Source organism: Ceratotherium simum, chromosome 32 (genome assembly GCF_057802395.1).
Source record: "Ceratotherium simum simum isolate JZ-2026a chromosome 32, ASM5780239v1, whole genome shotgun sequence".
In the NCBI taxonomy this organism is placed as follows: Eukaryota; Metazoa; Chordata; class Mammalia; order Perissodactyla; family Rhinocerotidae; genus Ceratotherium; species Ceratotherium simum.
Window position 1 is genome coordinate 32,949,153 of NC_141931.1, and position 144,179 is coordinate 33,093,331.

At 41.3% G+C, this 144,179-nt stretch overlaps 3 protein-coding genes across 13 annotated transcripts in view; 1 reads left to right on the plus strand and 2 right to left on the minus strand.

The window, feature by feature from the left end:
* Positions 1–246: 246 nt before the first annotated feature.
* Positions 247–71,170, minus strand: WDR37 (WD repeat domain 37). Of its 11 annotated transcripts, none has more exons than XM_087420877.1 (16): positions 70,364–70,503; positions 51,890–52,067; positions 47,786–47,882; positions 44,592–44,687; positions 44,174–44,238; positions 40,276–40,411; positions 38,602–38,673; positions 34,182–34,226; positions 32,219–32,295; positions 24,914–25,154; positions 23,452–23,593; positions 7,148–7,282; positions 6,555–6,669; positions 3,112–3,191; positions 1,937–2,051; positions 247–871 (listed from the first exon to the last, which is right to left on the minus strand). In XM_087420877.1, exons 2-15 carry the CDS (start codon positions 52,025–52,027, stop codon positions 1,967–1,969), a joined length of 1,524 nt encoding a protein of 507 aa, XP_087277003.1. In that variant the 5' UTR covers positions 52,028–52,067; positions 70,364–70,503; the 3' UTR covers positions 247–871; positions 1,937–1,966. The 11 variants fall into 11 exon arrangements, with proteins under 11 accessions (XP_087277003.1, XP_087277001.1, XP_087276999.1 ...); XM_087420875.1 differs by adding an exon at positions 69,233–69,321 and having other exon boundaries at positions 247–2,051; positions 70,364–70,470; XM_087420873.1 differs by lacking the exon at positions 70,364–70,503 and adding an exon at positions 70,984–71,170 and having other exon boundaries at positions 247–2,051.
* Positions 71,171–77,808: 6,638 nt separating this feature from the next.
* On the plus strand, positions 77,809–82,399 carry LOC101389969 (isopentenyl-diphosphate Delta-isomerase 1). Its single transcript, XM_004425421.3, has 5 exons — positions 77,809–77,975; positions 78,291–78,463; positions 79,047–79,139; positions 79,597–79,727; positions 80,746–82,399. Exons 1-5 carry the CDS (start codon positions 77,824–77,826, stop codon positions 81,061–81,063), a joined length of 867 nt encoding a protein of 288 aa, XP_004425478.2. The 5' UTR covers positions 77,809–77,823; the 3' UTR covers positions 81,064–82,399.
* A 46,939-nt stretch (positions 82,400–129,338) lies between these two features.
* Positions 129,339–144,179, minus strand: part of GTPBP4 (GTP binding protein 4) — a 23,061-nt gene continuing 8,220 nt past the window's right edge. The window contains exons 6-17 of the mRNA XM_004425422.3: positions 143,944–144,036; positions 143,043–143,234; positions 142,897–142,962; positions 140,674–140,763; positions 139,657–139,767; positions 137,902–137,979; positions 137,466–137,517; positions 136,835–136,935; positions 134,968–135,165; positions 133,859–133,924; positions 131,584–131,727; positions 129,339–130,641 (exon numbers count right to left, since the gene is read on the minus strand). Of these exons, the coding sequence (XP_004425479.1) occupies positions 130,489–130,641; positions 131,584–131,727; positions 133,859–133,924; positions 134,968–135,165; positions 136,835–136,935; positions 137,466–137,517; positions 137,902–137,979; positions 139,657–139,767; positions 140,674–140,763; positions 142,897–142,962; positions 143,043–143,234; positions 143,944–144,036 (1,344 nt within the window). The 3' untranslated portion in view covers positions 129,339–130,488. The remainder of the gene's footprint in view (positions 130,642–131,583; positions 131,728–133,858; positions 133,925–134,967; positions 135,166–136,834; positions 136,936–137,465; positions 137,518–137,901; positions 137,980–139,656; positions 139,768–140,673; positions 140,764–142,896; positions 142,963–143,042; positions 143,235–143,943; positions 144,037–144,179) is intronic.

Genomic DNA, 144,179 nt, shown 5'->3' on the forward strand with positions numbered 1-144,179 from the left:
GGTGATGCAGGAATGGAGAAGCATAATTATGTATCATTTAATTTTGGCATAACAGACAGAAAATATAACACAATTGATCTTTTAAGTCGAAAATGAAAATTTTTCAGGTGGGCAGTACTATCATTAATTTGTTCAATTTCTACGTCATTGTGATGTTTAGTGGCCATCAACAATGTTTCACAAAGAAAAACAAAGTAAAATAATAAAAAAGAGACTCCTAATAACATAAAACTTTTACAATAGTAATTACGGAACATAGATTTTTAATGAATTTCATATTGCAATGAAGACACTGAACACTTAAAAACAATTACATCAATACAATAAAAACACTTGCTTCTACACAACACTTATAAATGCATATTTTCCCCCCAAAGAAACTTGTTTTTCACAGATTTAAGCAACAAATGATTTACATAGGATTCTTCAGATTCCAAAATATGTACAGAATTTTTGACTCTACAGAAACTGATGTGCAGTGGTTGAGAAAAAGAGTGTTGCCTTGTCCAACAGCGTATGTCTTATGAAATTCTCCATCGATACACGTTTTTCAGTAACCACACATTTTCCTTCCATTATTAAATGAAATTCTGGACATGTCAGCATATAGGACAAAATCACTCCCATTTCCAAACACTATTTCAGATGAGACCACATGTGGCTGAACACATGACAATTTCAGCCACACACACACGCACATTCACACGGGCACACACACTCACTATCCCTAATCTTCTTCGTGACTTCTGAAAACACCACCACTATAGCCACAGCAGCAGCTGGATGGAACCACGTCAGAGGACGATGCAGTAGTTAGCAGTAGCGTGTCCTGCTCCTGAGAACTCACCTGAGCACCATGAGGCCTTTCACCCTGGTGGAGACAAGACGAGTGAGGAGGTTGGCTCCTCCAGTTAGCAGGAAAAGTTTAGCAGCTGCCAGTCATGAAGGGCACTAGTCTGCACAGAACTAAATGGCCATCACAAATACAGATTTAAAAGCTTCAAATTTTTTTAATCTAGCAGAGATGTGGTTCTTAAGTTTGATTTAGCTATCTGTATACATTCTTCAATATTCCTAACAAGGGCTCTAAGACACCCACACATCCAAATTACAACACAAAGGGACCAAGAGCGTGGCTGTGCAGCTTATCATTCCAGAGTCGTCTGTGCTCACACCTTGGGGGCGTGGTGCAGTAAAGGGGACGTGGCAACCAACACCTCACCCTGAGACCACTCAGGAGAGCAGGGGCTGCCACTTGACGTCCTATCCCCCCTCAGTGACAGGCCTGACTTCGTTTTCAAACAGTGTGGTCAGGGGACTGTCAGACTTTAAAAATACAACAAATGCTTGAGCTGTGAAAATAAAGTTCCTCTAAAACATCTGCTGTTTGTCCTTTAGTTAGCAACCTCAACTCTGTACTATGTCATCACTGGTTTTTCCTGGTCCTGTCTTCCCTTCCAGGCAGTAGGAAGCATTTCAGAATCATTGTGAATGATTCAGGGTGAAGTTCCTATGATCTGCTACTACAGGACCTGAGCAAAAGGAGCCACTAAGGAGGCGCCTTCACTCAGGACACTCCACCGAAAGACAGCCAGCACACTCTGCTTACACTACCCCTCACCAAATGGCACTCCACCAGCTGCCAGCTCCAGTCCCCGTGTCACCCCAGAACAGGAAACAGAGAATGCGGGTCACCCACGATGGTTTTCAATGTTACCTTCTTGTGCCTCTCCAACGGGCTGGTCTCCAAACGGTCATGTTCAAAGATTAAAACCATGAGGGGAAGAACACTGAGATGCTTTTATCAAAACCCTAACTCAACAAGAAACATGAATTCACAAACAACAGAAAATAGCGGCTCCTAGGAAGGCGGGAGCGATGGCTCACTCGGGCAGTGGGAGGTGCCCTGGGTGCTGTGGCAAGAGCGTCTTCTTACCTGCGAACCATCGATTCGGCTACCGCCTTGTTAGCTAAGGAGAGAGCCTTGCGTCTTCCGGATACATTTGCTGTGATTGTCTCTCTTGCCTTCTGAACTGGATCCCGTACTCCAGCTATAAGTCAAAAGTGCTTTGGCTAGGCAACAGCGAGACTCCCAAGTTCTCCAAATACATTTATGTTTGAGGTAGTACTCATTTATTTGCATTGTTGGCTCTCAATTACCACCTAGGAAGTGAACCCATTTAGAAATACGCAAACCAAAGGTGTTGAAAATAAATAAGGTTTTGTTTTCAGGTAGCAGGGGCTTCTTAAAAAGGTCAAGTCACATTCAATGGATAAGTCATTTGAAACGTCTAAAAACTGTTTATAACAATAGCTATAAACTAAAGTGCTTTAAACTTTGCTTAATATCTGAAATCAGTGATTGGGATCATTATATTTTTTAGAATTTGCTAGTATGAGACCTCAGAAGATTGAAATGATTTTCTATAAAAAGAGCAGAAACTTTTCCTTTTCAAAAGAAACTCTCTGAATGTTGGAAACTCAACATTCTATGCTATTTTCTTTAACTTCTAGACTCCAGGTTAATTTTACAGAACTATAATAGAATATAGAGTTGAAGTTGAATTACAAGATAGCACATGCCAAAACTTCATACAGAAGTAAACATGAAATCTTTGATCATTCCTGCCATTTGTTAGCCAATGCAAATGCAGCTCTGCAATCTTCCCAGTACAAGGTAGATATGTATAATTATTCCAGCAACGCAACAGATACTTACACCTCACAGTAAGTACACAGGTTCACATTTAACTCACGCAAATGTAATGCGCTCCTGTCATCTGTCAAATGCCAGTAACTCACAACACGCAGCGTGCTACATGAAGGGGGCTTCATCTCTACTGACCAGAGGACGCCAACACACACACAAGATGACAACAAAAAATATGACCACACATTTTTCTGTACATTTCATGCAAGCTGGGTACAATGTGAAAAGAACATATACAAATCACCCTTTTCAGGGTCCAAGTCTCACAAAAATGGCTGATCGATACGAGAAAATCCTGCCCCAGTCTCAGGTCCATGGCAAACTATGAAACCAAGGAGCGCCGGCGACCTTATTTCTCTTGTAACAATGCAGGGATGTTTATGTTCCAGCCAATAGCTTGCCTGTCAAACCCGCAGGTGAACAGATTGCACACGGGGTGGTCCTCACTCCATGCCGAGCAGCACACCATTCTTCTGTGGCCCTATTACCAATCACACAAACCAGAATTAGCGGATTATTCCTAAAGCATTAGAGCTATAAAACCTCGGCCAAATTAACAACCACACCAATCAAAGAGACTAAATTGAAAAAAAACATTAACATACAGAATTAGTCAAAGTGAGCCAAAAATACTGAGCATGGTAACGGGCTTTCAGGATGTGCTGGTGGAAAAGCCTGAATGAAATGAGTGAGGTCAGAACACGTAAGGAATTTAGGGACACCCAACCAAAAGCACTGTAAGATTCCTTGTTTAGAAAATGAATAAGCTTCCAGTCAGACAGAAAGAATAAATAAGTGATCAACTTGAAATTTCTTATGAATAAATGAGGCTAGAGGATATTGGGGAATAAATTAAATGAAATTCACTCAAAGACCTTAAATATCATTTTAACAAATAATTGGCTCAGGTAATAAAAGAGACAGAAAAGTGCATTTGGTACCAAATAAAACAAGGATAAAATAAATGGCCTGTCAAGTAGATCCCTGCCACCTTCACGAATTTCAGTTAAATGTCAGAATGTTGGAAAAAAGTATTGCAAAATATGTGTAAAGTTTATAGTGTGATATATTTGGTGCATATGTGTAGAGATGTAAGCAATGTGTCAGGACGTGTTCTTATGTTCTAAACGAACGTGACAGCTCTAACACGCTGTTGTTACTGTAATATCACACAGGAAGCACAAGAAGCAGGATTAAGAAGACCTTACAGGAATTTAGTAAGTCAAAGAAACACACACAAGTCCCCTCTGCAAACACTCCCACATGAAGAGTGCTGTCCACACTCTGAGGGAACTCGGACAGGCCACAAAACAGAAGTACTGCCAATGGACGCCCACACAGCCAAGGATTATCACTTCTTTGTTAATAACGTGAGAAAAAAGAAGGAACGACGCATCCATGAAACAGCAGCAAAATCCAGCCTCTGTACAAGAGCTAAAGCTGACAACCACTGAGATCAGGGAAAAGACTACACGGCACCTTACAGAAAGTAGGTCAAACCAGGAACACCAAATCGTGAGGGAGCCGGAAGCCAAGTCCAGGCCTGAGTGGGCCCTTCATCTCATGGGGACTCCCCTGGAGCGCTCAGGATGTGAAGTCCTGGGGGCACCCACCGGAGAAAGGCTCCAGGAACACACCTACCGCCCTCCCAGAGTCACAATACACACATCACAAGCTCTGTGCTCCTGCACTTTCTGTAAACCTACGTCTCACAAACGAGCCGCACACAGAACCCTCCTCCCTGTCGGTCCTTTTCACATAAGACAGAGCTTGCCTTGCTTGAAACACTTCCTGGAAATGTCACTTATACTTTCCCCAAAGTAAAACCCTTTCATTCTAGCTACTAAGTTCAAATAAGTGTGGTTTTCTCTTTTTAAAATCCAGGAAAGAAGTTGAAAGAAGCTAGGACAATATAAAGTAGGGATTTATAGCTGTGGTTCTGTGACACTTGGAAACCATATTTATTTATCTAAAGACGTATTACAAGTTCAGAATGAAGTGAAATGTTATTCATTAATCTTAAAAATAAATTTATTTCATGTACCACTTTAGGAGGGAACAAATCCAAGTACAACAGAATTCTACAGTTCCAACAAGGCTGAATGTTTATAGATAATTAAAAACAAAACTGCCTCCATGGGAATTAGTACCACCGAGAAGTGCTTAGAACTCCCTATTTTCTTAAGGGAAAATATTCTCAAAGTAATGAAGTCATACACACTCATTCACTTGTGTTTCAAAAAGCACAGCTCACACGTTGCACAGCAACTTCACCTGACACACATAGGCACATCTGAAAGAGAGGAGATGTGGCTTGGATGAGGCATCAGCGACACTCAGCAATTACCCAACACGGAAAAACTCCCTGGACATGCAACTCACAGCTTTGTGAGGGGCTATGAGGGTTTTCTTAGTTATTCTAATTTCACCAGTAGTTTTTCTGTGATATGAACTCTAAGAATAAAAAGCTCAGTAACTTCCAACAGTACACATGTGAGCCAGAAGAGGGAAGAAACAGCCTTGTCCTAAGCACAGGGGGCTTTCAGAAAATTGGTGCCCGTTAAAGGTGTTGCTATGTTGGCAGCAAATCCCCACTTCACAATCTACCTCCAAAACAGCCCTGGGCCTGCAGTTTCTGAAGCCACATCTCCTGCAGAGCCGGCCTGCGGCTCACAACCCGCACGCACTGTGAGGCTTTGCACGTGAGATGAGACGGGGCATCTACCGAAGTGTCAGCAGAGCAGCTGTCGTGAGGCAGCAAGGGTGGAGAATGCTGGAGGAGCACACGCACACCGCCTGCAGGGTCGGGGACGGACTCCTCTAGAAAGAAGGGACGTACTGGCTTATCCATGGCACAGGTTATCACAGTGACAAGCAGACAAGGCAAAAGGAAGCAAAGGAGAGAGCGATAGTGCGGGGGGCTCAATTAAGCACAAAGCCTGGAGTACGTCATGGACTCTGAGACTCTCCCTCAAACTCCGATTTACCCAGGGAACCCATCTCAACGCAGGTTCCCAGGAGCCTCTCAGAGATCCTGATTCAGCAGGTCTGAGCTGGTGCCATGGAGCCCCAATCTTATCATGCATTCAGGTAACTGAAAGGCAGTCCAAACACCACAGAAAACATTGACCCAACTCCCCTGCACTGCATCACCTGAGCTGAATGAGGAGCAATCCCTAACTCACCAGAAAGCGCATCTAACGTGCCTTTTGTTGTCCTGGTGACCCGCCACGGAAAGGGGTTTTCTGGTTGTGGGTGGAGGTGGGGTCCCTTTCTTGAGCTCCCACAATCCATGACCCCGGCTCTTGCGTGACTACATTAAATACCTGTCATTTAATATATTTCCAGTTTGGATAAGTTCAGTTGCAAATATCTAACACTGTGCTTTCCAATATGGTAGCCACTACACCTGTGCCAACGAGCTCCTGAAATGTGCTAGGGCAACTGAGGCACTGAGTGCTTGTTTCACATACGTTTAAACTTTAAAACTTATACTCAGTTCAGGTATTGGGAAACATTTTCAACTTTAAATTTTATGAACTCTAAATATAGATCCAGTATTTCTGATGAAAATCTAGCATCCAAAGACTTAGTAAGAAAATAAAGTAAAATTTCTAATATTTTTATACTGATTACATGTTGAAATTATATTATTTCAGATACATATGGTTAAATAATATATATCGTTAAAATTAATTTCTCTCTTTTTTTTAAAGTGGCTATTAGAAAACTGAAAACACAGATGTGGATTACACTGTATTTCTATTAGACAGCGATGACCAAGACGTGAATTCCAAGTTCTTCCTAAGCCTCTCTGCAACACACACGTCTAGAGCACGGTTACCTGCCGACTGCTGCGGGGGAGCCGCGCTAGCCGCACACCTGACATATCAAACAATCTCACTTGTCGGTTGTCATGTGGGAGGGCAATGATTTTTTGGCCAACACATACATTGATCCTGCAAAGAAAAGACAAAAGGAAGTTATGTATAAAACAGCAATAGCTTAAGTTGTTGAGTTTACAGATTATGATGCAGTAGGATATTTCATACTATTCACATTTCAAGTCATAACACATTAGCAAACCAGAGGTATTATCTGTCTATGGCACTAGAATATAGAGACTGAGTCACTAACACCTAATTTATATGTACCACCTGGTAACTAAAACAGAAGCCCTAGAGAATGGCCATAAATGGCTCATTCTTATTCTTACAAAGCACACTATGCCAACCTGATGTTATACTTAAGCTTCAGTATTTACAGAATATGGAATTTGCATTAGAGGATCAATAAGAAAATGTTTTCCCAGGAGTCTAAACCACTTTTCCCAAGGCTCTATCAATTAAACACTAAATTTACAGGAACAAGACATTAAATCACAATCTACCCTTTCAGGTCATGCTAAAGGTTTATGTAATGAGCAGCTTTCTTCACCTGTTGATGGCAGAGTCTGTACGAATTGTCGCAATGGGAGATCTCATATTTTTTAAATCCCAGACCTTCACGGTGCGGTCGTCACTGCCTGACACGACATTATCTCCCACAGTGAACACGGCAGAGGTCACAGTGCTACAAGTAAAGGGCACAGGGTCAGAACCTCATCAGGAAGTTCCAGGATACAGACACGAGTCCTCTCCACACTGCGCAATAAACACACGCTCTTGCTGCCAGAGACTGACAAGGTGAGTGGAGAGGGTGCCGGAGGCATGGAAGCTGACAGCTGCCTTCCACTCCGCTCACATCTCTCTGTCAGTGTGAAGACAAGGAGACCGATTTCCCCTCAGTAGATGAGAAAACTACAGTCCCCCTACTCTCTTCTACCTACTCCAGGCAATGGAGCAAAGAGAAGTTACCAGAAGGTATGGATCAAACACAACCTGCCAAAATTTCTATATATTTGTGCCTGATAGCAGAGAATTAAAAAAAAAATTCACCCCAAATGCAACTTTCAATCAGTTTAATCATAACACTAGAGAAAATCTTATTCCTACAACTCAACAACAAAAAAACAATTAAAAAATGGATGAGGAACTTGAATAGACCTTTCTCCAAGGAAGATTTACAAATGGCCAACAAACCCATGAAAAGATGTTCAACATTACTAATTATTAGGGAAATGCAAATCGAAACCACAATGAGATATCACCTCATACCCTCCCACCAATTAGAATGCCTATTATCCAAAAAAAGACACAAAAAACCAAAAATCAGAAAATAACAAGTATTGGTAACAATGTGGAGAAAAGGGACGCCTTGTGCACTACTGGTGGGAATGTAAACTGGTGCAGCCACTATGGAAAACACTATGGAGGTTCCTCAAAAAATAAAAAATAGAATTACCATATGATCCCGTGACCCCACTTCTGGGTATTTACCCGAAGAAAACAAAAACGCTAACTGGAAAAGATACATGTATGTACCCCCATGTTCATCACAGCATTATTTACAATAGCCAAGATAGGGACAACCTAAGTGTCTGTCAATGGATGAATGAATAAAGATGTGGGATATATATACAATAAAATATATTACTCAGCCATAAAAAGAATGAAATCCTGCCATTTGTGACAACATGGATGGGCCTGGGGGACAGTACACTAAATCAGACAGTGTCCCACGACACAGAGAGAGACCCAGAGAAGATAAAACCCCGCACGAGGCCATGTGTGACATGGAGCAAGGGGGAGACGAGGGTAAACCCGCAACACCAACCCAATGGCCCGCCTGAAGTCCCTGTTTAACAAACAGAGAGCAGTGCGAGGGCTTGACGAGAAGTGAGGTGCTGCTACTCCCCAGTGCGGCAGTCACAACAGGGTTTGAAGAACTCAAGCCTGGGCAGAGCTTTGGAGAGCAGAGGCTTACAATGCTCATGACTTTCTGTGGACTGTCGTCTTCAGGAGCTTTGGCCAAGTTAAATTTCAGTTAACATTCTGCTAAATTAATGAAAAAAAGTCTCCACAAAAGACTGTCTAACCCTATGTTAATGAAATGCTGAAAGACATTAGGTTTTTAATAAATCACAATCCTGACAGGTATTGCAGGGCATCAAAGGGAAGAGCTGGCGCAGAGGCAGTCCCTCTAAAGGCCCCTCAGACTCGGGTCCCACGGGGAAGTGGGTGCGCCACAACCGCTCACTGGAAAAGCTCCGACTCTGCCAAATTCCAGCCAACTCATTTATCTTGTCACCGAGAGCAGCTGAGCATGTGCTTCCAGCTGACAGTGCAGTACCTTCTCGCCGCACACCACTGCCCGATCTGGAACATTTTGCTCCCTCCGTGGGTCTCAATCAACGGAAAGACTGTAATGCTAGCACTCCTCATTAGGACTAACAGCTGTCTTCCCAGTCACACAGAGACACAAAACTGTTTTGCATAACAATCTGCTGGAATTTCACGGCTAGAAAAAAATATATGATGTGGAAAATGCTGGCCCGTGAAACGCTGAAGCTGTGTGCTTTTCTGGCTCCATGTCAGAAACTGGCCACAGAGCTCCCATTTCTTATTTTCAAGATGCACCTTCCTACCAAACTAAGTAATACTTTGACATCTGAAGACCAGACCGGAAGAGCAAGCCCTCCGGAAGGAGGAACGACAGGAGAGCAAGGCATCCCTCTCCTAAGAGCACAGGCTGTCTCTCTTCATCTTTCCAGGTACACATGAGCCCACCTTTGGAAAGAGTACCCAGGAAGGTGTATCAGCGGGCTTCCTCACTCCGGCCAGGCAACTGCTCAGGGACACTGCAGCGTTCACACAAAAGTGCAAGTTCAACACCTCTGTGGTCCAAGAGATGCTGACATGACAAACAGACCACAGGACTTCCCACCAGCCAGGCCAGAACTCACTCACACGCCTGCACAGAAGACATACACACACCACATAACACCTGCCGTGACCGCGCTTTGTGTACAGAGTGATCAGATCACCACATTCCTTCCCAACCACCACTTTCCAAACTGATGTGTAAAAACTGAACTTCTAATAGCTGCAGCAGTCTCCAGGGCCCCAAACAGACTGGCAGTTGAGGGTCTGGAGAGCACATCCCCCCTTTGCCTTTCCTATCGTGCTTTTCAGAATTTAAAGCACTTGCATCAGCCTGTATTTTTATTTATTTATTTTTTTGTGAGGAAGACCAGCCCTGAGCTAACATCCATGCTAATCCTCCTCTTTTTGCTGAGGAAGACCAGCTCCGAGCTAACATCTATTGCCAATCCTCTTCCCTTTTTTTTTTTCCCCAAAGCCCCAGTAGATAGTTGTATGTCATAGTTGCACATCCCTCTAGTTGCTGTATGTGGGATGCGACCTCAGCATGGCCGGACAAGCGGTGCGTCGGTGCGCGCCCGGGATCCGAACCCAGGCCGCCAGTAGCGGAGCACGCGCACTTAACCGCTAAGCCACAGGGCCGGCCCCCAGCCTGTATTTTTAAGATGTCAGATATCTAAATGAGAAACAGAAAACTCATCTCCAAGTGAAACACATTTCTGAATATTCCTTGATGGCTAACTTCCCAAAAAGTAGACCCTAAGAAGACCCTAAGATAAAGAACGTTCAAAGGGGGGCTGGCCCGGTGCAGCGGCCCGGGGTTCACAGGTTCAGACCCTGGGCGCGCACTGATGCACCACTTGTCAAGCCATTATGTGGCGGCGTCCCATAGAAAGTAGAGGAAGATGGGCACAAATGTTAGCCCGGGGCCAATCTTCCTCAGCAAAAAGAGGAGGGTTAGCATCAGATGTTAGCTCAGGGCTAATCTTCCTCAGAAAAAAAAAAAAATGTTCAAAGGAGAAGTCAAACTTGTATCACACAGGATTCTTTTTCAAGATTTAAAATTCAACTGTTCCCTGGAAAAAAGAGGTTAACTCCCCTCACGTGCAGGGCTAAATACTGTCACCTGGTTATGCTGCTCTCTGACCCTGCCTCTTCGGGAACAACTGAGGGATCTGCAGTCTGCATTAGGGACAGGACTGAACCACAGAACTGTGTGCTCCACAAAGGTCTAGTGTGCACCTCCCGTGTGCAGGCGCCGCTGTGTGTGAGAGAGCACGCAAAAGAGAGGCTAACACCGCTCCCCCTGACGCTCACATTCTAGCAGAGCAGGCAGCAACAGTCCTGGCTTTAAGGAAATGCAGTGCAGTTTTAGGGCACACAGTGTAATCCTAACAGCTGAAATGTGCTGCTGATTGTACTTTTGCCAAAGCTTCTGCAATAACCAGGTTTATTACTGGCCAAAGAAAAGGGCTCCACAAGGGGCTTTAAGAGCGTATCAAAATAGTACTTTAGTCAACTTGGTTAAATGCTGCCCCTTAGCATTTTTATTAAGTGAATTAACAAGGACCTTTCCCACAGATTATTCGAAGATGACAGTGCCACATCACCTGATCTAAAATGAGTACAGAGAAGTTCAAATTAAGATTTACACAAGAACTTCACGCTTGCAGGGGGTCAAGACTCTAATTTCCTTTTTGTGAAATTTGGTCATTGCTTCATTCTTATTAAATGATGTAACAGTCACCACAAATAAGTTTTGAATATCTGTAATTACATCAGTAATTTTAAAGAAACCTGAGAGGGATGAATTCCATTTAAATTAGGTAAAGAATGATCTCCCTCAGGTTTTAATAACCTAACTTTCCATTCCCTTATTTTCTGAGTCCAAGACTATGCCTCTTACATGCTCATCAATTCCACAACAGCCAATGTTTCAATATCACTGCTTTGTGATTCCGTGTACAAAAACTGGCAAGTTAAGGAATTTCAAGTTTCATTTATTTTTTAAATCTTCCAAAAAAAAAACCTTTTTACATCAGCTCTGAAGGCAACTGGGTACAGATAAGCCCTAGTCATCAGAATAACTAGGAAAATTAAAGTCAGAAATATATTAGAAACTACAAGATTTTTACATTAGCCAAAAATTGCAAACTTGAAGAAAGGTCACTGCTGCTTTACCACATAAGAGAAGACGAACAACCACCAGACGTTTCATGGAGCCAGTGAGCCTAGCCGTGGGTCTGCAGTGACCTATCACAGGGCCTGGGAGCACAGCGTTTCTTCACCGGTAAAAGCAGGCAGTGACCTGACGTGTTCCTCACACTGGAATGTGGGCTGGACTCCAGGTGCCTAAGGGCCCTTCCAGCCCGAGATTGTGAGCAAATATGCTTCAGAACCACGCGAGTGTGAGCATGCCCATCAGAAGTGCAACAGGCTACACGGAACACAACAGCTGTGCAGATATGTATATATGTGTGTGACCGCGCCCATCAGAAGTGACACAGGCTACACAGAAAGAACATGACATGTGTGCAGATATGTATACACATATGTGTGAGCACACCCAACAAAAGTGACACGGGCTACATGGAACATAATATGTGTGCAGATATGTATTATGTGTGAGCGTGCCCATCAGAAGTGACACTGGCTACAGAGAACATGGCATGTGAGCAGGTATGCATACACGTATGCGTGAGTACACCCATCAGAAGTGACACGGGCTACAGGAAACATGAGGTGTGTGCACATATGTACATGCGTGTGTATAAAATAAATGATAACTAAATCCCGCACTGATACAGAAGTGGCTGGTACTTCAGGAACTATGCTAAGGAACAGCTGTTTTTAAATCAGGTGTCTGATTTCCTCAGTGAAAGAGACTGAAAGGGGAGGGATCACTGGGCACCAGGAAACAGCCACGGGTTCCCCACCTAAGCAGGGAAGGCATCTGAAAGTAAAATTTCACTCTCAAAAGTTAAGAATAAGTTATCATCACAGCCCTCCAGCACCTTGCGTTCCCTCATTCACTTAGAAGAGCCACCCAAGTGACAGCGTCCTGGTTTTTTCTAGCATGTGTGGAATTCACACATTTTACGTGTCTGGTTGTCTGAGGGTTGACTTTCAAGGGGCCCCAAGTGATGCCCACTGCACAGGATGATCAAAGAGCCTCGACCCCCTGGAGCCCCGTGGTGCTCACAGGCAGTGCACATGGGTGGTGCTCAATGGTGCACACTTTCCTTTCGTATGTTTATTAAGCTTTGGCCAGAATATACTCCTTTATGTGTTCTCTAGACTAAGTAACAGTACCCAGTCTGTGTTCTCTGGACTAAGTAACGGCACTCAGCTCTGTGTTCTCTGGACTAATTAACAGCACCCAGGCTGTGTTCTCTAGACTAAGTATAAGCACCCAGTCTGTGGTTCCCTGCACTAAGTAACAGCACTCAGCTGTGTTCCCTGCACTAAGTAACAGCACTCAGCTCTGCATTCCCTGCACTAAGTAACAGCACTCAGCTCTGTGTTCTCTGCACTGAGTGACAGCACCCAGTCTGTGTTCCCTGCACTAACTCAGCTCTGTGTTCCCTGCACTAAGTAACAGCACTCAGCTGTAATCCCTGCACTAAGTAACAGCACTCAGCTCTGTGTTCTCTGCACTAAGTAACAGCACTCAACTTTGTGTTCTCTTGATTTGTCCTGTTTCATGCCCTGGTCTTGTCTTCCCAAGAAGTTCAAGGCTACTTAAGCACACAGACCATTCTTACAACCATCCGCTTTCACAGGGCCCTATACATATACTCCTGAAATGTATGCTCTTGACTAATTTTGCAACATGGCCTCTCAGAATATAGAAGAAAATTCTGACGTCCACGCACTCATGTACTTATACTTTATAGGAACGGCCCTCAGGGTTTCATTCAGGGTTAATTTTTATTGTTATATCAGTTAAAAAACGTTAGGAGCAATAAATGAGAAGAGGATCTGGTGATTGAAAGAAAAAGAGAACAATGTGAGACACCAGCACAAAAATAGCAAAAAGCAACAACTGACTTCCAGGGAAGCCAAAACAAACCAAACAATACCCAGAGCAGAGACATAGAACTCAAAAACACAGCATGAGGGGCCGCTGGGTATGGGAAGAAATAGCACATACAAGGTTGCTGAAGACATCCATAGCTCCCTCTCTGTACACATACACACTCAACGCCTTTTTTTTTTAAAAAGCGTGAATCCTTGAGAGACTGGAGATCTCACTGTGTGGAACATCTCGCTCTCAAGGATGGCAAGGAAATGAAGTGTTCCTCTGCTCCGTCAGCAGCGTCAGAACCCTGCAGCTCAAATGCCATGGCTGAGTGAGAGCAAGTACCGAGGCCAATCGGGTGGCCCAAGGCTCACCTGGGCTCGGCGTGTGCAGGGGGCAGGGGGACCAAGCACACAGACCGTGACCACCACCATCTTTCCAAAAACAAGCTCTACCTCTGGCAGCTGCTCCCTTCTCCACTCTGCTCATTGCAGAGCGTCACTCAGTGGTTTCTGACAACACCTGGAATCTGGTCCAGACACATCTCACGTCTGTCTTAACGAGTCTGTAACAATGCAGTTAGGAAAGAAGTTTTTAGTCTGTGTTAACAACCTGACGACTCTTTTAGGTCATCTCAGTGAAAAGTGAAGCAATCTGAGAGCTCACAACACAGCTGTCAAGGAGAGTGATTTAAACACTGCTTTCCCTGAAGTCCTTATTTTTATTAGTTATTGTCTTAAAGGAGAAATTTTAAAAGGGTAAATGGAGAAATAATAAATCTCCTCTTACTTCCACAAACTATGCTCTGAATTGGAAACAACTTTAAAATGTATCAGCAGGGGACTGGTTAAGTAGATCGCTGCATATCCAAACTACAGGCTAGAAGCCAAGGTGAAAGGCAACAGGCAGGTACTGACACAGGAAGACCTCCAGGACCTCTCAGTGAAATGCAATGATACCCCCAAAATGACCTCAGAGAAAAACCACAACTGTGTCTAAGTACTCCAGTGTGCAAATGTACACTGTAGTTACTAATGTCTCCTTGCTCATTTCCACGACGACAGGACAAACTCTACTCACTGATATAAAAGAAACTTCCAAAAACACACCTTAACACAACCACTGCAGTTAGATCACCTTTCTGCCAACTGCTGCCAGCATCTCGTTTCTCTAAGAATCTGTGCAGTGTATTGGGCTAACAAAGCTGGGAGGAAGCTGAAATGGGCACCATACTGGGAGTTTATGAGTCCTTAGTGACTCTCACTCTTGGCTTTATGATAACCTTAGATATCAACCTCCTGTTGCCAGACATTACATAAGTCTTGGAACTTTCTCAAAATTATTTTCAACCCATATAATTAAAAAGAAGACAGAACCAGACGTCCAGGCATATACGGGTAAGGGCTGTAAAGCTGAGAGGGAGCTTCAGGCTCAGAGGCAGAGCAAACGGTTTTGAAGCCACTTCAATGCTACGGCTCCTCTTCCTTCTCAAGCAGCAATTTCCCCCGCCCCTGGAAGCACCTGTGCAGCTGTCCTCCAGTCCCAAGAAGAAACCACGCAGTACAATACCTTTCTCCTCCTCACAGACAAGGGCTTAAAAGCAATCACCAAGAGGGATGGATTCACAAACCAAGCTCAGCCGACCAGAATCTCCGCCTCTGAGGTGGTCTGCCAACAGACTGCTGCCATCCCATCACAGGCATGCGCACAGCTGAGGCACTGACCAAGCAGAATTCAATACACCAAATCAACCATCACCAGTTAGAAATGTCGTGATGTCAAAACACCTTTTTCTCTTTAAAAGCATGAAGAAAACTTAACGTCATGACACAAAATTCCAAGCTATTTTCACCTTTGTTAAGTATATGATCTAGAATTTAGTATTTAGTACTAAATATCTCGCCTGGGTAGTTGGCAAATAAAAATACAAGAAAATGTCATAACTTTAAAGCAATAATTATAATTTTTAAACTAACTTTTTAAAATTTTGTTTTGTTAGATGTGTTGCTTTGTCTTCTTCAGAAGAAAGCACTGAAGTTCATATTTTGGGGATAAAGTTACAATCACATGGAAAGAATTACAGCAAAAAAGTAAGAAAAAACCTTGCTTTCTCCAATGTTTTCTCCCTGTTGAGCTAACTTCAGTTTTCAATGCCGGAGTTTATTCATACTTGTAAATACTGTCAGCCAGGTACCCACGGGGGTCATCGGTCACCCACGGGGGAAGTTTAACAACCAGTGACTGCCTCAGCTCTCAGCCCCTCTTTATAGCAATTGAAACTAAACTGAACTGAACTAAGACAGGACTGTACTGCGCTCCACAAAGAAGGCGGTGGTGCTGGAGGGCGGAGTCTGGGATCCTTCCTGAGAGGACAACCTGGATGGGCATCTCTCAAGTCCCTTTCAAAGGATAGTAGTGGATTTAACCTGAAAGTAAGTTTTATCACAATAAGACCCTCTTGCAGAAATGTCCCTGTATCCGCAGCCCATGCAGTGAGAGTCCAGCTGCAATGACCTGTGTGCTGAGTCCAACCCCACGGGGTGTGCAGCAATGTACAGCACACACGGAGGGGCAAGGAATTACCCAACAAGACTTCTCAAAATAGTCAGCTTGCTCACTGAATTATCCTGTCAGGTGGAAAACACACAAATATATAGGGATGTAGCTTTCCTGAGATAAAAAGCACTGGATTTCAGCTCCAGCTCTTAAAGATGAGGATAGAAATACATGAAAAATACACTGCCAACAGTTGGAAATTCCTGTGACATTCCAAGATTTTCCAATTAAACATTTCTGTCATTTCCAAGAACACTACACACTACAATTTCTCATTCCTGCTATTAGGAGAAAAATTTATTATATAAAGTACCTAAAATTACTTTTCATATAAATTGGTACACCGTAGGCCAGTAACAGCTACTCAAATAATAACAGCCCCACAGTTATACCAAGTAAATCCTACTATGGTAAAATTCCTATTATAATGAAGAGATTTCATAAGACAGAGTGAAAATAAATGTAATACATCAAAGAATAAACAGATGTATTTGTCCTTTCTAAAAATTTACACTAAAAGCCTTCACAGAGCTTACTTCAGGAGCTCTATCTCCGTCCAGCAAAAATAATGGCAGCACAAATTTCAAGGCTATAGATTTGGCTATTGGGCTATAGATTTTTATCTGAAGCGTTATATCTCCAACTCTACTTTTTCAAAAAGGCATAGAATCCACATACAAGTACAGGGATAAGAGTAAGAGAAAATGAAAAGAGAAAAATACTCCCTCCCAGCTCCTAAAAAAATTGGATTATAAAACTAGGCCTAAAATCTCAAAGCCTATATAGCTATATCTTGCCTTAAGAAAACGTATCATACAGAAATTCAAATTAACTAGACACTTAGGTGAATCACTCACATTATAGAAGACATTATTAGATTCTAACATACTTTACTAAAGAATCTGTACTGAGTTTCTGTAAATGCAAATATGCCCTAAGATGTTTTCCAAAGTGTGTTTTGAATCATGTTAACATGAAATATGTGGTCATGTCTATTTAAGAAACACTGCCTCTGGTTAGCAACGATTCACTGAAACACACCCACGCGTGACTTCTCAGGGCGACACCAGGAAGTAAAGAGCAGCAAAGCTCTTAAGAAGTTCATGTCTGCCTTCTGCTTTTAATGTTCAGAAAAGAATCGGTTTAAAAAGACTCAAGAAAATCACCCTGGAAAACAAAGGGTCACCTCCTAGACCAGGAAACAGTACTGCAACCACAGAAATGAGCTCCTTTCCCGGGGTGGCAGACACTATGCAAGATAGTGTCTGGAAATGCAGACAGGACAGCTAACCCCGGGGGCACTGACGGCAGCTCCAGCAGGGGGTGGACACCGATGGGAGCACAGCAACAGGGTTCCTAGACATCCAGAGGGCCGCAGGTCCATCAGAGGGTCCAGCTTGAGGGGAGGCAGGAGGTCCCGGGTCTGTCTGGAGAAGCCACACTCAGAACATCATAGCTGAGAGATTAAACTGAACACACACTCAAGATCAGCCACTCCTCCACTCTTACCGAGAATCACGCTCACGTCTTTGGTCTAATAAATGCACACCTTTTCAACCACCATGTCTGACCAGGCAAGAGAAACAATAGAAAAAATAAACAAATGGGACTACATCAAACTAAAAAGCTTCTGCACAGCAAAGGAAACCACCAACAAAACGAAAAGACAATCTAACAATTGGGAGAAGATATTTGCAAACCATACATCTGATAAGGGGTTAATCTCCAAAATATATAAAGAACTCATGCATCTCAACAACAAAAAAACTAACAACCCAATTAAAAAATGGGCAAAAGACCTGAACAGACATTTCTCCAAAGAAGATATACAGATGGCCAACAGACACATGAAAAGATGTTCAACATTATTAACTATCAGGGAAATGCAAATCAAAACTACCATGAGATATCACCTCACGCCCATCAGAATGGCTATAATTAACAAGACAGGAAACAAGAAGTGTTGGAGAGGATGGGGAGAGAAGGGAACTCTCATACACTGCTGGTGGGAGTGCAAACTGGTGCAGCCACTATGGAAAACAGTATGGAGATTCCTCAAAAAATTAAGGACAGAACTACCATACAATCCAGCTATTCCACCGCTGGGTATTTATCCAAAGAACCTGAAAACACCAATGCGTAAAGATACATGCACCCCTGTGTTCACTGCAGCATTGTTCACAATAGCCAAGACTTGGAAGCAACCTAAGTGCCCATCAAGGGACGAATGGATAAAGAAGATGTGGTATATATACACAATGGAATACTACTCAGCCATAAGAAACGATGAAATCCAGCCATTTGTGACAATATGGATGGACATTGAGGGTATTATGCAAAGTGAAATAAGTCAGAGAGAGAAGGTCAAATACCATATGGTCTCACTCATTAAGTAGTAGATAATAACAAGAACAAACAAACACATAGAGACAGAGATTGGATTGGTGGTTACCAGAGGGAAAGGAGGGGGAGGAGGGCAAAAGGGATAATTAGGCACATGTGTGTGGTGACGGATTGTAATTAGTATTTGGGTGGTGAACATGAGAACATGATGTAATCCATGCAGAAATAGAAGTATATGATCTACACCTGAAATTTATACAATGTTATAAACCAATGTTACTGCAATAAACAAAAAATTAAAAATAAAATAAAATAAATGCACACCTTTGCATAGATACACACTTATATCCATTTGCAAAAGGAATCTGTAGGCTTGTCAAATGGGCTCAAATCCATAGAACCCATGCCAGAAACAAAAAGCAGGAATTACTCACTAAGAAGAGTCCTCAGCTGAAACGTTGTAAAATGTCTCACTTCCTGACTGTCCAAACTGCAGTGATTTCTGGAGGCTTACTGCTGATGTAACACAGGAAGACTGTCGAGTACAGACAGAATGGCCTGCAGCCCCACCTGCTGACCACGCAGGGTGCGGTCTCGGCAGGCAGGGGCCTCTCCACGGCCATGGCAGGAGGCTCCCCACACGCCGTGCAGGTGCAGCCATGACCGTGGGAGCGGGGCAGAGACTCGAGCCTCCAACACAAGCCAGCCCCAGCCAATCCCCGATGATTCCCAAAGGCTTTAAAAGAGGTGAAACTTCCCCTTCTCTGGCACCTACCACAGGAAACTAGTGCCCAAGAGAGAACTTTCTGAAACTTATTTTTCTATCTACACATCAATAAAATATGCCAGTTCACCCTAACTCAAGTAAGAAAAGAGAAAATGTCAACACTGTGACTAAGAATGGACTTGCACGTATCCTCTTTTCATTGAAAGGTCACGTGTCCTCACTGTTACAGTGAACACAGCATGACTCATGTCTCAGGAGGTCCGGAGGAGAGAGGCCCTCAAGGACGGACACAACCCCACGTCGACTCCAAGTTGCTCCTGGTCCCATCAGAAAAAACAAACCTAAGAAACGGCGTCACAAGTCCACATGAGAAATAAGGCTCCTTCGTAACCAGCTACATTCCTCATAAGTCTGTCTCTCCAAAAAACAACCTCTATTTCATGTATCCACCAGCTGCAAAAATATACCACAAATTAAACAGATGTTTTAACACCACACCAGAGTTTCCTACATTTCACAAGCAGAGGGAGACAGACAAGAACAAGCTATTGCTAAAACACTCTTACAGCTAAAACATGTGCTTCCATCAACTCCCAGTAATACAAAAAAATTCTTGGCTCTTTTTGTACAAAACAAAAATAAAATCCTACACAAAATCAAATAAGGTAACTGAAAACAGAACGTGACTAAAAAGTTCTTTAAATAATCCCAAGACCACTGTGGATCACCCTCAGAGTCCAGCCCCACCCAAAACCCAGGCAACCTTCAGGAAGTGACCTCATCTCCCTGTGCCTCAGTTTACCTCCCCACAACAGGCCTGAGGCCACCTGGACTCACTGTGAGGATTAAACAGGCCAGACCGCATTGTCACTGTGCCTGGCGCACACCAAGAACTCCATAAAAGCAGCTGCGATGATTCTCTCCTCACTCTGCCTCCCTTTCCAGACATGACCCCCAGTCCTCCTGGGTTCTCCATCCTCCCACCGTGCTGCGTAGGAAGTTTGAGTTAGCACAGCAGTGGTCTATTTACATTCTGCTTCTTAGAGGCACTTCTCCAGTACAGACTGCCCTGCTCTCCACACATGATATAGATCAGTGAGCCAGTTTGGTAAGAAAACTGCTGGCACTTTGCACGCTGGGGTGGGGAAAACGCAGAGTGAGTCTGGGACAGACTCCTACGGTGCCAGAAGGCAGTGAGTACTCAAAGACGAGAGGGTCATGTCCACAGAGAGAAGTCTGTGGGACGGTGCACTCACAGCCAAATCTAGAAAAACTTAAGCATCAAAAATAATTATAACAACAAAGGCTTATAACCATCAAAATGAGAAAAGTCTTTGCATCTGTACTAATCCGCAATGATACTAATGAATAAAGTGCCAGCTGACGAGCGTAGAAAGAATGACAGAATCAGCAAGTTCACCCTTCTGCAACACTCAACGTAATGACTGATGCAGACAAGGATCATCGAAGATGTCAGACCTGTCTCTGGGTGATAGGCTGCTGGGGAATAAGATCTTCACATGTCTCAAAATGTCACTTCACTGATTCCAAAGTGGAAACACACCTCCCAATGGGGAGGTCCGGAGAAACCATCTGTGATCCAGGTCAGCATCCCCAGTAATGGACACCTGCCAGCACATCCGCTCTACAGGGACGCAAAGCACACAACAGGGGCCGTGAAAAACTTTTGGCAAAAAGGAAACCATGAGAAAAATACACAATGTGGGACATTCCACAAGAGACTGGCTTGGATTCTCCACAAAAAAATTGAACATTATAAAAAATAAAAACAACAAAATGGCTGGAGGTCTGTCCTAGACTAAAAGAGACCAAAGTATCTAAATGTATTGAAGCAATCCTGATTAAATCCTAGATCTAAAAAAAGTATCAAAGACATTTTGTGGACAACAGGGATAAATCTGAATATGAGCTGGATATCAGATAATATTACAGAATTATTAAAAATTTTCTTAGATGGATAACAGTACGATAGTTATTTAGGAGAATGTCCTTATTCTCAAAAGACGCATGCTAAAGAGTTTAGGGGCGAAAGGTCATGACAAGGGCAACTTCCTTTCAAAGCCTCAGCCAAAGAAAGCACATGTGTATATAATATATTCATACACTACACGTGTACACGTATCTATAAAGAGACAAAAGACAAATGTGCTGAAATGAAAATAACTGGTGAGTCTAGGAGAGGGGTAAGTGGAGAGTCGCTGCACTATTCTTTCAACTTTTATGTATGCCTGAAACTTTTCAAAACAAAAAACTTGGGAGAAGAGACGCACAGGCTCTGGAGTGAGGCTGTGCAGGTCGGGATCCTGGCTCACCTTGAGCATCGGTGACCACAGAAGGTTCTTTCCATCCTCTGGGCCCAGAGCGACTTGCCCTAAAAGCAGACGAGGAACAGCTGCTCTGGGCCCACCCACGGCTCCACGCCTGCCCAGGGCGCTCTGTCGTCCCCTCTGTGTCGTCCAGGCTAGCCTGGTTAGAAGTTGTCCCCTCCACGGCCTCGAGTGGAACAAACAGGACGAGACCCACAAGAGGGTGGGGACACAGGGAGCACGAGGGCCCTTCAGGCCCCACTGCCCTGTGGTCAGGGACAACTCTGCACTTACAAACCACTGAGAATCAAGGGTTCTCTGTGACGGGGCTATGGTTACCCCAGCTGGTAGAAGAAACAAACACTCCCTCACGTCAGGATGGAATCATTTCCCACACGGAAGCTCTCAGAACAACAGAGCCAGTCATACAGGAAGATCTCAGAACGTGCTGGCTGCCTCTTACTGCCAACATTTCAGTGCACCTCAGATGCAAGATACCAACTTGTTTACCAATCTCAATCTTCTTAAAAAACTTGGTCCTAGTTTCTTTTTGAACATTTTATTAATTTTAAACATAAAATCAAAACTTAGTATATCTAATGTTAAACACAAAAAACAGATTTATTTACTGCATCACAGGACGGAATGAGAGAAATCCGTATTTTAGAGCAGCCGAATGAGCAAGCATTAAAAAGTGTTTAGGGAGCACGACTACATGCAACACCTTCTCTGGACCTGCAGGAGCTCAAGCAGGACACACACCGTCATCCAGAAGAGACAGGGGTGGTCTGGAGGGGCAGCGTGCAGCGACAATGGTCGCATGGGGAGCAGGTGACAAGATATATTCAGGAGGTACGACTGGAGAGGAGTCCTACTGGTGGGCTGGGAGAGCACAGCAGGGGAGTGCAGAAGTCTACAGGTCCAGTAACTGGAAAGATGACCAGGTACTTTACTGGGAAAGGCCAGACTGGGAAAAGAATGAGTTTGCAGAAAGAAAGAGAGTTCTGTTAAGACTCGATTATGCCTGAGCTTCCCAGGCAGGGAAGGCAGAGGCAGGTTTAGGGTCAGTGTGTCTGTGTGTCCTCTCCCCAAACAGATCCTGCAAATACTTGTACAGTCGGTCCCCTGTGTCCAAGGATTCCTCACCAGCAGATTCAACAAACTGTGAATCAAATATCTCCATCTATTGTTTTTTTGGTGGTTTTTTCTGGTGAGGTTAGCCCTGAGCTAACATCTGTTGCCAATCCTCCTTTTGTCGCTGAGCCCATCTAACATCTGTGCCCATCTTCCACTATTTTATATGTTTGCTAACTTCTGTGCCCATCTTCTTCTATTTTATATGTGGGCTGCTGCCACAGCATGGCTTGATTAGCAGTGCATAGGTTCACGCCTGGGATTTGAATCTGCTAACCCCGGGCCGCCGAAGCAGAGCTCACAAACTTAACCACTATGCCACCAGGCCAACCCCACATCTATTGGATTTTTGATCCAAAGTTGATTGAATCCTCAGATGTGGAAACTGCAGACAGGAAGGCCGACTACAGGGACTTGCATATCCTCGGATTTTGGTATCCGAGGGGGGCCCTGGAACCAATCCCCCACGGATACTGAGGGAGGACTGCAATACCAAAACAAGACAAAAACGATCCGAGAGAGAGGACTCGAGTGGCTGCGAACAGCTCCAGTCTGACCCTCCCCACAGACAACAACCGCATTACCAACTCCGCAGTATTTTTCTTGATTCTTCTCTGATCCCCCCTCCCCAATTGCCCCATTCTGTCCCCATCCAGTTTCTTAAGAGGATACCAGTGACTTCTCTTAATCTCCTTAATTCCTTGAAATCTCCAAAATGAAGCTAAAAGTTGAGGAAAAGAGTAGCCATTTTGAAAGATAGTGGAGTTGGAAATTAATACTGAAAATTAAGATAAAAATTAAGTTTTAATATCAATCCACAAAATTTTTTTCACGAATAGTTAAAAAGAGATCGCTAAATGACTGCAACTCACTCCGTGTGGCCCTGGAAAACATTCACGGAGTGGATGGAAGGGTCCCTGAAATCCCAAAGACGGAAAGTCGTGTCACGGGAGGAGGTCACCACGAGCCGCTGGGTGGGGTGTGTGCAACAGTGCGTGAGCTCCTGGTCATGCCCTACAACCAAGACGACAAAAACGCAAGATCATCCACCTGCAGACACACAGTCATAGTGAAGCTTTTCAAAAACACAAGAATCAAAAACAATCTTTACGGGTTCCACTGCTGCATTCACTGCAAAAGTAAACATAAGGATCATTTGTAAGTAATAACAATAAGGAATTAGAGTGGGTCTAGTTCTCTCAGGAGCTAGAAGTCCTTTCACTCATGTATTTAAAGAGAGCAGGACAACGAGGACTGAGTGTGGCCCACCTCCTGAGTGTAACAGTTAGAAGGTCAGGCAAATCTCTTTTAACAGGCTGTGTGTGTGAACAAATTAATTCTTAATTCTTCACTTCCAGAATAATTTCTAATAACATAATATGTGGAGCCCTCAGTAAAATACGATCCTGAGGAAATGCACTCACTGATGAATTTGCAAAAACACCTGTGGTGGGCAGAATTCTAAAATGGCCTGGAGACCCCCATCTTTGGTGTTGACACCCTGTATAATACCTTCCCTTGACTTTGGGCAGAACCTGCAAATGTGATGAGATATCAGTCTGGAAATTACAGTACATTATAAGCAAAACAGATTCTGCGAATGTAATTAAAGACCCTAAATCAGGTGGCTTTCAGTTAATCAAAAGACAGTGCCCTGGGTGGGCAAGACCTAACCAGATGGGCCCTCTGGAAGGGTCCAGGCCTGCCCAGGAGACAGGTTCAAAGCTGCAGAGATGCTCTGCTGCTGGCCTGGAAGAAAGCAAACCAGGTGGTGAAATGCCTCTGGAGGGGGCCAACAAGGACCTGAGGGCAGCCTCTGGATGCTACGCGCCATCCCCAGCTGACAGCTAGCAAGAAAATGGGGACCTCAGTCATACACCACAAGGAAACGACTCCTTCAACAACAGTAAGCAAGAGTACCCCACACCTCAGATGAGATCACAGCCCCAGGCAATACCTTCATTTCACCCGAGACCCTAAGCAGAGGGCCAGCAAGCATGTGCCTGAAACTCCTCACCCAGGGAAACCAAGCTATAAATTCACATTATTTTAAGACACTAAGTTTGTGGAAATTTGTTACAAAGCAACAGAAAACTAACATACCAACCATACTTCAAATAAGTACATACTATATGCTACAACTGAATCCCCTAAAGATGAAATAAATTTAGCTAACAACAGTTCTATTAATTAGAAAGAATCTCTGAAAATCACAACCTGTGTGCCAAGAGAACTAAAAATAACTCTGGACAAGAAGGAATCTGCAAGGTAAGATATAAACACATGCACATAAACTGGAAGCATATGACTGGAAGACGCAAACGCTGAAGGTACCTGTCAGAGAGTGAACAAGCTCCGACGTCTCCACGTCGTACAGATTCGCCGTTCTGTCCCAGGAGGCCGTCACCGCCTGCTTTCCCCCAACAAGCCAGTCGGCGGCTATGACCACTCCCTGGTGGCTCTTAAGAGATGTGAGTGGCACCCGGATGGTAGGACAGTCACTGGACACATCTCCGTCTACATCGGGCTCGTCTTTATCCGAGCACTCCACTTCGTCTTCGCCACACATCTGCTGCTGAGGGCGAGAGCAGAGGAGAAGTTCCTTGGGAATCTGAGTCTTTCTGACACGGCTACACAGACTGTCGTCACTTGTCTTTCTAGGACTTGATCATCGTTATGACCAACAGTAACACAGTATCTGGTACACAACTGATGCTCAATGAATGTTTATCAACTTTGTGATTATCTACTTGGCTAAAAGCCAGGGCCAGATATAAGAAAAAATTAAGGCCACTATGACATCAAATGAGCTACAGTCCACTTCCACTAACCAACAAAATGGCAAATAAATGATTTTCAACATTTTAAGTTTTCACCACTTATTAGTAAAAATGTAATAAAACTAAACAAATATAACTGAAAATCTATATTTTAACACAATAATAAAATAAACATTTCAATTCTCAGGAAACTCTTTATCTTAAGATATACTTAGAATTCTATTGTTATAAACAATAGGTATGAGAGATCACTTCATTTTCCTACAATATCAATGAAGTCTTTTGTCAAAAGCCAAGGATAAAAGTAAAACAACAGTCAGCCTAGGCTTCAGGTCTTTAAGAAAATATGTTTACCTATTCATTCAACAAATATTTATCAGGTGCCAGACCAGAGGCCGGTCACATAGCATGAAATGGAGAGACGATCTCTGTCTGACACGTACATACCATGTACAAGCCAGGGGATAAGGGCACTGGGGCCAACGTCCCGTCCCCGCCTCACGGAGGTTACATGCTAGCAAGGAAGACAGTCCCCAGAATCGGGCGTGCACGGACACAGATACGCACACACACAAACTAGCATGGGAATATATGCCACATGTACACACACAGTATAGGTATATACGACATGCATAAACACACAGAGTATAGGAATATACACCACATATACACACACATAGTACAATGAGATGCCACAGGCACACACACACATAGTATAGGGATATATGTCACAGGTACATACATAGTATAGGGATATACACCACATATGCACACACAGTATACGGATATGCCACATATACACACATAGTATAGGGATATACATCATGTGTACACGCATATGGTGCAGGGGTATGCCACATGTATACACGTGGAGTAGAGGGATATACGTCACATATATACACATAGTATAGGGATATACATCACATGTACACACATGGTGGTACACATGTAGTACAGGGATGTACACCACATGTACACACATACAGTATAAGCATATATGCCACATATACACACACACACAGTACACGGATATACACCACATATACACACATAGTATAGGGATATACACCACACGTACAGGCATATGGTACAGGGGTAGGCCACACATATACACATGTAGTACAGGGATATACGCCACACGTACACACACACAGTATAGGGATATATGCCACGTGTACACACACACATGCAATATAGGGATAATGCCACATGTGCACACACACATAGTGTAGGGATATACACCGCACACACAGTATAGGGATATGCTACAAGCATACACATGTAGTATAGGGATATACACTACATGCATACACATAGTATGGGGACATACACCATATATACACACACACATAATATAGGGATATGCCATACGCACACACAGTGTAAGGATATATGCCACATGCACACACACACACAGTATAGGGATATGCCACAAACACAGTATAGAGATATGTCACATGCACACACACACAGTGTAGGGATATATGCCACACACACAGTATAGAGATATGCCACATGCCCACATACACATAGTATAGGGATATATGCCACATGCACACACACACAGTGTAGGGATATATGCCACATGCACACACAAACAGTATAGGGATATACGCCACATATATACACACACATAGTATAAGGATATATGCCACGCGCACACACAGCATAGGAACATACCTCACACGTACACATAAACGCAGTATAGGGATATATGTCACATGTATACACACACAGTATAGGGATACACACCACATGTACATACAGTACAGTCATGCATCACTTAATGACAGGGATACGTTTTAAAAAATGAGTCATTAGGCGATTTCATTGTCATGTGAACATTATAGAGTGTACTTACACAAATGTAGATGGCAGAGCCTACTACACACCTGGGCCATATATTACTAATCTTATGGGACCACTGGGGTATATGCAGTCCATTGTTGACCGAAACATCATTATGCAGCACATGACTGTATCTATTTCAAATTACACTAAACACTACAAAGTTAAGTGCAGGATGCTGAAAATAATGCGGGTGGTCTGCGATACTGCGTGGTATCTGCAGGGTAAGAAGTGTGGGGTGGTGCAGGGGGAGGACGATCTAGGAAAAAGTCTGAGCAGGGGCCCTGCAGGGAAGGAGAAGGTGGCAAATTCAGGGCAGCAAGTGCATCTGGTTTGGGTTGCCGTGGGGAAGTGATACACTCTGAGGCCGGAGGGTCAGCAAAGGGCTCATGAGGTTACAGGTTCGAGTCTAGAAAGATCACTCCTGATGTCATATAGAGGAAAGACTGGATGTGAGCAGCCAGACCTGCGACAAGGACACTGGTTAGGAGACTAGGTCATCTGGACTAGAGACGACAGCTAGGCGGTAACAGAACTCTCCCCTTTGGTATGAGGATGGGATCTCTGTTCCCATTGAGTTAAAAACCTGCTCAAGGGGAAAGAATCCCTGATTGGCAAACTGCATCTAGATGGGGAGGAGCAACATGCTCACTATAAATTCCCAGTGGAGACACCGCAGCTCGGGGCTTTCCTTCGGGCGACACTGGCTCATAGGCCACGGGGCTTCTCAGCTCCTGAGGAGCCTCCTGCACCTTTGCTGCCCCCTGGGCGAGTGAGGGAGTCTGGGTGACTCTGTGGGCAGGTGCAGAAGAGGGGTGCCAGATGGGGCTGCAGCTCCTGTCCTCCCTCCTCCTAGGGGACTCTCAGCAAAGACCCCTGCATGGGTGCTGCAGAAGGAATATCACAGGGATAGAGAAAAGTGGACCCAAGAATTATTTAGGAACCAGAATCAGTTAAGATTTCCCGAATTAGGCAGACATGTAGGAGGAGGAGAGCGAAAGAAGAAATGTCAAAGATAATCCCAAACCTTCTGACAGTTTCGATCATAGTTACACCCCAGACCTACAACAGTGAACCTAATGGGCTATTCGCAAAGTATCTGGGAAGGAAGGAACAAGTGGGCATGCCAAGGAGAGATTTCTTCAGAGGGGAAGCTGGAGGAGGTTTAGGGGAGACTGTGTGTGTAGTGTGGGTTTTGCAACAGTCCAGTGGAGAGAACTCAGGTGCCAGGAACACAGAAGAGTGGCCTGGAGCTCCCATTTTAAAAAGCCCTAGTAATCAGGATCCACGCTGGAAATGTTAGAATCAGAACATTTACAGAAGTCATCTTTCCCAACTACACAAGAATTAAAAGACATTTTAAAGTGCAAATGTAGTAAGTCATACTAAAGCATAATTATAAGCTCTTTTAACCCTAATTCAGCAAAGGGCAGAGATGGAAGGGTGAGAATTGTTCTTGTGTGTTTCTGCCAATGTCTTAGAGATAATTAATCTATTTAATCATTTTAGTGTGGGCAACACTTCAACAGAATGTCCAAGAATTGCCAGCTTAATACAAAGCATCGACTGAGCACTAACAGTCCACAGAACCAACAAATCACTGAATCACAGTGTTCTGATGTAGGAAGGGCCACTGGAAGTCCCATGGGTAACTCGTTCCAATTTTCATTTTCAAATGGGAAAAAATTTAACCCCACTAAATTAAACTAATGACTCAATACCATACAACTAGTGTGACACAGTGACTTACTGGGTAATCTAAAGTTGTTTACTTTACTGCACCACCTAAGCATGTCTTTATCAACATGGCAGATGCCAAGCAAAACTCGCTGGTCCAAATTAAAAACAGAAAACGTCTGTCCAAAAGCTGTACTGATTCAAAATGAATAGATCTTAACAGATTAGAGTTTATTTCAAAAGCTGGGACTAGAACTGCTAGGTAAATGAGAGTCAAAACTGGCCAGCAAAAGCTAAGAAAACAAGTGGCTCTGGCTCTGAGAGCACCGCTGGCACTGAGTGGTAACTGCAGAGGAGCATCATCCCCTCTTCACTCAGGAAGGCCACAGAGAACCCCTCCTTGGCAGAACTGCTGAAGCCGTTCCAGTCACTGACTATGATATGATGCAGGCTCACCTCTAACTCAGACTGGGCTTCCCCTGGTTACGCCCAAACCCTGAGGCAGCAACTACCAAGCGTGAAAAGTCCCTGCATCCAATGCAAGCAAAATCATAAAAAAAATAAAGTCAATTTAATATTCTCAGTAAACTGTTAAGTTTTTTCAATGTAAGTACTGTACATAATCTCTTCCCTCTGACAAAACTGGTGCTTTTTAAATTTTATTTGAAAAAAAAAAATCCACACAATGTTAACGCATTTTCTGAACTTTCTGAGCATTAATCCTCACCCTCATCTCTCTGCCCTGTCTTCCATCAGCTCTCACTGTTTCTGGAAGAATGTACGTGTTAAGCACAGCACATAACAAATACTTTGGTAATTCCACAAGGGAAAAACTGTGTTAAGATACATAACGTGCTCAATTAAAAAAAGAACTGTTCAAACTTCTTAACTAAAGAAAACTCATTTTTACTCATCACAGGAATTTATTAATTGCTTAATCCTTCTCCAAATAAAACAATGTTTAAAAAAAAAAGAAAAAGTGAGGAAATATTCAAAGGTAGAAATATCAAAACTAGAAGATTACCATCACACTCCCCAGAATTACAGCCAAAATGCACACCAAAACCTCATTTTTGCTGGGCCACGTAAAATCACGTAGCTCCTCTGCCTGACATAGTACTTCTACCTGCGTAAGCAGCACAGGCAAGGGGCTGACCATTTGTGAAGACTAGACAGCAAAAAGCTGCCCTGTAACAGAAAAGAGACAATCATTTCACTCCAAAGGATAATTAAGATCTCTGCGTGATTACAAACACAGGGTGTTGGGCTGAAGTGGCACACCTGTATCCAACAGTAGAAGACAAACAGTAATTGAAGGATTTATGGTTTAAATCCACCGATCCATTCTTCTTCTCAATGCGCAACCTCACCAAGAACACACAATGGAAAAGTTTCTACAGTAAACGGTGCTGGGAAAACTGGACAGCCACATGCAAAAGAATAAAAGTAGACCACTATCTTACACCATATACAAAAATTAACTCAAAATGGATTAAAGACTTGAATGTAAGACCTGAAACCATAAAACTCCTAGAAGAAAACATAAGCAGTACGCTCTTCGACACTGGTCTTAGAAGTATCTTTTAAAATATCGTGTCTCCTCAGGCAAAGAAAACAAAAGAAAAAATAAACAAGTCGGACTACATCAGACTAAAAAGCTTCTGCACAGCAAAGGAAACGATGAACAAAATGAAAAGACAACCCACCATCTGGAGAAAATAAGTGCAAATCATATATCTGACCAGGGGTTAACCTCCATAATATATAAAAAACTCATGCAACTCAACAACAAAAAAACAAACAACCCAACAAAAAAATGGGCAGAGGATATGAACCAACATTCTTCTAAAGAAGATATACAGATGGCCAACAGGCAGATGAAAAGATGTTCAACATCACTAATTGTTAGGGAAATGCAAATCAAAATGATGAGATAGCACCTCACTCCCGTCAGAATGGCTATAATTAACAAGACAGGCAACAACAAGTGTTGGAGAGGATGTGGAGAGAAGGGAACTTGCATACACGGCTGGTGGGAGTACAAACTGGTACAGCCACTATGGAAAACAGTAGGAAGATCACTCAAAAAATTAAGAATAGAAATACCATACCATCCAGCTATTCCACTACTGAGTATTTATCCAAAGAACACAAAAAACTAACTCAAAAACATACGTGTACCTCTATGTTCATCGCAGCATCATTCACAATAGCCAAGACTTAGAAGCAACCCACGCACCCATCAACGGATAAATGGATAAAGGAGATGTGGTATATATATATACAATGGAGTACTACTGAGCCATAAAAAAACACAAGATCATGCCATTTGAACAACATGGATGGACCTTGAGGGTACTATGCTAAGCAAAATAAGTCAGAGAAAGACAAATACTGTATAATTTCATTCATAAATGGAAGATAAACAAACACATAGATAAGGGGAACAGATTGGTAGTTACCAGAGGGGAAGAGGGCGGGGGAGGGTAAAAGGGATAAACGGGCACATGTGTATGGTGACGGATAAAAACTAGCCTATTGGTGGTGAACATGATGCAGTCTATACAGAAGCCAAAATATAATAATATACACCTGAAATTTACACAATGTTATAAACCATTGTAACCCCAATAAAAAAAATATATATATGCAACCTCTTTTATTGCGTATATATATATTTTATGTTGACACTAATGATGTCACACATGCTGACTTACATGGTTTTTCTTATATGAAAGATAGACAAGTTGTCTAAAATCAAATATATAAAATATTATGAAATATAACCTAATCATAAAATTTAAAACAATTAATGGTAAATGCTCAGTATTGGTGGAAAGGGAAGTAAAAATGAACATAGGCATATACAAAAAAAGGTGTTTCTTCTTAGACACTGTCTTGGTCTACTGGGGCTGCCAGAACAAAACACCAAGATCACATGGCGGTGATCAACATGTGGTAGATTCCGTTTTGGGTGAGGGCTCTCTTCCTGGCCTATAGACGGCCACCTTCTCATTATGTCCTTACATGGCCTTTCCTAGGTGCGTGCAGGGAAAGAAAGTGTACAAGAGCTCTCTGGCCTCTTCTTCTAAGGGCACTAATCCTAGGGGATCAGGGTCCCACCCTTATGAGCTTATTTAATCTTAATTACTTCCTTAAAGGCCCATCTCCAAATACAGCCACACTGGATTAGGGCTTCGGTGTGGGAATTTGGGGGAGACACAAACATTTGGTCTATAAGATATTATAAATTTATCCTAAAATTCGCAAACATCCAGAACCCTACCAACATACCCCATGTCACGTTTTCAGGGTAAGTAAATGTGCTGCTTACACTAGTGTCGGCAACGGGCTGAGGTGTCGGCAGTTGAACTGCATATCTCCAAATGTGAGCAGTCTGATCTCCAGAAGCTGAAGAGAGAAATAGGAGGAAAATTACCCAAAGTACACATCATTCATAAAATGCACCTTTTGCTAGGCTCTGACCAAGCATCGTCAGACTTTGTAACTTGTTTGTAACTTGGTGATCACTAGTGAGATGAATGTCTTTACTCAAATAGCTATTTCTGAGACTGCATAATGCTATTGAGAACTGAGTAAATGTGCAAAATTAAGATGATTACTTATAAAAATATTCCCTCTTTCGTTTTAGGGTAGAAAGTTGTGAAGGTTCAGAGAAAATTTATAAATAGATTTTATTCTCCATCTACCTAACCTAAATAAACAGAAATCTAATTATACCATAACTTGTGACTAAAAGAGATTCTGAGGTATTTCAGAAAAGTGAGTAATACATAAACGCACGTTCCCATCTACTCAACTTCGATGGACCTCACAATCTGCCAGGCATCTGTTAGTACTCAGACCTTACTTTCACCAGCCAAGTCTGCAAGACAATGCATGGACTTGGGAGCAGAAAGACAGAGGGCAGCTGAAGGGCACAGACAGGGCCACAGACGTGCTGGCACGGCCGTGTCACTCACCCTTACAAGATCACCATCTGAATACCACCTTTTCTTCGTGGCTGCCGAGCTTCCCCAAAGTGGCCACGCGCAGATGGCAGCACACGGTGTCAGATGAATTTCCTGCCTGACTTGCAATCTCTCTTCACATCAGCATCAGAGCCAAACCCCACCTATCTCTCCTCTCCCCAGTCCTACTACTTCACCTGTCTCAGTTCCCGTCAGCCCCTTTCTGAGAGGTCTCTTGATTTCATCCCCTCCTCTCCAACCTCTGGTTGTCACCGGTCTCCCTCCATCTTCTCTCTTCCCAATCACACAACAAACAGCCAATTTAATAAGATTTAAACTCCTCGCCTCCTTTACTCCCCCGACGTTCATTAAGGTACCAACTAGATAGGGTGGTCGAGGCCGATGACTCTCAAACCGGCCTTCCCACCAGATTCCAGTCACATGTAAAGCACCCAACTAGCCCTACTTCTGGGCTCTACTCCGCCACAGACAAGAAAATCTGGCCCACAGGCCAATCCAGGCAGCCACCCATTCTAAATGAGGTTTACTGCACACCTCCACAGCCACTCATCTGTGCACCGTCTCTGCTGCTTCCGAGCTAACACAGAGCTGAGTAGTTGTGACACAGACCCAGTGGCCTTCAAAGACGAAAATATTTACTTCTGATCAGCAAGAAAAAGCTTGCTGACCTCTGGTCTATCCAAACACTTATCCTTCAAGATTACCCTGGGTGTCCCCAAAACACGACAGAGATCTACATGTGAGAGACAATTTCATACGAAAAAGTCTCAGTACAATAATGGGAGTGTGTTTAAAACCACCACATAACATTATGACAAACCCAAGCTTCCACAGCTTAGGAGAACTACGTAGAAAGGAAGAAAAACTAGATCTGCAGGTGGCCGTGACGTGGGACCACTGTTTCTCTCCTTTCCGTATTTCAGGTGCATATAGGATTAGGACTGGGCAGGAATGACAGGCTTCAGAGAACTGAGTTACAGTCCACCAAGAATCATCACTGTGCGAGCAGGGAGAGTGGCAACAATGAAGTGCTTCACAAAAAGACTTCTAAAGGAAGAGGAATCGATTTTAATCTCACCGTAAAGTCAGGTTCATCTAATTCACAGTCCACTACCAGTTAAAAAAACCAAACTACTCAAAGTATTTTGTTTTATTCATTTCTCACTTAATTCATAAAATGTCTACTAACAATTGTCTAACTTTTGTAAAAGGCATGGATAATCCTGATGCTATGGCTAAGAAAAGAATGATGGCTGTTTCAAGATTATCAATAACTTTGTTCAATAAAGAAAAAAATCAACATACCAGTGAGAGCCAACTGCTCTGACGGATGAAATTTTATAGAATTTACTGCAAAATAAAAAATTACAAAAGCAGATTTAGAATAACAAAAACATATCATCAATATTTATTATACCTACAGCATGTATTGCAAAGTTAAATTTAAAAATTAAAAGAACTATAATAGTTCGTTAGATCCTCCCATTCAATTAAACGATGAATAAATGTGTAAGTTAAAGAGAACACAGATACAATAAAAAGTAACTATCAACTATCACATTGCTAAAACAGGACACACAAAGAATATTAACAATCTATTTCTTTTTACAGATAGGGAAGTCATCTAGATTTAAAAATAAATCAGCATGAAAAAAGAAAACATAATTATGACAACGGGCAGAGGCAGATGACAGAGGGGGGCACTGTTACTAGCCATAAGCCCACCCTCCCTCCTTCCCGCCTTTCAGAAACTCAGTCTGCTCCATTCCAGGAGGAGACCCCAGGGACTCAAGAAGGTAGGCCCTGCAGCATAGGGAGGGTCGGGATCAGGTTAGGACAGTGATGACACCCTCCCGGTCTCCTCTCCAGATGTGGGAGCGAACTGGGAGTTTAAGGCCATGGAGGCAGTAGGACCTGACGACCCAGATCCCTCAGAACAGGTAAGCAGGAGAAGGGGGCCTCCAGGCACTGCCAAAGGCTGCACTGGGCACTCAGAAGGCAGGCTCGAAGGGCGGAGGAGCAGGGACGCGAGACAAGATGGAAGCTGAGGGCCTGTGAAGGCAAGCCCTCGAGGACGGCACCCTCGGAAGAAGGAAGGCCCACACATCAGCACTCCTGATGCCTGAAGTCCACCTCCTGTCACCCAGCCTCGCTAAAGCCAGGTCAGCACCCACACCCTGTCTGCTCTGGAGACAATAAATCTTCCCAGATGAAGGGACACCCTGCAAGGCCTACACAAATTCTTCATACATAATGCCAGCTCATAAAATAAAAACTACTAGGCAGAAAAAGATCACGTGAAGAAAGAAAGTGAGAGAAATCTCCAGGCTGAGGCACGTGCTAGAAGATGGCACACGGAGGTGAACGGAACACGACCTCGGCCTGAGGGACTGAAGAAACTCACCATGGAGAAAAGGAAACAGAAACAGAAACTATAGAAAAGAGAAAAGGTGAAATGTTACCAGGCATTTTAGGAGACAGATCAAATGACTGGAAACCAAGAAGAAATGGACCAGATAAGCAATCTCACAGGAAATTCAAGTATTCAGGGTAGACAGGGCATTTAAAATAATGGTGATTCCACTCCACATGCACCAGAATAGCTAAAATTACAACCCAGCATACACCAATCATTGGAGAGAACATGGACCAACCAGACTCCCCACACTGCTGGCATAATGGAAGGTGAAGGAGTGTAAGCAGGCAACGTGGAAACTGTTTGGGGGTCTCTGCTAGTGCTGAGCACCCCAGACAATCCCACCTTGAGATACCCTGAAACGACTGTGTGCGTGCATATATATCGAAAGACTCAAATAGCAACTGCACACTTATAATTATCTGTAATAATAAAACTGGAAAGATCCAAATAAACCAGACTATCCCAGTACCGTAGCGCCACACAGCAACAGCCACACAGCAACAACGCCACACAGCAAGGCAGCGACGAGAAACGCAGCACAGACCAATCCCAGTCAGGACCCGCAGTGGGAGGCGGCCACTCAGGTCTTACCACTTTGTAAAAATCTGAGCTGCACACTTCTGATTTGAGTGCTTTTCAGTGTCTATGTCAGGCTGCAATAAACAGCTTACCGAGTCAGCCCAGAATGAGCCCAGTACGGGGCTGACCAGGAGTGCACTGCAGTCAGCATTAGCAGTGGCTAGAGGCCCAGAAGGCACCCTCCCGCCCCCCCACTTCCTCTCCTCACCCAAGCGAAGACGGGCTCAGTTCCTTGACTAATTAGAGGGGTAAGAAAAGATTTTGCACAATGTTATGATAAAAAGGAACTTTCAGAGAAAGAAAAAACTATAGGAAATTAAAAACATGACAGCATGAAGGGTTTTTTTCAGTGGATGGGCTGAGGGATAAAGTTTAGGAAATCTCCTAGAAATAAAGAAAAAATATGATAGCAAGTGAAAGAAAAAAAATAATAAAATAAGAGAAACAGTCTGGGAGTACCAACATTCTGATAGGAATTCCAAAACACAGGACTATTTCCCAGAACTGAATCACATACATTTCTAGACTGGAAAGTCCCACCCAATGTCCAGAACAATTAAAAAAAAAAAGCAGGCCTACAGAAAAAAAATCCTAAAAGCTTCAAGAGAGACATTCAATCACCTCGGAAGGATCAAGGTTCAAAACACCATTAAACTTTTTAATATCAACCCTGAAAGCTATAAAAAGTAGGAGCACAACCTTTGAGTTTTTGAAAGAAAACTATCTCCTATATAGAAGACTATACTCAGCCAAATTATCAATCAAGTGTAAAGGTAAAATATACTTTTCAAACATTTAAGGTCTCAAAAAGTTTCCTCTAAGACACCTTTTATAAGGAAGCTACTGAAAGACAGGCTTTCCTAAAGAGAGAGGAAGAAAGGGACCCAGGACAGAGAGGAGGTACCAGAGGATCGAGGCAGAGAGAAACCCCAGGAGGAGACAGAAGGGAGACTCGAAGGGCAGCCGCGCTGAGGAAGTGGGTATCAAACCCGTCCAGAGCGGGTGGAGGGGCAGACGACCTGCTGAGTCTGATCACACAAAAGGAACGTCACACATGGAGCAGAGTGTAAGGATGAACTAGGGATACAGACAGAAAAACAAGGCAACTCTTCTCTTCAGAGAAAACACAAGAGATTGCAAGTACAGTGTGTATGCAGGTAGTCATGAACAATGTGGATGTAGCCATAATTGAGTAAAACCTGAATATCCATTTAAATAAAAATCATGCTCTAACTAGTTGGCAATGACAAGAAGAGAAGAATGTATGTAGCAAGTGAGTAAATCTTCATTTTCCTTAATTAAGAGTCACTTCTTTGTCTAAAACTCAAAAATTAAGGGGTCAACCCAGTGGCATAGCGGTTAAGTTCACGTGCTCCGCTTCAGCCGTCTGGGGTTTGTGGGTTCGGATCCTGAGCATGGACCTACACACCGCTCATCAAGTCATGCTGTAGAGGCAACCCACATACAAAAAATAGAGGAAGATGGGCATAGATGTTAGCTCAGGGACAATATTCCTCAAGCAAAAAGAGGAAGATTGGCAACAGATGTTAGCTCAGGGCCAATCTTCTTCACCAAAAAAAATAAAAAATAAAAAATAAATAAAACTCAAAAATTAAGAAATAATAAGGTACTATTAGAAAAATGGAAGGAAAAAAACAGACTACTTAAAACTGTTCAAAGTGGCTGCCTGGCTGACTTTTGGGAAGTGAAAATACAGAGGCGAGATGAGGCAGGAGACTGCTGTTAATTTTTTATACAGAATAATAATAATACATTCTTAATTTTTAGACTATATACATATACTTAATTTTTTTATGTTTTTTAAAGAGTAAATCTGAAGTGAGGAAGCAGAAAGCAAGAACACAGCACGCATGCATTTAACAAGGTCTGGTTATGCTGCTGAGCACCTACTCCATCTACCCCAGGCGCTCAGCAGCGAGCAGACACAGGCTGAGGGAAGACAGTGGGTATGAGCTGGGGAGGAAGAGAGGCGAGGGGGGAGGATATTCAGTGTGGGGAAGGCATGAGCTTGCTCACACGCTGAGGGGAACGCCCTGGTGACAGACAGAGGCAGAGGAGACAACAGGGACACCGGAGTAATGCACCAAGAAAGGGAAGAGCCTGGGTCCACAGCCCTGACAGGACAACAGACACTTCCTGCATTGAGGCCGACAGGAGGACGCTCGGATGAAGTCTGTAGGTGGGGGCAAACCTAAGTCTAGAAGCGGGAGGCAGACACCACCTCTGAGTTTGTCTATAAGTGTAGTAAGGGGCGAGGGAGCTAGAAGGCAGCCTGACAAGACTAGAGATGATGCATTCCAGGTGGAAGGAACCACAAAGGGCCAGGAAACGTGAAATCTGGTGGGAACACTGGTACACGCAGAGGTACAACAGAGAAGGCAGAAAGAGGTGCTGCATTAACTGCAGGCAAGAAGCCCAGCAACAGCCTTCACTGGGCCCAAGTCACGCCTTTGCAGATCACTGCACTCAAAGTCAGCCTCTGAAATGATTCAGTTCCAAAACCGTCTGTGTGGCTTTCTGCGGAACACTAAATAAAACAGAGACAACTCCTATTGGTACGCCGTCCAGGGAACTGAGCTTTCCCTTTACGAAGCTCCCACAGCCAGAGGCATATGTCTGCCTGTCCGTCTGTGAGAATGCCCAGCTGTCCCGACAGCCGAGTCAGCACACCTCCATCAGGAGGACGGTCGACCTCCTGACACTCACCTGAACCCACGTGGCCTGTGTACTTGACGAGGCACCTCCCTGTCTCTATGCTCCACAGCAAAGCCGTGTGATCTGCAAAACCGAAACAAACAAGAATGATTGAGCTGTCACTAATTATACAGTCTTTTTAATACAAGAGGAAGACAAATACTCTAAAAATTAGAAGTTACATTACCACTAATACCTACTGCAACTCTGAATTATACTACGCTGTAATTCAACTGATCAAACAAAACGTTTCCAAGAAGATGGGAGAAGGCATTGACTCATCCAAGGTCATGGAACTGGCAAATGGACACCCAGGGACTTGATCCGAGCTCACTGTCACACTCACTGCACCACACTTCAGACTTGAATACAAACATCACGTACATCATGGCTTCATTCTTTTGTTCAAATATTAAGACTTTTCAGAATACCATGAAATAAATATTCAACTGCAAATAGCAGTTACAAATGCAAATCCAGTTACAAATTATTTGAGATAATAAACATTCCTTTGGACCTTTCCTCTTATGGGCATAAAAATAAAAAGATAAAAGTAGACTTAATAGGAAAATCTGAAAAATAAATGCCTATCCAAATGAGATTTCAGAAACACCAGAAAAGGACCCCTTTATTCTTTTTTTAAATTGTATTTCCAAAACAATCCAGGGTGCTCACGTATGAACATAGTTTTAAACAGGGAAAGAACTCTCTTCATTATCCTAAGTAGTTTAACATTTCCTGTTTCCACTTTAAAAGGCAGAATCTAGTGAGTAATTAACTTCTCACAAGCTGGAAAAGTCAGTTTAAACAAGTGAGCACCATTTTTAATTTTAGCAATTTTTATCTGTAGGGTTATTAGATTAATGCACCTTACACAGCTTTCAAAAAATATCTTTAATGAGAAAAAAGGCGTCTCTCTAACGCCCGCCCTGTGAGTCCCACAGGCAAATGCAGGGCTTCGAGCAGGCCCACTTCTGCCTAAATCCTAGACAGCATGGCCATTTCAGAGATCACACAGCACTGCCCTTGGCTGCACCTTACAAGCAGGGAAAAAAAATGGGATACGTATTTTCAAAGCACATGCATGTTAGACTACAAATAACAAGAAAGCCAACCAAAAAAGCACCTAATGTGGGGCCGGCCCGGTGGCACAGTGGTTAAGTTCGCAAGCTCTGCTTTGGCAGCCCAGGGTTCGCAGGTTCAGATCCCGGGCACAGACTTACGCACTGCTCATCAAGCCATGCTGTGGCAGCGTCCCACACAAAATGGAGGAAGATGGGCACAGATGGTAGCTCAGGGCCGTCTTCCTCAGCAAAAAGAGGAGGACTGGCAACAGATGTTAGCTCAGGACTAATCTTCCTCACAAAAAAAAAAAAAAAAAGCACCTAATGTGTTTAAAAGACATTCCACCTTATGTTGCCTCTACCATTCGAATAGGCTTCCTTAACACAACTAGCTGAATCCCACAGAGCCAGCGTTTACTCACTCAGATGTGACCCCACACTCACGGACTGCACAAGGCCCAACGGAGGCTGTCAGAACTAAGCGGGTCAAGGCTAAGGGCTTTGGTTTCCAAGACTGCTCGTCTACACGTCTGTCTGCTACTAGGGATCACTCTGCTACCAACAGCTGCACCAGCTGTCACACAGTCATACTGACAAGCAGCAGGGCTAGTTCTGGACTCACCAGCAGATGCAGTCCCCAGCACCACAGGCTGTGTCCTCGCCACACTGACATCCCAGATGCCATCCCTGTGACCGATGTACTCCTTCACAAGCTGGCACACAGCCCTCGACGTGGTGGTCTTGAAGCTGGAGACGATCTGAAATCGTGACAGAAAGGAATGAGAATTGTAGACAACTTACTAAGTGAATGTTTTTAAGTTAAAAAAGGTAAGAAAAAGATGTCTTGAAAACGCATAAATCATTGACTAGAATCTTTAAAATATTAAAGGAACACAACATAAGTGCAAACATTGGAACTCACCCAGCTGGATATCACAAAGAGGAATGAAAACCTTACTAAGGTCTCGAAGACCCCTCAAAGTTCCCCCACACTTCATGTAAGCGTGTCCTCCCAGGGAAGGAGGGTCTATTTATAGCTTCAAGTTACTCTTCCTGAGTCCTAATTATCCGACAAAATTTCCAAATTCTTTTTTTAAAAAAAGAGAGAGAGCTGGCAGGACATGAAAAAGTCAGGAAGGTATACCTCAAACCCTTAGCACTAATTACTTTTATTATTGGAGGACTTTCATTTTTTTCTGTTTGTGGTAATTTATACTAACCACGTATTATCAGGAGGAAAACAGCCCCAGGTGTGGAGGAAACAAAAGACGACACTTCTGTGTTTGTCCAACATTGTTTATTGAGTGCACACAGTGCCAGCACTGTGCTAGGAGGGGACACAGAGCAGAGCGACAGCAGCTCCTGGCCTCGGGCAGCAGACAGTCTCATGGGGACAGACAGGAGAACCACACAGGTGCACATGATGGTGAGGCATCGTCTGGTATGGTACACACAGCAAACAACTCTCACTTTCTCTTACAGGAAAAATAGTAAGAGCATGAGGAAGACACTAAACACAAAGAACTCTTCAGAGTTGGGTTTTTAAATTGTTCTCAGATATAAGAATGGCTTTTCAGCTTGTAAGTAAATCAGAATAATACAGATTAATCAAAATACTGAAACCGTAAAATCAAGTAAAAAAGAAAAATTGGTGGTATTATACAGCTGTTTTAAACACTGATCTAGCAAAGCCCTGAAAATGTATCCAAGTGCATTCTTAGTATAAACACATTAAAATACAATCCACTGTTACATCCATTTGGGTATTCCATTCAAATTATACAGTGAAAGAATAAAACAACATGTTTATGAAGAGACCGACTCCTTCACAGTAATATAAACAGGCTCCATTTGACTTGTTTCAAGTTAAAAGGAATTACAAAAGGACCTGCTCAACCACAACCCACCATCATCACCTTTCTTTTTGAAAGCTCATATCCTGTTCAACCTAGCAAAACTGTCCCTCCACAACATGGAAAAGTGCTTTTGCTGGCAAAAAGTGCCACTCCAACGTTAAGTAACATAACATTTAGGAGAGAGGGAAATTAAAGAACACACAAAGCTTTCTCCCATAATAAGTGGTGGTAAATTTCACTTCCAAGTCTCTCACCATTACTAACACAGTATTATTATGAGAAATGAACCACTGGGGCCACATTCCTCACCGAGCCCATTCTAACAGTTAGAACAGCGGGTCACCACGGCGAGACTCACGCCAACCACGTTTCTGGCGGAATTTTGGGAGAAGATAATATGCAGTTTACGAATACTATAACAAATTATTGCACGTGTTGCTTCCAATTGCCCATTACGCTTTGACTACCTACTAACTCTTTTTGTTCTTAAAAATGTTGACTTAGTCACAATTACAAAGAGGTCCAACAAGAGACTGAATTACTCAGAGGGAACATTCATGACAGAAAAGCAGCAGAATGAAGCAACAAATTGACACTTAGGCCTGTCATCTTAATTATCACTCTACCTGAGATACAATCTAAAGTACTTTAAAAAATCAGAAAGGGCTTTTTTCACAGTGAAAGATACTTATCCTCACAAAAATACGCATGAACATTTTCACAGGTGTCTTTAAAGTGGTTTGCTGGTTAGACTGTTGCGCCTCCCTCCCAAAAGGCATTAGAGATACGTCATCAGCCCCTAGGAAGGTAAGCCCACTGCCAGTTTGCTTCTGCTTTGCTTAACACACTTCGGTTTCCCACTATCTCACCACACATGCTACTTGCCTTTCTGGGCTGAGTCAGGAGGGAAGTAATGTTGCATTCAAGCTTACTACCACCTCGTCGTATTCACGCTTAGCTCTACTACCACGCTGCAGCACAGATCAGAATACATTCTAGTACCAGGTCATTTCTTCAACTTTCAGATGATGTCTTATATTTTCATTATTATTCTTTAAGGTGGGTACACCTAGTGCACACAATGCTCTAAGGATCATTAGTCATATGTTTCTTATAAATTCAGATGAATTTCTAGTATCTAAAATGAATGGGGCTTTAAATATCTGTAATATATTTTTTTTAAAGCAAAGTGTTACTGTACATATCCTTACCTTTGCCCAAATCTTATTTTTCACTACTCATAGTAAGGGATAACTTTATATAAGCCTTTCATCTTCTACTTCAGAAATGCTTAGAAACTTTTGGAATTCTAAGACCATACATTGTATACATAACCTGGAACCAATGGAATAAACAATATAATTCAAGATAACATAATGAGAAGTTAAATGAGGAAGAACATAATCTCACACTATATTTTGAAGAAAAAGTTTAATGTTAATTTATTAAAAACTTCAAAACTAGTAACTGTAAGCTAGAAAATATGTAACAAAAAAAATTTTTAATTAGCCACTTACATTGAGTTACCAAAGGAAACACAAGAAAATGTTAGCAATATTCAGACTTTTTTAATAACAAAGAATTACCAAAATCTTTCAAATAAGCAGAAATAGCAATAAGAGAATCTGCTCTGTTAATCGCAATTAATCTCTCTCACTTTGGATGCCATGCTAAATAACTTTAAACTTAAGGGAACAAACTAGAAAAACAGAAAGCTAACAATAACTATGACATCATAGCAGATGCACCACAAATTTCAACTTTTCCCTCAGGCTTAGCACAAGGAATGCATTCATTAAGATGAGGTAATTAATTTGCCTTTTACATATCCAAAATATCCCAAAGTAGAGATTCATATAAAATTACCTCAAAATATTACTTCATAGTAGCACTCCCTTATAGCTAAATTAATTCCCAAATAATTAAATCCTTGCCACTTGAAGAAAAAGCAAAATATCATGAATGTCTGTACTTGCCCTGGAGACAGATCCTTACTTCTCAGCCATACTTGGAAAATTAGAGAATAGAGGAGGCTGAATGAATGTGGAACCACAGCTCAGAACAGAATTTTCATTGGTTTATACCCACTGCCTAGCTTTCTCCAAATTCTGAGTCTCTATACCAAGCCAAATAACAATACAAAGCGTATTTCCCTCAAAAAAGACAACAGATTTACTAATGCATAAGGTATTAATCTCATTATTAGGGCAGGTTAGCGTCTGGGTGTCTATACACTGTGGCCATTTAACGTATCAATGATATTCCTTTTAAAAGTTAAATTTTTGGGGCCGGCCCGGTGGCGCAAGCGGTTAAGTGCATGCGCTCCACTGCGGCAGCCCGGGGTTCACGGGCTCGGACCCTGGGCACGCACCAATGTACCGCTTGTCACGCCATGCTGTGGTGGCGTCCCATATAAAGTAGAGGAAGATGGGCATGGATGTTAGCCCAGGGCCAGTCTTCCTCAGCAAAAAGAGGAGGATTGGCAGATGTTAGCTCAGGGCCAATCTTCCTCACAAAAAAAAAATTAAAAGTTAAATTTTCCTAAACACCAGAAGTTTACCTTTTTCTATTACACATTTCTAATTGGAAAATATGCAACTTAAAGTACACATCTGCACACCTTAAACACCACATGACTGGCCCGAGCGCCAGCGCCCTGCATACCTTGCTGGTGGAGGCCTTGTAAGTGGTCTTCAGCTTCTGAGAAAGCTGGCTGGTACTGTGACTGGCTGCAGAGACAGAGTCAACAATCAGATACAATCATATAACCAAAGAGCCACAGAATTTCAGAGCTGGAAAAGACTAGAGAGATCAAATTCGATCTTTCATTTCACACAGGAAGACAGTGAAACCCTGGAGGGTCTGTCTGTCCATGCTGACATGGAGACAACGGCAGAGCTGGAACAAGGACCTCAGCTCCCTGGCGCTTCCTTCTTTCTTCTATACCCACATCTGAATTATGTATTTCAAGTACTGCTGACTACAAAAAGCAGTGAATTTAATGAATCCATGTCCTTCATTCAATTCCCAACTTCCTCCATACGTTATTCGTGGGGCAACCCTTATGAGCATTCCACCTTACCTTTTGTTTTGAGTTGGCCCTTACTCAGTTCTGCCCCATCGACTGCTTGTCCTTCAGCAGCCAAACGTTCATTAAGAGTCTCGATTTCTCTACGCACTAGGAATAAAAAAATTGTTTTCAAAAAAATAAAATATGTACTTTTTTGTTTAAATATACTCACCACTTTCAAAACCTGAGCACATAAAAATATAATATATTAGTATTGTCTAAACAAACAGATGAATAATATTCCAATAAACAAGATCATAGTTTATAAAGTTCTCAAAAAATTCAAGACATCATTCCAAAAATAAAAACTCCAATGCTCTTCCTACACTGAGAAGACACTCTGCTATCAGGGTCTCAGCAGGGCTCCTAGATTTCAACACAGTTCATTTCCTTTGTACTTCATTCTATACATTTAAGAACATTATTCTGATACTGTCCAAAACTCAATGAAATATTTACAGTCTAGCTGACAACTCTGACATTGGGGAAAAAACATTAAAAAAAAAAAAACCTAACCATTGTTGCATGGCACCTTAGAGCAACAAGTGAGGATTATATAAAATAAAGATTAGAAATTTATGAAAAATGAATAGGAAGTACAGAGTTACAGGGAAAAGAGAAGAATAAAAAAGGAAGAACATCACTTATACAGAAGACAACAAGCAGACACAGCTGAGGGGCAAGTCGGTAAGTAAGGCTGACACTGTGGGCACTGTTTTCCACAACAGGCCCTCTGGAGCAGACCTATGAGACCAGTGCTGTTATCCTGCTCTTGTCTATCCTGTAGGGATGAGGAAAGAGACCTGGACAGGGGAAGGGACTCGTCCAAGGACACGAGCTACTGCAGTGACGCAGCTGGACCCCGGCATAGCCACAGATCCACCCGGTGCCAAGGCTATGAGCCTGCCACTGAGCCACGCCACCTCCCACGACTGTACAGGGTCTGTTCAGGTTACAATGAGGTCAAGGGTCTTAGCGAAAGCACAGAACGAGATTAGTCAGAAAGAAGGGTGAAGGCAAAAGGCTCTTAACAGATCCCACCTAAGCAATTTCGACTATATCTCACAGGCAGTAGGAGGCCACCGAAAACATTTAGGCACCTGACAGCGAAAACTCCAAGTACCTCTAGCGTTAGTAATTTGTAATCCCATAGTTTTTCTTTTCTTTTTTTTTTTAATTATTATGGACTCTTGTTTTTGTTTTGTTTTTTTTGAGGAAGATTGGCCCTGCGCTAACATCTGTCGCCAGTTTTACTCTTTTTTCCTTTCTTCTCCCCAAAGCCCCCAGTACATAGTTGCATACCACAGTTGTAGAGTTGTAGCTCTTCTATATGGGATGCCACCTCAGCATGGCTTGATGAGTAGTGAGTAGGTCCGTGCCCAGGATCCAAACCCGTGAACCCCGGGCCACCAAAGGGGAACTCAAGCACTCAACCACTGTGCCACTGGGCCAGCCCCTCATAGTTTTTCTTAAACAAACTACATGAATTCATAAAACATAAGGCCTTCGATCACAATGGAAACTCAACAATACACAGGTTGTTACAACTCTGATACTTAAAAATCAGATGCAGTACATGCTACCTAATTTTTATTTTATAAAACGTTGGAATAATTTCTCCCTCTGTAAATTTTCAATGTGGACTTATAAGGAAAATCCAATATGAAAATGACATAGGGGGCCAGCCCGTGGCGTAGAGGTTAAGCGCACGTGCTCCGCTACTGGCAGCCGGGGTTCGGATCCCGGGCGCGCACCAACGCACCGCTTGTCAGGCCACGCTGTGGCGGCATCCCATATAAAGTGGAGGAAGATGGGCATAGATGTTAGCCCAGGGCCAGTCTTCCTCAGCAAAAAGAGGAGGATTGGCATGGATGTTAGCTCAGGGCTGATCTTCCTCATCAAAAAAATAAATAAATAAATAAAATGACATAGGATTACATTCTCTTCACTACTGATCTAAACACATCACTTAGTTCTAGAGTGAAAAACATTTTAATAATGCAAATACTGTTTATTAGTATTCAATTTGTGGAATCAAATTAGCATGAAGTTGGTTACCCTTGCATAATATAAATTTTATAAACACAAACCCTATAAAAATAACAAAAACTGGAAAGGAATGGAGTGGTGAGAGGGGTAAAGAAGGTCAGGTTCATGTCCTAACATTTTACAGTGAAGCAGGAATACACAGGCCCGAAGGTGACAGAGCTAAAAACAAGGCGATTACTTAAGTTTAAAAAATAATCACAAGAAGAACTAAAAGCAAAAACTGCAGAAAACGTTTTCCTTTAGAGAGTGAGATGGTCAACAGACGGGGTGATGGTAGATACCTTCTCTTTTTATGCCGCTTGATTCTTTAAGCAAAGGAAGACATGGCTTCTAAAACAAAATTTAAAAAGAAAAACTAAAGCCACACTAATTAAAAATTCTTTTGATTTTCTTTTCACTAGTAAGTCAAATAGATAATACACACATTTCAGGAAACTCTCAAAATATGGTATATTTTAAAAAAAAACATGAAATGACGTTTTCTCAATTTACAGTATAATTTGTGTAGAAAAAGTTATAAGATGCATTTATTTTTCATGAAATCATAATTTGGATCGGCTAATGTGGTCGGCAAAATACTGCCCGCCCCAAAGATAACCTATGAACATGTCACTTCTGTGGCAAAGGGGCCCTGCAGGTGTGACTGAGGTGTAGGACTTCGATGGGAAGATCACCCTACATGACACAGACAGCCCATCCTTCCCACATGTCCTTAGGAGTGGGTCAGAGATGTGCTAGTAGGACTCCACCCGCCTCTGACGACTTGGAAGATGGAAGAAGAAGGAACAGCTTCGAGCCAAGGAACACAGCAAGCTGTAGACACTGGGAAAGCCAGCGAGAAGATGGGACCTCTGTCCTCACACTGCGAGGAACTGAAATCTGCACAACACAAAGGAGCAGGAGACAGATTCCCCCTCACACCTCCAGAAAAAGCACAGCTCTGCCAACACCTTGATTTCAGTCTGGTGAGGGTCATGCCAGACTTCCGACTACAGAGCTGTAAGATACACATTCGTGTTATTCTAAGCCACTACGTTTGTTACAGCAGAACAGAAAACGGATACGGTGGTGAATGTCTACCTACAAATCTGACTCTCAAAAGATTTCTATAGATAAGTGAAAAGTTATAAAAGTTTATTAAAACAAGAGATACTCACGTTCTAAGTTTTCAATATAAAGGTTTTCAAATTCCCTTTCTATTTGTCCAAAAAGTTCCAGAAGCGTACTGCGAACTGAGGAAGGCAGTTTAGAATCCTGTAAAAAGGAAGATTTTGTTTAAAATGAATGAACGAATGAGAAACTCTGATATCAAGTTCCAATATACTTTTTCCAAAGTGAATTATCACTTATCTTAAATTCTTATTTTATATCTTTACATATTTTATTTCTTAAAGTCACGTGCCGCATAACATTTTAATCAATGACGAACCACATAAACGACAGTGGTCCCATAAGGTTAGCACCATATAGCCTAGGTGTGTAACTGGCTATACCACCTAGGTTTGTATAAGTACACTCTATGATGTCCACACAACGAAACTGCCTAATGATGCATTTCTCAGAACGTATCCCCGTTGTTAAGTGATGCATGACTGTACATAAAACACTTAAAGGACTTAAAGTTTCAAATTTCTATAGGTGAACCTAAAATTAAACTGTATAAATGGTTACCCAGGATAATATAGGATTCAAGAACAAGCATTTCTTCAAAATAACATAATTCTTCCTTTTACACGGAAGGAAATAAGCCTACCTTATTCAAAAACTTCCTAATCTGTAGAGAGGGAAGGTAGTTATAAATGAAATTGTATTATAAACAGTCTTTAAGTTCTATCATAAGGTGTTATAAATTAATTTTAATAAGCTATATACTAATAGAAGACGTGCCTTTATAGAATTCTCATGTCCACTGTGCTTCAAGCAAAATAAACTGGATATTTCCTGTAACTCTACGTAAAACCTAAGATTGTTGTGCAGAGGGAAAAATGAAAAATCTCACCTGTAAGAGCAAAATGTGCATCAGTTAAAGGAAAACATAAATGCATAAGTTTCCAGGTGTACCACGCTCTTCAGGCCTGCATGCCTTTGCACACACTCTGCATGTCCCCAGTCCCGTCTAAACCTCACAGGAAGCCAGTGAGAAGCAGCAACATCTGCTGAATTTTTAGGTACGGTCAAAGAGGTGAGCGGCGTCCTGGGCACCAACTGTGTTCAAAGCACTTACCTTCCAGACACTGCTAACAGCAGGAGACCAATCCAATCTATGTTCTACTCTCCTGAGAGCATGGCGTATGGAATATTTCTGTGTGTCCCTCCCAGAACTTAGAGATTTTTCAAACAAAATTCTTAACAAATATTTCTATTTGTTAGAATGAACTGCTATCAGTGTAACTCTCTAAGTGACTTTTCAATTCATATGAGGCACAAACTTTTTGATGTTTAATGAGTTGCAAATAAAAAAGATAGACAATGTTTACTAAATTCCTTCTCAGACTAACTTCTAAGAAAGACAAATTTTAGACAAAATGATCACTGGGCCGGCCCCGTGGCTTAGCGGTTAAGTGGGTGCGCTCTGCTGCTGGCGGCCCGGGTTCGGATCCTGGGCGTGCACTGACGCACCGCTTCTCCAGCCATGCTGAGGCCGAGTCCCACATACATCAACTAGAAGAATGTGCAACTATGACATACAACTATCTACTGGGGTTTTGGGGGGAAAAATAAATAAATAAAGTTTAGACAAAATGATCTCTAATGATATAAGCATTTTAGCAATATGTTTTGAAACAATCACAGAATTCCAAGTAAATTTTACAATCTACTTAAAAATATATGTGAAGCCACTTGTTTAAAAACTGAATCTGGTGGAACTGGTAATACAGCCTCTCTCAACATCCCTCTAAAATACAAATGAAAAACATGAAAAAAAAAGAAAACTTAAAATAACAATGAAAAGTAAAATAAACCATCACAGTTAATATCTAACACACTACCGCCCTGCCTGTGGCCTTTGCATATCCTCTTCCCCCTCCATGCCATGTTCTTCCCATCCCCAAGCTAGTCAGCCCTCCTCACATGGTCACTTGTGAGAAGCCTTTCTGACTCCTCCTACCAGGGCCAAATCTCCTCTTGCGTGTTTCAGTTCCTACTCACCTACACCCATAATGATTAAGATCCTCATTAGTCAGCAACTGAAACGTTACATTTACCTGAACAGTAAATGCATCTTAATATAAAATGTAACTGTAATGGGAGACAAAGCTGAGATGTCAGTGTTAACTTCACTTGATAAAATAAAGACAATCAAGAAATGAAAAGTGCAGTGAAATGAGAACTTTTTCACTAGAGGGCAGTGAAGCCAAGAGAGAGAGCTCCCCGCAAAGTTACTTTAACCTTATCTAAGTTCTCCGTCCAGTGCCATTCAACTTCACAGACCCTGAAGTGAGAGGTGTTGAACTTTGGGTATCACTTGAGAAAACGCATGACAGAAAAGCTACTAAGATTCAGTAAAGCTTTTAAATGAATTTGCCTTTTATCACATCAGCCCATACACGGATGCAGGAGGCATCTTTTCAGGCTACAATAAGTGCTTCATGGGTACAGAGATTAACAGTCCTCTGCAAGAACAGACCTTCCATCCTGCGCTAAGCACTGCTTCCTAAAATGCTTTAGATTCATGAATCTAAGACATATAAAATTACCATAAAGCCTCATTCACACTAATCTTCACTTTTTTTTAATACTGCACCCCAACAACTAAGAAAGCATTAGTGTAACCTTGTCTAGAAAATGATGACCTGTTGTTCAACTCAAATCCACTGGTAACTGGCCCTCTGTATTCTTAGATCCCTCCACCTAACCTACCATGCCAACTGCTTGCACCAACCACCATGGCCACCACTACCGTCCTCCTGCTGCTAAACCAGGCAGGGTAACTTACATCAGCCACTCCAGTAAACTGTACTTGTCAACAAGTGAGTACAGTCCAGAGAATGCTGGTGACACCAAGAGAAGGGCCCTACGAATGGTGCAGCAGCTAGGCTGTTCAGCTTGCAGGATTCTGAATGATCTTCATGAAGGGTTAGCCTGAGATGCAAATACCTACTTGTTCTACATCACAATGAAGGATGACCCACTCTCAGAAGGCCAAGAGAACTCATTTACCTCATCATATAGGAGTTAACTAGAAGATGCCAGCAAAGGAGATTGTGAAATTTTCACTGCTAGAAATGTAAGCAAATCTAACAATTAAAAAAATGTATCTTAGATGCTTTACCTATACCGTCCAATATGGTAGTCAATAGCCACATTTGACTAATGAAGTTAATTAAAATTCTAAAAATTCCTCACACTAGCCACATGCAGCCTGTAGCTCCCATATCTGATAGCACAGATCTAGAACATTCCATCATCACAGAAGTTCCACCCCACAGCTCTTTTTCAAGCATTCACTTTCCTAAGCGTTCTGGGCTAACTTGTGTCCCGTCCAACTCATATGCTGAAGTCCTAACCCCTAGCACCTCAGAATGTGACTGTATTTGGAGATGAATTAGTTCTAATTGTAAGGGAATGGTTATAAATTTATAGGTATTTATATTTCTATATATACATTTTAATGTATACACATACTTATACAAATGTATTAGATATACCTATAATTTATTTTCTTATAACAAATACTTTTATTTAGGCTTCACAATCTTCTCTAAAAAAACTAACACATTTTCATCATCATAAAGGAACTAGAAAAAATATAGCAAAGCTTACCTTGATCAATAAAATATTAGTTCATTTAATCAAAGGGAACATCAAATTATCAGAAAGACATATAATGTAATAAACAGCAAGTGACACACTCACCACAGCAGACACAGGATAAAGCCAAGGAAAGTTACTAAAAGATCTCATTCTAAAAACTCTCCAGAGAACAGAAAGAGATCATTAAAACTATATCTGATTCTCTTCTTGAAACTATCAGATGGAAAACCTAAAACTGCACTGTCAATTTACCTATACGAAGAATAAAATCTGACACACCCACTTTTTTATTAAGTAGTGTAAAAACACTAGCCTGGGAATCGAATTCTATCTCTGTGTTGTATTGGACAGTTTTAATCAGTTTATGGGGAGGGGAGTTTATTTTGTTTTCTGGTAAGCCACACTTTTTCTCTACTTTGGAGACTTGTACATATTTGGCCATTTCTGGAACATCACACACACGGTCAGCATCTTCACAAGAAGACAGTGATCAAGCACTGACTCACCTGTCCTTCTAACATTTCTCTTGGCAGGCCCGTCCTCTCCTGCTCCGAGCTGTTAGTTCTTCGTATAGAAAGGCTATGAGATTTGCGTTTCTGTTTTGCCTGGCGAGCAGCTGAACAACTCCCGCTTTCTGTGGGCATTACTTCCAGAAGGTGATGTCCTGGTCACTCCTGCAATAAGCTAAACAAAAGCAGGAAAACAAGTACTTTATTTCTGATATTGAAATGAAGGAAAAACAATGGACAAGATAATTATTACTTTTAATTCCAAACTTCCTTACTATGGTTAACATTTACCACATAATTTAGAATGAGACAAATTAATATGTTTTAAGGTAGAGACCACAGCCTTTATTAAAGAGGTAATTTTTTAATCAAATTTCATTAACATGTTTTAAAAACCAAATAGCAAAGAACGGCTTCAAGAACTACTCTCCCTTAACCAACTTCACCCAGACTCAGCCTCCTCCTCAGAGGGAACCAATTCTATTGCAATGCTGTCCAAGAGACACGTGTGACAGTAAATTTTCCAGTAGCCACATTAGCTGAAGTAAAAACAGGTGAAATTACTTTTAATGATTTATTTAACTCAATACGCCTAAAAAAATGCCACTTTAGTCAACGTAAAAAACATTGATGGGCTATGTCACCATTTGTATGCTTCCATCTTAGAACCTCAGTGTGTATTTCATAGTCACAGCACTTCTCAACCCGAACTAGCCACATTCCAAGCGTTCACATGTGCTTAGGGCTGCCATTAGACAGCACAGATGCAGAAGTCATTCAAACCTCTATGTAATATAAACATTTTCATTTACCCATTTGGGACATTATCTACTCATTTCCTACTACTATCAATTCCTCCTCCTCATATAATATCACTGTAATTAATATAATTTTAAGTAATATACTTACACGACATTTTCCTTCTTCAACTGCAGATTTACATTTTGGACATTACCTACTTGTTTTCTGTTCTTATTGATCCCTCTCTCTCCCAATGTATCTGTTAGTGTGTGTAATTTGACGTAATATATATATGTATCTTTCTTCATCAACTGCTGACAGTAACTTTTGATCCTCTCCATCCCACACCTCACTTTGTAAGAAAGGCTACAACTTCCTAACCTTTTCTTAAGCTCTCCCCTACAGCCATCCATGTCCCAACTTTTGTTCTGTCATTTGAGAATGTTATATAAATAAGAGCACAGAGTATGTGCCCTTCTGAGATCTTGAGCTTAATGCTCCTGAGATCCAAGTAAGTTAATGCAGGTATCAACAGTTACTTCCTTTTGATTGCTGGGTAGTATTCCACAGTATAGATATACTACTTTTTCTTTTTTTTTTTTTTTTTTTGGTGAGGAAGACTTGTCCTGAGCTAACATCTGCACCAATCTTCCTCTATTTTATATGTGGTTCGCCACCTCAGCATGGCTGACAAGTGGTGTGGGATCTGAAACTGTAAATCCTGGGCTGTCAGAGCGGAGCGCACAAACTTAACCACTACGCCATGGGGCCAGCCCACTACAATTTGTTTAATCACTCATCTATTGCAAAAAATTTTGGTTCCTTCCAGTTTTTTACTATTACAAGTAATGCTACTATGGGCAATAATATACAGGTTTTTGCGTGAACCTAAGCATCCATTTCTTTAGATGAATGCCCAAGAGTGAGACTACTGGGGCATAGGGTAAATGTAAATTTAGTTCAAAGAGAATCTTTATTGAGATATAATTCATACGCCATGTAAGACACTTCCCACAGCCAGCCCTAGACAACCAGTAATCTGCTTTATCTATATATAAATTTGCCTGTTCTGGCTATTTCATATAAATGGATTCATACAATACAGCCTGGTCTATTGTGACTGGCTTTTCTCACTTAGCATGTTTACAAGGTTCATCCGTGTTACAACATGTATAGGTAATTTATTCCCTTTTATTACCAAGATTCCATTGTACAAATAGACTACATTTTACTTATCCAATCATCAGCTGATAGACACTGGTTGTTTCCGCTTTTAGGTTATTATGAATAACGCCACTATAAACGTTAGCATGCAAGTTTTTGTGTGAATTTGTTTTCCTTTCTCTTTCGTACATACCTGGGTAGGGAATTGCTGGGTCATATGGTAACTCTACGTTTAACCATGTTTAGTTTTTTTAAGAAACTGTAAAACTATTTTCCACAGTGGCTAACCTCTTACATTCCCATCAGCAATGCTGGTATGAGAGATTCTGTTCTCCACATCCTCACCAGCATCTGGTATTGTGACTTTGTAATTTTAGCTGTTCTGACAGGTGCGTAATACCTTGTCATGGTCTTAATTTGCATTTCCCTGGTGGCGAGAGATACCGAACATCTTTTCATGTGCTTATTCGCCATCTGTGTACCCTCTTCACTAAAATGTCTCTTCATGTCCTTTGCCCATTTTCTAATAGGACTGTCTAGGCTTTTACTGTGGAGATTTGAGTGTTCTTATACATTCTTCATATGAGTTATTTGTCAGATATATGGGCTGCAAAGAGTTTCTCCCAGTCTATAACTTGTCTTTTTATCCTAACAGGGTTTTTCACAAAGCAAAACTTAAATTTTGATGAAATCCAACTGATCAATTATTTTTCTTCTATGGATCACAGAGTCATGTCCAAGAACTTTTCATCAATCCTAATTCCAAAAATTTTCTCCTGTTTTCTTCTTTAAATTTTAGTTTTATACTTTGTATTTTGGGTTAATATTTTTACAAGGTGTGAAGTTGAGATCAAAGTTTTTTTGCTAATAGTATCCAATTATTCCAGCACCATATGTTGAAGACTGTCCATACCATGCTGAATTGAGAAAGTCTGACATCTTGGTCAAAAATCAACTGGCTATACTTACGTGGGATCAGCCACTGATCTACGTATCTATCCCCTCTGCCAATAACACAGTCTTGATTACTGTGCTGTCTTGAAGTCAATGAGTGATTCCTAGCATTTCGATTTTTTTCTAAATTGTCTTAGTATTCTAGTTCCTTTGCCTTCCCATATAAATTTAGAATAATCTTTTCCATATCTACAAAAATCTGGATGGCACTTTGATAGGACCTGTGTTTAAACTGTTCATCAATTTAGAAAGAACTGGTATCTTTATTATGTTAAGCTTTCCAATCTACGAACACAATTTATCTCTCAGTTTATTTAGATCATCTTTGATTTCTTTCCTCAGTTCTGTAGTTTTCCAGATGAAAGTTCTGCATATGTCTTCTCAAATTCACACTGAAGTTTATTTTTATTTTTTGACCACTTTTAAATATTATATTTTTATTTCTGTTTCCACGTGTTAACTGCTGCTATATAAAAATTCAATTGATTTTTGTGTATTGAGCTTGTAGCCTACATTCTTGTTGAACTCATTTATTAGTTCTAGGAGACTTTTTGTAGATTCTATGGCATTTTCGATGTAGACTACTATTTCATCTAAAAAAAGGACAGTTTCATTTCTTCCTTTCTGATCTGTATGCTTTTATTTCCTTTTCTTATTGATCTGGCTAGAAATTCCAATGCTATGTTGAATTGGAATAGTGACAGCAAAGATCTTCGCTTTGTTCTGATCTCAAGGTAAAAATATTCAGTCTCACATTTAAGTATTATGCTAGCTGTAGGTTCTTTAAATATTCTTTATCTAGTTGAGAAAGTTCCCCTCTATTGTTTGTTTTCTGAGTTTCATGAATAATGAGTATTGAATTTTGTCATAGGTTTCTTCTGTACCACTTAATATGATCGTGTAGCTTTTCTTTTTTATCCTACTAACAGGGTCAGTTACACTGATGATTTTCAAATATTGATCCAGTCTTGCATCCATGGAATAAACTCCACTTGGTCATGGTACATAAGCCATTCTCTGTTTGTTCTCTCATTTTGTGCTGTTTTCTTTTTTCTGCCTTCTTGTGGGTTACTTGAACATTGTTTAGAATTTCATTTTGATTTATCTATAATATAGTTTCTGAATTTCTCTCTTGTATAACTTTTTTTAGTGGTTGCTCTAGGTATTACATTATATTTTCACAACTTACCACAGTCTACTGATTATCAACATTTTACCAGTTCATGGTAAAGTGCAGAAAGCTTAACTTCCTCTATGTCCCTTTGTCTTCTCCCATTTATAACATAATCATCTTAAATATTTCCTCTACATACACTGAGAACCACATCAGACAGCTGTGCTTCAACCTTCAAACATAATTTAGAGGAGGAACATCTACCGAATTTACCAATATGTTTGCTCTTTCCATTGTCTGTTCTTCCTTCCTGGTGTGCCCACATTCCTATGTCATTTCCTTTCTGTCCGGAGAACTTTCTCCAACTATTACTTTAGGGTAAGTCTGCTGGCGACAAATCGTGTGAAGGACATTTTCACTTGATATAAAATTCTGAGCTGACAGGATTTTTTCCTTCGGCACTTAAAAAATGTGCCACTGCTTCTGGCCTCCGTGGTTTCCGATGAGAAGTCCACTGTCATTCCAATTATTTTCCACTATAGATATAGTGACACTTCTCTCTCGCTGCTTTTCTGTCTCTAGTTTTCAGAAGTTTGACTGTGATGTCTCTTAGCATGGATTTCTTTGAATTCATCTGTCTGGGTTTCACTGAGCATCTTGAATCTGTAGGTTTACTGTTTGCCAAATTTAGGAAATATTCAGGCAATATTTCTTCAAATATATTTTCAGCCCCACTGTCTTTCTCCTCTATTTCTGGGATTCTGATAACAAGAATGACAGGTCTTTTGTTGAAGTCCCACAGGTCCCTGAAGCTCTGTTTATATTTTTCCACTATTTTCTCTCTGTTGTTCAGACTGAGTAATTTCTATCATTCTATCTTCAAGTTCACGGATTCTTTCCTCTGTCCTCTCCATTCTGCTGTTGACCCAACCACTGGGTTGTTTATTTCACTTATTGTATTTTTCAGTTCTAAAATTTCCATTTGTTTCTTTTTTACATTCTGTATTTTCTTCCTGAGATTTTCTGCTTTTCATTTGTTTCAAGTCTTAGTAATTGCTCATTGAAACAGTTTTACAATGGCTACTTTAAAACCCCTGTCAAATCATTCTAACATCGGTGTCATCTCTGTGTTGCTGTCATGTGTCTTTTCTCGTTCAAGCTGAGATTTTCCCGGTTCTTCACGTGACAGGGGATTTTCAATTGAAGCCTCAATATTTGGGATAGTATGTTATCAGACTTGAGATCTGATTTAAATATTCTATTACAGCAGGCCTCTGCTGACACTGCCACAGCAGGCAAAGAAGGGTGCTACCTTGTTTCTGCCAGGTGGATATGGAAAGTGGAGATGGACGTTACGGTTCCCCACTCAGCCTTCGCTGACCCTAGGCAGAGGTACTCCTCGCTACAACCGAGTGGGGTGAGAGGTCAGCCTCTCCCTTGGCATCCACTCCTACCACTCTGGTCAGGGGTGCCTCTTACTGCATCCTACATGGCCTCACTACCACCGGTGGTGGTGAAATCCCTGAATCTCCACTAGGTGTCCTCTGAAAGGAAGCAAGAAGATGGACAGTGTTCTTTGTTGGCACTCAGTAGAGACACAAATCCCAGCTCCTCATCCACCCTTCTCTGGTACCACCCCAGCAGAGTGTTGCCTCAATACAGCTTGTCAAAGGTGAAAGTCTCGAGTCCTCATCCAGCCTTTGACAGTGAGGGTGGGCGTTGGAGCTGCAGTGTTTTCTAAGTGTTCGGTCTGGTGAGCTGTCCTTTTCTTGGTCTCTTGACTAGAGAGCAGGATTTTCTTGGGGCTTTTTGTCTGAGCTCTTTGGTGTTGCTGGGTTGCTGGCTTCTCCAGGTGCAAGTCTGGGATATATGAGGCAAAAAGAAAACCCAGGGAACTCAGCTCTTTGTCATTTCTCAGGTCCCAATACACCCAGTCAGTCTACTTTCTTCTCTCCATCTTTCAGTCTTCTATTTCCTTTACATATAATGTCCACTGGTTTTAGGGGTACTTAGTGAGAGTAACAGGAAAAGTACATCCACTCCATCTTTCCATAAGTATAAAGCCAGAGATCATCTTTTATGTCTCAAATTATGTATGTGCAGGCCTTATTTTAAAATGGCAACAAGAAAGTAGGTCTTGCTTTACAACACACTAAAAACATTCAAATTAATTAGTTTTCTGTGTTTAGGCTTAAAATTTTGAAATCCATTAATTTAAGTTATTAAAATTATTTATTTTCTGTAAGTTCTGCAAATAGACAAAATTCTCAAATCTAAGAAAAGGACAATTAAAAATAGGAATAAGATCATTCTCTTTTTTTTTTCCTGAGGAAGATTGTCACTAAACCAACATCTGTGCCAATCTTCCTCTATTTTGTATGTGGATCACCACCACAAGATGGCTTGATGAGCGGTGTGTTAATCCGTGCCCAGGATCTGAACCCACAAACCCTGGGCTGACAAAGCAGAGTGCACAAACTTAACCAATATGCCAAAGGGCTGGCCCCAAGATAATTCTTTCTATCTCTAAAATTCTCATTTGTTTCCCCTTCCCTCACTTTTTTGGATATTCAATTTGTCAAAGCAAGTCACAAAGCCAACCCAGATTCAAGTTGAGGGCAAAAAGACTTCACTCTTGATGGGAGGAGAATGAGAAAGAAGTTGTGGCCATCTTTAATCCATCACACCTTATTTCACTTACAAATTTTGGTTATACCCTGAATAACCTTCTGATTCCCTAAACACATCAGTGAATGGAACTAAATAGTTTGGTCACTTCAAATATTTAGTGGAATAAAATAGATATAAATAATCCAATTAAATTAAACACCCACTCAGAGTAAAATCCACAGAAAAGCATAATGGTTAAGAACATGAGTTTTAGTGTCATACAAACCTAAGTCCCCCCCAACTCTTCAAAAGTTTGGCTCTTCTTCATCCTGAAGCCTCAGCTTAAATGTTACCTCCTCAAAACGGCTTCCCTTACCACCACTAGATCACTTCATGATATTTACCCCATTTGTACTTAGATCTTATTTGCGATTTACTCACTTAATCAATGTTTCCCCCACTACACCATCACACCATGAGGCCTGGGACATAGCTAGTTGGGTTCACTACGGTCTTTATAGGGCCTACCACGTTGCCGGACATAAATACATCCTCAAATATTTGATGAATATATAAGAATGAATGCTCCATCTACGACTGACTAGCTATGTAACCTTGGTCAAGTTACTTAATCACCTTCATAAGGCTTAATTTTGGCCTTTTTAAACCAGGGATAATTAACAGCATGTATTTTATTAAGTCATTCATCAAATGTATCCAAGTTCGTAGATGTGCTAGGTACTGGGAACATAGTAGTGAGAAAACAGACTTGGTCCCCAGCTTCAGGGTAGAGTTGAGTTGTAAAACAGACATCAAACACACAATCTCATAACTTATTACAAAAATTATAAATTATGATGAGTGCTATGAAAGAGATACATAAATATTATGAGAAGACCAGATATTAGCTAACGAGTTAGGAAAGGCACTCTGAGAAACTGGCATTTAAACTGAGACTGAAGAATTAGTAAAAGCTAACCATGTGGAAAATGGAGAGGGGGAGTAGGTATTCTAAAAACAGGATGTGTAAATGCCCTGAGCTCCGAATGAGACTGGTTTATCAAAGACATTAAAAAATAGGTAATGTAGGGGGCTGGCCCAGTGGCGCAAGTGGTTAAGTGCGCACGCTCCACTGCAGTGGCCCGGGGTTCGCCGGTTCGGATCCCGGGCGCGCACTGACACACCACTTGTCAAGCCATGCTGTGGCGGCGTCCCATGTAAAGTAGAGCAAGATGGGCACGAATGTTAGCCCAGGGCCAGTCTTCCCCAGCAAAAAAGAGGAGGACTGGCATCGGATGTTAGCTCAGGATTGGTCTTCGTCACACACAAAAAAATAAATAAATAAATAAGTAAAATAAAAAATGGAATCAACTTACCTTTCAAAAAAAAAAATAGGTAATGTGGCTACAACATAGAACAATAGAACGATGTGCAACAAGCAGGAGACAGAGGCTTAGATTCTGTTCTTTTATGGTTAGATTTTATCCTAAAATAAAATAGGAAGCCAGTTAAATGTTTTTAAGCAAATAAGTGGCACTTGACTTGCATTAAAAATCACTCTGGGACGTCAGCGTCATGGTGGAGTGAGCTTTTCCGTAAACTCTTCCCCTGATAAGATACAACAAAAGGAACAGTCACAGACCAACAACGGAATCCTAGACAGTGAAAAGCAAGATCGGAAAGATCCACACTGCCGCACATCTGAGAGTGGAACGTGCTGGGCCCCCAGAGGAAGTGGGGAGAGGTAAGGAGAACTCCTCTCCCTCCCCATCAGATCAGCGATCCCAGTCTGCACAGCTCCCAGACAGAGGGCAGGGGCGGCCCTCTGTGGGGAAACCGTAGCTCTTTGGGCTTTCTCAGCCAGTGGGAACCTCCCACACAGAGGACTGAGAACTGCTACGGGGTACCATCAACATCTGACCACCCCAGGAGTGTGGATAAGGAGGGGCAAGCGAGAAGCCCCTCACGCCAGGGACCCAGCAGGCAAAAGAGAGAGCACCCCCCTCCCCACAAACCGGACCCTGCAGCTCAGCAGACCAGACCAGACCAAGCGACCAGCGGATCTCAGCCAATAGCCGCGGCAGATCGCAGGGGTCTCAGATTACACAGCCCTTTACCCCCACATAGTGGCGGCAGGTGGAAACTGCAACCAGCTATTTCCAGGATGAGGAAAAACAAAGCCAATACAGGAACTACAATGGAAAAATACATGAAATCACCAGGCCAGAAGGAAAATGACAAGCACGCAGAAACCAACCCTGAAGACACAGAAATCCATAACCTAAACAACAGAGATTTCAAAATAGCTATCATAAAAACACTCAACGAAATATGAGACAACAAAGACAAACAATTCAATGAGATGAGGAGTTTCTTCGCAAAAGAGATTGAAATCATAAAGAAAAACCAATCAGTGCTGATGGAGATGAAGAACACAATGGAGGAGATAAAGGAGAATCTGGAATCTTTAAAGAACAGAGCTGACAATATGGAAGAAAGAATTAGCATTATAGAGGATAGGAATACAGATATGCTCCAGATGGAAGAGGAGGAAGAACTAAGACTAAAAAGAAATGAAGAAAGTCTCTGAGAAATATCTGACTCTATTAGCAAATGTAACATAAGAATTATAGGTATTCCTGAGGGAGAAAAGAGGGAAAGAGGAACAGAGAGCCTATTCAAGGAAATAATAGCTGAGAATTTCCCAAATCTGGGGAAGGAGCAGGAAATACCAGCAAGCGAAGCCAAGAGATTACCTAAATACCTCAATAGGCAAAGGCCCACTCCACAACATGTAGTGGTAAGGCTGGCCAAAGTCAATGACAAAGAAACAATATTAAGGGCAGCTAGACAAAAACAAAAAATAACATACAAAGGAACTCCCATCAGGCTCTCAGTGGATTTCTCAACAGAAACTTTACAGGCTAGGAGAGACTGGAATGATATCTTCAAAACACTGAAAGACAAAAACTTTCAGCCAAGAATACTCTGTCCAGCAAAAATATCCTTCAAATATGATGGCGAAATAGTAACTCTCCCAGATAAACAAAAGCTAAGGGAGTTCATGGCCACGAGACCCCCACTACAAGAAATACTCAAGAAGGCCCTCAGGCCTGAAAAAAAGAAGAGAAAGGGAATACAAAGCTTGGACCAAGGAGAAAAATAGGTAGACAAACTCAGAAAAAGAACAGATCTGTACCGGAATAGGTTAGCAACCGCTTAAATACCAAAATCAAAGACTAAAGGAAGAAATTCACCAAAAATAAATCTAACCTCATCACTGTAAACACACACTCACAACACAAGACAGAATAAGGTATAACAAGAACGACTTAGAAGGGGAAGAGGAAAGTGATTTAATTGACTTAGTATAAGGAAATAGGAGGCCATCAGATAATGGACTATCTCATACACAAGATTTTTGACACAAATCTCAAGGTAACCACTAAACAAATAATCAAAACAAAATCACATATGATAAACAAAGAGAAAACTAGAAGAGTCATAAGACAGAAAAACCAAACTGAATTGGCAGTCCAAAACAAATGGGACAAGAAACAAAGGAAATGCAAAAGAACCAGAAAATAAGTGACAAAACAGCAACATTAAGCCCTAATATATCAATAATTATCCTAAATGTAAATGGATTGAACTCTCCAATCAAAAGATACAGAGTGGCAGGATGGATTAAAAAGCAAGACCCAACAATATGCTGCCTCCAGGAAACACATCTCAGCTCTAAAGACAAGCACAGGCTCAGAGTGAAAAGATGGAAGACAATACTCCAAGCTAATGGCAAACAAACGAAAGCAGGTGTTGCCATACTCATATCAGACAAAATAGACTTCAAGACAAAACAGGTTAAGAGAGACAAAGAAGAGAAATATATAATGATAAAAGGGACACTCCACCAAGAAAATATATCACTTATAAATATATATGCACCCAACATAGGAGCACCAATGTACATAAAACAACTATTAACAAACCTAAAAGGAGACATTAACAACAACACAATAATAGTAGGGGATCTTAATACCCCACTTACATCAATGGATAGATCATCCAGACAAAAAGTCAATAAAGAAACAGTAGACTTAAATGAAAAACTGGACAAGATGGACCTAGTAGACATATACAGAGCACTCCATCCAAAAACACCTGACTACACATTCTTCTCAAGCACGCATGGAACATTCTCAAGGATAGACCATATGTTGAGAAACAAAGCAAGCCTCAATAAATTTAAGAAGATTGAAATCATAACAAGCATCTTTTCAGACCATAATGCTATGAAATTGGAAATCAACTACGAAAAAAAAACTGGGAAAGTGACAAAAATGTGGAGATTAAGCAACATGCTACTGAACAACCAACGGATCACTGATGAAATTAAAGGAGAAATCAAAAACTATCTGGAAACAAACGAAAATGAAAATATGCCATACGAAACCATAGGATGCAGCAAAAGCAGTTCTGAGACGGAAACTCATAGGGATACAAGTCCACCTTAACAAACAAGAAAAAGCCCAAATAAGCAACCTTAAATTACATCTAACAGAACTAGAAAAAGAAGAACAAACAAAGCCCAAAGTCAGCAGAAGGAGAGAAATAATAAAAATCAGAGCAGAAATAAATGAAATTGAGACCAAAAAAACAGTAGAAAGGATTAATAAAACAAAGAGTTGTTTATCTTCTCAAAGAAGATAAACAAAATCGACAAGCCCCAGGGTTACTAAGAAAAAAAGAGAAAAGGCTCAAGTAAATAAAATTAGAAATGAAAGAGGAGAAATTACAATGGATACCACGGAAATCCAAAGGATTATAAGAGAATACTATCAGAAATTATATGCCAACAAATTGGACAATCTAGAAGAAATGGATAAATTCTTAGACTCATACAACCTCCCAAAACTGAACCAAGAAGAAATGGAGAATCTGAATAGACCAATCACAAGTAAAGAGACTGAAATAGTAATCAAAAACCTCCCAAAAAATAAAAGTCCAGGGCCAGATAGCTTCTCTGGTGAATTTTACCAAACATTCAAAGAAGATTTAATACCCATCCTTCTCAAACTATTCCAAAAAATAGAAGAAGATGGAACACTTCCTAAATCAATCACCCTGATACCAAAGCCAGATAAAGACAATACAAAGAAGGAAAATTACAGGCCAATATCGCTGATGAACATAGATGCAAAAATCCTCAACAAAATATTGGCAAACTGAATACAGCAATACATTAAAAAGATCATACACCATGATCAAGTAGGATTTATACCAGGCACGCAGGGATGGTTCAACATCCGCAAATCAATCAACGTGATACATCACATCAACAAAACAAAGAATAAAAACCTCATGGTCATCTCAATAGACACAGAGAAGGCATTTGATAAGATACAACATCCATTTATGATAAAAATTCTCAACAAAATGGGAATAGAAGGAAAGTACCTCAACAAAATAAAGGCTATTTATGACAGACCCACAGCCAACATCATACTCAATGGGGAAAGACTGAATGCCATTCCTCTGAGAACAGGAAGGAGGCAGAGCTGCCCACTCTCACCACTCCTGTTCAACACAGTACTGGAGGTTTTGGCCAGAGCAATTAGGCAAGAAAAAGGAATCCAAATAGGTAACGAAGAAGTGAAACTCTCACTATTTGCAGATGACATGATTTTATATATAGAAAACCCTAAAGAATCAGTTGGAAAACTATTAGAAATAATCAACAACTACAGCAAAATCACAGGGTACAAAATCAATCTACAAAAATTAGTTGCATTTCTGTATGCTAATAATGAACTAACAGAGAGAGCTCAAAAAGATAATACCATTTACAATTGCATCAAAAAGAATAAAATACCTAGGAATAAATCTTACCAACGAGGCGAAAGACCTATACAATGAGAACTACAAGACATTATTGAAAGAAATCAATGATGACATACAGAAATGGAAAGATATCCCATGCACGTGGACTGGAAGAATAAACATAGTTAAGATGACTATATTACCTAAAGCAATCTACAGATTCAATGCAATCCCAATCAGAATCCCAATGACATTCTTCACGGAAATAGAAAAAAGAATACTAAAATTCACATGGGGCAACAAAAGATCCTGAATAGCTAAAGCAATCCTAAGAAAAAAGAACAAAGCAGGAAACATCACAATCCCTGACTTCAAAACATACTACAAAGCAATAATAATCAAAACAGCATGGTACTGGTACAAAAACAGACACACAGATCAATGGAACAGAACTGAAAGCCCAGAAATAAAACCACACATATACGGACAGCGAATTTTCGACAAAGGAGCTAAGAACATACAATGGAGAAAGGAAAGTCTCTTCAATAAATGGTGTTGGGAAAACTGGACAGCCACATGCAAAAGAATGAAAGTGGACCATCTGCTATCGCCATTCACAAAAATTAACTCAAAATGGATCAAAGACCTGAAGGTGAGACCTGAAACTATAAAACTCATAGAAGAAAATATAGGCAACACACTATTTGACATTGGTCATAAAGGAATCTTTTGAGATGACATGCCTACCCAGACTAGGGAAACTAAAGAAAAAATAAACAAGTGGGACTTTATCAGATTAAAGAGCTTCTACAAGACAAACGAAACCAGAATCAAGATGAACAGACAACCCACCAGCTGGGAGAGAATACTTGCAGACATACTTCTGACAAGGGGTTGATCTCCACAATATATAAAGAACTCACACAACTGAACAACAAAAAAACAAACAACCCGATCAAAAAATGGGCAGAGGAAATGAACAGACACTTCTCCAAATATATACAGATGGCCAATAGGCACATGAAAAGATATTCAACATCATTAATCATCAGGGAAACGTAAATCAAAACAACACTAAGATATTACCTCACGCCTGTTAGAATGGCTATAATCACCAAGACAAAAAACAACAAATGTTGGAGAGGATGTGGACAAACAAGAACCCTCATACACAGCTGGTGGGAATGCACACTGGTGCAGCCTCTATGGAAAATGGTATGGAGATTCCTCAAAGAATTAAAAATAGAGATACCTATGATCCAGCCATCCCACTACTGGGAATCTATCCAACGAACCTGAAATCAACAATCCAAAGAGGTTTATGCACCCCTATGTTCATTGCAGCATTATTCACTATAGCCAAGAAGTGGAAGCAACCTAAGTGTCCCTCGACTGACGAATGGATCAAGAAAATGTGGTATATATATACAATGGAATACTACTCAGCCATAAAAAAAGACAAAATTGTCCCATTTGCAACAACACGGATGGGCCTGGAGGGTATTATGTTAAGTGAAGTAAGCCAGGTAGAGAAAGACAAACACTGTACGATCTCACTCACATGTGGAATATAAACCAACACATGGACAGAGAAAACTGTATTGTGGTTACCAGGGGCAATGGGGGTGGGGGGTGGGCACAAGGGGTGAAGGGAGACATATATATGGTGATGGACAAACAAAAATGTACAACCCAAAATTTCACAATGTTAAAAACTATTAAAACATCAATAAAAAAAAAAAAATCACTCTGGCCGCTGTGTGAAAAATAAAAGGAAAGAGCAGATGACTGGGGATTGGGAAGCCAGTTAGGAAATCATTGAAGTAGTCTAGGCAATAAATGATGATAGTTAAGATCAGAGAGTAGATGAATGGATTGCGGGGGCAGGCGGGGAAGAAGAGAGAGCTCTCAAGGATAGCCCTCATTTCTGAGGTAAGAGGTAGGTGAAACAGAGGTCAGATTATTGAGATGAGGTAGCAGATTTGGAGAAGAAATCAAGAACTAAATATTGAACATATTACGTTTGCAATGCCTTTCAATTTCTAAAATACAAGGAGGCAGGGGGTAAACAGGTCCAGAGATGAAAAGAGAATTGGGCTGTATTTATAAATCTGGGGCTCCAAATCCAATGCCTTACCATAGTATTCTTCTTTGCAAGAAGGAAAAGAAAAGTTCATAATGAATGTTACTGGCAGAAACAGGCAACATAAAATAAAACTGACAGTCCCTTAAATAACACATGGAAAATTTATTTCTGACTGAAAAAATGACAAAACAAATCTTTTTGTTGAAATTTAGATCTGAAAATTTTGAGCTATAGAAATTAGAGATGACTGAAATAAAAGCATAAAGAAAAACTTGCAATGGCAGAATCTGTAATTGGTAAAATTTCATACAAACAAAAAAAGATTATACTGATATTAAACTTGACAAATCTGACTCTAACAAATCTATATTGTTAAAAAATTCATATGATCCCACTGAAGAGCATTTCACTAATTTTTTTAATGGAAACATTTAGACACTACTCAACTGTACCACATACAAAAATTGGCCAAGAAATCAAACTGCAATGGAATCTTATCGAGTAATTATATTCTTCATAAAAATATAGAAAGGCAGACACAATTCTTTTTCAGTGATTTGCACATATTAAGTAACTTCAGAAAGTATCTCAGTTGTCCAAGTCATTAACATAGCGACTTACCATAGTTACCTTGCAGGTTATGAAGTATGTTTTGTAAAGGAAAGAAAATATCAAAACTCTGTGACAGCTGTCCTGATAGCGCCTCGGAGAAATAAGGAGACTTCACCTTTAGACATTTAAATCAAGCAAATAAAACAGTAAAGAGCTTCTCTTTCCTCTCTTAAAAACTTTGTCAGTAGAAACATTCTGCTAAGTATAAACCAGAGAGCTAATATAGTCTAAAGATTCTACAAGTTGGTTATATAAAGTGCAAAAATTGCAATATCAACCTTCCTATCACCTCAAAGTTGTAGGTTTTGGAATCACTGATTTTCTCTCTTAAGTATCACACCACTGGGTATTGGGTATACTTCACACTCCATATCTTCAGTAGGAAATAAACAGTTTTCTTCACAAGTAATTTAAAATCCTCACCTGCTCCCTTTCACTGAGCCTTTAACACCTCCCTCATCCCCATGAACCAAATGGTGTTGGTCTGGGCTTTGCCTGCTTTTGTTCAACACTTCACAAAACAGTCGATACACTCGTAATCTTTTCCCATTGACCAATTTCCAACCAAATATACACATTTCACTTATAAATTACAGTCATGTGCTGCGTATCGGCGTGTCTGTCAACTACAGACCACACATATGATGGTGGTCTCGTAAGATTAGCACCACATAGACTAGATGTGTAGTTGGCTATACCATCTAGGTTTGGGTAAGTACACTCTATGATGTTCACACAACGAAAACGCCTGACGCCACTTCTCAGAACGTATTCCCGTCGTTAAGTGACCCACGACTGTATAAATCTGGAAGAGGTTTTGGTTCCTCCAAACCTGGCATCAAATGGAGATTTTCCACACTGAGTGATTTTACCTTTTAGTAACTTTCTAAACCCTATGAAGTCATACCTCAAAGATGGTTTCACAATACCTCTGCCATACACCGTGTTATCGACACTAAAAGATTATCTGGCTAATTCAAGTTTTGCCTCTTTCTCTAATTTCTCCCGCTATAGTCCACCAATCTTTCAAAATTAAATCTTTAGGTTCCCCTAGTTCTAACTTCTTCTAAATTTCTTCTTTGTTTTTTGTTAATCTATCACAACTTTTCTCCTGAAACTTTTTTAAAATTTTACTCTTGTCTCTTCATTCACATCTTCCACCTTTTCCTGAGCAGTCTTCACTGGTCCCACCACCATTTCCTTCCTTTTACACTTTCACCTCAGGCCATGGGTCAGGGTTAGTATAAATCTTATGTGAATGTTTGATAACAAGTTTAGGGTTTTTTCAGGTTGATATCATGGAAAGAGGGGCAAGGAAGTTGCAGGTGTCTGTCAAAGGAATACTGAAACGATGTAGCATGGAATCTAACCTAGACAAGGAAGGAAGTGCAAACAGAAAGAACTAAAGGAGAGATCCTAATGGATGGGCAGGTCTACCTGATGTGGAAGAACTACTACAAAGGGTTGCTGTGACCCTGAAACGGATCAGTGAAATAGAGCCACTAATACTCACAACACCCCTGTAAGGTATAGTTCCCAAATATTTAACAGGCTAAACACTTTAGTAAATTGGTCCTAGAACTGTAAAGAGAAAGAAAACTTCCGCGCTCTAAAAATAAGCTGCTTTAACCACTATGCACTTTTCACTTAAATATAAACTAAAAACAGAAGGCTGAAATTCCAAAAGATGATTATTTTCCTTCAAAAAAGTCATACTAATCCAATATGCTAGGGCAGATCACTACATGAAACAGAAGATCCATATGAATAAAACGTCCTGCTTTTTTAAGAACATTTTATTTTCAAGAAAGTACAAATAGTCCCCTCCACAAATCCAACTTTCCTATCCTATCATTCAAAGAAATGGATTTAATATCAACTCTACTTCCGTCCAACTCACGTGCTCTTCTTACATGCTGCCACGGGCATATCACCCTACATACAAAACATCACTCACAGTTTCAGGTCCAGGGGAACTGGTAAACATTTTGCTTTTAGCAACAGACAAATACTTGCTTAAGTAGTAGTTAATTTCATGAATGTTAATCACATGTAAACGACTGGTTAAAAGATACAATTTGCATATAGCATTTAAACACACTTCCACAAGTTCAATCAAGTTTTTCACAACATTCTACTGGGAAAGCTCTGTTACCTGAATTCCTGGCGGGCTAAACACCAAACTCAACTGCTGCCTCTCAACGGAGAGGCAACCTCAAAAGTCTGTCATCAGTCTTACCCTGCTTTATCTGTTCTGTCACGGATCCAGATGAGGGCATCCAATGCATGCTTAGCGATTCCGTGAAGGACACTGAACTGGGGGCATCACTAATAGGAAAATAACAACCAAGAGTTTCTAAAGATCTCAAGAGTTAAAAGCATGAGCTCAAATCAAGGAAGAAATTTAATAAACGCGAAATTTTGTCCTCAGCAAGGCCAAGACAGGAGAATTCACGGAGCTCTCAGTAGCACCTCGGGGGAAGGGGGCTTAAGGGTGTCAGCTCAGGGCAAGCGCAAATCAAGTGACCCGTCTAACCAAGCTAGCCAAAAAGAGGCACTAAAGGGGCTGAGACAAGAGGAAGGAAGCACACTTCCTAAAGCTCTCCAGCGCCCAGCACTCGGCAAGAATGGGCGGCACATATCACAACCTCCCAACAACAAAACGAGGCTGGGAAATGGAGACGCGGAAAGTTCCCCGCCCGAGGTCGCACAGCCGTTCTCCAAAGCGGCCAGCGCCCACGACCCTACCGTGTCCTTGGGCAGTGAGAACAGATAGGCGGGGCCCAAAGCCAGTGGCGGCAGCCGCTGCCTCAGACACCGCGTCCACCCTTCACCGGGGCCCTGGAGAGACCGGCAGCGGAGCGGGAGCTACCGAGGCAGCGAGGGCGCGTGCGGAGGGCTCTCGAGAGGAGGCGAAGGCAGCCCGTCTACCGGAGAAGGATCATCCGCGGGAACGCGCGCGAGGTCACAACCCCGAGGCCGGCATGCCGGGCCTGAGGGGCGCCGCCTGACCCTGTCAACCACACTCCCCGACGGCCGGCGCTCTCCCGGGCCGGGAGGGCGCAGGAGCGCCGTGGGGAGGCTCGTCACCGGGCCCCTCGCGCGGACCCCGGCCTCGAGCCTCCAGGTCCGCGGTCTCCCGGGACGGCTAACGGCGCACGCTGCACGCCTCGCCGCCCGGACCCGGGCCTCCACCGACGGCAGACCGCAGGGTCGCGGGGTCGGAGTCAGAGGGCGAGGGGTCGGAGGAGAATCGGGGCCGGGCGGGCGGGGCGGCCACCCCCACAAGCACGCCCCGACCCCGGGCGAGGCCGCTGCCGCCTCCACCCGGGCTGCTCATCCCGGGCGGAAGATGACGGCCCGCACTCACCTGTCACGCCGCCGCCGAGCCCGCCGCCGCACCCTGCCAGCCGGGCCGTGCGCTGCCGCCCGCCGGACCCCAGCCACACGGCGCCCGGGACGGACGCAGAGACGCAGATCACCGAGTCTCCGCCCTGATGCGGCCCCGCCACCCGGCAGCCCGACGCCCCGCACTTCCGGCGCCGGCGGAAGTCCTGGCCTCGCCTCGCCCGCAGGCTGCCGGGAATTCCGTCCCGGCCTCCGGCCCACGACGGCGCCACCGGAAGTTCTGCCCGCGGCCCCCGCTCCGCTCCTGTGATAAACGGAAGTCCTGCCCGGCCTCCGCGCAACGCCCGGGCCGCCGGAAGCCCCGCCTCGGCCTCTGCTGCGCTTCGTCCGCGCCGGCGGGGCCCGGGACACACGGCGAGCCCTTGTCGGTGGTGGCGCGGCGGAGTCGCCACGGCGCTCCTCAGTCCCCGTGACTGCCAGGCCCCGCCCCGCGGGCTCGGCGCTCGTCTGAGGACCCGCGGGGGCCGAGCTGTGGTTCAGGGAGGCGCCGAGGGTGGGGCGCTCGGAGGGAGCCCCGGCCCCGGGTGCTGAGGCAGCCGCCGCGACCCCCAGGACCCGCAGGCGCGGCCGCAGGGTACTCACGGCGGGTCCCGCGGGCCTCCATCGGTCCTAGGACGCGCCGGCTCAGGTCCGGAAGCGGGAGACGCCTGGACTCGAGCCCGCGCACGGCCCCGAGCCGCGGGCCCGTCAGGACCTGCAGGCCTGGCCGCCTGCGAGCGGTGTGGGCCGCGAGCCGCCTTCCCGCGGGTCTGGGAGTGAGGCTTCTGCGCCGGAGCGCTGGAGCTAGAACTATTAATATTTCAGCTTATCTGCAGAAGATGACTCATCCACTTTCCTTTCTGAAGTATTTGCTCACTATTGGCTAAAAAGAAAAAACAAAATCAGCTGCTCACTGCAAAAGGTGGGACTCCAGCGGCCTTCTTGTCTTGGATCTAGGTTGGAAAGAGGACGTCGAGGCTGGAGTCCTCCTGTGAACGACCATTCTCGGCTTTACAGACAACTCCACTGGTTTTTAAAGCTGTCCTAGAGTAAATCAAAAGCAGGGAAGCATTTTTCTTCTATATGGGTCAACATTCTTGCTCCTTCCTTTGAAAAATAAAGCTCAGCTTTCGAATTCAAGAAGCGCTGATTGTTTCCCGAGAAACGAACGTATTTGGGGATCTAAATAACCAAAAAGTATGTAGAATAAAACATGAAGTTATTTCTGCATTAAGTATAATAATAGAAGCTTATCACTAGAAACAATTCTGCAATATGAGCTAAGAATTTCAAATTTTTGGAGGCAGACATTCCAGTAGCAAGTTTATTTAGCGCCTCCCATGCACAAGGCATTCTGCTGGGCATGTGGCAGATAGAAAGCTTTATGAACCACAATATCTTCAACCAACATGCTAAGTCAAAAAGCTAGTATGCAGTGGAGCAAAGATTAGATTAAAACACAGGTGCACATCAAAGCTCACATTCTTTACATGCGTATTCCTTTGACAGGGCTGCTGTAATAAACTCGGTGGCTTAAACAGTAGAAATTTATTGTCTCACAGGTCTGGAAGCTAGAAGTCCACTATCAAGGTGTCATCAGGGTTAGTTCCTTCTGAGAGCTGTGAGGGAGAAGCTATTCCATGCCTCTCTTCTGGTCGTTTGCCAGCCACCTGGCATTCCTTGGTTTGTGGCAACCATAGCTTCAGTCTTCACGTGGCATTCTCCCTGTGTGTGGGTCCCTCATCACCTGGCATTCCTTTCATAAGATCATATTGGAATAAGGGCCCATCCTACTCCACTATGACTTCATCTTAACTACCTCTGCAACAACCCTATTTCCAAATAAGGTCACATCCTGAGGTTCTGTGAGAACTTCAACACATGAATTTTGGGGGACACAATTCAACCCATAACACTGTACCCTGAAATAACTCTCCATTTAATTAAAACACACATACACATCTAGCCTAAATTGTAAGAGGTTGTGATTGCAATCCTGGTATCCAATCACCCTCTCTTGCAGAAGCTGTAGGGAGTCTCCTTCCTGTAAAACAAGTTCCTATATTGTCGCATGTCCATCCATGCAAAATGCACATGATTTACCCCCAACAGGAAGGAAATGAAGCCAAATTTAGTAAGATTCAATTGTCACCATGGATTGGTAGGTACATAAGCTTTGCTGGGTATTCAACTATGTACTCCATCAATGATTATCTTTTCTGTGCCTCAAAACACCTAGATATTTATCCTACAGGGTTATGAGCTGGTTGACATATTGCTTCATAATCATTCTCAACTTGTTTTATATATGAGTGTGTTATATATGATGTATATATATTATAATCCTTTTGTCTTGAGAAACTCCATATTTAGCACTTCATTCAGTTCTCTGCTCAGATATCACCACCTTAGAGATGTCTTCCTTATCACGTATTTTTAAATGGCATAGTCTATCACTATCCCTTAACCGTACTTTATTTTTCTTCATATACTTATCACGTCTTGACATTCTTTGTGTGTTTATTGCTTTACTGTTTCCCCTACTAGAACGTAAACTCTATAAAAAGCAGCAACTTTTTCTATTTTCACTGCTACATTCTCATGACCTAGAAAAGTGCCTGGCACATAGTATGCACTCAAACAATGTTTCCTAAGGGTAATAAATATTTACTTGTCCTCGTGAGTCTATAAACTCCAGAATGGCAGAGGTCACATTTTGTAATTCATTTTACCTACCAAATTTCTCTAGCTTTGTACAAGAAGAGAACTAAGAAAGACACGATCAGCTGGAATGTGAATATAATCACCTGAACAACTACTCCATCTCTTCCTCCTCCTCATACCCACCCTCACTAGGAGAGGAGGAAAATGAATTCATAGTTTCATGGACCAAAGGGTCCGGTCTACACACTGAAGCTTCACCAGCACTGACTTGCTGACCCAAGTCACCTCTTCCTCATCCGTGTCACTGGAACAGGTACTGATTTTCTCACCTCAAAAAACATCACAGTCTGTATTAGGTCCCACCCAGTCCCTACTTGCCATCTTTTCTCTCTCTAATTTTTTGGTGAGGAAGATTGTCCCTGAGCTAACATCTGTTGCCAGTCTTCCTCTTCTTGCTTGAGGAAGATTGTCCCTAAACTAACATCTGTGCCAATTTTCCTCTATTTCGTATATGGGACTCTGCCACAGCCTGGCTTGATCAGCGGTGTGTAGGTCCGCACCGGGATCTCAACCCGCAAACCCTGGGCCGCCGAATTGGACCATGCAGACTTAACCACTATACCACCAGGATGGCCTCTCTCTCTGAGTAGAGCTTGTTGCTTTGTGTACTGCCCACGTGCTAAAAGAAAAAGGACAGCTATCCTCATCTCACAATGAGTGTTTGTTTAGTCTTCCAACTGTTTTTAGAAATATGTTTCGTTCTGGTCTTGAAAAGGAGTTTTCATGATTTTAAATAAAGAAACCAATCTGCATGGTTCTCATTATCATGACACCTAGACTCTTACAAAGTGAGGTAATTATCTGGGGGAAAAAATGTTGGGAAACTCTACTTAATGATCAACCAAACATATACTGTAAGCCTGTTCCAGATGATGTTAGATAACTGTATCTCTGTTGATTAAAAGTACATAGAAATGAAAAATAAAATACTGTGCATAGCTTGATAGTGGTCTCTATGACACGTCATTGATATCCTTTTATTTCATTTTCTTTGTTTATTTTTTGCTGAGGAAGTGTCGCCCTGAGCTAACATCTGTTGCCGATCTTCCTCTTTTTTTTTTTTTTTTGACTGAGGGTGATTAGCCCTGAGCTAAGATCTGTGCTAATATTCCTCTATTTTGTAGTTGGGTCACCACCATAGCACCACCAAGTTCAGTGGTGTAGGTCCTCACCCAGGATATGAACCGAGGAACCCGGGCCACCGAAGTGGAGTGTGCCAAACTTAACCACTATGCCCAGGCCTTTGGCCCCCACTATTTCTTTATCAATACCACATAACTTGTAACCCACAGGCATTTACATTATTCAAAATAATAGTGCCCAGCCATCGAATGAAGTATTTTTATGCATATTTTAGGGAAGAGGAGCTCCAATATATTTAGTAAATAGCCCAAGGTCACAGAGTAGGAGGCTAAGCTGGATCTAACTCCCAACTCTTCTCTATTTGTTAATATTAACCATATGGAAACCAAATACTCAAATAGCTCTGGAGTGAACTTTGCTAAAAAGCAGACCATCTTAAAACCAAACAACTATGGGAATCTGAATCACATAAATACGCCTGAGTATACATGACGGACTCCTTCTGTTGTGCATTCTGAATTCTGCATTTCTCCATATCTATCAAGATTTTATACAAAGATTTCCTGATAGGGACATCATTGTCCCCAATCTGATGTCAACATTTTGCATAACTTGGAATCTTCAAAGTAGAGTGTTGGAACGCAAATACTGTAGTATGTTAGTAAGTCCAGGAGGATTGGTCACATAATTAATTATATTATAAATGAGAACATTAAAAAAATGTAGTCAGTCATCTCTAAACTTCAGTTTCTTCATATAAATGAGGATAACATTTACTATGTAGAATTAGTGTAAGGATAAAATGAAATAATATATGTAAAAAGCTCCTAGCACAGTATCTAATGCAGGCAAATTTAAACTGGAAGGGAACTTAAATAGCATCTAACCTTTCTCCTATTACAGATGAAAGTAATGAGGGCACTAATCCTAGTCCAACATTACTCAGCAACAAGTAGCCAAGTCCAGATAGGAACTAAGGTCTTCTAAGTTCAATGGGCTTTCCACTACACCAGCAGTTCTCAAAGACTGGCCAGAGACCCCTGGGGTTCCTGAGTCCCTTTCAGGGACTCCATGAGGTCAAAATTAATAGTACTACTACGATGTTAGTTGTCTTTTTCACTCTCATTCTCTCATGAGTGTACAATGGAATTTTCCCAGAGACTACATGATGTACAATGATATCAATCTCTGAACGCTAATGGAATGTGCTTGTGTATTATTATGTCTTCTAGAATTTTTTAAGGTAGTAGATCCAGGGCTGTGGTTCTCACAGTGTGGTCCTCAGATCCCTGGGGGTTTCTGAGAATCTTTTTTTTTTTTTTTTTTGTGAGGAAGATCAGCCCTGAGCTAAAATCCATGCCAATCCTCCTCTTTTTGCTGAGGACCGGCCCTGAGCTAACATCTATTGCCAATCCTTCTCCTTTTTTTCCCCCTTTTTCTCCCCAAAGCTCCAGTAGATAGTTGTATGTTGTAGTTGCACATCCTACTAGTTGCTGTATGTGGGACACCGCCTCAGCATGGCCAGGCAAGCGGTGCATCGGTGTGCCCCCAGGGTTCCAAACCCGGGGCCACCAGTAGCAGAGGGCGCGCACTTAACAGATAAGCCGGGGGGCTGGCCCGCACTGAGAATCTTTTAAGAAGTCTGTCACATCAAAATCATTTTCATAATAATACTAGAATGTTATTGGCCTTCACTGTGTTGATATTTGCACTGATGGTGCAAAAGCAAGCTTGGGGGGCAGGAAGGATGGATGGGAGGATAAAACTGCTGGTACTTTGTCACTAACCAAGGCAGTGCCACCAAATTGTACTAGTAGTCACTGTATTCTTCACCACCATGCACTTGCATTAAAAAGTAAAACATCAGTTTCACTTAGTGTCCTTGATGAAGCAGTAAAAATATTAATTTTAATAATCTTAACTCTTCAGTATTTATCTTTTTAATACTGTGTACAACACGGGAAGTACACATTAAGCACTTCTGCTACATACTGAATTACGATGGTTGTGTTAAGGAAAAGCACTTGTGAAAATGTATCAGTTGCATGCTGAACTAACTTTTTTCATAGAACACTATATTCACTGGAACGAATGACTGACAAATTAAGGTTATTCAAACCCGGGTATTTGGCAGACATTTTCTCAAAAATAAACTAAGTGAGCCTGACACTACAAAGAAAGTAACTGACCGTATTTGTTGCCAATAATAGAATTTGAATAATCATGCAAAAATCTGAATTTTAAAAAACTTGTATCCGCCACCAAGAGCTTGACAGCTTATCAATACTTAACGACTTTTCTGAGGACATCAGGGGTGATATTAACAAATGTGATTGATGCTTAATAATGAAATGTGTGAACATACGGAAGATTTGTTTAATTTAGTGAAGCAGTATTTTTCAAGTGATCAATGCCTGATATTACAAAATCATATACGGGAAAATATGCATTTAAGTTGCAGTCAAAACCAATGAATTTTAATATAACAGAATATGAAATGTTCATTGATGTGGTTTCAGATTCCAAACAGCATATAACCTTTAAAAACCCACCACTTGTGGTGTTTTGGTGTAGTATCAAAAAAGAATAACCATGATCAGCTGAAAAGCCTAATAAAATACTTCTCAATTTTTATTAGTAAATAGGGGTAGATACAAACAACAATAAGCAAAAGCTCTTTAAGGTCCTCACTGAATTTTAAGATTGTAAAAGTGTCCTAAGACAAAAAGTTTGAGAACTGCTACACTACGCTCTGCTTAGCTAATTAACAGGCAGAAGAGGAGGAAATACCCCAACCTTATCTGAGCTACATATACATTTTATAGTTATTTAAACACAAAAATAATTTCACATATATTTTGAATTAAGATATTCCTAATATATACCGTTGCTTATTCAATTTATCTGACAAAGTAAATACCACCTGATGGCAAATTTAATTATTTTAATAATTTCAAAAATATAACATTTTTTAAAATTAAAAAATTAACAAGTTTTAATTAATGCTATCCAAGTACAGATGGTTCCTTAAACCTCCCCTAACTCAATCAGCTTTGCAAAACCGTTGTTCTTGGCAAAGTCACTGCTTGAGAATGTATAGAACTTTCTCACTGGAGACAAACTCTTCAAAGATCCCAAATGATGTACCGTGCGCGTGAGTCCGACTCCACCTTCTACGCCCGTCGTCAGCGAGCAGAAAATCTTAACCGGAGCGAAATCCTAACGCTCAGCGGCCTAACGGGAGAGCATTTCTAACGCTCAGCATCCAACCTTAGCTTAGCGCGCAGGCCCCGCGGCGCAGACGCCCCCCAGCGCCTCAGAGAGCGAGTGACATCTGACGCTCGCACGTCCTCTGCGTAGCCCTTCGGACGCGCCGACTGGCTGACGCGGCTAGGAGCGAGGGCGCGACTGGCGGGCGGCTGCTCGTCCCACCACCCCCCGCGTCTTCAGGCGCCCTCCTTCAGGCCGCTCCTCAGTGGACGGGCCTCCCCTCAGCCGCAAAAGGAGCACCTGCGTCTTGGCCTCTGGGGGCCCCGCGGCCTGGGGCCCGGGTTGGCGGCCCTGCGAGCGCAGGGTGTGGCGCCACCGCGTGACCGTGACGTCAGGCGCGGGCCGGCGCGCGATTGGCCGACGAGCATGTGGCGCGCTCTGGCGCGGGCGTGGGCGGTTGGGCGATCGGCGCCGGGGGGCGGGGCCGGGGGGCGGGGCCAGCGTGAGGGGCGGAGGGCCGGCGCTCAAGTAAGCGAGTCCGCGGCGGCGCGGGAGCGCGCGGATAGCCGTCGTCTGAGGTATGGAGCCTGGCGTGGTGCCGTGGGGCGGCCACGGCGGAGGGCATGGGTGCCGGGCCGCGTCATGGGGAACGGAGAGACGGTGGTTGGGGAGTGGGCGAGCAGTTAGCTGGGGAGACGGAGCAGGACGGGCTCTGAGGCAGCTGCGGGAGCAGGGTGAGTGTCCGAGCGCAGGATCTGGCCCGCAGAGTCAGCGGGGGCGCTGAGGGGCAGCGGCCCTGAGCCCGAGGGGAGGCGGCGCGGGGCCGGCGGGCTTCCTCTCCGTGCGTCCCCGGGACGCGGGCGCTGTCCCTCACGTCCCCCCCTCCCCCGCAGCGTCCTAGGACGGACGGGACGCGCCGCAGCGATGCCCGAGATAGACACCGACCAGCTCGACAGGCAGCAGGTGCAGCTCCTGGCGGAGATGTGTATTCTCATTGACGAAAATGACCACCAAATTGGGGCAGAGACCAAAAAGAACTGTCACCTGAACGAAAACATCAAGACAGGTATTGTTTGCAAGGATCGTGCTAGCAAGTGAGGCGCTTCCGGCGGCTGAGGAGAGCGCCCTGGAGAGCAGAGGAGAGGCGGCTTCTCCCCGAGTCCTGCCGTCTCCTGGCTTCCCGTCGGTGGAGTGGTGTCCGAGTCCGTCCACCCTGCTGCTGCCTCCGCGTGGGGGCTGTTCCTCTCCGCTTCGTGTCTCGCTCGGCGTCTCCGGGGGGCGGGGGGTTCTGGCTTTGTGCAGGAGGGGGTGGGCTCATCTAGGGGGTGGCGCCGGTCACTCCCCGAGGGACGGAGACGCCTGCGGTCCCCGCCCCCTCAGGAGCAGGCTCACCGGGCCCAAGCGGGTATCCCCGAGGGGGCGGTCGGCGTAGCAGAGCCGGCCGACAGCAGCGTTTCTTGCACTTGGTGGCGGACCTTCTGGCTGGGGTGCCCGAGCTCGTCTCCATCACAGCCATGCACAGACTCGCTCAGTAGACGACGACGGAGAGAAACAAAAATGGCAGCCAGTTACTAATATTCTGGACCCCAAGTAGAGAATCGGGCAAATAACGGTCAAAACTAAACTAATCGTATATGTTTTGCTTTCAGGATTATTGCATCGAGCTTTTAGTGTCTTCTTATTCAACACTGAAAATAAGCTCCTGCTACAACAGAGGTCAGATGCTAAAATTACCTTTCCAGGTTAGTGTGCTTAATATACAGTATTTTCTTGGGACCTGTAGTTAATTTGACTGCCACGTGGAACTTCCTGGTAGCCAGGATCAAAAAGGGAAATCCTGTGAATACCATAATTTCATATTCTACATAAAAGAAGCTTATACAATGAGTGCAACCTAATAAAACAGCAGTAAAGGATAAGAACTGCTAGGTGTGTATATATACACATATATTTATAATTTTTTAAAAATCTGTGTCTTATACACATTTTGATCTTTTTGGTTAGAAAGGCATTAATAAAGAACTTATCTACACATGTCTTTCACAAGATAATTACAGACGGCCGTTGTAATTGATTTAGAAATCCTCAAGTATCATTTTGTTTATTTTTCTGTTACTTTTAAAACTTTAAAAAAAAAAACCTGATCTTTAGACCTCCTTTGAAGAAAAATTAATCTCTGTGTATATTAACACGTTCCAGGTTGTTTTACCAATACTTGTTGTAGTCATCCATTAAGTAATCCAAGAGAGCGTGAAGAAAATGATGCAATTGGAGTAAGACGAGCAGCACAGAGGCGTTTAAAGGCTGAGTTAGGAATTCCCATGGAAGAGGTAACCTGCACAACCATACAAACTGAAATCTTGTTTAGATATCTAAACATACATTAAAACTTTTTTGTTTGTTTTTGTGAGGAAGATCAGCCCTGTGCTAACATCTACCAATCCTCCTCTTTTGCTGAGGTAGACTGGCCCTGGGCTAACATCCATGCCCATCTTCCTCCACTTTACATGGGACCCCGCCACAGCATGGCCTGACAAGCGGTGCGGCTGGTGCGCGCCTGGGATCCGAATCCCGGGCCGCCAGCAGCAGAGCGAGTGCACTTAACCTCTGCGCCACAGGCTGGCCCCGTTAAAATGTTTTTAATAAAGTTTTAAATTCAGCTATAGGTCTCTGCTTTGTAACCTCTTGAGTTATTAGCCCCAGAAAGCACCTTGAATAAAGATTATTTAAACTTTTATTTCTTAATATTAAATGTCAGAATTTGGTCAGTGCTAAAGTAGATTGATCTGTTAACCAGTATATAAAGTAGACTATTTTTATAATTGATCAGATCAAAGATGAATATTTTCTTGTGGAATACCTTACGAATATTAACTACAAATCTGATTGGGTGAATTGAAATAATCTTTTTTTTTTTCCTCCCCTGGTATTGTCCCCTTTAAATAAGACCCGAATGAATAAAGTATCTCTCATCTTGTTAAAATGGTAAAATTTTTTTCTCCCAAAAAGTAATATTAAAATATGAAGGAGATAGTAATATTAAATCAAATTACTTAATGTTACTCAAAGTGTAATATTAAGATATGAAGTCACGCTTCTAGTTTGAGTGACTGCTTTTTTAAAAAATATAATGAATAAAGTCAAATTATTTTTGGTCCTATGGAAAAAAAGTTCAGACACTTGAAACTATGTAATAATGATTTCTGTGTATCATCAATAGGAGATTAATATTTTAAAAGTTCTAATTCTAAAACTATAGTTCTGTTGTTCAAGATGTTACTGAAATGTGGTGGGTTAATTTAGATTACTTATTTTGTTGTTGATGTTTTTGTTTTATTTTCCTCCTAGGTTCCTCCAGAAGAGATTAATTATCTAACACGAATTCACTACAAGGCTCAATCTGATGGTATCTGGGGAGAACATGAAATTGACTATATTTTGTTTGTGAGGAAGAATGTAACTTTGAATCCAGATCCCAATGAGATTAAAAGTTATTGTTACGTGTCAAAGGAAGAACTTGAAGAACTTCTGGAAAAGGCAGCCAGTGGTGAAATTAGGATAACTCCATGGTTTAAAATTATTGCAGAGACTTTTCTCTTTAAATGGTGGGATAACTTAAATCATTTGAATCAGTTTGTTGACCATGAGAAAATACATAGAATGTGAATGTGGAGATAAATGATTAGTAAAGTACTGAAAAATTTCTGTACTTAGTAAACTTAAAAAGATTTTTTTTACTTTGGTTCCCCATTAGGAGAACTCTCGTTTGAAACATGGATACTTTACAACTAGTATTTGTGTGGAAAATACAACCAACTTCTTAATTTTGTATCACATAACCTGTATGTGTGCACTGCTATTTGTAAAAGACATTTAGGAGAGGTTAATGTAAAAGAGAGAGCAAAAAAACTTAATTTAACCTGTCTAAACTTATGGGCCTGACAAATTTGAACAAATAAGTGAAGCTCTTCGTTTTTGATATGTTGTGATAAACATTTTCAGAACACTTGTGGAGCACTCTGCTCTTTCCAGGCTCTTTGCGCTTTGCTTTATATATCATTAAATTTTTATCATAGTCTAGAAAAATGTGCAATGGAAACTATCTGCTTAGCTACTTTGAAACAATCTATATTACCTTTCCATATTGACAGATTAAACTAGTAGAGCAGGTTCAAGGGATCTTAAGTGGTATATATCCTGATTTCTATCATTCTAAGTTGGTTTTGTGGTTTAGTCATTCTGGAAGTATCATTTTGATACTTAAAGTCAGACATTGCTTTTGGTAATGATATTGGTAGATTCAGTCTTTTAAACAGTCTTTGTGAATTAGCAAAGTCTGTGTTTTCAGAATTACAGTGGACAGGCAGACTAGTTGTAAAATGAAAATTGAGTTGACTGGGTCATACTCTACAACAGGGTTTCTTAACCTTGGCACTGTTGCCATTTGGGCTGGATAATTCTTTGTTGTTGGGGTTCATCCTGTGCATTGCAGGATGTTTAGCAGCATCCCTGGGTTCTACCGCCTGAATGCCATTAGCACCCAGAGAGCTCCCCCATGACAGCTACAATGACACCAGATGCCAAATGTCTCCTGGAGGGCACGATCACCCCCATTTGAGAACCTCTGTTCTACAAAGTCAGGCCATATTGTAGGGGGAAAAAATTAACAGAAAGGCTAATTCATGTTAAATAGATTTGAGTTATGGAATATGTGTATATTAATATTTAAATTGTACCTTGACTAATGCACTTTTTAAAACTCTTGCCATAGATAGATTTCTCAGATTTGATGTCTTAAGACAGCGATGTTATCCTTGAATGCTGTATGATAATAAATAATGAAGAAAAAGATAAAAATTGTTTTTTCCAAACTAAATATTTTATAAATTCAATAGAAAAGTCCCTTTCTTGTTAACCCTGAGCAATTAATTTATAATTTCTGGCAAGACTGTAGCAAGTATTAATTTTATTGAAAAGTAAAAATTAAAAAAAAATTACCACATTTTAATAGTGTTGTCCAGTTTGTTAAAATTTTAATATGATAATAAGTTAACCTGGCTATGGTAGCTTAAACATTATGAATCCCATATAACTTCAAAATGCATTTATAATGTTATTTCTAGTTCATTAGTTTTCTTTTCTAGAAAGTCTTAGGCTGAAAGCCACACATAACTAGTTACTCAGTAGCTACAGTGGCTCGTGGTTGCCATATGGGACAGTGAAGCCTTAGACCACTACCTGGCACTTTGCAAGTACTCAGCAAGTGTTAGATATTACTCTTATATTACTAGAATGCCCCTCCAAAACATGTAAGTATGAATGTTGTTTGACATGATGAACTCTTTAGGACTCCATCTTTTTAAAGCCAATTGAGACTTGAAAAAATTTTTATCTTAAACTATTTAAAATTCATAATCTCTTGGGGGCTTGCCTGGTGGCTTCGCTTTGGCGGCCCTGGTTTTGCAGGTTCGGATCCTGGGCATGGCCCTGTGTACTGCTTGTCAGGCCTTGCTGTTGCAGGCATCCCACATATAAAGTAGAGGAAGATGGGCGTGGATGTTAGCCCAGGGCCAACCTTACTCAGCAAAAAGAGGATTGGCAACAGATGTTAGCTCAGAGCTAGTCTTCAGCACCAAAAAAAAAAATTCATAGTCTCCAAAGTATATAACTGTTTGATGCCGGGCAAACCATTGGCATCTCTTAAGGCCCAGGGGTTGCCTTCTATTAAAATCTAGATTACGCAGAGAACAAGAGCAAAGGAAGAGATTGTGGGAGGAAGGAGAGCATGTTATTTTCTTACTTGGCCCTAGCCGATGAGGAGAGGTATAGATGAAAGGACAAGTGAAGTAGCTCTCTGAAGCTCAGAGGCATGTTAGCAGGTCACTGGAGTGTGCCTCAGATATTCTCAGGTGGAAGTTGTCTTTCCCTCTGCTCCCTGGTGGACACTTGCTTGATGGTTCCATTCCTTCAGATGGGTGGGCCCTTTATTTTAGATCCTTCCCAGGGTTGAAGATCCCTCTTCCTGTGTAAGTTTGTGGATGATCACACTCATCTTCTGTTACCCTGGATCCCTTCTCTTGACAGAGGGGGTGTATTTTAGTATTTCGACATACCTCATCCTCACTCAACCTGGTGTTTTTTCAGCCGTAAACCTGTACTTGTCCTTCTCACACATTTTACAGAGTGAACTTGAGTGTGTATTTGTGCACATTTAAATATCCTGACAAATAATTTTCTACTTTACAATTTACATACTTATCTATCATCTACATGCTTTAGACTCCCAAATTTAAATCTCCACAGAATTCTGTTTTGTATTCATATAGCCAGCTGTCCATATGACAACTATACTCATATATTTAAATAGGTGAACCCATACTTGGGTTCAAAACCAAGTCCTGACGTGTTCCCCTACCGGCCTGTCCATATCTTCCTCATCACAGCTCACGGCAACTCCATTCTTCTGTTGCTCAGGCTAAACACTTTGGAGTCACTTATTCCCTTCCCTCTCACACCTTATATCCATTAGTCAGTAAATCCTTTGAATAAGCCCAGAATTTCACTGTCCTTCTCCACGTTTCCTACTACTTGGAATCCAGATGATCCCTGGGTTGCCTCCTGACTGGTGGCCTGCTTCCACATTTTCCTCTCAATATCTCTTCTCAACGCAGCAGCTGGAGTGATTGTATCATTTCACTCCTCTGCTCCGAATGCACCAGAAGAAACACCCTCCAGTAGCCTACCAGGCCCCAAAGATGTGCTCAGCACCTCTGATCTCATTTACCCAATTGCTTGCTCTCTGCAGCCTCCGAGTCTCCCTTACTGTTCCTTGAGCCCACCAGGCATGCTCCCACCAAGTCCTTAAACTGTTCCTTCTTCCTAGAAAATTCTTTTTCTAGATACAGCTATGACTCACTCTCACTTTTTTCAAGACTCCTCGATATTAACCACTTCATTGAAGCCTAATTTGACTAGTCTGTGAGCCATTTCTCCCATACGTCACCCTCCTTTCCTGGTTTCTTTTTCTATATTTCTTAACACCTTCTAATATAGCATGTAATTTATTTACCGTGAGTACCACCAGGATGAGTTCCATAAGGGCAGGATTTTGTTATTTCTTCCAACTTTTTATTTTGAAAACTTTCAAACCTACAGAAAAATTGCAAGGACAGTACACTGAGCACCCATATACCTTTGACATAGATTGATGGATTGTGAACAGTTTTCCACACACATATGTGCTGAAATATTTACAATCTATTGCACACTTAATGACAGTTCACCCTCTATACTTTAGCTTATATTTCCTGAGGGTGTTCTACATTGCCACAATATAATTATCACAAAAAGGAAATTTAACACATAACAATGCTTTCATCTAAAATACAGTTCATATTTAAATTTCCCCAATTTTCTCAATAATGACTTTTACAAATTTTCTCTTACTGCCCCCCCTCCCCCAACCCCCTCTAATCCAGGAGTCAGTCAAGGATCACACCTGCATTGGTCATGACTCCAGTTTCTTAATCTACAATAGTTCCCAGCCTCAGCCTCTTTTTGTCTTTCATGTCTCTGACTTTTTTAAGATTCCACACCAGTTATTTTACAAAATGCTCCCAATTTTGATTTATCATATTGTTTCCCATGATTAGATTCAGATAAAACATTTTTGGCAAGAACATTACATAAGTAACATTGTGTCCTCATGCCATCACATCTGGGGGTATATAATGACAAAATTGGTGATTTAAGTCAGATCCCTTAGGATATATTCGCCAGGTTTCTCTATGATAAAGATGTTTTTTCTTCTTTGTGATTAATAAGGAACTGTGGAGTGACATTTTGAAATTGTGTGAAAATCCTGTTTCCTAATGATATTTTATCTAAGAATTTTAACATTCATTGATGATTCTTACTAAATCAGTAATTATGATGGTGACTGTAAATGGTAATTTAAAAAATTTTCCTATCTTTTTTCTACATTGATTAGTTTACATTCTTCTTTAAAGAAAAGCTTTTTCCCTACTTTGATTTATTCATTTAAATATCAGTATGAATTCAGGCACACTTTTAAAAATTGTTACAATTCATTCCCATCATTATTCCTTTTGACGCTCAAACTGTTCCAAATTGGCCAGAGGGTGCCTATTCAAGCCACCCCCATGTCCTTTGTTCTTTCTCCTTCAGTTTTAGATCACATCCTTGATTTCAGGCACAGTTAGATGTTTCAGGCTCACTTCTTATACTTTCCATGCTCCAGTCCTGGAATCAGCTGTTTTTATAAAGTGGAGAGCAGAGATTTAAATCACACACACACATGCATACAAACATGCACATAAACATGTGTGCACACACACACACATTTGTTATTACCCAAAAAGGGGGTTCATCTGCCCACCACAAGACATGCCAACAGTCAAGAAGCAAGGTAGTAGGAGAGAAAAGATTTTTTTTTATTACAGCTTGCAAGCAAGAGGGTAGATGGCTGACTAATGTCTGAGGAAAAAAACCATCTTAAGGGGGTAAAAGATATGACAGCAGTTATATAGGCTGGTGGGTTACAGGGGAGGGGGTTAGGAATGTTGACCTTCTGGTGTTACAGGCTGGGAGTCGCCACACCAGATCTTTCAGTTTTCATTGATGATGGCTATCAGCATAGACTCTCTGTTTGGGGGTCATCACATTCCCAAGGAATTCAAAAGAACAAAGTTATCATCTTGTCACAGCTAGGAGGTATATGCATAAGCAGGGGTCGTAAAATCTACAGAGCAGTTAGATCTCCTGGAGGGGGCATATCCAGCTGGGTTACTTAGTCAGAGGTCATTCAAAATTACAATAGGGTTTCTTTCCTACAATATGGCTTCGCTCATGTCAGCCTTGTGTTGAGCCGGTATCAGTTCCCCCTTTTTGTTGTTCAATCCCTCAATCTTGAGGGACATCCTGTTGATGAGGGGCATAGGATGTTCCATCTCATTGAACCAGTCTCTTAGTAAGACAGTGATGCAGGTGGGTTCCCCAAGTTAGGCATATATTGTGTAAGTAAATAACCAGGTATTTAATAAGACAAAAAGAAAAACAAAGTTAATAGTGGGTGCAAATTATAAACCAGTTTCTGGGTCCAGGGAACAGTCAGTCAAGAAGATTTCTAGATGTCAGTGCCAAAGCATCTTTTGCAGCTTAAAATGTCTCTGATGATGTCATCGAGTGTTTAGGCATCCTTTCTGAGTGGCTTACCTAGCAACAGATATGAATCTCTCTTAAGTTTATATCACGTCCACCAGCTTCAGTTTGTAAGGCTTCAGGAAAAAGGGCAGATTAGTTCTCAGTAATTCCAAATGAGAATGATGGAAAAAAAATTGAAAACGTTAGTTTGGAGATTTGTAGCCAGACATTTCAGGAGACTAGAAGAATTCAGGATCCAGTCCAGTTAACAAATATAACAAAAACCTCAAAGACAATTAACAGAATCAGAATTCAGCATCTACAAAAAGGTATTATAGTTTCTATTGAAACATAATTTTTCTCTCTAAAATCACCTTCATTTTTACCAAAGATAGCCACATTAAGATTAACTGGTTTGCAAAATAAGTCTAGTTTCAATAAAACTTGATTTGGTTATTTACATAAGTGTAGCAAGACTAGCAACTGATCATACAGGCTCTTTTAAATCTGCTTTGGAGGAACTCTTTATAAGGAATCTCAGATTGAACTTTGAAGGCCTCTTGAGGCCATGAAAGCCAAGCGAAGGACTTTGTCATCAGACTTGCCTGTAATACCTATAGATTTGGGTGATTCCTCTCTTCTTTTGAGGTTCCCCAAAATATTGAGGTTCCAGGCACCTGCCAGATAAGTGACCTTTCTTACTCATCCTGGTAAAATTGCTTGGAACTTCTGTAAACAAGGTATCAGGAAAATATTTCCAAGTGGCTTTATTCCAGAAAGTCAACCTTTATTCCTCAAAAGCTGTCTTGTCATATCTGAGTCTGTATGTTTTTCATAAATATGATATTCCAGTCAAAGCTTTTGTAATATAATCAATGTTTCCAATTGTGTCCTGTTATAAGGAGAACAGATTCTTATTGAACTTACACAAATAACTATAAAGCCATGAAAACAATACTCACTCACTAAGATTTTACAAATTCTGGAGGGATCAGGTAGGGAGAAAAAAAACAAATGTTTCAATTCTGCTTACAATGGTATAACTTACCAAATTGCTATAAGTCATAGTTAGCTTGAGAGGAAAGGGAAAATGTTTCTTAAATCTGGAAAAAAACAAAACATCAAAAAATCAGCAATATTTCAAAAAAGTCATAAAAATTGTAATCATTCTCATCAGTTCATTCAGTCCAGTGTAACCAATTCTTGATCTTAATCTGTTAGCAGTTTCATGAGGTCATCAGTCTCTCTGTTAGAGTTCTGTAATTTCTCACTCAGTTTAGTTTTATAATCAGAAAGTTTATCAGAAGTCTATGTTCTAGAGTAAGTGTCAGAGTCCTTTCCATGAATTTTTCTGAAGATGAAAACATTTGCAAAAGCATCAGCGTAAAACAATAACTGTCTATAAACAAGCCCCCAAAGTGGCAATTGACAAAGAAATTTGGTTAATTCCCATGACATACAACACTTCAAGATAATAACTTGAATTATGACTGATAACCAGGACAGATCAGAATTCTAGGAATGTTATATATTTTTTAAAGCATATACATTAGTAACATTTACCCACACAATATCATAGGTCCCTATGAAACAATGCTTAGGCATCCATTTAACCATGGTGACAGTTAAAGATTTTCAGGCAAATGCAGAAAATTAAATAGCTGTAAGAAAAACCTTAGCACCTGTGATTAAAGACCTGATAAAAACAATACAGAAAATTTCTTTTGATAAAACACAAAAAGCTTTCATAATTTCTCTACCAAAAGCAGACTAAAATTTAGGAAAATTATCTCTTTAAGAGAGAGAGAACCAAATTCTAATTTTGCACCGGCTTACTTTTGACATTAAAAGTCATTTACTTAATTGGATTTACTTTAATCCCAGCCAACTTGACCATGCATAAAACTCTTTTTTTTTTTAAGGTTCCTCTTCCACAAACCTTCTATAATTTTCTTTTTACCTTCAGAATTTGTCCCTTGCCTTCCTTTCTTCCCAGCTAGTACTTTAGGACAAACTTATCTTTCTTAACAAAACAAACAAAAATATTTCCATTATTTATACCTTATTTACTGAAAACATACATCTCACTTTCCTTGAATACAAAGATGTTTTCCTTATTAATTTTTAGTAGGCTTAATCACATATTAGAATTTTTAACCCTTAGAAATCTTAATTTTTAAGTAAAAACTAAGTTAGCAATTATAAACTTTCTTTTACATTAGTATTCTGTGGCTTGACAAATTTATAAACACTTTTTATAATTTCTGAAAACATGTTACTTTATGGTACAATCTTTTAACAAAACACAAGACATTTACCAATAGACTAAAACATCTTTTAGTTTTTCTGTAATAAGAAGGCAAAAGTAGAAAAACTTAGATATATTTAGCAATAATGTTTCAGTATTTTATCTTATTTGAAAATGACCCAGATACTCAACAAATTTTTATCATTTAACTTAATTTAGCAAAACTCTAAAGTTTTAAGTTACCAAAAAAAATTTGGAAGCTGTATTTTCAAGTATACAGACCACAAAACATAATTATTGTGCCCAAAAATGCTAACCCATTTTCATCTATATAAATCATTTGTTTCCAACAATTGTGTTTCAATTACCCACAAAAACTTTATGAGATATTAGACAAAATTAGCTACCATTTAAAGCTATTTTTTTGCTGATGAATTTGTAACAGATAACATGAGCTTATTTGACTAGTAAACCCAGGCTGCATATTGGCATCATATCCAAATACTAGCAAGTCTGAGGACATGCCTATTTCAATCAAACCAACAAACTTAAACCAGCTCTCATTTACCAAAGATTAATTTATATCGTGTTAACTTAAAGACATTTGGGTTAATTTCTATTACATTTAGAATTTATGTAAGTGCTTACTTTAAGCCAATTAAACAGGGCTCTCAGTTTTGGCCATACCATCCAAAGGTAAAATATCACATGTATGAAACATACATATAGACACACATACACAGAGTCTCCACAACTATTGTTTTAAAAATCACTGTTATGAATCAGGTACAGTAATACAAAGCTCCCTAGTTATGAATCCATGTTTTGTTTTAAGACTTTTTTACTGATATTTGTGGACAAGACAGTCAAGATGCTAGATTTCTGGTGAGGGTGCTCTTATGGCCATTTTTTGGCGTTTTTCCGTTTTTTCTTCTTCAGTCTTAGGAATTGCTAATGAGCTAGATAACATTTCCCAGAGAGGCGAGGTGATAACCCTTTCTGAGATAAAGGAACTGGATGGAATTTGAACTGCCTCTACAGCTGCTTTTCTAGTTTTACAAGGATTTTTTTTTTAAGGACAAATGCTCTTATTTCTCAGAAATTGAGTTGTAACTCAAATGACATTATAGGTTGATCTACCTGTCCAACTACATCACAAAGGCACAGAGAAACCACTCAAGTTTTCTCCAAGATGGAGTTTCTGGGGCATAACTCATCCAATAGAAAGTGTTTCCAATTAGTTAAAATGCACCAGAGGGGTGAGTCTCTGGGGATGCTTGGGCCATTCCCCATGGCCGAAAGCCGATGTCCCACTGACAGCGAGCCTAGAGAAGGGTGCAGAGCCCAACTGCAGGTGTCAGTATAGCTATAAGATTTAGTCAAGTCCCATTCAGCCTGGGCACTTAGTCCCTGAGCTGGCACAAAGCAAGCCAGGGAGGCAAGAGGCAAAGGCCTGGAGCAGGCTTGGGGCCAGGAGTCCCAACACCACGATTGAGAGTTAAATTCCTGGCAGAATGTTTTTCAAGTTCTCGATTTTTACAGAAGGTGCAGGTTCTGCTCAGGTCCAGCCTGAACTTAACTTCAACTTGGTGACAAGAGAGGAGGTGATGAACGAAACAGACACAGAAGGGAAAGAGGTGATCAGGCCTCACCCTCACGGCTTATTCCCAAGGGTTATCAAGACAAGGGTCACAGAAACAACAGTTCTCGTGCTGGGGTACACGATCCCAGCAGGACAGTTTAAACCAGAAACCAGAACCACCAAGAGACAACTCACTTGGGGTTGCCAGGGTGATCAGGCCTGGAAACTAGAGGGGAGCTCCCAGGGGTGGAGCCTTTGACTCTTTAAAGATTTCTTTGTTTCTTGCTTCAAAAGCTCAAAAGGAGCCCAAAATGGCTACTGTAACTTTAAATTATCCAGAGTTTTCTTGCCAGCTGTTTACAGTTATCTCCATTTTAGGGGCTTTTCCCAGGGTGGCCATAACAAACAAAGTAATTTCTAAAGAGAGTTTGTTATGATAACCAAGAAATTCAGTCCCCAAGCAGCCAATTTTAAGCTATTTACCAACACAGACACAGAGACAGACACAGAAAAACCAGACACCAGCGAACTAGTTCCCAGATTTAGGGTATTAAGTCCTACAACTGTTCCCACTCCGAGTGCACACCCAGATGGTCCTATTGGACCCCAGATGGCCCTGCCATAAATGGAAGGACCCCAGACGGCCTGCTGCAAATGGAAGGACCCCAGATGGAGGGGAAGAGAGTTCATGTGTCCTTGAGGTGACTTACCCTATTCCAGATTGAGCCTGTTGACCAACCAGAGGTAGCCGTTTCTCTTCCTAGCACAATCAGCATTAGGAGGCAGCTGGCGTCAGTCTGGGAAAGCAGGAAGGGCAGTTCCCTGAGACAAAGAGAGCCTCCGCAGCTGCTAAGGACTTACCCAACAGGTCACCCGTCCAAGGTCAGCTGGCCACAAGCAGGACATAATGTCCCACCTGGGACGCCAAATTGTTACTGCCCAAAAAGGGGGTTCATTTGCCCTCTGCAAGACATGCCAATAGTCAAGAGTCAAGGTAGTAGGAGAGAGAGGACTTTTTTATTACAGCTTGCTAGCAAGAGGGAAGATGGCTGACTAGTGTCTGAAAAAAAAACATCTCAAGGGGGCAGAAGATCTTACAGCAGTTATATAGGCTGGTGGGTTACAGGGGAGGTGGTTAGGAATGTTGACCTTCTGGTGTTACAGACTGAGAGTGCCACATGAGATCTTTCAGTTTTCACTGTCGATGGCTATCAATATAGAATCTCTGTTTGGGGGTCATCACATTCCCAAGGAACTCAAAAGAACAAAATTATCATCTTATCGCAGCTGGGAGGTACATGCACAAGCAGGGGTTGTAAAATCTACAGAGCAGTTAGATCTCCTGGAGGGTGCATATCCAGCTGGGTTAGTTTGTCAGAGGTCGTTCAATGTTACAATAGGCTTTCTTTTCTATAACGTGGCTTCCTTCATGTCAGCCTTGTCTTGAGCCACTATCACATTGATTTGAGGTAGAGTCATTGCAAAGTTTAGTCATCAGAAAAGGAGGGCCTCAGAGGTTGAGGATTTTACCTCAAGATCCTCATTCCCATACTTCATTTCTTAAATTTTATTTGAGATTAACTTTGTAATTATGAACAGCATCAAAGACATCGGTGAGAGACGTATATAAAATTCAGGATTTTTATCAAGCCAATAGAATATGTATGCTTTTTTTTTTTTTCAAAGTTAAGGACCATTCCTCTAACTCCTTCAGTAAGTTGTAATTTAGTGATGATGGCATATTCCACACCCAGAACACCAGCTTGGATTCCAACTTTAATTTGTTTTTAAATTGAGGGACAATATTAATGTATATGGGCTGATTTTTTAAAAATTGTTTTTAAATCTAGGAGTAATTTCATTTAATCTAAGAAATGACTTCCCTTAAAGGCCTCCTAATCCTGAAGGAGTGTAGTTATATATAATTTAGGATGTAGAAAAGTGAAATCTGGGAAGAGACTAATCTTATATGCAAGTTTCATAAGGACATGTATCATGATTTCTAGAGTAACAAGTATAGAAACAGATTGTATTCCTTTCAAATTAGTGGAGGGACTAGTGTATGATAAAAATAACTATTTTGAAATAAGGCAAGAGAAGAGAGAGATAAATATATACAAGGACAAATTAAAAGTATAAAAAATTCAAATTTTAATTTAATTAGTGATTTTAAATTCAAGTATATCAATGATCTGATAATAATAAGACTGACAGCTACTGTCTAAAAGAAGTGACAGAGCCAAAAGGAAAATGAAATAACATCTTTGAAGTGGTAAAAAAATAATTTGCAACTGAGAATATTGTGTCCACCCAAAACATACTTCGAGTATTAATGTATAATAAACACAATTCTGGGCATCAAAACTGGAGAATTTGTCACCAGCAGACCTGTGCTGACAGAAGTACTACAGTATTTCTTTACTCAAAAAGAAAATAATCCCAGAGGGAAACTTAAACAAAGGCAAGAAATAATAATGAAAATACGTAAGCATGTGAGCAATTATAAATAAATACAAAATAGTAATAATAATGATTTGTGGGATTTAAAATATACGTAGAAACAAAATTCCTGGCAACAATTACAGAAAGTAAGTTGGAGGTAAACGGACTTAAAATCTTAGCTTCTTGGCATTGTCTTTGACATGGTAAAAGAACTTATTCATAATTTCTAAAGTCACTATACTAAACTATACTAATCTAACTATACTATACTATACAAACTATACTACACTATAACTAAAAGAATATTGATAGTATGCATACCAATAGAGATGGAACTAGCTTAATGCAAATTATTGATTAATATAAAGAAGGTATGAAAAGAGAGAAAAGGGATTATAAACCAGGTGGGACAAATAAAAGAAATATCATTACAAAAAAATGGACTAAATACTGTAATTAAACACAGATTATTCTTTTTTAAGAAAGAATGACTCATTTATCTATTTATAATAGATAGACCTGAAGTGTAAGAACATACAATGGAAAAAGATTGGCTATGTAAGTACTAACTGAAAGAAAGCTGGTGTACTCACACCTGTCAGAATGGCTATTATTAAAAAGACAAGAGATAACAAGTATTGGCAAGGATATGGAGAAAAAGAAACCCCTTATAACTGCTGGTGGGAAAGTAAATTGGTGCAGCCACTATGGAAAACAGCATGGAGGTTCCTCAAAAAATTAAAAATAGAACTAACATATGATCCAGCTATTCCACGTCTGAGTATTTATTCAAAGAACACGAGAACACTAATTCGAAAAGATATATGCACCCATATGTTCATTGCAGCATTACTCACAATAACCAAGACTTGGAAGCCACCCGAGTGCCCGTCAATGGATGAACGGATAAAGAAGATCTGGTATCTATATACAATGGAATACTACTCAGCCATAAAAACACAGTCCTGCTATTTGCAACAGCATGGATGGACCTGATGGAATAGTCAGATGGAGAAAAACAAATACCATGTGATTTCACGCATACGTGGAAGATAAAACAGCAGCAACAAACAAACACATAGACACAGAGAACAGATTGGTGATTATCAGAGGGGAAGAGGGCTGAAGGGAGGGCAAAACAGGTAAACGGGTACAGGTGTATAGTGATGAATGGCAATTAGACTTTTTGTGGTGAATAAGATGCAGTCTATAAAGAAGTCAAAATATATAATCACGTACACCTGAAATTTATATTGTGTTATAAAGCATTGTGCATAGCTGATGTTGCTATACTAAGTAGACTTTAAGGCCAAACAACAATAACAATAAAAACCCTATAATGGATTTCAAAATGCAAAAAGGGCCAATGTACCAGAATCACATAAAAATTCTATATTTGAAAGCAGCTAATAATATGGCTTCAAAAGAAATACAGCAGAAAAATTACAGAACTAAAAAACAAATTCCACATCAAGAATAGAGACTTTAACATACCTCTTTCTTTAACAGATAGAACAAGCAGAAGGAAAAGTAAGAGTTTAAAAGATTGAACAAAATTAACTACATTGGCATGTATGGAACACTGCATCTGCACCCAACAACTGTAGAAAACACATCCTTTTCAAGTGTACATGTTACATTAGTGAAAATTGACATGCTTGACCATAAAAACGTTTAATCAGAGTTCAAAAGATTGAAATCATTGAGATTTTATTTTCTAACCACAATGAAACTAAGCTAGAAATCAATAAGCTAGAAGATAACTAGACATTAACATTTCTTAAAACCATAGACTGTACAACACCAAGAACGAAGCCTAAGGTAAACTATAGAGGTGAGGGTCTGTTGATGTGTCCATGTAGGTTCATCAACTGTAACAAATGTGCCATCTGGTGGCGGGTATTAGTAGTGGGAGAGGCTGTGTGAGTGGGGGAGGGGGAAAGGGTATATGGAAATCTCTGCACCTTCCTTTCAATGTTATTGTGAACTGAAAACTGCTCTGTAAAATAAAATCTCTTAATAAAAGAAAAGATAATTAGAAAATACTCAAATGTCTGAAAACTAGAGCAATATGTTAAATAATTATGGCTTAAGGAAGAAATCACAGAAGTTAAAAAACATTTAAACTGAATGAAAGTGAAAATACGACCTTAAAACTCATAGAATCATGTCTCATTCTGGCCATGTTGAAGTACACATAAGACTTACCTTTCTTCCGCAAACAAGTATATAACCTGGACAAAATAGATAAAACAAACTGCTTGCAAGTATTGGAAGCAGCCAACTGGACTAGGATCATGGAGAAAGCGCTGAGTCCACACCCACACTCACTTTCTCCCTGAGGACATTTCCAGACCCAGGTGGGGAAAGAGCACAGCAGAGACATAATGTCACTAGTCAGAGGACAGAGCTCGTAGTTGCCAAAGCTATGAGGATTTAGGGACAGAGTGCTGGAGAGGAATGAGCCACAGGGGAGAGCTAAAAATCTGCTGAGAAATTCCCCTTGGGGCCCTGGCCAGCTCCCAGCTGTGCCGGCTCCTGGTGAGACATAGCTGGTCTGGGAGAGAACAGCTCCTGGAGTCTGAAAGCTGCACAGAGATTTGCAAGGTCACACCCCACCTTGAAGACCATTGCATCCAGCTGCCCAGCGAGACTGCAGGGAGCTCAGGCAGGACTTAGGACAAAGGGCCATGCCCCAGGAGTAACTGCTGTCCTCTAGGAGCAGGGGCAAAACTGAAATAGACTGGAATGGTAAAGCCCAGCCTTGACGGAAGGGAGCTGACCCACTGGTAATTTAATTCCCTCAAATAACATTCAAAGCACCTTAGAGATAGATAACGTAATCAGAGCCTCCACAATGTCCAGCACAAAATAAAAAATTGCTGCAAATGCAAAAAAGCAGGAAAAAGTAGCCAGAAATTTTTTTAAAACTAAAGCAGATGTAGAGAATGACTTCAAAACAACTATGATTAAAAGCTGAAAAAAAAATACATGATGGACAAAATGAACAGAGAGAATTCCAAAAGGAATTAGAATATATAAAAAAAATCAAATGGACATTCTTGAACTAAAAAGTACGATAACTTAAAAACCCACTGAGTGAGTTTAACAGCAAATTGGACACAGCAGAAGACAGGATAAGTGACCTCAAAGACACCATTTTTTAATACCAATGTAATAATTCATTCATGCAAGGGTCACGATGGAAACTAAAGCCACTCAGTAAAACATTATTGGGTAAAAGGATACATCCACACTCTCAAAATATCACTCTACGGATAACTTATTAATTAACAAAGGTAAAAGCTACTTTGCAATGGAAAAATCTGGTAGATACCTCCTTACTCAAGTGATCAATATCGGCATCACCAACACTAAGACAAACCCACATCATGTGCCTCTTGATCTTACCTGAATCTACTCTGGAGGAAACAATTACACATTTCCAGACTGAGGCACTTTCGACAGGACGATTGGCCTGGAAATTTCAGAAGTTTCAGAGTCATACAGGAGACAGACAAAAGCAGAGTCACAGTTCTAGAGTAAAGGAGACTAAAGAGACCTGTCGACCAAATGCAGAGTGTTGTCTTGATCACATCCTGGATTGGAAAAGCAAAGCAGTAACTGACATTTGGGGGATGTTTGAGGAAAGTTGTATATGAACAGTGTATCAGTTACTATTTTTGTGTCAATAGTAAATTTGTTGAGTGAAATAACGGTGGTATGATGTCCTTGTTCTTAGGAAGCAAACGCTGACATGTTTAGGGAAGAAGCGTCATGATATCTGACATTGAGCTTCAAATGGTTCAGTAAAATGTGTGTGTATTTGTGCACATGTGCGTGTGTGTGCGTGTGTAAAGTGAGGAGGAGAGATAAAGCAGATATAGCACAAAGTTGATAAATTGGACTTCATGAACTTGAGAACATTTATTCATAAAAAGATACCAGTAAGAAATGGAAAAGTCAGGGCCAGCCCTGCTGGCCTAGTGGTTAAGTTTGGCTTGCTCTGCTTTGGCGGCCCAGGTTCAGTTCACAGACTTGGACCTATACCACTCATCTATCACTGTCCATGGTGTGATGGTGGGTCCTATACAAAATAGAGGAAGATTGGGAACAGATGTGAGGTCAAGGCAAATCTTCTTCAGCAAAAAGAGGAAGATTGGCAATGGATGTTAGCTCAGAGCCAATCTTCCTCAGCAAAAAATCAAAGGAAATGGAAAAGTCAAATTTCAGACTTGGAGAACATATTTAAATTACTTATATATGTAACTAAGGCCTCACATCCAAAATATATAATAACGCTTTCCTTTCAATAAGAAAAAGACAAGCCAATTAAAAACTGGGCAAAAGGCCTGCACAGGCACTGTGGTTGGCAGAGTGATGGCCCCCAAAGATGTCCATGCCCTCATCCTCAGAACCTGTGACGATGTTACGTTACATGGCAAGGGGGCCGTCACCCTGCAGATGGAATCAAGGTTCCGAGTCAGCTGACGTTACAATAAGGAGAATACCCTGGTTTATCCCGATGGTATCCCAGTGTAATCACAAGGGCCCTTTAAAGAGGAAGAAGAGGTGGAAGAGGGGTCAGGGTCAGACTTGAAGGTGATATACTGCCGGCTCTGAAGATGCAGGAAGGGGCCACAAGCCACTGGATGCAGGCAGCCTCCGAAGCTGGAAAAGGCAAGGAAACAGATTCTCCCTGGAGCCTCCAGAAGGAATGCAGCCCTGCCAGCACCTTGATTTGAGCCCATTAGGACCCATTTTGGCTTCTGAACTCCACAAGTATAAGAAAATAAATTTGTGTTGTTTTAAGACACTGAATTAGTTTATGGTAATGTGTTAAACAGCATTAACAGAAAAATAATACAGACATGTAAAAAATACATTCAAGTTTTGGTGCCAGTCTGGCAATATGGGGCTTGTAAGGTATCACTCCATCCTAACAACCAGTGGAAAGCTGAATTGGAAATCAATAATTCTTATTAGATCCATGAGAAGTGAGGGCAGAGGGCAGAGAGCTGCCCTCAAAGTTGGAGAGGCAGAGAGACGGATACAGAGAACCACGACTTGCTGGAGCAGAAAACTCCGTGGGAACCAGAGCTGGGTAGGAAAACCTGAACTGTGATTGAGAAATTGCAGGAAGCTTAGTGTGGGCAAGTCTGAGAGTTAAAAACTCTGGGGGACCCAGTTGTAGAGGGGAAACAATATTATGAGTTTTATCTCCAGGAGCTCCACCAGGATCGCACAGTAAATATCAGAGAGAAAAACCAATCACCCTTCCAGCAGGAAGAGGGGAAGGGAACCATTTGGAAATATTCCAGAGCATTCTGTTCTTCTTAACAAGGCCTGACCTCAAGAGAACAGAGGCTAACCTATTGGAGTTTTACCAGAGCCTAACCGACCTGGGGAAAGGGAAATACCTAATTCTAGCTCTCTCTAGCCTTCCATGTGGCAGAAGGGAAATACCCAGCTCCAGCACACTCTAGCCATCCTGTGCCAGCCAAGAGGTGAAAAAAATGGAGAAGCACTTGTGCATTTCACGGTTCAGAGGCACAGGCTCACTAACAGCCTGAGACCTAATCAGAGGATGACAGAACACTTCCCGTCCGCCTCACCACCACATCACTAAAGGCCTATTTACTGGAGTTCCTTTTACCCGGTACATCGTGTCTGGCTGTCAACAAAACATCACAAGCCATACTAAAAGGCAAAAAACACAGTTAGAAGAGACAGAGCAATCTTCAGAGCCACACATGGCAGAGATGTTGGAATTATGAGACTGGGGATTTAAGAACACATGATTAATATGCTAAGGGCTCTAACGGATAAAGTAGACAGCATGAAACCACAGATGGGCATGTGAGCAGAGAGATGGAAGTTCTAAGACAGAACCAAAAAGAAATGCCTGAGATCAAAAACACTGTAAAGGAAATGAAGAATGCCTTTGATGGGCTCATTAGTACACTGGACACACCTGAGGAGAGACTCTGAGCTTGAGCATATGACAATAGAGAACTCCAAAACTGAAAAGCAAGGAGAAAAAAGACTTAAAAAAAGAACAGAATATCCAAGAATTGTGGAATAAGAACAAGAGATGTAACATACATGTAACGGGAATACCAGAAGGAGAAGAAAGAGAGAAAGGAATGGAAGAAATATTTGAGAATTTCCCCACGTTAATGTCAGACACCAAACCACAGATCCAGGAAGCTCAGAGAACACCAGGAAGGATAAATGCCCCAACCCCCAACCCTAGACAAAACCTAGACCTTGGTGTGTATCAGTTTCAAACTCCAGCAAATCAAAGATAAAGAAAATATCCTGAAAGAAGCCAGAGGAAAAAGAATACCTTACTAGAGAAGAGCAAAGAAAAGAATCCATCTGATCTCTCTTCACAAATCATGCAAGCAAGAAGAGAGTAGAGTGAAATATTTACACTGTTGAGAGAAAACCGTACCAATCTAAAATTCTTTCTCTTGCAAAATTATCCTTCAAAAGTGAAGGAGAGGGGCCGGCCCTGTGGCTTAGCGGTTAAGTGCACGCGCTCTGCTGCTGGCAGCCCGGTTTCGGATCCCGGGAGCGCACTGAAGCACCGCTTGTCTGGCCATGCTGGGGCAGCGTCCCACATACAGCAACTAGAAGGATGTGCAGCTATGACATACAACTATCTACTGGGGCTTTGGGGGAAAAATAAATAAACAAAATTATAAAAAAAAAGTGAAGGAGAAATAAAGACTTCCTCAGACAAAAATTCAGGTCAGAATCTTGGATACACATAAAGAAAGGAAGGTCATTAGAGAGAAGGAATAACTGAAGGTAAAATAAAAACTTTTAATTTTCTTATTTTTAATTGATATAACAAAAAAATTTGTTCAAAATAATAATAGCAACAATGTATTTGTTGATTACAGCCAACGTAGAAGTGAAATGAATGACAGCATGATATAAGGGATGAGAGGGAGGAATTTGGAATACTTTGTTTTTATAACGTGTTTGCACTACCTGTGAAGTGGTCAGTGTTATTAGAAAGTGGATTTAGATTAGTCGTAAATGTATGTTGCAAAGTCTAGGGCAACCACTGAAAAACGTTTAAGAGTAGTATAGGGCCTGGCTCTGTGGCTGAGTGGTTAAAGTTCCACATGCTCCGCTTCTGTGGCCCGGGTTCTCGGGTTCGGATCCTGGAGTGAACCTAGTCCACTCACCAGTCATGCTGTGGCGGTGTCCCACATGTAAAGTAGAGGAAGATTGGCACAGATGTTAGCTCAGGGCCAATCTTCCTCAGCATAATAAAAAAAAGGAGTATAACTGATATGCTAAGAAAGGAAAGATAATGGAATCATATAAAATGCTCAGTGAAAACCACAAAAGGCAGAGAAAGAGTGGAAGATGAAAACAAGAACAAAGAACTGGGCAACGAAAAGAAAACAGTCAGGAATATGGTGGACATCAATCCAACTTGATCGAACTCAGTCCAAATCCAATCGCTTTGAGCATCAGTGGTCTCAGTGAATCAACTTAAAGAGAGAGATTGTCAGAGGGATCAAAAAACAAGACCCAACTCTATGTTGTCTACAGGAAACCCACTTTAAATATAAGGATGCACACAGATTCAAAGTAAGGAGATGGAGAAAGACGTACCATGCTGACACGAATCAAAAGAAGGCTGGTCTAGTTATACTAGTTCCAGACAGAGCAAACTTCAGAGCAAGGAAAGTTGGCAAAATATTAAATAGACAATTCAACAGAGCAAAAACTTATATTTTCAAAGATTTTTAATTAGGGAGGTTTTTGCTCCTGGAGCCTCAGGAAAGGGGCAAAAAAGAAACAGTCCTCATTTTGAATTGTCCATCATCTCTCCAGGTACACATCCTGTCCAAGGTGAAAGGGCAATTGAGACACAGGATAAATGTCTGTTGAGATAGGAGCTATGATGCAGAAGAGATACCCAGATGGGAACATTCCTAAATGAAAATATTCTTAAGGGAAGGCCTGAACCTGCTCGAGGTACATTGAGTAAGGCCAAGAGATCCTGGCCTCTTCACCCAGAGGAGCTGTCCTTTCCCAGAACTGATGTTGGATAGACCTCAGCTTAGATGGAGCCAAGGGAGCCTACCCAAGGTTGGGAAACATCACTTGAAGGCAGATGTTACCTACAGGTTAAAATCAAAACTGAAGAAACTGTGGTTCATGTTCACAAACATCCTTCATAATGACAAACAAACAGATACAGCTCAAATATCCCTCAGGAGTAGATTTGATCTTCAAATGCTATTTTCTTCATGCAACAGGTTTCTTCATTTCTGAAGTATTTATTGATGCTTTTATATCGTTTTCCATGGCAATCATGTCTTTTAAATTGTAAAGTAAGAACTCTTGGCAGCTTAAGGATATTAAATTTTATCTGTAATATGTTATCAAGATAAAACATTTATGATTTCTCTTTTTCTTGGTCACCACTTTCCTGACATACAGAAGGATTATTTGAGTGTATTTCAATCTACCGTTTTTTTTGTGTCCAGTTTTTTGCTCTTGGTGTGACACCTAGAAAGGCTTTTCCTCATGGAATGTCATGTAACTCTTCACCCATATACTTTTTCTAATACTTCTATGGCTTCATTTTTTCCAATGAAATCTTAAATTCACATAGATGTCTTTAATATGACATCAGAAGTAAGGATATGACTTTATTCCTTTCCAAAAAACTAGCCATTTAGTCCATCAGTGCTTGACTAATTCTCTTTTCCATATGTCTTTGAAATGTCACCTTAATCATATACTAAAATCTTACACAGTAGAACGTAATTCTCCCCAGGTTTAAAAACTGAAAGACTAAATGAGTGTAGTTGTGTCAAAATAATATTCTATGATCATCCAATTTGTGAAATGAGCCATTGAATAACTGAAGATGGTTTGTTAACATTCTGTGGTGCCTGGAAATGTGAGATCTTCCAGCTGTGAAAATGCAGGATGCCCTGGGAGATTCACGGGTGAATAAAACCTCTGAGAAGAAAACGTGGAGCAAAAGCAAGCAGATGTCCGAAGGGACCTCTCTTCCAAAGGGCTGTTGCATCACTCTCTTCAACGCTTTCTGCGCAACCTGTTACAATGCATCTTCTTAGGGCCCATGGCCATGCTCCCAAGCACAGGTCAGTAAAGGCTCACCACGTACTTTTTAATTGTTGCAAGAATTTTTTTGGCCAACATTAAACGAATGGGTATGTTTTGCAAATTCTTATTTTTACTGCAAGAATTAAATAATATTCTAAAGACTGTAATTAGATCTATGTTGTGCCTGTTTATTATGTTCTGTTATTATTTCCAAACACTCAGATTCCAGCAGCACGTTGAGTTCATCATTATAGTTTTCACATTGCAATGTTGGGTTGAGCAACGTCTATTACTCTTACTTTCAAAACATTTAGACTATTTTTGCACATTTGTGTGTGTGTGTGTGTGTGTGTGAGTGAGAGAGAGAGAAATTCTCCTCAAGAGAAAATAAAATTTTATTTTTTAAAATGCCAATGTGATTGAGAATGTAATTAAATCAAATTTATAGAATAATTTTGGAATACCTGCCACCTTTGAACACGGATTCCTGTCCCCTGTAGATATTTTATTTTGCCCCATTTTTCATGTTTTATTATGACATTTTTCTTCTAGGAGGACATGCACGTTTATTCTTAACTGTATTTCCAGAGCACAATATATCATTTGCTTTAGTCATGAATGGAATTTTTTCCCATTGTTCCAATGGGAAATATTATTATTAATATATATTTAGTATTTTGTAAAATATTACAATGATTAATAAAAGCTTACCAAACATGCAACTCACTTGGAAGGAATTGATGTCTCCACAAGGCTTATCCCCTTGAGTTCAGCTGAGACATGGTTATCTCCAGAAACGAGCACTTAACAGTGCATCCTGCACCCCTTCCCCCTAACACACACAATTAGTGCCGGCGATGAGGGCCAGGACAGCCAGGTAACCCCTGTGCCTCTTCCACTCTTGTGAGGGTCTGCAGTCAGGTCAAAACATCTTCCTACTCACCGATACTGTGAATTTAAATATGATCGTCATAGCTCATCTTCAAGACCTGATTTATAACAAGACCAAAAATCTGACCTAGATTTAAAATCTTAGTTTTCTTTTATTTATCTCAGTAATAAGCTGCCAACCCACAAATCAAATGTAAATTTTTTGTTTTTGGATTTTGGATTATGAGAGAGAGAGAAGGAGAGAGGGTGAAGGAAAGGACGGAAATGCTGTGTCTACAGGCAGGCACGAGGCACAGTTCACTTGTGATTATAGTCCTTTACCAAAAAAGGTGGAAAGAAAGCACTTGGTTGCTAATACTCTATAAATCACTATTTTAACCTTTTAATCTACTTTATCTGTTTTTGTTTTTTTCTTTGCTGAGGAAGGTTCGTCCTGAGCCACCATCTCTTACTAATCTTCCTCTTTTTGCTTGAGGAAGATTGTCCCTGAGCTAACACCTGCGCCAATCTTCCTCTGCTTTTTATATGGATCACCACCACAGCATGACCGCCGAGGAGTGGTGTTGGTCTGCGACCAGGAACCAAACCTGGGCTGCCGAAGGGGAGCATGCCGAACTTAACCACTAGGCCATGGGGACAGCCCCTTTGCTTTATCTTAACTTTTTTCTTTTCTTTTTTTTTTTTTGTGAGGAAGATCAGCCCTGAGCTAACATCCAATGCCAATCCTCCTCTCTTTTTTTGCTGAGGAAGATTGGCCCTGAGCTAACATCCATGCCCATCTTCCTCTACTTTATGTGGGACGCCGCCACAGCATGGCTTGACAAGTAGTGCGTTGCGTCAGTGTGCCCCGGGATCCAAAACTGTGAACCCCGGGCCGCTGAAGGGGAGCAAGCACACTTAACTGCTACTCCACAGGGCCGGCCCCTTAACTTTTTTCTTTTACCTCATTTTTATATTTTGCTTTCGCCTAGTAGTGAGGAAGAAATCTAATGTAGAATCAACAACTATACAGATCAGAAAGAAGTAAAGCAACTATAATTATTTTCACACAATACAGCTATGCGGCCTTCGGATAAACAATTAGAATTAATGTGAGATAGGAAGGTTGGTGAACACAGGTCAATATACAAAAATCACACAAATCTGACAACTTGGGTGAAATGGACCAATTCCTCAAAAAGCGCGAACGACCATAACTCGCTCATTATGAAACAGATAGTTTGAACAGCCCAATGTTGTTAAGGAAATCGAAACCTTAATTTAAAACTCCAGAAAAAAGAAATTTCCAGGCTGATGGTTTCACTGGAGAATTCTACCAAATTTTTAAAGAAGGAATACCAATTCTACACAATCTCTTTGGAAAATGGAAGAGGAGGGACACTTCCCAATTAATTTTATGAAGCCAGTATTATCTTGAAACCCAAACCAGACAAAAAAGTACAGAAAACTACAGACCAACATCTTGTATGAATACAAACACAAATAATCCTTAGCAAAATATTAGCAAATAGAAGATATATGTTCTATATATAAAGACTATCTAGTTTATACTAATGTCAATAACGTTAATGAATATTCATTTGTGTATTAGTAATAAATAAATTGTATTGTAAATTTATATTATATTATTAAAATAATATTATTTCATATTAGCATGAAATATTACTATATTTATATTAATATTTTATACTATATATTAAAACTATATAAGTATACATACAGACATATGACCAAGTTGGGTTTATTTACTTATGAAGTTACATAATGGATGAAATGGATTAAAATAGAGTATAAAACTAAGCTCGTGCACATATGCACCTGGACTCATAACAAACGTCTCACTGTGGAGCAGTGACTGGACATCCATGTGGAAGAAATGACTGTTGAACAATAATGTGCCCATAATAAAAAAAATCAACCAGGTGGATTATAGATATAAATATGAAAAGCAAAACCATAAAATATCGAGAAAATAATATTGGAGAATATCTTCCTAACTTTGGGTAGGGAAAGACTGTTTTTAAAAACAGAACACAAATCACAAAGGAAAAGATCGATAAATTTAATTACATTAAAACTAAGAACTTTGGTTCTGCAAAATAAAAGTGGTCAAACGACAAGCATTTTGCACACACAAAAAGAGAAGAAATATAATGGCTATAAATACATGAAAAAAATGCACAACCTTATTAATCATCAGGAAAATACAAGTTAATACTGTAATAGTAGATGTAGTTTTATTTTATATTAAGTTCTTAACATTTACATTCTGTCTTTCATTAGAACCAATATTTTTTTCTTCGATAAAAAAATTGAAACTAAAATTTAAAAACCAGTGAACTGCATTCTATACAATGAGAATATCTGTAAAAATTGCCCATTTGGGAGCAAGAATTGTATTTCTTCATGAGTACATTGTCACGACTCTCGGTGAATTGAAAGAACACACAGCAGATTGAAAGTAAATGGATTTTCTTTCCTTACCTTCATTTGATTGAATAAAACAGTATAATATTTTAGTTAGCCACATATTAGGTGATTATTTTTTATACAAAAATTACTCGATTTGCTAACCGCTGTTCTATGGAAATTGCTCTGTTATCACATCCTCAATTTTAAAAACTTCAATATTACTATTGGCTCTATTGTACTGGGGGTTTCTGGTTTGGTTTTATTTTAGTTTTGTGATTTTTCAGAGACCTCCAGAGTCCGTCCTCATTCCACTCCAATCAGGACTCGTTTCTCTTTAGGACTGACACATAGCGCTCACCTTTGGGTTCACCACAATTGCTCTCTTGGATCACGTTCCACTGTTTCCTGCATCTCATGTTCTTTCTTGGCTTAATACCCTATTTTGCTGCAGTGCATCCTCAAGGAACTATCTAGGAAAATGTAAATTAGAACTATTTTGAGTCTTTCTGTGTCAGGAAATACCTCCACTGAGTATTTGGCAGTGTATCCCATTTTGAATAAAATATCATTTTCATTTAAAACCTAGAAGATATTGCTCTGCTGTGGTTATTATATAACAATAATCAGGTTATTAGTCCTGATTCTCACTGCACCTGGAAGAGTTGTTTATTCTCCTTGAAAATTTTAGGATATCTTTTATTCCCTTGACCTTCAGATATTTTGAAATTTCAGGATGATATGCCTCAGTATACGTTATTTATTTTGTTGGGCACTCTCTGGGCTGTTTCAACATCAGTGTTTTTTTCCAACTCTCTGAAATTCTGTCATACCATTTCTTTGACAATTTCATCTCTGTGATTTTCTATGTTCTTCATTACCAAAATTTGAATTAGTTGAATGATGGACCTTTTCCCCATGTTTTTTCTTTCTTTGTCCTTTTGCTTGACACTCTGGCAAATTTTCTTGACTCTGGTTTCCTAATTTCCCAATAGAAAGCAGAACTTGGAGTGAGAGTGGAGAGGAAAAGTGGAATTGATGCAGAAGTAATTTAAAACTAGAACTAGAACTAAGACGATGTCTAAAATGCACAAGTATTAAATACTTAGGAGGGGCAGTTTGCAGAGCTGAATCCTTATCTTCCCAGGATATCAGCAGAGAGCGTCACTGAACGAAAGAAGGCGGGAAGGTAAAAGCATGTTACCTGGCATTACGGACGCAAATGAAGACTGAACATTCAAAGTCTTTGAAGAGATTTCCCTCGGAAACTTGGACTGTGAGTGGGAAAGGGTGGGAAACTGTTGTTCTCAGAAACTGCTCTATGCCATTTCACGTAAAACGACATGCATTTTTCACGGTTATGATTTTCAATCACAAGGCAGGTGGCTGATAAGAATGTGTGTTGTTGGGTTTTTCACTCCGAGAACTACAGCGAGAACACTGACATGACACCGTGTAAGTGTCCTTCTGAACTCGCCTGCCGCGTCTCGAGTTCCGCAGTCCCACCAGCGGCACGGAAACCACGCTCCTTGAGAGGAGCGCTCGCCCGCGCCTGGCGGGCTTCCTCGTCGGCGCTGCCGCGTCTGGACTCGGCTGCCCTCGGTGCCTCCGGGCGAGGCTGCCGGGAGCAGCCCCTCCTCCGCCGTCGCGGTCGGCTCGGCCCCCGCGGCCGTGGGAGCACGGGCTCCGCCCGCCCCCAGGCCGGCGGTCGGGCGGGTGGGCCTCGGGGGCGGGGCTCCGCTGCGACCGAGCCCTGCGGCCGCCCCTGCAGCGCCGCGCCCCCCCAGGCCCCGCCGGCAGCGCCAGGGCCTCGGCCTCCACGTCTCTGAGACCCAGGCGGCGGGGGGCGTCCCCTGCCGCGGTCAGCGTGGCGGCCCACCGAGGAGCGTGTCCCTGTGGTCGCCCCGGCCCTCCAGGACCGCTTCTCGTCCCGCGCGGGGCCGCCCGGAGCCTCCTCTTCTCATTCTGCCCACTCCGCGGGGGCGACGTGACCACCTCCAGGACCTGAGGACTGAGGTCGGAGGACTCCGGATCCGCCTCTGTCTCCCCTCAACACCCCCGCGGGCACTTCCCACCCGACACTTCCCAAACCAGCACCTTCCCTCGAGCTCCCGCTCCCGCGTGTTTCCCCAGCAAACACCCACACCGTCCACGCCAGCGCTCAACCTGAAGGGGGCCTCCCCGACACGCTGCTCTCCTTAGCCCTGACTTCTGACCCCAATCACCAGACGTTCTGATTCTACTTCCTGAAACAGCCCCAGAGCCTTCCCCTGCGCCCCGCTCGCCTCCACCTCTGAGGTTCAGGTCACTGCCTTCTTTTGCTTGGCGGCTTCAACAGATCTGCTGGTCTCCTGCCTCCTGCCCTGGCCCCTCCTATTTACCCTCCCCCCCAGAAAAGGGATCTCTTTAAATACAAATTTGATCATTTCACCTTCACTTTCTCATCTAAAAATCCTTCGGTGCTCTCCAACCCCCAAATCCTCAAGATAAAACAAAATTTCCTAGCCAGCCTATTCTATCTTTTCAACCTCATCTCTGACTCTCAATTTCAGCCAGAGGAAACCATTTGGATTACTGGAGTGAGCCATGCTTTCTGTACAGAGCCCTTCCTTCTCTTCCACTTCCCCCTTTACTTGATGTTTTGAGATGCCCTTTGGTCAAATTCTCTTACAGCTCATCAGATGCTGTAACACGTGTTTTTCCCCCTCTCATGAGAAATACAGAATACCTGTTTTTCCCAAGTACCTCATATCACTGTCCCCAAGATCCATGTGTGCAATCTCCAGAAAGACGAGCTCACATGCTTACAGAAAAGAGAAAATGCAATTTTGCCAAAATTCCTGAGAGAATGTCCCAACATTTCACAAAGTGCTGTTTAATATTTATGCCTCAGACAGGGGAAAGTCTGCATTGACCCCATTGCAAAGGAAGTAACAGCATGATGATTAGAAATCCCCAGTCCTTTCAGCCCCAAATGGAGTAAAGTGTTAGAATATCTTTCCACTTGGAAGAAGTTGCCTGGGTGGGGAAAAACCACCTCTGTGCCAGCCCACCCCAGAAGCTGATGTCCCAGATCTGATTAAAAACAGGGGAAATAAGAGTAGCGTTTACAGTGGAGAAGCCTTATTAAAATGTCTCAGCCAGGAGCCGAAGGTCAACATTGCCAGTGATGAGTCACATGGAGAGCATGGACCCTCCACTAGGTGTGACGAGAGGGGCTTCACCTCTGTGGTCTTCCTCCCCCCATAACCCCAGTCAAACCATCAGAAAACATCAGACAAATCCCAACTGAGGGGCATCCTACAAAACACCTCACCAGACCTCCTGGAAACTCTCAAGGTCATCAGAAACAGGGGAAGTGAGAACCTGCCACAGCCTCGAGGAACTGAGACCTGACCCCCTGATGTCGTGTGGGATCCTGGGGTGGAAGAAGAACGTTAGGTAAAAACTAAGAGAATATGAATAAATTGGACTTTAGTTAATGATGTATGGATACTGGCTAACGAGTTGCGACAAATTAGCACACTAATGTAAGATGTTAATAATGGGGGAATTGGGTGTGGGATATACGGGAATCCTCTGTTGTATCTTCTCAAATATTCTATAAATCTAAAAGTATTCTAAAACTTTTTAAAATTTATTTTTAAAATAGAGGAAAAAAGAAGAAAAGAAAATCTCCCAAGTAGAGAACTGCAGTAAATGTTTTTGTCCCTAAATGTTGCATAACCACCATGGGTGGTTGTTAGTGCTGTCGAGTAGATTCCGACTCCTAACAGCCCTGTGGACAGCAGACGGAACCCTGCCTGGGGTTTTTTCACCATCCTCCCACCTTCTGGCACTGTATCAGAAAATGCTCTGCTGCTATTCATAGGGTTTTCATGGCCAAACTTTTTGGCAGTGGGTGGCCAGGTCCTTCTTTCTAGTCTGTCTGAGTCTGGAAGCTCCACTGAGCCCTGTCCACCATGGGTGACCCCACTGTTGCTGGAAATACTGGTGGCGTAGCTTTCAGCATCACAGCAACACGTAGCCTCCACAGTATGACAACCATCAGACGGTGGTGTGGGTCCCTGACTGGGAAATTAACCTGGGCCACGGTGGCGAGAGCGCAGGCCACCAAGGCTGGCTAAACCACCCTTGGACTGACCCTAAAATGGGCCTCCTGTCCTCTTGGAGTCCTGAGACTTTAACTGAAGTAAACACAACTAGGTCCAGCCCAGCAGAGTCTATTGGTCAAACACCACAATTTGACAAGAGCTTAAGGAACCTGAATTATGCTTACTTTTCCTGTCCTGCGCTACAAGAACTGGATTAATTCTACCAGGAGCTCCCTGTTCTTACTGTGACGTAAGTGTTTCTACCTAGTACAGAGTAGTCACACAGTCGATATGCATCAATTGAATGAATGAATGAAGGTTCATTCAAACAAGTATAATTTTTTCAAAAGTAGTTTCCCTTAGAGTAACTTAATGTCTTCAGTTACTCAAAAAATACCTCTTATTGCCACCAGAAGGCCTGTCTGTAATTAATTGTTTTGTTTTGCTTATGGAGGCTGGAGTACCACTCTTGAAAAAACTGTGTTTCTTCACATTTTATTAAATTCGTCCCTGCACTTGGAAAGCAATGGTATGTCTTTGAACCTATTCCCACACTCAGTGGCATGCCCTGCCTGACCCAGGCCTCCACAGTCTTCTACCCCCAAGTTTACCCGTTCTCCCTCAAACTTGTCCCTCCACCTCTAGGTCAGCTCTCCAACACCAATACCTTTACATATGTGAACAACAAGAGCGGTCAGTCACAGGAGGTGATAGGTTGGGTGAGAAATGGCACTTGTGGCCGAGTAAGTCTGGGAAACATGAGGTTAAATCAACAAAGCCCAGCTGGGTATTTTGCCTGGAGACTTAAGCGTTCTTATTACGGCGGTGTTCACTGTGCAGCTGCCAGACTGGGTTACAGATTCGTGTATTTATGGGTTCCCAGACTGAGGTGGCCGCCAGAACCCTCTGGCATCAGGAGTTTCAAGGTTGTCTTGGCATCATTTCTTCAGAGAACACATTGGGGAAACTGCCTTATCCATACATTTCTGAACGTAGACACTTCTGTTCCGACTCCAGCGACTTCTCTTCCAGCTCCCATTCCACTCACATAATTCCATAGGAGATGCAAATTGTCACTTCAGATTTGCTTTAAATTGCCTTCTCTGCATATATCTCCTACGTCCATCTTCTATATCTTAAACCACATCGCTTTCCTTCCAAACCAGACAGCCTGGGTCCTCTTTGTCTGTAAGGGGGTTGAAACTGGAGTGTCAGACTGATTCTACCTTTCTATCAAATTCAGAACCCAAAGACGGGTGTGGGTGTTGCCCTTGAGAACCCACGTTGTAGCACAATCCTCTGTACTCAGAGTTTCTCAGAGCACAGCAGCCTGGAGGAAACCTGAGACAGGTGTAGGTTCCAACCAGAAAAGCCCAGCAAAGCCCCTCAAACATGGTTGGCTGGTGAGGGCTTGGCATGGTTCACGTTCTCCGGCCATCCCAACTCTTGGATGCCATTTCTTCCTCCGCTCAGTCTTTTTGCTCATGGTGTTGCCCACTCTAGGTGCAGGAACCACCGTGCTTTCTGCCTCATGGCTGGTACCTTCTCACCCTGATGTTGACAGTTGCCATGAGGGACTGTTTGTATCAGGATGAAGGTTACTTTATTAAGCCACATTTTGAAAGGCAATTTTAGCTATTGAGATTTTATCAGTGTCTTATTGGTGCCTTGTCATTTCATTCTTTTTTTTATCGACCCCCTCCTTTCCTATTAACTTGATATTACTTCCCTCAAATGTGATTCCCACAAATAAACTTTCTGTAGTATATCAGCAGAGACACCTTCAGAGTCGTACTTCCCACCAATATCCCACAAGTGTCCCCAGACCAGCTTTCTCCTCTGCCCGTTTCCTGTCTAGGTCAGGACTGGCGATATGATCTTTCCAGTGCTGAAAACATGAGCCTCAACCTCTCCTGCCCAGTGTTTTAATTTGACTAGTGGGCTCACTCAATGTTTATGAATTTAGGAACCCAGGCATGCCCTCATATGTTCAAGTTCCCATAGTACTGGTACACAACGGAAACATTCTTGAGAAAGAATGTTCCAACTGTTAGAACTCTGCAGACATGTCTCAACAGTGTTTATCTCTTCCTCTTGAATTGTCAGATTATAAAGAAACCCCAGAGTATTCTGTCGGCTCAAATGACCTCAAGACTTGAAGGACCAGTGCATAAACTTGTACAGGTTGTTAAATTGTCACAATTTTGTGAAGTTATCACTTGGTACTTGTTATGGAATTGCCTTCTGGAGCAGCTGTCTCTTCTGCCTCCTCCTTCTGCTTGGTCTTCTTTCTTCTCAGCCACCCTCAGGCCCTTGGAGGAGGGAAGGCCAACACTGAGGTCTTGCCTTGTCCACAAAATGCAGAGGGCAAAAACCATTACTGGGGTTGGCAGGTCTTATCCTCTATGGAATTTTCCCCTTTCTTTGATCATCTCCCATCTGACTGCTCATTAATGTGAAGCAGACCCCTTTCTCTAAGTGCCACTCACGAAAATAAGATGCCACGAACAATCATAAAAGAAAGAGTGAGTAGGTGAACTTGAAGACCCATCCCGCTACGGGACAACTAGACATGATAAGGAAAAAACTATTAATAATAACAGCAACCAGATATTTTTAAATACAGAACATACAAGAGAACATACAAGAAAGTAAGACAGGCCTCCAAAAAGGCAAACTTGAAAATGAAGACGACAAGCTCCATCTGAAATGCGGGACTTCATGTTGGAGTCCCATTAACAAAGGGGCTAGGATTTGAGGATCATGAATTCTTAGAGAGAGGAGAGCTGAAGAGGATGTTGGAACTGAGATTCTTGCCCAAATACAGGGTCCAAAACAAGGCTGCTCCTTCCCTGAGAAGGTGAACTAGGAAAAAGAGTAAAACATCTGACAATGGCAAGGGAAAATGAAGTGAAATTGGTGGGAAGTTAAAAAAGACATCTGAACCTTTGTCTCCAGATGTCTCACATCTTCACGTGTGTGTGGAACTCAAATTTACACTCCATCATGGTTCAGAAAACCCCAATTCAAGAAATTAACCAAAAAACAAAAATGAAAAAAGGTGATGGGTACTTGGCAGAAATAAACACAAAATCTCCATCTTTAATAAAGATTGCATAGAATTCTGATAAATAAAGCACAACAGTAATAATAATAATGGCCTCACAATTCCAAGCTACAAAATTCAGGAGGATGCCAACTACCATGAGACAGGTGCAGATAAAACTAACAAGAATTTCCTAATATATGAATTTCTGAAAAAGACTCTACAACTAATTAAAAAAATGAAACTTATAAAATGATCAGAAACATGAGAAAAAGTTAAGACCTTATAAAAAAAGAGACCAAGCAGATTTGAAAAAGAAATGAAGAGGATGTACTGAGTTGAAGGTTGTCCTCCCCAAATTCATGTCTACCCAGAACCTCAGAATGTTACCTTATTTGGAAATAAGGTTTTTACTCATTTAGTAAGTTAAAATTAGGTCATAATGGGTTAGGGTGGGCCCTAACCTAGTGAAATGACTGGTGTCCTTATAAGAAGGTGTGAAGACACACAGAGGGAAGAAGGCTCTGTGATAACAGAGGCAGAGATTGCAGTGAGCAGCTGCAAGCCAAGGATTGTCAGCAGCACCAGACGCTGGGAGCCAGGCCTGGAATGGATTCTCCCTTAGAGCCTCCAGAATCAACCAACCCTGTTGACGTCTGGATTTTGGACTTCTAGACTCCAGAACAGTGAGGGATTAAATTTCTATTCTTCCCTGCCACCAAGTTTATGGTAATTCATTATGGCAGCTCTAAGAAACTAATACAGAGAACTTTAAAAACTTTTATACCCATATAGATAGAATTGATTAAGCACCAATTTGAACATAGCAGAAGAGAAATTAGTGAACTGGAAGATACATATGAATAAAAAACCCCAAATTCATTACAGGCAAACAAAGATAAAGAAAATATTATAGGAGATAGATAAAAGAATGAAGTGAGATGGTCCAACATACATCTAAGAGAAAGACAAGAAGAAGACACGGGAGGAAACTGGGGAGAAGCAATATGTGAAGAGACCACAGATATCCCTCTGGCTTGCTCTGCTCTCACCTCTTCAAGTCTTCTCTCAAATGTCTCCTCCTCTATATGGCAGTCCTTGAGTACTTATTTAGAAGTAATGAGGGATGTAGACTGCTGTTTCTGTCTGAATAAATAGGAAACAAGAATGAGGACACTGCAGCTGGGGCCAGAAGTGGCCATCCCAAAGCCACGTGAGGAGCGGGGAGCAAAGTCTCCCTTTCAGCTCTTTTCCTTGGAGCTAGTTGTTTTGCAGGGCATGGGAGGGGTGGGTAAGATTACAAGGTGTTTTCTGGGTCTCGGTTGTTGATTCTGCTCAAGGTTAGTTCTGCTTGGGGATGATTAGGGTGAAGTGTTGATTAAGGCTTTGGAGAGAGGGTTGGGGTTAGGATTCCAAGAAATGGGTCGCTGTGACCTGTGTGACTAGAATAAGCGAGGAGCTGCTTGGGTGGAGGGAGGGTCTGATGAGATTGTGGGAATGGGTTCCTTCTGAGAAGCAAGGCTCTTCTTCGTTTTGGAAAGGTGAGTGTGACCCAAAGGTCTGGGACAGTGAGACTACGGAGGGAAACCTTTAGTGCTCGTTCCTCTGCAGACGGGCTCACCGTGGTCCACTTCTCGATTCCTAAACACAGCCACTCAGCTGCTGGAATCTGCACACCACTCAGGCCGGGCCACACACTTGAGAGCGCGTCACTCTGTCTTCTGCTCACACCAAGCACTGCAATTCAGGACAGAAGGGTCTGAACAGCACTGTGCTCTGAAATGTTCTGGAAGGGAGAGATTATGAAATATCTTTACTCATCTTCCGGTTCAGTCTGGATTAGTAAGAGGGAGGGCCAAAACCGTAGGGAAGAAATGACTTTTTCTTTTTTGGAGGAGATGCACTTCTTTTGTTGTTTTTTGGTCAGAGGCAACAGAAACTAAACAAAAAGACAAGTTTGAAATTGAGAAGAATCAACCAGCAGGGACTGTGATTGCGTTGATCTCTGATTACACAAAGTAACAGGCTGTCAAATGCAGCTTTGCCCCAGTTTGGCTGAAGCCCTAAGGCAATAGAGAAGCCCCTCCACATTCAGAGGAAGGAGCTAGGCTGACTTCCCCACGGCGTGGAAACACCGGATTTGCCCAGTTAGGCATCTGCCTTACCCAGATAGATAGAGTGAAAAGTCCCCAGGAGGTTGGAGATGAAGAGGAGACCCATCTTCAGTGTGCCCTGGGTCCAGCTGGACTCTGGGGGACTTGGGGGACCCCTTCAGCTCAGATCTAGTGGGAGGGTGTTTAAGCCCTCTGGAGAGATTTCCTCAGTGTTCCCTGGGGCACGACAAGAGTGTGCAGTTGTGGCCCCCTCAGAACCTCCCACTGGATGCCCTGGAGAGGTGAAGTGGCCTCAGTGGGAGGGGCTGGAAGACGAGTCCCCGTGGTCAGAGCACAGCCAGATTCCCCCAGCACCCTTGAAGAATCCCATCAGGTGCTGCTCAGGTGAGCGGAGCCACCTGCTCGCTCCCTGCACACCTGGCTGTCCTCCGGGCTCCGGCTTCTCCTTAGGGTGCCAGGTCAGCCCTAAGGAGCTCACCTGCACCCAACCCGACCACTCACCCTAGCCCCGAGGTGAAGTCGGGGGTCTTAGCACAGGGTTCCAGGAGAGGTGGGGAGGGACCCTCTTCTCCCTGACTGGCATTTTTTTTCCAGTTTTATTAAGATATAATTGGCATATAACATTGTATTAGTTTAAGGTATACAAGATAATGATTTGATATATGTACATATTGTGAAAAGATCACCACAATAAGTCAACATCCCTCACCCCATATTGTTACATATTTTTTTCTTGTGATGAGAACTTTTAAGATTTATTCTCTTAGAAACTTTCAAATACACAATACAGTATTATTAACTGCAGTCATCAGGGGCCGGCCCGGTGGCGCAAGCGGTTAATTGCGCGGGCTCCGCTGCAGCGGCCCAGGGTTCACCGGTTCGGATCCCAGGCACGCACCAACTCACCATTTGTCAAGCCATGCTGTGGCGGCATCCCATATAAAGTGGAGGAAGATGGGCATGGATGTTAGCCCAGAGCCAGTCTTCCTCAGCAAAAAAGGAGGAGGATTGGCAGATGTTAGCACAGGGCTGATCTTCCTCACACACGCACACAAAAAACTGTGGTCATCATCATGTACGTTACATTTGTACAGGATGTACGAATTATTATCTATAATTATTATTGTCTATTTCATAACTGGAAGCTCGTACCTTTTGACCTCCTTCACCTATTGCGCCTACCCCCCACCCCTCACCTCTGACAACCACCACTCTGTTCTCTGTATCTATGAGTGCAGTTTTTCACATTCCACATATAAGTGAGACCATACAGTATTTGTCTTTCTCTGTCTGGCTTATTTCACTGAGCATAATGTCCTCAAGGTCCATCCATGTTGCAAATGGCAGGATTTCCTTCTTTTCTATGTCTGAATAATATTCCATTTCATACGTAACACATTTTCTTTACCCACTCATCTGCTGATGGACACTTATGTTGTTTCTATATCTGCCTGTTGTGAATAATGCTGCAATGAACATGGGAGTACAGATATCTCTTCGAAATATTGTTTTCATGTTCTTTGGATATATACCCAGAAGTAGGATTGTCGGATCATATGGTAGTTCCATTTTTAATTTTCTGAGGAATCTCCGTACTGTTTTCCATAGTGGCTGCACCAATATACATTCCCGCAATGGACAAGGGTTCCCTGTTCTCCACATCCTCGCCAACACGTTATTTCTGTTCTTTCTGACAATACCCATTCTAACACATGTGAGGTGATGTCTCATTGTGTTTTCAATTGGCATTTCCCAGATTGGTGATGTTGAGCATCTTTTCGTGTACCTGTTGGCCATTTGTATGTTGTCTTTGGAAAAATGCCTATTTGGATCCTCTTCCCATTTTTAAATCAGATTGTTTGTTTTTTTGCTATTGTGTTGTCAGCCATCATTTCTTTGTGACCCAAACCGAGCTGAATTTGTCAATTTTTCTTGGATTTCTATGATAATATATGTCTTCTCTTTATTATATGAAAGTATATATTTGGTCCAATGTTGTTATTCAAATTCTCAGTATTTTATTTTTTTATCCTCTTGATTTGTACATCTCTGAAAGAAGTGAAGTAAATCTTTTACTATAATTATGAAATTATGAAGTTTTCTTATATTGTAAATAGTTTCTCATGTATGTTCAGCTCCACATCACTTCACGTGTTCAGCAGTAAATGCGTGTAAGGTCCCAGTTTTTTCATTGCTGTTGGGTCATGTCCACAAGTTTTGCTATGTGGTTCTGATCATCCTTCCATTTTTATATCTTTGACCTATAGATACTGAGAGAATGTGTGTTTCTTTTTTGCTATTGAATCTCTAATGCTGTTGCGTGATGGTGGAATGTGTGACTAACTGAAATGGTGACTGTTTTCAGAACTTACTGAAATTTTCTTTAAAAAATTTCCAAGAGTTTGTTATGCAGGGATAATTGTTAATTGTGTTCATTGTATTTTAAATTATTGTGAGCTTTTTCTATTTTATCTAGTTATTATTTTTGAGATGATACAGCATTCCACCATAATTGTGGATTTCTCTATTTTTCCCATCGAGATAACATATAACTGAAGGATTCAAACTGCTATATCATCTATTTTTTAAAATTTGCATTGAATTCCTATTTAATGGAACTTTATTACATGCTATCAAATTTAATGTTTTTACTTTTATCTTGTCTGATATTCATCTTACACTTGCTTTTTGTTAGCATACTACAGGCATATCTTTTTCTCTTACCTGCTTTGCTTATGTTCAATCTTTCTGTGTTGTTGTTAAGTGTGTCTCTTTTGAACAGCATGGTTTTTTAATGCAATCTAAGACTTTCCTCTTCTTTGACATTCTGTACTACACGACATGGGCCTTGGAGATTTAATGGAAGATCAACTTACTGGAATATTAAATGTTGTCCAGCATTAAAATCCAAGCTAGTCATTTCTATATTTGATTTTATGTTAAGCCGTGAGGCAACCGTACATTTTACCACTCTCCTTGGTGGATTAAGGTAAGGTTCTATGTGGTTTTCTTAACCAGGCAATATTTCAATATTTGGAAAAATCTTCACTCAAAAAGAACACAGGTGTGTGTGTGTGTGCCCACGCACACGTGCAGCCGCATATATAGGGAGCTTATATGTGTGGGTGACCCTCCAGGTCTCAAGAGGACGTGGGTGTACAGCGACTCATCTTCAGAGGTCAGTGCATGTTTCTGTTTGTGCTCTTACCCTCACTTTGTGGGTGGCATTTTGTGCCTTTTCTATCACTTCTATAATCATCTCCAACCCACCTCTGCTTGTCTCCAAGTTTCCTTCAGACTAATGCCTTCTGGAAGGGGTGAGTATATTGGGGGACTTTGGAATCTTTGATTCTATAATTCCCACGTATTTCCTAAAGTCATTTTTGGAACAAGGCAAGCTTAACCTAAAGGGAACAAAACAAAAGGAGACCCAGACAGTAATAATGATTATTGAATCCTCACGGTGAGTTTAATCTTCATGCTTCATTTCTACAGAGATGATTCTGTCGACGCCAATAATCCATAACCAATCTATAAATCAAAATTGCGGTGAGTTTATTATGAGCCAGATCTGAGGAATATATAGCCTGGGAGAGTCCCTTCACAAAGGAATGGAGCACTCCAAAGAAGTGGAGTTTGACAGAGTTGCTTATGTACCGTCAAAGAGCATGTATCACATATGATTGGAATGTCCCTTTTCCAATAGTCACGATATTGCCTTGCACACACAGCATTTCACACAGCAATTGAACATAGCAGGTCGTAGTTCTGTGGTCTTGAGCTGGGTGGTCACAAGGTAAACGCAGCAGGCAAGCAATCAATTCCTAGCCTAGGGAGAGATGCTTATCCTTAAGGAAGCGCCAATGTTGGGGAAGTTACATCTTTATCCTAAAGGGCATTGTTCTTGTCTTTGGTCCAGAGCCTGAGAGGTCACTTGGACCCACCAGGTTCTCCTTCTGCCCCCCGGTCAGCCCTCTGTAGTAATAGCTGTGGGTCAGAAGCTGGGTTTACACTTGGTCAGCAACGTCCAAATCCTAGACCTGCTTTCCTGGTTTGGTTGACTCACTTCTTTACCCTCCAGTTTTCTTATTTATAAAGTGGGGAAATAATAGTGCCACCCTCAAAGTGTGGCCATGAGTACTAGGTGATGAACAGATAAAGCATAGAGCACCTGGCGTGTAATACGAGCTCAGCCAAGGTGAGCTGCTGCTGCTGTTCAAGTCCTGAGCTGGGTGAGAGAAGGAGACGGGGCAGAAGGGGACCAGTCATAGACTCCACGTGCACAGCAGCTGAGTTTTAACCAGCGCACACCCATTCTGCAGGGCTCTTACACCGCGCCTTCAGCGTCGTCCTGTTGAACACGCAAGACCAGCTCCTGATACAGCAGAGATCCGACACCAAGTGCATGTTTCCCGGTGAGACTGCTCAGATGAACCCTAAGGGGCTGCCGACTCCTGACCTGTCCTGTGGGGGCCACACAGAGGGCTGACGAGTCAGCAAACCCGGCAAAAGTCTCTCGGGACACCTCAGTCCCACTCCAACAGACAGTGAAACGTTAAGTTACCAGCATTTGACAAAATGGAATTTTGTCAGGGAAGTGGGGAGACCCATTTGTCTTAGAAATGCAAATTTGGGGGCAGTGAGAAGATTTTGTAGTTCAAAGGAATTGAGAGTTTCATGTGAATAATATTCGACCAAGATTTGAAAAGTTGAATTGATGATAAAGTGATAATTCAGAATTAAATCTATTTTATTCACTAAATGATGAATAGGAAAGAAATTACCCCATTCAGTTAACAGAAATTCCCAATAAAGCTGGCACTTTATCCATTCTTTCCAGCGTATTTCACTGACTCCTGCTCTAGTCACCCCCTGAGCAATCCCACAGAACTGGAAGAAAAAGACCCCTTGGGAGTGAGGAGGGCGGCCATGAGACACCTGCAGGCTGAGCTGGGAATCCCCCAGAGCAGGTACCCACCCCTGCATCTTGTCTTCTAGATCTTTTTATAAAAAGGTGTTAGCTACTCAAATTCTCAGCTCCAGTCAAAACTGTAGGGAAGAAAACCTTTGGGCTGAAATGAGGCTTTTAAATTGTGTGTGGATTTCAATGATACATTCTTTGTTTTTACAACATGAAGATAGGTGAAAGTTAAGAATATGAAGATTTGTTGTTACTTATTAAGTGATGCTGAGTTAGATAACAATCAAAGGTAGAGCCTTCTTGTGAAACCGCTGAAAGTCCAATTCACAGAGAATCTGTGAACAAAAAAATCTCTACACAGTATTTATACATAAAATATGATTTTTGTTTATGAAATCAGGGTGTATGTGCCCCAGAGAAATCTGCCCATCAATTAACTTGTAGCACTTTGCATATTTCAATTGTGTCCACATAATTATTCCATTGGGTACAAAACAAAATGAAATTTTCAAGGCCATATACTGTGATTTCTTTAATTTGGTCTCTCCAGTGAAAAATGAGTGGCACTCAGTGGATGCACTGTATATATTTTCTGAATGAACAAAAGAATAAATTTGAACTTTCTCTCCAAGGTATTTTCCTTGTGTTTGAATTAACACAGACCAACTTTTGTCACAGATTTCCATAAAGGATATAATTTTTATGACCTGAATTTACCACAGGAGTCCATCGAATGATGTCTGGGGAGACCATGAAGTTGGCTACCTTCTGTTTGTGAGGAAAAACCTCATGGTGAACCCAGACGCCAGGGAGGTCAAAGGTTACCGCTAAGTGACCCAGCAGGAGATGGGGGATCTCCTGGACAGGGTGGCCCGGGGACAGGAGAAGGTCACTCCGTGGCTTAAGACCATCACAGAGGGCTTTCTGTTCAAGTGGTGGGGTCATTTACAGGATGTCTCCTCATTTGTGGAGCCTGACAAAATCCACAACAGTGAGAAGCTGTGGGAAGGGACTGTCCAAAGTAAAGGGTCACCTAACCCCATGGTCTCAGCTCCTATTTCAAAATAAAACGGCACACATGCTGATGAGGGTGCACTACGGAAATTTAATGGTGAAATTTCTTTAATCACTTAGATTTAGCTTAAGAATCTCCTTCACAATTTTAGTCAAGCGCTCCCTTGTTTTCCTCGATGTCTTAAAATGTTTCAGCTGCTTTCTATAGAAAATGTCATTTTTCTCCTAAAACTTTCCCTCTGGTAGCTTCACTATTCCTCAACAGCTAGGTGCCGACATGAGCTCACACGGGTACCACAGCTCTGACTCTCTACTGGGTCCTTGGATCATTTGTCCTTGGAGAATTTCGTCGTTTAGAGGGATATGTTGCATGATGATGACATATGTGAAAAAAAAATTAAATGTTTCTTAGTATTAATTGAGTAAATAAATCTCATGAAAATAGTGACTTACAACAAGAAATATATGCTTGTTAGTATACAAACAAAATAATTTTAAAAATAAAACTATGTAATTTCCTTAAAGATAAAGAGCTGAATCTTTTTATTAAAATATTATCATAATTAAATATTAACCTGTTTACTGTCCATTTCACAAGATCTATATTCATAATCTTCATTATCGAAAATGTGTTAAAATGCAAAAACTTGAATAAGGAATCTTGAAAAAGAGCTATTGTAATTCACTGATTTTTCTGAGTAAATCGTGACTAATAAGGAAACCACTTTTATTAAATGTTTGTTATATTCTTTGCCATTTGTAAATGTTTTAGATCATTTTCTTGAAAATAAATAAAAATCAGGTGGAAACTGCTTACTCCTTTGAGGATTCCCTGGTCTTGAGTCTTGGGGTCATCATTCATGAAATGAATTCACAGGGTAGAGTTTCAAGATGGCATTGACGGGGTAGAGCAGATGAATTCTGGCATTGGAATTCCAGGATCTCCTCTGTTCTTTTCCTTGTCCTATTGTAGTGTCTGGACACAAAAGCTTTATCCTGCTGGAATTCACCAGAAGAACCCAGAAGTGTTTACTAGCCCCTCATTTCTGATCTTTCCACGCTGATCCCAAACCTTAGTTTTTATACCAACAGCCTCCCAACACATTTGCTGAGAAGCACCAATTTAACATGTTTTTCATCCTCGTGGGGAAAAGCTCTTCTTCAAAGGGACATTAATAACGTTTACAGTTTCAAAGATCACAGCTAGTACATTTTAGCTTCCAGCACTGTGCAAAAAGCTATTTCACATTGGTAGAAACACGCTTGACTTTGGATCATTTTACTTAGTGACATGACCACAAATGGAAACAAATTAGAGAAACATAATGGCATATAAAAAAATGGATTTTGGGCCGGCCCTGTGGCTTAGCGGTTAAGTGCTCGCGCTCCACTACTGGCGGCCCGGGTTTGGATCCCGGGTGCACACCGACACACCACTTCTCCGGCCATGTTGAGGCCGCGTCCCACATACAGCAACTAGAAGGCTGTGCAACTATGACATACAACTATCTACTGGGGCTTTGGGGGAAAAATATACATAAAAGAAAAAAAAATTTTTTAAAAAATGGATTTTATGGTTGTGAATGGCTTCCTCTCACACTAAACCTTAGAAATGACAGAACAGATGGCACAAATAAAATTAAATACATCAGGATTCTTACAAATGAAAGAAATTCTCAGAGAAAACCAAAAGAATGAAGGAGAGGCATCTTTGTAAAATATAGCTGGTACTTTTCCAACAATAAAGACATTCTGAAATTGGAAGAGCCACCTGGTATCCAGCAGGAGGAGAAAAACACCTGAACAAATTTACAACAAAATTTCAGAACCTCAATTATATTTTATTTTATTATTATTATTTTTTTGTGTGAGGAAGATCAGCCCTGAGCTAACATCTGATGCCAATCCTCCTTTTTTTTTTTGCTGAGAAAGATTGGCCCTGGGCTAACATCCGTGCCCATCTTCCTCTACTTTATATGGGACGCCGCCACAGCATGGCTCGACAAGCAGTGTGTTGGTGCACGCCCAGGATCCGAACCGGCGAACCCCAGGCCACCGCAGTGGAGCATGTGCACTTAACCACTTGCGCCACCAGCCGGCCCCCAGAACCTCAATTATAAAAGACAAAAATCCTAAGAGGATAAAAAACAGAAAAATATTAAACTACATCTGTGTATATGTCTATAATATGTATCTATACCACTTTATGTAGCTATAAAATATATGAAGATAAATATAACACAATATAAATATAAATAAAAGAATATAAATATAGCACAGCACCTCTGTGGTCTTCCACTCCCCATGCCCCAAAAATGCACAACTTAAATCTTATAGTAAGGGAAAATTAGACAAATTCAAATTGAGGAGCAGCTATAAAATAGCTGGCTTGTACCTTTCAAACTGTCAATATCATAAAAAGCAAAGAAAAACTGAAGAAAGTTACAGACAGGAGACCAAGCATCACAACTGATGCAACGCATCATTAACTGTTTCTTTTGCTCTAAGGGACATCACTGGATAATCCATAAAATCAGAATAACTGCTACAGATTAGACAATTGTACTGGATCAACGTTAATTTCCTGATTCCACTAATTATTGTCTGGTTATGGAAGAAAATGCATCTAGTTTTAGGAAATACACACTGAAGTATTTAGGGATAAAGGGGCACTGTGCTTGCAACTAATTAACTCAGTGGTTCAGGAAAAAGACACATAAACACACAATGTGTTTTAAACTATGAGTACACATAGCTCTAAGCTAGCGGATCGGAAGAGCACTGTAAAACGGACTCTTTTAGAGAAAATATGATGAATAACACTGAGTCTAGAGGAAATAGAAAACCTGTAACATTGGAACTGTAAGCTTTATATCCAGGAAAGACACTAAAAGGCATGTTGAAACAGCTATCACTCTGAAGGTGCAGTACATGGGGAACAACAGTTCTAGAAAGAACACTGGAAATCAGGGAGAGGGAACAGAGAGGTAAAGGAATGAAGGTAAAGAGCAAGTGATCAGAGGCACTGCATCTGGGGGCCGTTTTCAAAGACTTCCCGCAGTAGAAGGAACTGGCAGTCAGGTCCGAGCACTGCAAGCCTCACAGAGGAACACAGTGGCCACCAGGATGTGGCCTGGCAGCTCTGGTGGAAGCAACGAGGGTCTTACCTGTGGCTCAACCACCTCCCTGAGCCCAGCCCTGCCGGGTTGGCTTCATGCTCCAGGAGCCTCCCTCCGCTTGGGTAACACTGGCTCCTGTCCCAGGTCCTGTACATGGCTCCATGGTGACTGCAGCCTCAACATGGAGAAGGTCCAGCACTCTCACTGCTCCTTGAAAGGGGCGTCCTACACATTAGGGGGCACTCCTTGTCAACAGTGCGTTCCTCTGTTTAACTTTCTCTGCCTCCTCCTAGAAATCTGAAATTACCTTTAGTTTTGCTTTCCTTCTCTACCTGTTCCAATCTCTCACTCAGACCTCTCCCAAGGTATCAACAACAAGAACAAAAATTAAAGAATCTTATTAACTGATTCAACAACTTAAACATAACTTAAACCATACCCTGAAGACCATTTCTCTGGTTTATGTTCTCCCAGTAGAACACCTCTTGGAGTCTGAGTTATCTTTTGTTATTGTGGGAAAATATACATACCATAAAATCTACCATTTTAAGTATACATTCAGTAGCATTAAGAACAGTCATCTTGTGCAAACATCACCACTATCCATCCCCAGAACTGTTTCATCATCCCAAAGTGAAATTCTGTACCCAATAAACAGTAACTTCCCAATCCCTCCTTCCCCTAGTCCCTGGTAACCATTGTTTGACTTTCTGTCTCTATGAATTTGACTATTCTAGGGACCTCCTAAAGTGGAATCATGCAATAGTTGTCCTTCTGTGTCTGGCTTTCTCCACTTAGCATAATTTCTTCCAGGTTCATTCATGCTTTAGCATGTGTCAAAAGTTCACTCTTTTTAAGGGTAAATAATAGTTCATTGTATGTATATAACATTTTGTGTATCCATTCATCTGTCAATGGACATTTGTTTGTTTCCACCTTTTGGCTACTGTGAATAATGCTAGTACAGATATATATCTGTTCAAGTTTCTGTGTTCAATCCTTTTGTGTATATACTCAGAAGTGGACCTGCCAGATCATATGATAATTCTAAGTTTTTGAGGAACTGTCTTACTGTCTTTCATAGTGGCTGCACCATTTTACATTCCCATCAGCAGTGAACAACAGTTCCAATTTCTCCATCCTCACCAACAATTTTTTTTCCTAAATAACTGTCATATTAATGGGTGTGAGGTGGTATCTCACTGTGGTTTTCATTTGCATCTCCCTAATGACTAGGTTATGTTGAGCATCTTTTCATGTACTTATTGGCTATTTGTATATCTTCTTTGGAGAAATGTCATATTTAAGTCCTTTGCCCATTTTTGAATTGGGTTGTTTTTTGTTGTTGAACTTCAGGAATTCGTTATGTATTCTGGGTATGAAGTCCTTATCAGATATGTGATTTGCAAATATCTTCTCCCCTTCCGTGGGCTGCCTTTTTACTCTTTTGACAATATCTTTTGGTGCAAAACTTTTAAATTTTGATAAACTCTAGTTCTTCAAATTTTCTTTTGTTCTCTGGGCTTTTAGTGTCATTGCCACAAATTCAATGTCCTGAAGATTTTTGTCTGTTTTCTTCTAGGAGTTTTATGGTTTTAGCTCTTATGTTTAGGCCTTTGATGAATTTTGAGTTAACTTTTATATATGCTGTAAGATAGGAGGAGACCAACTTCATTCTTTTCTTCGTGGATACCCAGTTTCCCCAACACCATTTCTCGTTGTTTCTCCAAATGTCCTTTATCCACTGAATTGTCTTGGCATCCTTCTTGAAAATAATTTGACCATATTGGACAGTTTATCTGGGTTCTCTATTCTATTCCATTGGTGTATATAACTGTCTTTAAGCCAGTACCACACTCATTTGATTACTGTAGCTTTGTAGTAAGTTTTGAAATCAGGAAGTGTTAAGTCCTCTGGTTTTGTTTTTCTTTTCCAAGATTATTTTAGCTATTTGGGTCCCTTAAGATTCCGTGTGAATTTTAGGACAAATTTTATTTCTACAAAAAATGTCATTGAGATTTTAATATGGATTGCACTGACTCTGTAGACTACTCTGGGTAGTACTGACATCTTAACAATATTAAATCTTCCAATGCTTGAACACAGGATGTCTTTCCATTTATTTATCTTTAAATTTCTTTCAGCAATGTTTTGTCATTTTCAATGTACAAGTCTTTCACCTCCTTGGTTAACTGCTAATATTTTCTTTTTGACCCTACTGTAAATGGAATTATTTTCTTAATTTGCTTTTTGGACTTTTCATTGTTAGTGTAGAGAAACGTAATTGAAAGTGATTTTTGTAGCTTGATTTTGTATCCTGCAACTTCGCTGAGTCCATTTATTAGTTCTATTTTTTTTTTTTTGGTATTAAATATTTAGGGTTCTCCAGAAATAATTTTACTTTGTCCCTCTCAATTTATATACCTTTTATCAATTTATATGTCTTTTATTTCCCTTTCTTGTCTAACTGCTCTGGCTAGGACTTCCAGTACTATATTACATAGAAGTGGCAAGAGTGGGCATGTTTGCCTTGTTCCTACTCTTAGAGGAACAGCTTTCAGTCTTCGCCCTTGACTATGATGTTTGCTGTGGGGTTTTCATATGCCGCCTTTATTGTGTTGTAGTTTCCTTCTACTCCTAGTTTGAATCCTTCTATAATAATTGGAGGTCGAATTTTGTCAAACGTTTTTTCTGCATCAATTGAGATGATCATGCGGTTTTCATCCTTTATTCTGTAAATGTGATATTACATTGACTGATACATCCTTGCCTTCCAGGAATCTTTGTCATGGTGAATACTCCTTTTAATATGATGCTGAATTGTTTGCTAGTATTTTGTTGAGGATTTTTGCATCAATATTCATCAGGGGTATTGGCCTGTAGTTTTCTTTTCTTGTAGTGTCTTTCTCTGGCTTTGACATCAGGGCAATGCTGGCGTCACAGAATAAGTTAGGGAGCATACCCTCCTCTTCATTTTTGGGGGGAAAAGTTTGAGAAGAGTGGTGTTAGCAGTTCTTTAAACGTTTGGCAGAATTCACCAGTGAAGCCATCTGGTCCAGGGCTTTTCTTTGTTGGGAAGTTTTTTTTTTTCACTTGTGGTAAAAAAACACAACACTAAATTTACCACCTTAACCATTTTTAAGTGTACAATGAAGTAGTATTAAGTATATTCACATTGCCGTGCAACAGATATCTAGAACTTACTCATCTTGTAAAACTGAAACTCTGTACTATTATACACTTTTTCCCTCATTCTCCCCAGCCCTTGGCAACCACTTTATAACTTTCTGTTTCTATGATTTTGACTACTTTATATATTTCTGTAGAGTGGAGTCATATAGCATTTGTCCTTATGTGACTGCCTTATTTCACTTAAGACAATGTCCTCCAGGTTCAACCACGTTGTAGCATGTTAACAGGATTTTTTTTTAAGGCTGCAAAATATTCCAACGTATACATTTACCACATTTTCTTTATTCATTCATTCGTCCACAGACATTGCTTCCACCTCGTGGTTATTCTGAACAATCCTACAATGAACATGAGAATGCAGACACCTCTTCAAGATGCCGCCTTGAATTCTTCTGGATCTATCCCTAGAAGTAGTATTGCTGAATCATACAGTAATTCTATTTTTAATTTTTTGAGGGACTTCTATACTGTTTTCCATAGCGGCTGCATCATTTTACATTCCCACCAATAGCGCACAAGGGTTCCAACTTCACATCCTCACCAACACTTATTTTCTGTTCTTTTGATAGTGGCCATCCTAAAGGCATTGTGGTTTTGATTTTCACTTCTCTTATTAGTCATGTTCAGCATCTTTTCATATGCTTGTTGGCCATCTGAATATCTTCTTTGGAGAACTATCAAGTCTTTTGTCCATTTTTTAATCAGGTTGTTTATTTTGCAGTTGAGTAGTAGGAGTTTCTTATATATTCTAGATATTAATCTCATACCAGACACAGTAATCTCCCCTTACTTGCAGTTTTGCTTTCGGCAGTTTCAGTTATTCGCAGTCTGAAAACATTAAATGGAAAATTCCAGAAATAGTTCATAAGTTTTAAATTGCACACCATTCTGAATAGGGTGATGAAATCTCGAGCCCTCCCAGTCTAACCCACCTGGGATGTGTATCATCCCTTTGTGCACATATCCACGCTATAGACACTACCTGCCCGTTAGTCACTTAGTAGCTATCTTGGTTATGAGATCGACTGTCAGCAGTATCATAGTGCTTGTGTTCAAGTAACCCTTATTTCACTCAATAATGGCCCCAAAGCACAAGAGTAGTGATGCTGGCAATTCAGATAACCAAAGAGAAGCCATAAAGTGCTTCCTTTAAGTAAAAAGGTGAAAGTTCTCAACTTAACAAGGAAAGAAAAAAAATCGTATGCTGAGGTTGCTAAGAGCTACGGTAACTTTTATTACAGTATATTGTTATAATTATTCTATTTTATTATTAGTTACTGTTGTTAATCTCTTACCGTGCCTAATTTATAAATTTTATCATAGGTATGTATGTACAGGAAAAAACAGTATATATAGGATTCAGTACTATTTACAGTTTCAGGCATCCACTGGGGGTCTTGGAATGTACCCCTGAAGGGGGGACTACTGTATATATATTTGTAAATATTTTCTCCCATTCTGTATGCTGTCTCTTCACTCTGTTCTTTTGATGCGCAGAAATTCTAAGGTTGATATAGTCCCATTTGTCTCTTTTTGCCTTTGTTGCCTATACTTTCCAGCTCCAGAATTTTTTTGGTAACTTTTTGTTTTCTCTCTTTATTGATATTTCTATTTTCTTCATACTTTTCCTGACTTTTCTCACATCTTCCTTTAGCTCTTGGAGCATCTTTAAGACATTTGTTTTAAAGTTTTTGTCTAGTAAGTCCACCATCTGGCCTTCTTTAGGGACACTTTCTATTTTTTCCTTTAATGGGCCACACTTTCCTATTTCTTTGTCTGCTCTGTGATTTTTTTGTTGTTGAAAATTGGACATTTGAATCTTATAATGTGTAACTCTGGAGATCAGATTCTCCCTCTTCCCCAGGGCAGCTGGGTTTTTTTGTTTTTGGTTGTTATAGGGTATCTCTGTGCAGGCTGAGGTAAAAACTTAAAAAGTCCTCTCAGTTCTTTGCTGAGTACGTGTCTTTCCCTGGGCATGTGTGCTGACTTTCTAAATTCCCCTGAACACGCAGTTACTTTTTAAAGTCCTAATCCTTAAATGTCTGGCTCCCAAATGGGATAAAAAAGGAAAAATGCAAGGGGAAAAAACACAGGCATTGGCCCTTTAAATTTCCTGAATCTAATTGAGCTGATGGGTTTGCAACAATGGAGGTCCACCTCTGTGTCTACACCTCTGCCATCAGAAGCAGCAGTAATTGGCAATCAAATCACAGAATCCTAACATTTGAAGGACAAGATCCTTAGCATCCACTCTGACTCCCAAAGCAGCATCAGGAATACAGGCATAGTTAACTGACATGGGGCTGGGGGGTGGGGGATGGGTAGACACTAAGGTACAAGGGCTAAAATTGACCAAAATTTACTGATTTACCAGCCAAGCCTTTCCCCAGAAGACACAAGCCTTCAAAGAGACTCCAGAATTCCAAAATAGTTATAAGAGACTGATTCTGCTATGCAATTGTGATCAGATGAAGACATGGATTCCTGGTGCTCTCTACTCCACCATCTTCTGACATCACTTGACTTCAAGTTTCTCTTAATACAACCTTTTCCAGAATATATATATATATATATACACACACACATACACACACACACACACACACGAAAATGTTACTTTATATCCACAAAATGCAATACAACTTTTATACCTATGTGCAAGACAAAAAGTCTGAAATTATATTGCAAAACACTACAACTGTCACACAAAGGAGAGCTTTGAAAATGTTCTAAGAGTCACAAGGGGGACCTGCTAAGCGAAGCACCTGCATTTGAAACTGCACACAAGGTATGTGGTAACAATGGTACTGTGTTGTGGTCAAGGAATGTTTTACGCACTTAATATTCCAATATGTCAGCTTGCTACATTTTAATGTGCTTGGAAATTTTAAGTTGACATGTATTTCAAAATCATTTCCACTTAAAATAATTAAAAACAGACCCCCAGGAGGTGTTTTTGTGGTAGTGTTGGGAATGTTTGTGTGTTTTATCAAACACCAGCAATGGACTACTGAAGGAGATGCCCACATTTAATTGTTGTAGGGCCTTAGGCAACATTTTATTCCACAAAAAAAGTATTTTTTGCTTTAAAAACATTGTCATTTATTTTTCCCCCTTTTCATTTGGCCAAACTGACAGTGATGTGTAACTAAACAAACAAAACAAAACAAAAAAATCCTAAATAAATCAAAACTACTTTCTTTTGGAAATTTATCTTGGATAAAATAGTTGAAGACACATTACAATGGTACACTGTACAAAAGACTAGAAAATAATTTAGCCCTGTGTTCCAAAACACCTATAAACTTGTGTTTGTAGTTGTGTCTGCCGGACAGGGCTGGCAGACTTCTGGCCATGTCCACAAGTGAAGATGTTTTCTTTGCAAAAAAGGACTATTTGTGCGCAGTGAACCAAAGTTCCCTCTTGCAGAAGAAAAGATTTTTCTCCATCAAAAACAACATAGTCAAATCAATAAATCTTTCCAGTTCTGCAAATGCGAAGCAATCAAAACTCCATTAAATGCAGAAACCACTGTCTGCTCAAAATATCTGTAATACTATGCAGTGATAAAAATGTCCCACACCTGTACAGTTAAGGATTAACCACAGTTTTCAGGAAAGCAACAACTGCTTTCGTTATTTCCATTGTTATTTTCAGTTTATAGATCATGACTCCAATTTTATGAAACCATATGATAGCAAACCAAGAAACACACAGTGGTCTAGCCACTGTCCCAGCTGCCACGGACACTATCTCCTGTCCTTTTTACCAGCTTTCCTCTTTCCAGAGAGCAAGTGCTTGGGCTTCATATCAAACACATGTCTGTCTGCCTCGCCTTTCTTCCCCAAGCGATTCATCTTCTTCTGAGCATTCTTCATCATGGTTTTGGCTTTCTTCACCATCTATAAAAGACAAGAAAACATGAACACGTTAGCTACTGAAAACTAACCTTCCACATGGATTTTCATTACCTGTCTCAATGATCCAGGTCTGTTCTGTGAAGAGAAGCCCTGCTAAGTCTCACTCACTGCTGTTTTCCCTCAGACCCACCACAGTACCTGCAGGGGTAAAATATTTGTGTATGAAGACAGGGGTAAAATTATATCTAGATAAGTTTTGTACCTAGAAAGACCAGACATATTTTAGACCTGGAAGATTAGATACACCTGTTCCAACTCCCTCTTACACAAATGAAGAAATTGCGATTCTGGCCCATAAAACTGTACTGCTTACATATGACTGACGAGTGGCAATACTGATATTAAAATCTAGATTTCTAGATGGAGATGGCATGGTGGAATGGAAAACTCAGGCTTCCATCAAGTAGACTGCGTGCCAGTTTATATACAGACTTTCTCCTACATCTAAACTTTCAAAATGCTGAAACTAATAATTTTTGTGTTTCTTAATAAACAGAAGCTTCAGCAAAAAAGACTGTGGACATCCAAAAGACTGGTCAAAACAGCTCCCTCTGGGTTGGTTCCCCGCATGGGCTTGTTGGGGGTGAAGGTCCCTGGCCTCCAGGTTCTGGGCAGCATCCATCCATTTCTTACCACGACCCTAAATGGCTGGGACTTAGGTTCAGACCGTCTGGTGCCATATCACACCATGCTTCTGTCCACTCCTGAGAAAAGACACCACTAGGGAATGGTGCACCTAGGACAAAGGTCCAGGGACACCCACTGTACCCTGGCCCAAGCTTGCTTTTTGGAGTGCAGCACACAGCTAATCTCCCATCTGCAGTCCCTGCCATTCCAAATGACAACTGTTGGTGTTTTCCCTAAGCCTCATGTAATAAACAGCAGAGGCCACTGTTTTATTAATTACACATTACAGAGACTAACCTTGACGTCCCGAAGACCAGAGACATCACGTGGAGCTCGAGAACAACTGCGACTCCGGGCTACGGAAGAGGGTGGAACAGAGTCTTCCCGCTTTCTTTTCCTAGTAACACTCCGAGATCGCCTGGCCTGGACTGCATAATGGGCCTGAAAAGCAAACTTCAGTGCTTCAGGATCCCAGCCTGGCTTCCAGGCTTAGTGACAAAGGTGAAACGAAACTACCCCGAAGAGGGGAAAGGACAGTTAGGAGTTTTTAGAACCATTATCAAATAAGCTAAAGATCTTTAAAATACAACTAATCTCACGTTAGATTATTGGTCAAATATTCTTTTTCACTTAACATAACTACTTTATGTTACAAAGCTGATTTTAACTCCATTTAAATAAATTTACTTAGAGCTGCCCATTCAACAATGTTTTCCCTTACCCTAAATCATCAGGTTAGCATCACAATTTCTATTTCAGATATAAAGAGTTCTCTCTCCTTCACTCCTCCATTTTGGGGTTATCTATCTGAACACAGAGTGACAGCCACCAGAAAGCTAATTAGGCAAAGACACGCAGACTGCTAAGGACGGGCTCTGCGGTCAGTCCCTCGGCAAGTCAGCTCTGCTCACGCTGGTCGTGGGTGCCTTGCTCACCCTCGTTACTGAAATAACGATGTAAACTGAGATAAACAATGAGGAAATAAGGATACTACTACTACTCTGCAAGGCATGTAGGCAGTAAGCCCAGCACTTAATAAACAACTGGAAGTCAGAAGCTATGTATCTACCTTAAAATACTACTCCATGAGAGCAGGATCCTCTCGTACACTGCTGATTAAAACCCAAATTAGTCTACCCCTCTTGGAAAAAAACTTTGACAGAACATTATCCTTTGATTTGAGTAATTCCATTTCTGGAAAGCTGTTTTTTTTTTTTTTTTTTTTTTTTCCCCCCAAAGCCCCAGTGGATAGTTGTATGTCGTAGCTGCACATCCTTCTAGTTGCTGTATGTGGGACTCGGCCTCAGGATGAACGGAGAAGTGGTGCCTCGATGCGCACCCGGGATCCGAACCCGGGCCACCAGCATCGCAGCGCGCGCACTTAACCACCAAGCCACAGGGCCGGCCCAGGAAAGCTGTTTTGAGAAAATAATCCAGAATATGAAAAAGTTCTTTTATATGAAGATGTATACTATGCTCTGGCATAATTCATCCAGCAAAAAAAATTAGAATTCTAATACATATCTGAAATGCTTCTAATTTCTGGGCTCCAAGGAAAACAGTTCTGAGGTATTCACAGCCAAAGTTCCTCTCACATTGAGAGGTTCAATGATACCTCATATTTATTTGGTAACTGAATTGAAGCTAATGAAAGCTCTATGTAAAGACTAGTCACCAAAATCAAAGTCATAGTTCAAGTACAAAAACTGTGTAGGACAGATAAATTTATCTCTTTTGTTCTCTTTGACACTCTATTCCAATTCATATTTTTCCCTATGCAAATTCTTCTATTTTATTGTATATTTCCTATATGTCATCTTACATTCTTTGAGGGGACAGCAAATGAATTTTTAAACTACAAACAATCCAAAAAGCCTAAATAAAGAACCTAAATCTATTTACTCAATTAAAAATGTGAGAAAATTATCCTAAAATGAAAAATGCTTATATCACAATGAAAAGTAGATGCAAAAATGTACCACACGTCAACCTAGTTTATTTTTGTGTGCTGTAACCACAAGTGGTTTTTTTCTAAAAAGTTTTCGGTATATTCCGAATTTTCCATTAACCTGGAATGGAAAATAATATATATATATACACAATGAAACACTGACATGAAGCAACAAAACAAAGAAAAAGAAAATGCACTGGGGTCATGTTACATAACTAAGGTTAACTGAAGCAGAACACCGGAGTAACACCCAGAGAAACCTTCCCCAACCCCAGGGATGAGTTTTAATTAAGGATGATGGAGGATACAAGGTCTATCCACAATAAGAACTAAGTTTGGAAACACCATCCTGCACCAACAGCATGGTCCTTTGAGCCAAACGCCCCCGAACCATTCCCTGAGGGCAAAGGACAAAACAGCGTGACTAACACGATTGTTCAGTACTTAACCAGCCACTTCCAATCAAGATCTCATGCTAATGAAGCTCCTCAATGGAAATACTGAAATTCTAATTTCTCTTTTAGTCAACTCTGTAATCCTACAGGTTTCTAAGACCCCGGTTTTCTAAGACAAACCTACATCCAACTATGCAAGCATCTGAGACCATCTCTGCACACTCACATTGTCTTTATCATCCATGTCAACACCAAGACTGCGCATCTCATTCTCCAAGACTTTCCGCTGAACCTGAAATGGTGGGAAAAAAGATACTTGTTTTAAGCAAAATTAGTTTGATGAAATGGGTTTATGTTCAAGTTTTTGGACAGCTCATTAAATTGCATGAAAACTAACATTTCCTGGATAATTGCTATGTGTAAGATGATGTACACTTCACGTCTATGATTCTGCACAACTCTGCAGGGGATTCTCCGCATGCATAGGAGGTCACTAAAGCTGAGGCCAGGCGATGTGCCCAAAGATGCCGACTCCAGAGGCCAACACCTCCTCCCAAGCCCACTGAGCACCACTGGGGCAATACAGTGATGTCTACGTCTGTCAAGAACTGGTCATTTGCCATCACATCAAAACAGTATTTCAAACACACGAATATATATCAAGAGATGTCTGGAATGTTGTCGTTATTCTTCCTCACCCATTACACTTTAACTGCCCCGCACATCGCCCTCTTTCTCTGGGGAGCTGGCCCTCCCTTTCTGCCATGTTCTGTGGTTTGGGGGCAACCACAGGACCTAGCCTCACTGGCCGCCCTGACAAGAGTGTGGAGCAGGAGAGAAAGATGCCTAACAAAGATGGAGCTGGGAAGTGGAAATAATCTTGACATCATTTGATCCATTCGTGCCTAAAGTGCGATTCTTCCCATCCTAACCAGTCATAGGAGCCAATAAATCGCCTTTGGATTTAAGTTAGATTGGCTGAGGTTTCTGTAAATTGCAAAAGATGAGTCCTGAGCGATACAGAAATTAAAGAATAAAAACGTGAATTGATGGCTTTACTTCCACAAATCATGAAGTATGAACTTAATTTGTACAACTGCAAAGTACTTGAATCTAATCGTGTTGAACGTGGAAGTCACCAAGAAAAGGTATAACAATCAGAATATAAAGATCAAGACTCAAGCGAGCTCAAAAGTCAATATATACCAACAAAACAAAGTAAGTACAATCTATCTTATGGACACATATGGGTTGAAATGTATTTAGCAATAACTATACAAGAACCCAATACACAAGGAAATAGGTCAGACCTCTGTGAAGAGAAATAAAACTTGCCTTCTTTGCAGTTCGAGGCATTCTGGGTCCCTGTGTATTCTTCTCTTTGGATTGCAGAATTTTCAACTTCTTTTTTTCTCTAATTTCTTTTGCAAGCTGTCGGATTTCCACCATTTCTTCGTCTTCACTTTCAGATTCACTGTCATACTCGCCAGCAGCTGTTCTTAGCTCTTCTTCTTTTTCCAACTCTTCCAATTTCTTTAAAAAGAGTTGTAATTAAAATCAATAATGAAAAACTCATAAACAAGTGTAGCAACGTTTATATAGGAATAAGGTTTCCACTAAGTCTTTCAGGATGTGATGAATGCCAGGGTCCAGTCTCAGGTGGGCCTCGTCTTACATGCCAGGGCTTACCTCCCAGCAAACAGATTCTGTGAGAAAATGAAGACTGCACAAACACTAAGTTGTTTTAACTGTTCCATGCCATTTCTTTTTCTTATTTAACAACAATTATGCCAAACACTAAGGTTAAAAACGTGCAGATGTCCCCTCTCTCATTCCCCACCACTCCCAGCAGATACGTGAAAGAACCCTGGTTCTTGAAAAACTTAGAACATCAATCTGAACTGGTCTAACACTACAATAGCCTATTTATCCATCCTAATGCCATCCCAAAACACCACCTCACTGGCTTTACAGTTAAAAAAACAAAAACAAAAAATACATGTATGTATATCACAACCTAACAAATAAACCTTTACAGAAATCTGACAGTCCAATGTGCCCACATGACTACTTATGTGAAAACTGCACAGATGGAGGGAGGCTGGGAAGGGGACAGGCCAGGCCGATCACAGGCTGCCTTGAACCCACGCTAAGGAAACTGGACACTACACAAGAGACGAAGCAGGAGGCATACCCAAGAGCTTAAAGGAGAATGACATGATTTCTCTCGTGTGGGAGTGTGGACAACAGAGTGAAAAGGAGGAAGACCAATGAAAGCAAAAGCTGAGGATGAAATGAGATGAGAGAACAACAAATATTTCAAAAGGGGAGTAAAGACGAACAGAAGAGTGAAGGAGGCTTACATTAAGTTTACTCCTTGGATACCCAGATAAATCATGTTATCAACCAGGTCAGCTTCTGAAGCAGAAATGAGTCTGAAATGTAGGGTGTGAAGAGCTTGCAGACAATGACAACCAGACTGAAGTATAAATTCAGGACAGCATTTGGGAATTGAGGACTGGAAAATGAGGAAATATGGACTGCAAATATTTTATAAACTATTTTCTCAAAAAGCTTGACTGAGGAGATGAAGACAGAATAGCAACTGAAGGAGGACACAGGGTTTAAGAAAGTTTTTGTTTTTCACAAAAGATGAGAAAAACTTGTGGAGACACATACTACAAAGTAACAAATGAGGAGTGGACTGAACAGGAGGAAGACATGAGAAAACTCCAGAGGAGACAAGAACGGGCCAGGTCAGAGAGCAAGCAGAGCCTGCCCCAAGGGCTAAACTTTTGCAACGAGAAGGCCCTACATGAGGAAGGACGGAGTGTTGAGAGATTAGGAAATTCACACCCCATGACTCCATTTTCTTTATAAAAGGGGGCCATCTGCTGAGACCAGCAGAGGGAAGTATGGGCAGGTTTGAGAAGAGGAGGAGTCTGGAAGGGGCCTTGATGGAAGAATGTGAGCCAAGAGGAAGAGGATTAATGGTGCTGTGCCTGTGGCAACCCAGTTGGCAGAGCCCTGGAGTCTCAGGACACTCGGCAGGAGCAGGCTGTTGGTGACTGAGGACTAGAGGCTTGGTGGAGGTAGAAGGAGCGAGGGGAACAGACAAGGTGAGCCCAAGGTTATGCTCGTATCTTCCAGTGGTCGCATTAAAAAAGAATAAAAATCACATAATTTAATGAGTGACACAAACCTGCATGATGTCAGGATCAATATAATCAGCTATATTGTGGCCTTCCCAGATCTCAGGTATCTTATCATATTTTTCAGATGAATTCATTATATCCCAGTACTCTAAAGTTAAAAAAAAAAAAGTTACACTTATAGTTTTTAATACCTTCAACTATGTGCCCAAAATGAGTTGTGACTTACACAAGTCATGTCACTCTACAAAGACAAGAGAACATTTGTATTCGACACCACATAAGCAAAGTAACATCCTTATGAAAGAATTACTCCAAACGTTTCCCAAGGCATATCAGTATCTCAGGATTAAGTGACCAGAGAAGGAAAACAAAAATAAAAAACAAGTAAGACATACCTGAAGGGAAACGACAGGCACGAATAACAGATTATTAACAATATCAAATGTTTCAGCATTTATATGCTAAGAAAGCTAAAAAAATAATCCCCGTTAACCAAAAACAAGAGAAATTTACCTGGAAGAAATCTCACAGAGCCCTGTCAGTATGTGACCTTTCATCTTTAAGAAACTAAATTAACAAAATGCTGGAAGACTTTCACTCATTAAAGTCTTTCCACACTTTTCTGAAACACTTTACAAGCAACTGGCATTTTACACTAGATTACATTCTAGCCCTTACTCTGAAGATCCAAAATATAATCATCTCCCATTTCCAGTTCAATATCTCGTTCCTGCAATGAAAAAAACAAAACAATTATAATCAGCTCTATTTGACCTTTCAGGTCCAGAAATGCTGAGCCTCTCCCTGTCCCTGTGAAATCATCTGTTCTCCAATCTAACTGCCAACCCTTCCAACCCCATGAGGCTCAGCTCCTGTTTCTGGCAGGAAAGCTGTTTGGACCATCCAGTGGACCATATCTGTTACGTATGTACTTTGTTCACTGCCACCTCCCATCCACGAGGGTAGGGACCTTCATCAGCTTCCACAGCCATGTTCTCAGAGCCTGACAGAGTGGGCACCAGGTGCTCTAAGCACATTCTTGCTCTAAGTCTCCACCCTGACTGCACGCACAGCCTTTCTACCCCTCTCTAAAAGGAAACCTACAGCAACTTACCCTTTTCTTCTTTGGCTCCTCAATCTCCATTCTCTTTTTGCGTGCCACCACTCCTTCTGGGATGAAAGGAGGCCTCTCCTGAGAAGATATTATTGGAAATATTTATGTGAAACACCTTGCTGAATGTGAAAGAAACAAACAAACAAAAAAACTAGAAGCAAATTCTTCATCTGCAAGGAAAATATAAAATTATACTCAAACCAATTAAAAACCAATAGGTGACTCAGGGGTAGAGGGGAGAATGCAGGGCCAGTTTGGGCAAGGAAGCCAGGAGGACTTCACACGCCAATTCTAAAGTTTACTTAGAAAAAATACACATCAAGATTATCAAGAAAAATTATAGACAAAGAAAGTGATACAGGAGAAATAAAGCAGATCAATGAATGAGAAATTTAGACATAAACCCAAGTACATATGAGAAATTCAATGGAAAGATGCATTAATCAATTAGTTGTGAGATAAATGACTAGCCAGTTGAAAATAGAGGTGGGTAACTACCTCCACTTGCTTCCTAAGAACAAAATAAACTCAAGACTGATTGAAGACTTCCAGTCAAAACAGGCAAAATTAAAAAAAAATTAAACCATCAAAATATAGAAGAAAAAATACTTTTTAAAGAATATTTTTAGAATGGATGGTAGGCCTTTCTATACATAACACAAAACCCAGCAGCCATAAAGAAAATATTAATATACACTAATAGTTTAAAAATGTGTAATTTCTTTGAGATAAAAAAAATCCCCCAAATCAAAAAGCAAATGACAAAAAGAAAAACAATATTTACAGAACAGGGGCCAGCCTGGCGGCTCAGTGGTTAAATTCGCATGCTCTGCTTTGGTGGCCCGGGGGTTCACAAGTTCGGATCCCAGGCACGGACCTACGCACTGCTTATCAAGCCACGCTGTGGCAGGCGCCCCACATATAAAGTAGAGGAAGATGGGCACGGATGTTAGCCCAGGGCCAATCTTCCTCAGCAAAAAGAGGAGGATTGGCAACGGATGTTAGCTCAAGACTAACCTTCCTCACCAAAAAAAATAAAACATATTTACAAAACATACAAAAAGTCTGATTTCCTTAATATAAAAATTACAAATCAATGAGTAAACGATAAATGACCTAGAGAACTGAAGAAGCCAATAAGCACACTAAAAATGCTCAACTTCACTAATTATTAAAGAAATATATCACAATAAAACCATCTTCAACCATCTTCAATCTATTAGATTGACAGAAGCTAACCCATCAATGATGCAGTAAAACATGCATTCTCAAACTGTCAGTGGAGTATAAACTAGTAAGGCATTTTTGGAGGACAATGACATTTTCAATGCTATACCTTAAAATTTACTCCAATTAAAAACAAAGACCTATGTATAAAGACGTGCTCTTGAGTACTGTTCACAATGGTAAAAAAAAGGAAAATTTTAAAAGAACCTAATATATTTCTGTTAAAAATTTTTTAAAAATATGCTTATATGCCAAAAATATTTCTGGAATGACAAACAACAGAGTTAACAGTAACTGCCTCTGGTGGAGTGAGAAGCAGGTTTTAACTTGGCACTTTATACTTTTTTTTTTAACCTTTTCAATTGTTTATGATACACATGGCATAATTTTCATTCTTAGTAAGAAACTCAAGACCACTCATGAGATCCATTTGAATCTGCACCCCTGGAAGAAGGGATGCAGTGGTGTCCACTGATCATATCAGTAACACAATCTTATCTCAAAGGCTCTCTAGAAAGGCAGCCTTACCTTATCATCTCTTTTGTTTGGTATAGCTAAATGCAATCTGTTCAGCACCTCATTCACTTTATTTCCTTTCATTTTGGTTTCAACTCGATGAGCCAAAAGCCTGTCACAAGCCTAAGAAGGTGAGAAAACAAGGCACCAAGTTGCAAGGCATCCTGCAGCAGCCTCCTGTTGCACCTTTCCAGGAGGAACCAGGAACCAGAGCCCCACTAACCAGCAGATTATGTTCCAAAGGTTTGGAACACGCTATGCATTTTTCCTCGGTAGTGACATCTGGTGGCTAAGTCCTTGGGACTACCCTAAGGGAACTACTCTGGGGCAGACCACACTCTCCAGAGAGGGAGGAGGCATCTTTCTCCCTTTCTAGGCCAGGCCTAATCTGAGGCAGAACCCTGAGGTAGTGCTGCTGCAAAGCTCGCCCGAGCACCCCCATGTCCCATTCCAGGCCTGTCTCCCACCACTGGCGACCCTTGAGCTAGCTAATTAGACAGTCCTCTGTAACTAGATTCATGTTCCACCTCAGGACTCTAACTGGAGCAACTGAGACCTGAGTAAAACCAACAGTATCATGCCCTTTCTTTTTATTTCAGGTAAAAATAACAATGAAGTAAAAATAATTAGAATTGCATATGAAATCTAACAGGAAATGCCTCCTCAAACTGTTCCTACTTTTCACACTACTTTTTTCCCTTCTGTTTCTAAACAGGTTCCATGAAAGTACTTTTCACTACAGCTCTCGTGGAAATATTGGCAGGTCAAGAGACACAGCAGACAGTGATTCAAGTTAAAATTACCCACAGTAGGAGTGTAAGTATCTCTTCAAATTCCCACATTCACTCCGGCAGGTGGGGGCCTCGGGTTCAGTGAGGGCACTTACACTCATTTCTCCGGCCTAGTTACTACCAGTGCTCAATGTCAATACCACCTAGAAAGAAAACAACTTTCCCCCAACAACTGACTTTTCTAAAACAAAAGAAAGACAATAAAGGGGTCAACATCTGCTTGTAAGGAAGCACTGACCTCTGTTTTCACTTTAATAACCCCTTCCTCCGTCAGCGTGCTGGTCTCTACCACAGGAAATCCTTCAGCCTGCAAATCTGTAAATATTTTCTGGGAATACAAATGAAAAATGAGAGATGCATTTATTTCCAGTTCCCCATGAACGAATCTTACTATTCCTCAAATGGGTGTTACAAATGCTAACTAGCACAACATGTGTGGTTTGTTATTTGAACTTAAACAGTTGTGTAATCTTCCCACATATCCTTCTGTGATTAAGAAAATACAAATTACTGGGAGGATCAAACCAGACTATAGCAAGCAAACTAGAGGCTCTCCAGAACATGCTGTGAGACCTCACCTTCCAAAATGAAACTTGGGAAGATCAAGATATGGATGTTTTCAATGCTATTTTTTATAAAATATTTGGTCTCCCCAGCCTAGGAGAATTCCTTAGAAAACACAAAAACGTTTACAAAGCTAGCTACATATAAATCACTAAGACTCTAAGAGAAAGGACTTCATTTGTGCACCCCTCCACCAATGCCATGTTGATACCTCACTGCAGACGTGGCCACGTTCAGACGCAGGTGACCACGCCGATGATAGCCAAGCTTCTCATGAACAAGATCTACCTCCCTCCTCACTAGAGTCCAACTTAGCAGTTAAGACTCCCTCCTCCCCTGGAAAGAGCAATGGTCTTGGAGAACATCGGGGTCTAAGAGCCAATCCCACCAATGACTGGCACATGATCCCGAGTAAGACACTACACCTGCCTGAGCTCACGGTGACAGCGTTCATTACATGCAATATGGGGTAATAACCTACACTGCTGCTCTGATGAAGTCACAAGCACCAATAAATACAAGGCAGGCTGCAACAGTGTTAACCAAACACTAATATTGTTACAGTGCCCACTACCCATTTGCTTTCCAATTCCATTAAATCTCCCCGACAACATCACTGATACACAGCTCAATAATGCAGGTGTTACTATCACTGATTCCTGAAAGGTGACCTCGCCCATCACGGCTGACAGGGGGTGAAGTGGTGACTGGAGCAGGTCTAACTGCAGAGCCTGAGCATCTGGTGCAACACCCGCCTCAACCTTCCCAGTGTTCCCACCCTCCCCTCTTCCCCACCCTATGATGCTTGTAGCCTAGAAACCTGAGACTGCTCCATAGATATTTGGATCTTTTCAAAGACAAGCAAATTCTCTGACGTCAGTATTTATATGATTAGTAATTTAAAAAATACACTGCAGTGCCCCAAGGAACTGAATTCTTACCAAGCATTAAACATCTAAACAGCACAAGAGAGACACACTGACTGAGAAGAGAGCAGCACACCCCTCTCGAGAGACCTGCTCCTTTGATGTGGTGAGTATACTCTAGTAGATGCGGCCAGGTCGAGTTCATTATTCCAGTGCAGTGGTTCTCAAACTCCAGTGTGCATCTAATACCCGGGGGCCCATTCAAACCCAGGCTGCTGGGAGCCTCCCCAGTTTCTGATTCCATAGGCCTGAGGTGTAACCAAGAATTCGCATTTATGACACATTACCATGGGAAAGCAATGCTGATGCTGCTGGCTGGGGACCATGATATGAGAACCACTGTACCTGAAATATGCCTATTAAAAAGGGCTGCAGGGTCAAATTAGTTTGAAAAACTAGGGCTAACAATATCACCTGCCTCTTGGAAAATTACAGTAGACACTACACACTCACGGTTCTCGAAAGTTTGCAGATGCTCCTTCTCCTTCATTCACGCACTCAATTCCCAAACTCATTTCACCACAAAGCCTGTGCAGCAGGTACACTAAGGAACACCTATGAAACCCTTCCTACCTAGAAACGTACTCTGCGTAGGGCTGCTTCAGTGCCCTGGTAGCCTGAGTCCTGCAAGAGGCAAAGCATATCTTAAGGTGCTTTGCTTCCTGTAAGGCACCAATCTAAGAGAACACTCCCTTCCCAAGTAAGCACATCTTCCAAGGCACTGACCTGTCAAATGCATGGACACTTCCATAGCCTCTAAAACAGAGCAAGAATTCAGAAATTTCAGTTGTAGTTTGCCACTACCTAGGTTTTTATAATGAATGTTATGTCGACTAAACCAAGGAATATTATCTCAACTGTAAAATAAAAAACAGGACTAGCACTGCTAAAATTTCTCCTCAACTTTCGTTGTCTGAGACGAGATTCAGAATTCGTAAGTAGCAAATATTCAAAATATTAAGGTGATTTACCTGATCGTCTTCAGCAAGTTCAGCTATTCTCTTCACATCACATTTGTTTGCTACAACTATAAGAGGCTAGAACAAGGAAGAAAAACAATGAAATTACCACCTTCACATTGCAGGTTATAAATGAAAATACTGGTTATCACATTTACCTTGTTGATAAAGAGAGGTCTGATATTCTGGAAGAGCTCCAGCTGCTCCTTCAGCCCGTGCCCACACTGCTCAGACAAATCCATCACATACAGAACTGCAGCACGCAGGTGGGCTAGGGCCGTGATGGCCTGCATTTCAATGGTGTTCCGATCCTCCAAAGGGTGGTCCAAAATCCCTGGAGTATCTACAACCTAACAGTCAGATTCATTACTCCAAAGCACACATATTCACAAACTTCCCATCCAGCACACCCTGGAGGTCACTCATACCCAAACTAGTTCTGAGAAAACCAGTAAATAAAATGTAGGTCTCCCAACCAACCATAATAAAATAAAGCAGTGAGGGAAAAGTACATATCCTTTAAATATTTATGGGAAGGGTGGAGGGACCGAGAGCTCACTAAAGAATTAGCCAATGACCTTCAGAGAATGACTCTTCTTTTCATTAGGGACATCATTAAATAGAACTGGAAGAACTGGCAAACACTTCCACAGGTTAGGAATTACTTCATCATTTATAAAATTAAATTCAACCGTGGAAACAGGTTGCTTCCCTTTAAATAGTTAGCAAATGCCATTTCTAATGACAGACTCAGAACAATGACAAGGAGACTTTCATTTCATCAGAAGCACCACTGATAACATAACGCATAAATCTACACTGGTAGCTACTTCCCCAGAAACCGATCAGAGAAGCAAGAACTGCCCTCATGCAATGTCAAAGCTTAGATGAGTTTTCTTCATGGGGATGTTCCTGGTGACCCTGAGAATCTATCCCACCTCCTGTTTTCCCTATGACTCTAAGTACACTGAGAAATGGACTTTAGGAATCATCAAAATCAAAATCCATTAACATAACCACCAAGATGTCCATTCTATGTTTAAAAATAAGAACTCTCACTTGCCAACGCAGATACTTATAATCCATGTGCCCGACAAACAGAGACTTGGTCGTGAATGCATAAGGCTGGACATCCACATCTGCTCTTGTCACCTAAAACAAAACAATAAACTCTCACAATCACAGAAGTTCTATACCCTATTTCCTCTCAAATAATGTAAACATGTTATCAAGACTAATTTTTTTTGGTAGAGGAAAAAAAAAGACAGCCCTCACATAATTAAACTCCTGAAGAC

Excerpts from the sequence above, each read along its gene's own strand:
- LOC101389969 (XM_004425421.3), top strand. The coding sequence starts at position 77,824 with ATGTGGCGCGCTCTGGCGCGGGCGTGGGCGGTTGGGCGATCGGCGCCG. Across the intron at positions 78,464-79,046 it reads GAACGAAAACATCAAGACAG|GATTATTGCATCGAGCTTTT; the intron begins GTATTGTTTGCA and ends TTTTGCTTTCAG. Across the intron at positions 79,728-80,745 it reads TAGGAATTCCCATGGAAGAG|GTTCCTCCAGAAGAGATTAA; the intron begins GTAACCTGCACA and ends TTTTCCTCCTAG.
- WDR37 (XM_087420873.1), bottom strand. The coding sequence starts at position 52,027 with ATGCCCACAGAAAGCGGGAGTTGTTCAGCTGCTCGCCAGGCAAAACAG. Across the intron at positions 44,688-47,785 it reads TTATATTGAAAACTTAGAAC|TGCGTAGAGAAATCGAGACT; the intron begins GTGAGTATCTCT and ends TTTTATTCCTAG. Across the intron at positions 6,670-7,147 it reads ACAGACTCTGCCATCAACAG|GATCAATGTATGTGTTGGCC; the intron begins GTGAAGAAAGCT and ends TTTTCTTTGCAG.